The sequence below is a fragment of the Molossus molossus genome, unplaced genomic scaffold, assembly GCF_014108415.1.
Source record: "Molossus molossus isolate mMolMol1 unplaced genomic scaffold, mMolMol1.p scaffold_m16_p_6, whole genome shotgun sequence".
In the NCBI taxonomy this organism is placed as follows: domain Eukaryota; kingdom Metazoa; phylum Chordata; class Mammalia; order Chiroptera; family Molossidae; genus Molossus; species Molossus molossus.
In genome coordinates, this window is record NW_023425399.1 from 9,223,139 (window position 1) to 9,325,937 (window position 102,799).

The 102,799-nt window shown below is 49.1% G+C and overlaps 1 protein-coding gene and 1 pseudogene across 1 annotated transcript; both read left to right on the forward strand.

Moving 5' to 3' along the window:
• Window positions 1–2,401: 2,401 nt before the first annotated feature.
• LOC118618422 lies at window positions 2,402–3,163 on the forward strand (annotated as a pseudogene).
• Window positions 3,164–6,151: 2,988 nt separating this feature from the next.
• On the forward strand, window positions 6,152–97,326 carry KCNB1 (potassium voltage-gated channel subfamily B member 1). The gene is made up of 2 exons (XM_036244958.1): window positions 6,152–6,884; window positions 89,077–97,326. The coding sequence occupies exons 1-2, from the start codon at window positions 6,318–6,320 to the stop codon at window positions 91,084–91,086; spliced, it is 2,577 nt and encodes an 858-aa protein (XP_036100851.1). The 5' UTR covers window positions 6,152–6,317; the 3' UTR covers window positions 91,087–97,326.
• The last annotated feature ends 5,473 nt before the right edge of the window (window positions 97,327–102,799 follow it).

Genomic DNA, 102,799 nt, shown 5'->3' on the forward strand with positions numbered 1-102,799 from the left:
CAGGGCCCCTTCTCTGTAGAACTTTCTGAGTTTTATTACTCTCTTTGCTCTGTTTCCTGTAAATTCATCCGCCCCCCCCCACTATGTTTTATTAGTACATTTTAAGGAGTTGGTATGCTTCTGGTTAGTAGGGAGAAAATTGTATCAGTTGTGCTCTTTGGGACATAAATGACAAAACCACAGTCCAATATGGCTTAAATAAAAAGGGTTTTTCACTAGATCACATACCTGGAAAGTCCAGAGAGGACTGCTTTCAGGTATGGCTGGATCCAGGAGCTCTGGTGACATTGTCAGTACTCAGTATCTCAATTTTGGGGCTCTTCTTTCCCCTGTATTGGCTTTATTTCTAGGTAGTCTCTCCAATTATGATGGCAGAAAAGGCTAAAAAATGAATACCAGTTGCTTTCAAATAACTTAAAGTTTTTTCATTTAGAAAATAAAAACTCAAAATCAGACACTGTGCAGAGCCCAAGGAGCCAGAGAAAGGCAAGAGAACCTCTTCGGACTTCTTTGGTCTTTATATGCAAGGAGCACAGACTTAAATTTATTCCAAGACCAACAAATAACATAAATGAGAAAAGCGTCCTGAATGAGAAACATTAGGCAGAGGTAGAGACTGCAGCAAACCAGAGATCGCATCCTGCCTAAAGGGGGCAGCTGTGGCTCATAACGCAGTCACGACTCTGTACCAGCCATAATTTCCCCGTTACAAAGGAATACAAGCCCCCTGTTAATTAGTTCCTCTGATTTTTAAAGAGAAGCCAGAAATCCAGATTTTTATGTAAACTCCTCCGATACTTAAATCTTTACTCAAAATTAAAAAAAAAAATACCATGATGATCAAACAACAGAAGTCCACAAATCACCAAGTCATGACCTCTGCTATCTGGCATATGGGATTGCTCAGAGGACTGGAACATTGCTTACACACTAGCCATTTCTTTTCTTTTCTTTTTCAAAGATATACACAAATATCAGTTTAGCTGACTTGAGGCTGTGAATCATCTCAAAGAGTCTCCTCATTAAAGACTTGGAGTCAGAGACATAAGAGAGTTTTTTGTCAATTTTATTTCTATATACCTTGTCACCACCCCCATCAATAGGATCAGATATTCCTGAGGTCAGAAGTGTGTCATTCATAAGTTTCTTATATGCCCTCATGTACGAGGATGTATTTATTCATTCCAGACCGGGACATACCTTTGTCTTACATTAAATTAATCCAGGGTTTCTCAACCTTGGCACTAATGACATTCAGGACTACAGAATCCTTTATTGTGGGGGTCTGTGCTATGTATTGAAGGATATTTAGCCACATCCCTGGCCTCTGCCCACCAGATGATGTCATCTTGGACAAGGGTCATGGTAATGGAGGTGACGAGAAGTGAACAGACTAAAAATACATAATAATATTATGTTCAACTCTGTAGAAATAAATCCCTTTAAATTTAGAAATAAAGAAAAGGGCCAGAGAGGAAAAAGAACTTACCTTGGGGCCTGAAGGCTTAGTCACAGCTTTTCTCCTCCAGAGTAAGAAGGTCACTGTTCTATCCCAGGGTCTATTTACTTATCATGTAGTAAATATATATTTGAAAAAAAATAAATGAGTAAATGGTGGGGGAGGGGATAACCATGGCATCCATAGGGAAGCCTTGCTCACCTCTCCGGGTAAATCCTTTGGTTGTATATTCACTTTGGGGGATTATTTGATCGATTCTATCTCCCCCGGCTGAATGGGGAGATCCAGGGGAAGACATTTCTTTTACTGAGCCTGCCACAGGACCTGGTACACAGGAAACTCTCAATAACTAGCTATTCAACATAACATGAATGAATGTATGAATGAATAAATAAATGAGTGAATGAATCACCAGGCTATATAAACTAGCTTACCCCCTCTCTCCCTCACCTTGCTTTATTTTTCTTCTTAGCAGTTATCACCAATTGCCACATTGCATATTTGTTGATGCATTCATTATTCACATCCCCCCACTAGAATCTATTCTAGCATTAGATTTTAGAATATAGACTGGAAACTCACAAAAGCAAGGGCTATTTGAAATTGCAATCTATCTAGCCCTGGCCGGTTTGGCTCAGTTTTTAGAGCATCGGCCTGCGATCCAGAGAGACCCGGGTTTGGTTCCTGCTAAGGGCACATACCTTGGTTGTGGTTTGTCCCCAGTCCTGGTTGGGTCATGCGAGAGGCAGCCACTCAATGTGTCCTTTCACGTCGATGTTTCTCTCTCTCTCTTCCTCTCTCTCCTTCCTATTCTATCACTAAAATGGAAAAATGTCCTTGGATGAGGATAAAAAAATAAAATAAAATAAAATAAAATTACAATCTAGACTCCAGAATCTTGGTGAGTCCCAGTCTGCACCATACATGGAACTGCCACCGTGACCGCCTGTGCTGGTGCTAACCTGGCATGGCGAGAGCACGTGGAACCTGGAGAATTGCTTCAACGGCTGGTCCGATGCCGACCTGAGCCCAGCAGGGCACAAGGAGGTGAAGGGCAGTGGGTAGGCGCTGCAAGATGCTGGCTATGAGTTTGATATGTGCTTCACTTTAGTGCAGAAGAGAGCAATTTGGACCCTCTGGACAGTGCTGGATGCCATTGACCAAATGTGGCTGCCTGTAGTGAGGACTTGGCATCTCAGTGAACGGCACTGTGGGGGTCTGACTGGCCTTCATACAGCCAAAACTGCTGCTAAGCATGGTGAGGCCCAGGTAAAGATCTGGAGGCACTCCTATGATATACCACCACCACCACTGATGGAGCCCAACCATCCCTTCTGCAGTAACATCAGTAAGGATCACAGGTATGCAGACCTCACTGAAGATCAGCTACCCTTCTGTGAGAGTTTGAAGGACACTATTGCCATAGCTCTGCCCTTTTGGAATGAAGAAATAGTCCCCCAGATTAAGAAGGGGAAATGGGTATGGATCGAAGCCCATGGCGACAGCCTTGGGGGCATTGTCAAACATCCGGAGGGTCTTTCTGAAAAGGCTCTCATAGAGTTGAACCTGTCAACTGGTATTCCCATTGTCTATGAATTGGACAAGAATTTGAAGCCCATCAAGCCCATGCAGGTTCCGGGGGATGAAGAGACCTTTCATAAAGCCATGGAGGCTGTGGCTACCATGGGCAAGGCCAAGAAGTGAAGGTGAGCAGGCAGACTGCTTTCCCAAGGACACCCTCCCTGCCCTTCCCATTGCCCTGCATCTCCCCCCTGCATATGTCACACTGACCAAATCTGTAGGCATTGTAGGTTGTAGCTGCAGATGGGGACTGGTGGCTCCCAATTTTGTTTTAGCCATTTTGTCTCATGTACCCACTTCCTTCATGCAGTCTAGTCAGGACCCTGTGGCATGGGTCCTCAGTCCAAGGCTGAGGGAAGGCTCATCTAAGAGAGTCCAGAGGTAGTAACTCTGGCTTTTTTGTTGTTGTGGTTGTTGTTTGTTTTTTTATAGTGTTTTGTTTATTACTAAGAACCTGCTGGAGTAGGGGGATAGGGAGAAGCCATGCTAAGACATGACAAATGAGGAGAGGCAAGAGAGCTTTTTGGGTTCCCAGAAACAGTCCTGTGCTATTCTGTAGTCAGGTGACTGGGGGCTCTAGTCATTCCACTGAAGAGGAATGTGGTGATTCCTCCCTGAACCCAGAAAAGCTGGCTCCAAAAGATTGGGATCAGTCCTGAATGTTTATGTATTGCATTTACTTTTACCAAAAAAAAAAAAAAGTATATCTATATAAAATAATACAAAACAAAAAACCCTCTGGGGTTTCTAGTGGTGGGTGAACTATTCCCACATGTGGTCATCACAAAATAAGCCGTTCCTCACACCAGGTGGGACAAGCTCCTTTACTTGTAAGGTGTCGGCATTACCCGGCTGTGTGTTTCAGAATCCCTCCCCTGCCTTATCGTTTTATGGCAGTGAAATGTCTCTTGATCATGTCCAGATGTATCTTTCTCTGTGTCTGAGTTCTGAATCCTGTTCCAGTTGCTTGGCCCTGCCACTTGAGCCCAGTATGCATTTGAACATAACTACTCAATCTTTTTTCCAGATCAGTGTAATAAAGGAGTCATGTGCAACTAAATAAATAAATAATGAAATTGCAATCGGATCCCAGTCCCCGCCTCTATCTCTCTGCTTTGCTTTATTACCCCCGCCCCCCAAACGCTTATTGCCCTCTGAGATGTTCTTTGACTCTGTTTTGGGTCTGTCTCCAGCCCGCTCCACCAGAGCCTAGCGTTTGTGTTTGGTTCACGGCTGTATCTCAGAGGCTTATCCTAGTGTCTTGCACACAGTAGGCACTCAATGCATGTTGCTGACAGAACTAAGGAAGGCGAGGTTCTCAGGAAGGCAGCGGAGATAGCCCAGGTGGAAAGGTTAGGATGGTCAGGCTCCTACTTGCCCAAACCTCCAGGTCGCCCCCAACCCCACCAGCAGGATGGCCCGGGCAAGCAGGAGTTAAGCGGCGCTCACGCTTGCTACCCGCAGGTGGCGCAGTCCCGCCTCGGTGCCGGACTCTGAGCGCTCTGAAGTGCGGGACAGAATCGCAGCGAGCGCGGAGCCGAAGCTCAGCCCCGACTTGTTGATCTCTCCCAAGCAGCCGCCACTGCTGTCGCTGCCGCCGCCTCCGCTGGAACAGAAGGAGGAGGAGGTGGAGCAGGAGGCGCCGCCCGAACGCTGTCCTGCCACCCGTGCCTGCGGCGCCCGCCTGCGCCCCCAGCCTCGGAGAGCGCACCCAGATTCACAGCGCCTGCAACCTCGGCGCGTCGCCTGCCCGGCCGGCGTAGGCCGGGCCCAGCCCGGCCCCGGTCCGCCGCTGCCCGCGGGCCGGGGCGTCCGGGCGGCCGGGGCGATGTGTGGTCCCTGGCCCCGGGAGGCGGCCGCCCTGGGGGTGAGTGTTGGGGCGGGCGGCCCTCTGTGACAGTGCCGGGGGACACTAGTCGGGGACTCGGCTGCCTCGGCTCGGCCTGTTGGTCTACCTAGGCTCCGCGGCTCCAGGCTAGTGTTGCGAGGAGGGGTGGGGGTGGCGGACAAGGGCTGGGGCCTGGGGAGACACACGTTCTCATTCGGGGTGAGAGGAGAGGGCGTGAGCCTCACTGCCCGGGGCTCAGAGGAGACCCCGAAATCACCAGCGCACGGCAGGAGAAGGGACGTTTTAAAAAGGCCAGAAAATTCAGCTCTTTTCCCCGCCTCCCACCTTCCCCACCCTTTCCCTTCTAAGCCCCGGGAAAGGCGCAGAACCCAGAGTTATAAAAAGCCATCGCAGGAGAGGAGCGACGAGGAGGAGGTGGAGGAGGAGGAGGAGGAGGAGGAGGAGGTGGAGGAGGAGGAGGAGGAGTTGTTGTTGGAGAAGGGGGAGAAGGGGGCGGGGAAGCAGCGAGGGAAGACGGAGCAGGTGGATTCCCAGGACTCTGCACACCCCTCCTGCGGTGGGTTAGGGGGTACAGAGGGAAGGGTGGGAACCTGCGCAGAGCTTGGCTTTGCGTTTTCAGGGCTCATCTCGTCGCCAGAGCGACCTCGAGAAATGCTCCTGTGGTTTGGGAAGAGGGGCTGCTCCAGGACAGTGATGCTGTCGTGACCACCCTGTCTGTTATGACCGCACCTGAAACCTCCCAAAATTCCCCCAAATCTTTTAAGGTTTAGAAAAAGCAAACCTGCTGCCATCCCCCTAGCCCTCAAATCTTAATAATTTCGGAACTGGGGAAGGAAAAGATGAGAAGTATTTTTAAAACAAAGTTTTTAATGCAGCTCACCTCTCCCCACCTCGGGGCCGGATCGGGACTCGGTGGGGATACCCAGAGAAAAGCGAGTTTCAGCACTCGAAGGGGCGGACAGCGCCCCGGGCGGCTGGGTTGGGCCTGGGCTGCAGAGACACTGTTGGGGCCTCCAGGGTCCCTGGGGCACCTCTTGAGGGCCCTCTCCCAGCTCCAGCTCCGAAGGGCCGCCCCTCCCTTCGTGGGGTGGGGAGGACTTCAGCACCGGCGGGAGGGACAGCACCCAGCCTTTCTACCCTCCCTGAGCCGCTTAAGTGCTGGGAAGGTCAAAGCCGCCTGGGCTGGGGTCTGGCTGGACAGGTGGGGAGGGGCCACGCCCATCTCCCTGTTTGCTGACCTGCGTCTGCTTTCTGCCTCACAGCCGTCGGGATGGAGGTGAGAAGACGGCCGTGACGCGCGCCAGCGCGGTCCCCTGCACACCCAACAGCCCACAGCGCTCCCTGCCCCCCTCCTCCGCGGCGGCTGGCCCTGCCGTCCAGTGACAGCGGCCTGGGGGGGCAGGGGGGGCGGGGGCGGCCGGACCAGCGATGCCGGCGGGCATGACAAAGCATGGCTCCCGCTCCACCAGCTCGCTGCCGCCCGAGCCCATGGAGATCGTGCGCAGCAAGGCGTGCTCGCGGCGAGTCCGCCTTAATGTTGGGGGCCTGGCGCACGAGGTGCTGTGGCGCACGCTGGACCGCCTGCCCCGCACGCGGCTGGGCAAGCTCCGCGACTGCAATACGCATGACTCGCTGCTTGAGGTGTGCGACGACTACAGCCTCGAGGACAATGAGTACTTCTTCGACCGCCACCCGGGCGCCTTCACCTCCATCCTCAACTTCTACCGTACTGGGCGGCTGCACATGATGGAGGAGATGTGTGCACTCAGCTTCAGCCAAGAACTTGACTACTGGGGCATCGATGAAATCTACCTGGAGTCCTGCTGCCAGGCCCGCTACCACCAGAAGAAGGAGCAGATGAACGAGGAGCTCAAGCGTGAGGCCGAGACCCTACGCGAGCGGGAGGGCGAGGAGTTCGATAACACGTGCTGCGCGGAGAAGAGGAAAAAGCTCTGGGACCTACTGGAGAAGCCCAATTCCTCTGTGGCTGCCAAGGTGAGCATGGGATCTGGGGGCTGCTGGGCTGGGGGACGCTGCCTGTGTCTCCAGATTGATGACCACGGCTGGGGAACTCTGGCTGAGTTCCCAATATAAAGACCAGAAAGGGGGAGGGGCTATAGCTGAAACCTTGGAAGTGAGCGCCAGCCTCTTCAGACTGTTACTATGTGGTATTGATCACCCCATCCTTTCATTATTCACTATTTTATACCCCAGCTTTGTTGGAGAAAAGGATTTATAGAGACTCATAAAACCCCACAGCAAGAGGATGGACACTGCAAATGAGCAAGAGAGCAGAGAGAAGCAACTAAGCCTTGCTGGGATGGAGTGGATTTGAGTTTGGTCCATTCTCCATAATGCTCCCTTGTGAAGTCCCAGGCTCAGGCTGGAGGGGGTGTCGCCCTGCAATTTTAATATTTACCCCTATATTTACCACCCCACTTTGCCCCCAAGGAGGGAATGAAAGCAGCTTATAAACTTGCTTGGAGGACATTGAGATACTGTCAGGCAGTTTTAACACAAGTAAGAAAAATGAGGCAGAGACTCTGAGGGGTGGGGGTGTGCATGCATGACGCATGCAGCTGGCTGTGGATGCTTGTGGGCGAAGGGTCACCCCTGGTTTGTTCTTTATTTATGTGATTTGATGCAGCTTGTAAAGATGCTTTAGCTGTTGGAAGAGGATGTAAATTTCAAAATCGGAGAGAAAAATGAGGCAATGTGAAAAATAAAGCAGAAGGAGGCAGGGATGCGTTTGATTACAGCCAGTGGGCCAGGGAGTTCTGTGTGCTGCCAGGCAAAGGCAGAGGGTGCAAGGGACTGAGAGAGGCTTTGGGTGGGGGCCAGGCTAGGACAGAAGAAACTTCTCTGTGTCAGGCTGGGATTTAGGGCTGTCTTGGAGAGATAGTGGCCTGTCTTCATGTGGTCAATGTGCTGGGTGTCAGAATAAATGACAACTCAGTATGTTCAGTGCTATAAAGAAGTTCATTGGGGGCCCAGAGGGCGTTGATGTTGAAATCCAGGAAGACCAAGCTGGGAAAGACAAATGGAACCTAACTTACCCTCTGAGAGCAGGACCAAAAATCAGGTGGAGGAGATAGGTCAATGTATTCATAGAAAAATGCGGAAAAAAAGGAGGAAGTCTACATGCCAGCCATGATGTACTAGCTAGGGATGCCTTCATCTACCCTGACCTCTCATTGTGGGATCCCCCTGGCTCCGTTAGCTCCTCACTGAAGGCTCATCTGCAGGGTCAAGTCTAAAGGAGACCCTGTGGGGTCCTTTCCTCAGATCTAACTGCCCAAGGGGAGGCCTCTGAGAAGGGATGCAGGAGGGGTGGCTGGTAGGAGTGTGGAGGGAAGCCTGCAGGTTTTCCCTCTTCCCTGTCAACCCTAAAGAGGACAGAGAGATTCCTATGCTGGATTTCCTCTTCTGAGGCTGTGGGCTGCCTCTGGTTATAATCCTGCCCCAGGTTTCGTGTCCAAAAAGCCTCCCTCTTAAGACAGAGTCCACTCACCCTTAACCGGCTTAGGATCAACAGACTTATTTTGCTATTTCCAGGCCTGACACGGGTTTCTGCCCTCCACATCCTGTTTAGGTCCAAACAGGACTCTCCCTCCTCCCTGCCCTGTCCCTAAGACATAGGAATGAGGGGCAGGTCAGGGGAGGGTCACCCTCCCAGAGAAGAAGCAGGCAAAGGGCAGAGATGAGGCCGGCTTCTGGCAGCAAGGCAGGGAAGCTCAGGCTTGCAGAAGACACTGCTTGGGAATAAACAGCCTCGTCTCTCCGTCGGGTTAATCTGCTTGCAGGGACAGTTTTGTGACCTCTCAGTGATCCCAGGCTCGGCCCAGCATGCATTCCTGGCAGATGGGCGGCCAGAGCTGAAATGGGAAGCCAGGCAAGCTTATTGGCTCTCAGTACAGAAATCCCAACTGCCGTTGATCAAACACTTTATAAAAAAGTGCAACAACACAATTAGTCCTTATACCAATTCTCTGTCATTATCCCACCTTTCTCAAATAGGGAGGCTCAGAGAGGTTAAGTAAGTTGCCTAAGGTCACACAGCAGGCCACACAGGAGCAGCCAGAAATTCAAACTCAAGTGTGATTGTAATGACCCTGTTCTTTCCACGGTGAATAAGTGCCATAGTCTCCTCCCCAGTCTGCCTGCTTCCACGCTTGCCCCTTGCAATCCACTGCCCGCACAGCAGCCAGAGTGAGCTTTTCAAAATGTAAATTGGATCACATTATTCATCTGCTCAAAATCCTCCAGAGGTTTCCCATCACACTCAGAATAAAACCCAAACCTTCACTGTGGCATACCAGACCCTATGAATGCAGGCCCATGACCTCTCTGAGCTTATTTCTTCTACTGTCCTCTAGTTCACTCGCTCCAGCGCCCCTGGAATCCTTGCTGTTCCCCAAACAGGTCAGGCTTTATCGTACCTCAGGACCTTTGCTCTTGCTGTTCCTCCTGCCTAGAAGGCTTTCTCAGATTGTCTCATGGCCAGCCACTTCTCCTCATTTCTCATTTAAGCAGGCCCCTGCCCAAAAGTCCCCTCCTCAACGAGACTTTTCCTGAGCCCTGTCTAAAATAGCCTCCTTCCCCTCAGTCTCTGTCATGTCATGCAGTGTCTTTCCTGCACAGGCTGTAAGCACCATCTGAAATGATATCTGCTTCCTTTTGTTTCTCTGTTTCTCCCACACAAGAGTGTAAGCGCCGTGAGTTGTATTTACTGCTCTGTTCCCAGACCCATCATGGTGCTTGGCGCAGAGGAACTCAAATCACTAAATGTAGAATAAATGAATGAATCAATCATCAGTCACTGTGCCTCAGGGTTTGGGGACCTGTCATTCTTTCCTCACTGCCCACCTGCAACCCAGTTCCCTGTGCTCACCTGCCACCCCCCACACCCATCCCCCCAATATGGACGTCTTGCTTGTCAGACAGCGAGGCCTGTGGAAACTTCTCAGAGGCCACAGAAGGAGAGGGTGAAATGGAGGACCGTTCCTGCATTACTGTGAGGTCCCGAAATGGCCCCATCTCATACTTTAAGAGCAAGGTCAGACCCAGGGTCCAGGCCCATCTCCAGCACCCTCCCTAGTTTCTGGCCTTAGGCAAGTTCTTCAACCCTCCAAGCCCCAGTCTCCAGCCTGTAAAATGGAGATAAAAGGCCCGCCTCGCAGGGTCATCATAAAATCATGTTTGTCGAACTTTCTCTCAGTACCCAGCACGCAGGAGGCAGGGCCTTTCCCGATGGCTGGGTGGGCTGAACTGCGGCAAACCCTCCTAGCACAGCACTGGAAGGCTGAGCTGACGCCGTGAATAATTGATGGGATGTTCTGGCAAGGCAGCGACAAACCAAAGCACAGGCCCTAGCCTTCGCTGTCAGGGGAGTGAAAATCAAAATCCATTAGGCAAAAGGCAGTGTGATTGATTCTTGTTTGGAACTGGGGTCAGCCCCAACAGAGTGACAGGGTTTCGGTGTTGGGCCACCACTGGGTTTCCGCTTTCTCGGAAAACTCCACAGGCTTTTCTCAGTGGGAGAGAGTGGGGACTAATTCACCAGGCGAGGAGGGCCTGTTCCCTGGAACAGTCTCAGGGTTCAGGCCCTAAGATAATTCCTTAATTTCCAGAGTAGCTGCTGCGTTTTGTGCCAGGTGCTGATGAGTGGAACTTTACATCCACTGTCTCATTGGATCCCTTCAGCAATCCAGATCGTCTGCCCGTTTGGGCCGCAAGTAACAGAATAGAAAACTCCAAGTGGCTTCTATAAGGAGGGAGATGTGTCATCTCACGTAACGGGAAGTTCCAGGGTAGCTGGTGCCCTAAGGATTCTTTTCATCTTTTGGCTCCTCCATCTCCAGCAGGCGGCTTGGTCCTCAGTCTGGATGCCTCATATCACAAAATGGCTGCCCAGTTTCAGCCTTCACATGCTATCTAAACAGTGAAGTGGGGCATTTCATCCTATGTACCACATTTTTTCCTGAAAGAGAAACCCTTCCCAAGAGCCCCCTTAAATCTCATTGGCCAGGTCCAGCCGGTGTGGCTCAGCGGCTGAGCATCGACCCATGCACCAAGAGGTCACCAGTTCAATTTCCGGTCAGGGCACATGCCCAGGTTGTGGGCCTGATCCCCATTTGGGGACGTGCAGGAGGCAGCCAATCGATGTTCTCTCTCATTGATGTTTCTATCTCTATCTCCTTCTCACTTCCTCTGTCTCTAAAATCAATAAAGGGAAAAAAAATCCCATTGGCCAGGATCAGATCACATGCTCATGCTATAGCCACAAAGAAGCCTGGGAAAGCAAGTGTCTGGCATTTTCAGATGAAGGAGAGAATGGATTTGATGAGTGGTGTTAAGACTCTTACAAAGAGGAAATCCGAGGGGGCGCTGAGAGGTGAAGTCACTTGTCAGAGCTCACACAGCTAAATTCTCAGTAAATATTTGTTGAAGGAATGAAAGTGGCAGAGCCAGAGTTTGAACCCAGGGTGGTCAGGTTCCCAGGCCAGTGTTTCTTAATCCTAAACCATTCAAGCTTTCTTGAGCTTCAGTGAGCTCATCTGCTGAATGGTGGCCCACTTCTCCAGGCTATTTTGATGATTCATTGAGATTCCAGATGTAAATAGAATTTGCAAATGGGAAGTACTTTATTATTGTGAATTATTGTTATTATTATATTCCAAAGAGGGAGTATTCTTTTTTAGGGACAGTGGTCAGTATTTTGCCTGCCACAGACTTAATGATCAACTCTATAGTCCAAGAGATGTGGTTCATTTCTCAGCTCCATCCTACCAGGAATATGACCTTGGGCAAATTCCTTTCCTCCTCTGAGTCTCAGTTTCCTCATCTAGGAAATGGAGCTCACCATGTGGGACCATTAAGAGATAATCTGCATAAAGATCTTAGCCCAGTGCCCAGCCCTCTGGTTAGCAGTCAATAAATGACAACGGAGATCATTAGTGTCATCACTGAATTCCGCTATTCTGGCTACATCCCTGGTTGGCAACATCTCGCATTGGCATTGCAGCGTGGATTACGGGATGACTGCCTGCCCTATTAGGGACGACGATGCTTCTGCTTCCTTGACCTGAACCAGGGGATCCATGCATTCTCAAGAAAAATAAGGGGAACCAACTCAGAATCCACGGGGTTTCCCAGTGCCCTGAGTCATCTGACTGAGGCTCTTGCTGGGCCCAGGTCGGTCATCCCGGATGCTTGTATTTATTCCTGGGAGACGATATGCTACAGATTCAGAATCCTGGCTGTGGGGTCACACAGACCTGCCATTTCCTAGCTCTGGACTTTGGGCAAATCAATCCCCCTCATGGCTTCCATTTCCTAACCTGTAGGTGAAGATGAGAATAAAACCCACCTCTCAGGGTTGCCCGGAGGATGAAGTGTAATAGCGCACGTTAGGTGTTGAAGCCACGCTTCATAAATCCAGTATCCCGATTTGATCAAGGGAAGCACGGACGATGCTTCAAGGACTTGCCTGGCTCACACACCACATTGGTCGAGATTGGGAACCATTTCCAGACCTTTCTGACCCCACTGTTACCCTCATCGAGGCTCAGGGATCTCTCCATTTCTCCGGGATACTTGACTAGGATAAGAGACCTTAGCAGCTGGTCTTTCAGGGGTTTTGAAAGTCTCGGATAGGTTAGAGAAGGAGGACATGCTTAGGAGGAAAATGTGAGGCCCAAAGGAGCATCTTGGCCAAAGGTTAATTAAAGAAAGAGAACAGGCATGCATTAAGTACCAACCCCACACCCAGCACTTCGTGTACTTCTGTGCTGAGAGCATTATGGATAGGAGCCTTGATATCAGAGCTGGGTTGCCCGAGTTCGGAGTTTGGCCTTTGCTCACTAACCATGTGATTGGGGCAAAGCGCTGTGCCTCCCTGCGGCCTGGTGCAATGTGGGTGCAATAGCAGCACCTGCCTCATTGAATCGCTACCAGAGCTGATTGAGTTAATCCATCCCTCACCCCTGGATATGGAGTAACTCACAGGTGCATAGTCTAATTGGCCCCCAGAGTTCCTCGGAATTAAGTCCCAGGTGTCCACAGTGGTTCCCGGCTTGGCCTCTCTCTCTTCCATGTCTCACATCCTCTCTCCCCTCCCAGTGTTCGCTGGGATCACGTCCACAGAGATCACCTGGACTTGGATCCCTGTCTTGGGATCTGGTTCTGGGGGAACCAACCAAAGACCTGTGTGTTAGGGCCTTGGACCCTCACCACCTCAGGGCCCCCATCCCTCCCCGAGTCAGAGGGGACTGGCCTTCCCTTCATTCTCCCTCCTCGTGAGTCAGCCTCACCCAGGGCAGCAAATGGTGCTGGGAAAACTGGGTGTCCACATGCAAAAGAGTGCAGGTTGTCCCTTACCTCACATCACATACGAAAATGGACTCAAAATGGATTAAAGACCTAAACATAAGACTGACAAGCATAAAACTCTTATTTGGATGCATTCATTCATTCAATAAGATGTATGGATCACCGACTGTATGCCAAGGCCTGGGCTGGGTGCTGAGGACACAGCAGAGAACAAAGGTCGCAGCCCTGATGGCACTGATCTTTCAGTCGGGGAGAGAGTGAACCATTCACAACATAAACAAATACAGATACTGACTGGAGCGAGGCAACGTATGAAAAAGAAATCATGAGACAGTCGAGGGAAGATAGATGCTGGCTGGATATTTAAGGTGATTGAGGAATTAATGCTATTTTTTAGGTGTGATAATGCTCGTGTGATTATGTTTTAAAATATTTATCTTTTAGATATACACACTGAAGTTTTCATATTGTCATATCAAATGACAATATCACATAAAAATGTCGTATTTTGTTTGGCAATAGGCGCCGTGGAGAAAGGTCAGCTGGTGAAGGTTTAACCAGGGCGGTCAGGAAAGGCCTCGCCAAGAAGGCGACCACTAAGCAAAGACCAGCAGGAAGGGAGAGAGAGAGGCGTGTGGACTGTTGAGGGAAGAGTGTTCCTGGTAGAAGAAAACAGCATGTGCTAAGACCCTGGGACAGGGCCATGTGTGGGGTCGTCAGGGTACAGCCAGGTGGCCAGTGTGGCCAGAACAGAGTAAGCCAGTGGAGGAGTTGGAGGTAAGATGAGAGGATGACCTTGTCTGTTCCGTTGGACTCTGACCTTTCCTTTGAGCTGCTGAGCCTCCACACCACCTGCCTGCCTTCAACCCCCTCCCAACCATCCTCTGCAGGGAACCAGAGCCATCTTTCTCAAATGTAATCTGTTCTGTTAATCATCCCCTTTCAAAAATCCTTCCATGGTTCTCACTGCCCCCAGGGTAAAGTCCAGACTCCTCAGCCTGACCTTCAAGTCAACCTCTCCGCCTTCATCTCCTCCCATCCTCTCTCCATGGTATGGTCTGCTCCCACCACACCCACCTTTGTCATTTCTCGAATACTCCGTCCTTCCCCAGTCCCACTCCTTGCACCCTCTTCTTCCTCTTGTCTGCCTGCAGCCTCTCTCTTCTCACCCTTCAAGGCTCGGCTTCTCCCTCCCTCCGCCACCCACACCCACTTCCAGCAGCACTGACTGCGCCCTCCTCTGAGCCCTGGAAAGCTGATGTCCAGACCTTCCTTGCACAGAACACTGTGAAGATGCCAGGAGTGACCTACAGAGAGACAGGAATGCTTAGGAGAGCAGGATCTGAGCTGTGCGCCCTAAAGTGAATGACAACTTCTCTGGTCAATTTCCTGATTCGTAATCTGGGGACCCTCACAACAACCAGGTCTATATGAAGCACTCAGAGTAGTGCCTGGCACTCAGCAATTGTTCATTACAAGTTAACTAATGTTATTGTTATTGCAGTTAAGTGATAGTAAACATTTGTTGAGTGAATAAATGGGCAGATTTGCATGATCTGATGATGACTGATCAGAGGGGTCTCCCTTACAAGGCAAGAAGGGTCTCCCCAGTAAACCCCTCCATCCTCCCCTGGCTTCCTTGTCTCTACCAGCCCACTATGATCTCCACACTCCCTAGGCCAGGAAGGGGTGACCTCCTGCCTTCCATTCACAGCAAAGAGACAGGATTCAATCAGACCCTTGACGTGTTCCCTCCCACCTTGACTGCTCCATTTTACTCTGCAGCAAGGCTGATCTCCATCATAATTGCCCACCATGGCCTGGCAGGCGGACACTGTCTTTGAGAGAATAATGTTACATTGGCCAATTCCACACCATCACTCACATCCGCCAGGTAATGGACCTGGAATCAAACAGATTCTAAAAATAAACTACCACATTTCACTAATTGCTACCTAGGGCCCTTCCCGGAGTCTTTCCAAGGCCTCTGTGATCCCTGAGGCCCTTGACCTTGGCCAGCACTGCCTCTTAGAGTCCTTGCAGTTCCAATTGTACCAAAGATGCAGCTCATGATTGCCCTGTCACATGTGAGAAGCAGAAAGAAAGGCAGAGATAAGAGGATAATGTTGAACCAACCTTCCATTTGCTTATCACGTCTGGAGTTCCCACTGTCTCTTTGAATGGATCAATTTTCTTTCATCTCCTATGCCTTGGATAAGTTTACACATCCTTTATTGTTCCTTGAAATACTGACTGCAATTTGATTCAGTCGCTCCCTCCTATTCCTGGGACAATCCTTTTGGTTTCAAAGTGAGCTTCCTTTCTAGGCTTCTCTGATCCTTGTCACTTTATGCGGGTCCATGTACATGCCATCTGTTCTTTTTGTGATAAACATTTATTGCTATGTGCCAGGAACCATGCTGGGTGCTTGAGAAGCACTTGTGTATCTATTAGTTAGGATTCTTTTGGTTGCAATGACAAAAATGCAGCTCAAATGGACTTAAGCAAAAAATATATATAATTGAAAAGTCCTTGGTTAGGTAAGGCTTCAGGTAGGGCTGAATCCAGGGGCTTAAATAGGTCATCAAGACTTGATTTCAGTATCTCAAGTTTTCTTCTTCTCTGTGGTGGCTTCTCACCAGGCTGGGCCAACGTGGTAGGAAAGATAGTCTCCAGGCTTCCATCCTGGGGGGAAAAAACAAGTCTCTTTCTCAATAGTTTCAACAAAATCCCGGGGCCAATTTTTATTGGCCCATCACTGAGCCAATCACGTAGCCAGATATGGATCATATGTCAATAGTTAGAGCTGGGATGAAAGTGAGAATGGGGATGAGGTGCTTCCCCAAAGAAAAGTTGAGGTATTGTTTCCAAGAGAAGGGAGAATAAATGTAAGCTGGCGAAAAAAATAATCCACAGCCTATGGGAGGGAGTTAGACATTAAACAAGTAAAAAATTAAAATGAGCCCTGGCCCGTTTGGCTCAGCGGTTGGAGCATTGGCCTGTGGACCAGAGAGTCCCGGGTTCGGTTTCCGCTAGGGGCACGTACCAAAAAAATAAACAAATAAATAAAAATGAAATAACTGCACAGTGTACTATGTATGCTGTGAAGGAAATAAAGAAAGTGTTTTGATGGCGAAGAACAGGGCAGGGTCAAAGAGGGCCTCTCAGTGTAGGGGGCCCTTTCTGAGAACCTGAACTTGATTCTTCTCCTTCCCGAGCTGAGCTGCAGGGATGATCTTTCTTCTACAGAGTCTCAGTTTCTACCTCTCCTGCACCATTTAGCACGCTCCCTCTTGTACACGATTTTCTTCCCAACTGGTTTTATCTTCCCAACTAAAGCAGGATGTTCTCAAAGTCTAAGACTATATCTTATTTATTTCTGTGCTCTGAAGCAGGGTGGGTGGGCTGGTTGGTTTATAGATCAAGTTTTATTGGTACATCTGCCACAGTCATTGCCCTGTTGCTAAGGCTGCGTTGGGTAACAACAGGATTCACAGGAAACGTTTGCAGACCTGCATTCCGAAGTGGCCTTGGGCCTGACACGGAGGGGGGCTTTGTCAGAAGGGTTGGAGGGCCAGAGGGAGGGAGGGAAGGCTAGTTGTGTGACCTTGTGCAAATCACTTAACCTCTCTGGGCCTCTGGCTCCATATCTTGCCATCCAGCTGCCCCTTCTCACCCCTCAGATCTCAGCTCGTATGTCACCTCTTCAGATGGGCCCTCCCTGACACAGGGAACAGTTTGGACGGGTGGTGTTCACGCTCTTTCCGTGCTAAAATATCTCTGGTTTATGTTGAGATTGGGCCCACCTGGGGCAGGCGTCCTTCCTGTCCTCTTCACCAGGGTTTTCCCTCCCCTCATGCCGTCTTCCTGGTACAGGTGGAAAGAGCCCCGGTTTGGAACTCTGGAGCCGAGGGTTTATGATCCCAACACTGCCCCACAGGAGCTCTAGACAGACCCTCCACGTCTCTGGGCCTCAGTCTCCTCAGCTGGAAAATGGGTGCGGTAACTTTGCCAAGCAAGAAAGACAGAGTGCCAGAGTGGCCAGCACTGTGTGGCCAAGCACAGATGTTTACTAGTTTTCCTTCTCCTTCCTTTTCTCTGGAGGGAGCGAGGAGGGGGCGCTCTTGCCTCAATCTGGCCTCTGATGACACCTTGCTTGCTCAAACTCTTTAAAAAAAAATTTTTTTTCCCATTGATTTTTAGAGAGAGGGGAAGGGAGAGGGAGAGAGAGATTGAAATATCGGTGACAGAGAACATCGATTGGTTGCCTCCTGCATGCCCCCCACTGGGGATTTGGCCTACAACCTGGGCATGTGCCTCTAGGTGCGTGGGTTGACGCTCAACCACTGAGCCACACCAGCTGGGCACTTGCTCAAACTCTTTATGCAAGTCTGTGCCAAGGAGTGACTGGGGTGGGGGCTTCGATACTCCCCAACCCTCTGCCCAGTCTTCATCACACCCCCATAAAGCTCTGTGCAAATGCAACCGAAGGCAAGTCACCTAGTCCCCTCTCCCCCCTCCAGGTTACTGCCTCTAAGACCCCCCTATGAAATGTTTAGACCCTTATTGGCCTCACGACCTAGAGAATAGGCTGATCCAAAGAGGTGGTCTTCCACATGGATTGAGAAGTCTGTGGTGTGTGGTGTGTATGGTATGTGTGGTGTGTGTGGTGTGTATGCTCTGTGCCCCTGGTACTAAGCGACCCACTGGCAGGGCTGGCTACAGAAGCTGTGGGGGTGCCGTGCAAAATGGAAACACAGCCCCCTTGTTCAAAAGTGTGTGGAGACGTTAGTATTAAGCCAGATGGGGCCTGTCTGAGCACAGGGCCCTGCGTGACTATGCTGGCGGCACCCTACCTCTGGGAAGAAAGACTCGGCAGTCCTAGGTGAGGAGTAGAAGGCCCCTCAGTCCCGGAGAACCTGCCACGGAAAAAGTGCTTCCTCGAGCCCTGCTGAGGACACGGAGGCCAGAGCAGGGACCTCAGGCTCAGATGGCTACAGGGGCCAGGTCTGTGGGGTTAACAGGTGAAACAGTTGGCTGAAGAACCGTGGCAGGGCAAGTTCAGTGAGGAAGCCAGTTAACACTCAGCCTTAGTGTCAAGAAGGCAGCAGGGAGTGGTGGGGACTGTGGTAAACTGGGCCATACTCTCCCAGTTAAAGAGGCAGCTGCACCCGGCTCGTGTGGCTCGGTGGATTGAGCGTCATCGTCCCATGGACTGAGAGGTCCTGGTTCGATTCCTGGTCAGGGCACATGCCCAGATTACAGGTTGGATCCCCAGTAGGCGGTGTGGAGGAGGCAGCCAATCGATGATTCTATCTCTCTCCTTCCTCTCTCTCTAAAAAATCAATAAAAACATAATTTACCAAAATAAAAAATAAAGAGGCACTGCTATTCAGCTCCAGGCCGGGTTCTTTTCTGAGCCCATCCAGAAATTTTAATTTTCATGTGAGATATCCCAATGTCAGTGTTGGCAAATAACTTTTAAAAATTGAGGCATTTGAGCGAGCCGAACAAACTATGTCCGAAGGCCACATTCAGCCCTGGGGACTCCAGGTTTTGACCCCTGAAGCACAGAGCCCTTGGATGGCTGGCAATGGGAGCAGGGTCATTTCTCGCCTCTGAGGCCCTCCATCTAGAAGGGGTCGATGAAGGGAGCAGAGCTTGGGTGACAGGCGCAATGGGCCCCCTTTCCCTCTCCTTACTCCTGTCATCAAGCACAGCACAGGGTGACAAGTGTTTGTTGAGTGAATGACTGTCCCGCCCAGCTGGGACTCCGCTTTAAAACTCAAGGCAGCTCACACCTGCTGGGTGCCACCTCAAGTCAGGGAAAATCATGGTGAATCCAGCGCTTATTAGCTACGAGGTGCCAACGTTCCCCTGCTCAGCCTCAAGCAGAGCAGAAGGAAAGGCTGCTGCGGTGGTTAGAAAAAGCACTGATGTTGAGTCAGCAAACCGGACTGGCTCCGAGGCTCTGGTTCCTCATCCGCACGATGGGAATAATAAATTCCCTGGGCTGTCCAAGGGAACGGATAACATAAAAGCATGTAAAGTGCTCAGCAGAGTGCCTGACGTGCACCAAATGTAAGCTGGTATTTTTATTGTTATTTTGATCCTCTTCCTCCTCCTCCTCTGAGCATCTGGCTAATTTCTAGGGGCTGTGGGCCTGTGGCAGTTTATTGTGTAGAATTAAACTTTATGTCCCTGTGGAGTGATGTCATGCTGGAAAGTTTGGGCGTTCAGAAATGCCTGGTAGAGATGCGGGTGCCGGGAACCAGAATTCTGGTGTTCAGGTTTGGAGTTCTGCCACTCGAGATCACTGCCCTGAGATTCCTAGTTGGAGCACTGCCATTCAAGGTCACAACTCTGGGGTTCAAGGTCAGAGGACGCCGTCCATTGTTAGAATCCTCAGGTCCCTAACTGGACCCAAGGAGTGTGTGGCCAGAGCTTTGCTACTCATGATCGGAACTCTAGCGGGCAAGGTCGGAATGCTGGTGTTCCAGGCTGGAACTCCTGCTCAGGGTCGGAATGCTGAGGTTCAAGGTCAGGACGCTTCAGTGCTGCTCACGATTGGAATTCTGGGGGGCACGTTGGGAACACTGATGTTGGGAGTCAGAACTCCTGTTCCTAATTGGTTATTTTATGGGTCTCGTCTCTTATATGTCATTAACGCTTCGTCATCCACACCCCTTGCAGCAGTTTCTGAGGAAATGAAGCACAGAAGGTCCCCAGACCTCTGTCGAGCCAGCGGGATTCTTTTATGCCTCTTTTTCTTATTGTTTCTGACACCCGTTCGGTCGGGAGGTGCCATGAGCCTCGGGAAGGCGGCTGGAGAATGGTTTCCCTGCCCCACCCGTGCCAAAGACCCTTGAGCCTGTTGTCAATTTCGTTTAAATCCACTTTTTCTCGCCGGCTGACCTGGAACAGGCCCAGGGAAGCAGCCCTGCCAAGCCCCGGAGTGCACCTGGATCATCTCACCACCCTATCATGCAGAGAAAGGCAAACAGTGTTAGGTAAGGGTCAGCACAGAGTGCCAAGGGCTTGTGGCTCCCCAGCCCGGGAGATGTGTGGCTGGCAGCGACACATGGGGAAGTGGAACAGTTTGCTGGTCACTGCGGTCACAACAAATGCATTGTTGGTGCCAACCAGGGAGCTTCATTGATCAGAGGGTAAGGAGGTGCTAAAAATCATCTTTAAACTCTACTTACAATAGTGCAAATATTTCAGTGGAAAGGGGGTTGGCGGGACAATTTGCTGGGTCTCATCCCCGGTAAATGGTTACCGCACACCCTTCCCCCATCCTGCATGCTCCATTTTTTACCTTCCTTTATTTTCTTTCATAGACTTTTTCTTTTAAAAAAATTATTTATTGGTTGATTGTAGAAAGAGAGGAAGGGAGAGAGAGAAAAAAAAACACACACATCGATTTGCTATTCCGCTTATTTATGCATTCATTGGTTGATTTTTGTATGTGCCCTGACCGGGGATTGAACCCACAACCTTGGCATATTGGGACAATGCTCTAACCAACTGAGCTTCCAGGCCAGGGCTCATAGCCCTTTTTACCACCTTGTGTATTATGTTTATCTGGCTCTTATCTGTCTTATCCCACTACATTATAAATTCCATCAAAGAGGAACTTGGTCAGGTTTTACTTCTATCTTCCCAGTGCTAAAACTGTGCCTAGCATATAGTAGTTACCAAATAAAAATTTGTTGAATAAATGAATGAATGAATGTTGTCCTTCAGATATGGTGAAATTAATCCATGCAGAGCCCACCTCCAATCTCATCCACTCTATCTGTATAGAGTTTTTGGATGGGGCAGCGGCAGTGGGGAGGGGCATTATGCCCTCGTGGCTTCTAATTGCTGTCAGGGTAACTTCTAGAATCCTTATCTGGCTACCCACCTTCATATTATACATACACCCTATGGCTTCCTATTTCCATTCTCAGATCCTCAGGTCTGAGTCTTGCCTCAGGGCCTTTGCACATGCTATGTTGACTAGCACAATCTTGCAGCCTTTTCCTGGCCCCCTTGGCCTCCTTAATTCATCTTTTAGGACTCTACTTAAATACTCTTCCCTTGACTTCCCAAACTTGATGTCATTTCCCTCATGATGAACCCTTGGTCACTGCTTTTGCATCCTAAAGTTTGTTACTTTGGGGATAATCTTCCCTGAACTAGAGGTTCCTTATGAGGGAGGAGGTCAGAGCCCCCCTCCCTTTTCACTAGAAAAATGCAGAACCTGGCCCCCCTCCCAGATATGAGACATTCTCACTCAAGGGAGGAGGACTTTGGATTTCCCAGGGAGATTTCTTAGCCACCCTCCAAAGCCCATCCCATACTAGACCAATGCCATGGGTCCTCTGTCCCCTCGGTCAGTGCTCACCCTCAAACTGCCCTGGCTGAGCCCGGGGCCTCCCTGAGGACTCTGAGAGTTTAGAGGGCACAACCCAGCCTATTTCTCTGATGACACCCGCACAGCTAACACTCTTACATCACTCTACAGGTGTTTTTAACTCATTGAGCCCTCACAACACCCTATGAGGAAGGTACCCCATTTTACAGATGAGAAACCGAGCCCCGTAGAGGTTAAGACATACAAGGTTACAGCTAAGAGGCGGCAGGGTGGTCTTTGAAGCCAGACTGTTACCTCCCGAGCCCAGGCCGGGAACCAGCACACCTCTCTTCTCTGTGGCTTTCCCCTCACTTGCTTCTTCCTTTTATTCTGAGACTCTTGCCTTCCTCTTTGTGCTCTTCTCCCTTTTCTCCTTACGTAACTCCAATTCCTCAAGTTACTCAACAATCCCAATTGTTGTGTGAATGTATTGTTATATTGCTCAGATTTCCCAAGGTGAGTGGGTTGGAGAGAGAGGGCAAACCTCCCAGTGGCCTGCAAGACTCCATAAGGCCAAGCCCCCACCTCTCCGACTTCATCTTCCACCACGGTCTCCTGGCTTTCTTTTTTTTTATCCTCACCCGAGGACATTTTTCCATTTTTTTGTTCAGATAGAGTGGGAGGGAGAGAGAGAGAGAGAGAGAGAGAGAGAAACATCAACATGAAAGGGACACATCGAGTGGTTGCCAACTGCACAACCAAACCAGGGCCAGGGACAAACTGCAACCGAGGTACGTGCCCTTAGCAGGAACCGAACCCGGGTCTTGCTGGACCGCAGGCCGACGCTCTAACCGCTGAGCCAAACCGGCCAGGGCTCTCCTGGCTTTCTGAGTGCAGCCACACTCATCTCCTACCTACTAAATTCCTTCCTGCCTCAGGCCTTTGCACATGCTGTTCCCTCCGCCTGGAATGCTGTTCCTCTCTTCTTCACCAGGTGATTGCCTGCTCATCCTAAAGCGCCCACATCGAATGTCACCCCTTCTGGGAAGCTTTCTCTGATGTCTGAATAGGTCAAATCCCCTTTTATGGTTTTCAGAGTTCCACGTGCCTGTCTTGGATGGCCCTTGTTTCCATTGTAATTTCACATCCATTTACGTGATTATCTGAGTGCTGCCTGCCTTCCCACAGCCCAAGTGGACCGTGAGCTCCCAGAGGGCAGGACTCCTGTGCTGTGTTCTGTGCCTACCTCTGTGTGAGCACTCCACAAAATCGTGTTGAATGACGGGATGGATGAATGAATTCAGAGGCTAGTCACAGTTGGCAGAAAGCTAATGTCACACTTGTTTCAGTGGGGAGTGGATGAGATAGTCTGAAATGTCTAGCTGAAATTCAAACCAGGAGGTTCTTATCATCCTAGACTGTGAGGAACAAAGGCACCACGTTTTTTACAAACAGCCAAGTATCTTTCTTCTCTGGTGCTCACAGTGTGTTGAATGATGATTACAGTGTCTTCTATCCGATTTTTAAAGACACCTACCTGATTGTATTTATAGGATGCTATTGAATTTTTCTTAAGCAAACACCATATGAAGGCTCCAAACCCAGGAAACAGAAGTTCTGAGGGAGCTCTTAAAATCCCAGTGAATTCACCAGATATGTGGTTTACTTAGAAGTTGGACTACCTTTGGGGACAGGTGATCATGGTTCAGATCCCAGCTCCACTGCTAGGGCCTATGGCCTCGGACAGACCACTTCCAGTCTCTACGCTGACATTGTCTCCAGACTCCATCCCCTGAGCACCAAAGGCAGCAGAAAGAGAGGCCCTCATTTCTGGCTGTTCCAGCAAAATCCCAGGATTGGCTCTGACTGGACACACTTGGGTCACATGCTCATTTCTGCACCAATCTCTGTTGGCAGAAAAGGATGTAAGTGTGGGGACCAGCACGGGCCATAAACCACCACTGAGCTCAGGGGAAATACCCAAAATAGGGATTTGCTTAATATCCTTTTTTTTTATCCTTACCCGAGGACATTTTTCCATTTTTGTTCAGATAGAGTGGGAGGGAGGGAGAGAAAGAGAGAGAGAAACATCGACGTGAAAGGGACACATTGAATGGCTGCCTCCAGCACAACCCCAACCGGGGCCAGGGACAAACTGCAACCGAGGTACATGCCCTTAGCGGGAACTGAACCTGGGTCTCTCTGGACTGCGGGCTGACGCTCTAACCACTGAGCCAAACTGGTCAGGGCTAATATCCTTTAAATTAATTCATTTATTTTACTTAAATCAGTTGTTTTAAGAGGAAATTTGACATCACAAAGAATTGGTACCATTTGCCATGAACCATGCTATGAACTTCTAATCAGATGCTGTGAGGCTGATCAACCTGCTCTCCTTGGGTTAAAAGGGGAGGTGTATGTGTTTTGGAGAAGTGTTAAAATCCCGTTAGCTTCAAACTAGGACTTTCCCCTTTAGGGAGTCTGAAGGTTGGAAGGAGAATTGGAAAGGCTAGCACCTCCTCACTCCGGATCAATGTAATTTGATGTCTTGTCCCTGTACAGCTAAACCAATCTTGGCTGCACGTGAGAATCATCTAAGAATCTTTGAAAGTCCCAATGCCAGGCCACCCCCCAGACCAATCAAATCAGAATCTGTGGGGGTGGGACGCAGGGACTGGTATTTTTCAAAGCTCCCAAAGTGATGCCACTGTGCAGTGAGGGCGAGAAATTCAGATTTCAATGCATCTGGGACCAGCGCTGTGTCCCACATTAGCACACGCAGGGATTTATCAAGGCCACTGGGCTGTGGGAAGGGGATGGATCACTGGGAGGCTGGGGTGCCCTGGGCTGGTCAGAGTGTCTCAGTTTCTCAAAAAATGAACCAAGCAGGAGTCCTGGAAGGGTCACTGAACACTCTCCAATTGGAAGGAAACATGCATCCATCTCCCACCCAGGAGGATTAATTAGATTCCTGGGATGAAATTCAACTCTCATCCTGGTCCTACCCCTGCTCGCTGAGGTCCGACTGCTTGTCACTTGAACTGGCTGTTATCTCTTCATCCGTGGGTCAACTCTCCCAGACCCAGCTCTGCTGCTTGCCAGCTGTGTGGCCTCAGACAAGTCACTCAGCTTGTCACTCAACTTCTCTGGTCTTCAGGTTCCTTGTCTGCATAATGGGAGCACCGTGCTGGATTGTGGGATCTCTGAGAACTGTGAGTGTTAATCAGGGAGCAGCCCAGGCCCCTTAACCCTACACCCAAGCCCTAGGCCTAGGCCCGGGGCTCTGAAACCCCAGGAGGTCTGCCCCTAGACCACAGAATCAAAGTCTCTAGAGGCAGCCCAGGACCTGCATTCTAACAAGGATCTCAGTCGATCTGATGCAGCTGGTCCTCGAAGTACAATTCCGAAGAATATCACCCATGCCTTAGTGCCCATCACTGAAGCCTCTTATCCAGAGACCCAGCCCATAGGAACCACACCCTCCTCACATGAGCCCCCTCCTTGCAGGTGAGGAAACTGAGGCTCAGAAAGGCTGAGCCCTTTGCCCAGGGCTCTGCTGTGAGGACATGGCCGTGCTGGGGTTCGAATGCAGATCTCCAAAGCCGGTGTTCTTCTGCCTCGCACTGTCTATTTTTAAATGGCAACTTCCGCCCCCTGCTCTTTCTCCCTCCCCTGCTTTGTTTTCTTTCCACGGTAATTATGATCTTCCCGCCTCCCTTCGGGCACACTTGAATGCACGCTCCGTGTGAGCAGGGGTTTCGGTCTTGTTTAAAGGATCCCAGCCCCTGAATTAGGACTGGGCACACAGGAAGTACTTGATGAACATCTGTTAATGAAGGAAGTCCCAGCGCCTCTCTGGGCCTCAGTTTCCCCATGCGTGGAATTTAGTTTTTGACTCATGCACCTCAAAATGCTGAGGTGTTTCTGCTCACTAGCGTGCTGTGCCCAGGCGAGGGGGCCTTAGCTTGCCATGGGTGAAGGTGGTGTGGCTCGTCCGTGGCCCTGCTCAGGGCTGACTGTTGCGGTGCCTTTCGAAGCTGGGATGGGGGCTGCAGGCCAGGCCCTCCCCTTCCCAAGGACCGTCTGCCCCCATCTCCTGCTCAGCCACACCCCCTTCCCGGAGATCAGATCTCACCGTCCTCCCATGGCCTGTCCTGGGGCTTCCCCTGAGGACTGGCCGGGCCACTTCGTCTTTCTTCACCTTGTAACTCCATCTGCCTGGTCCTGGAGCAGGGCCCGCCCCGTCTCTCCTGGTGAGTCCTCCCCAGCGCAGAGCCGCACCGAGAGCCTGCGAGCTCCAGTTGGGACACGCTGCCCTCGCGGCACCGGCTCTGGGCCCTGCAGATGGAAGAGCTTGACCTTGCCCTGCGTTAGCCCGACCGGGGCAGCGCCTCTGTTGGTTTTTCCAACACCGGACTCCATGGCCTTCGATGGAGGGTGGTAGAAACTCAACCTCAGTTCAATTCAGTCTTGTCTTCATCTTTCTTCTAAGGGGTGGCCCTAAGTTGAGGAAGGTTTAATGATGAATTAATGCAATACGGGTGCGATCAGTGTGGTGGAGGTCGGAGGTGCCTCACCCACATCTTTCCAGGGGGTCTCGGCCATCTGCTAATAGCTCACAGCTGCCCCTCTCACAACTGCCCCTGGCCAATGGGAGTCACCTGCCGAGGGGTTTACAGCCTATAACAGCCCCCCCTCTCCCCCCCGCAGCCTGTAGCCAATGACTCACTGAGTCAGGGGTACAAACACTCAGCCTTCTTTTTTTTTTTTTTTATCCTCACCCGAGGACATTTTTCCATTTTTTTGTACAGATAGAGTGGGAGGGAGAGAGAGGAAGAGACAGAGAGAGAGAAACATCGATGTGAAAGGGACACATCGAGTGGCTGCCACCGCACGACCAACCAGGGCCGGGGACAAACTGCAACCGAAGTACGTGCCCTTAGCGGGAACCGAACCCGGGTCTCTCCGGACCGCAGGCCGATGCTCTAACCGCTGAGCCAAACCGGCCAGGGCTACACTCAGCCTTCTTGCTCTAAGATGAGACCAGCTCCTGTGCGGGGCACAGTCCATGCTCCTGGGCTCCCTGAAGGACCAGCCAGAGCTCACTTCCTGCTGAGACTGGCTTCCCCCCCCCCCCCCCGGGGCTGCCTCTAAGGGTACTTCCTCCATGAATCCTGTGCAGAGTCCTCATCCAAGGCTCTGCTTCTAGGGACACACCTCACGGGCCGGGGTGTGAGGAAGGCATCGTCGTGTTTAAAACTTCCGCACACTTCCAAGTGCGAGGGACCTACAACTAAGAGTGACCCCATCTGGGGCAGTCTGCCCCCCCTGCCCCCAGCAGCCCCACCTTCCTCTCTTTTCCCTCCATCTCCAGGACGGACTGTCACCAACCCTGCCCCGTGGTCCCGCTGCCTGAAGAGTTTTGCTTCCTCTGCTGACTTGGTGGAGACATGGCCAGAGTGGGCTGCAGTCCAAGAGGCAGTTTGCAAAGGGCTTTTAAAGGCTGGTCCGGCCCTCCCTCCCGGCCCTCTGTGCCAGGAAGGCGCCCCAGCCCCAGCGCGAGCGCTCTGGCAAGCTGGGCCTAGCTTGCTGTCCCTGGCGTTTTCTGAGGTTTCTCTTGGCATTCCTCCGCACCGACCTCGGAGACCTTGGACGGCGTAATGAAGTTGGGAGAGGCTCCACGCCAGCTCCCCATTAACGTGGCCTTTGAGAGTGCCTGGGGGCTCCAGAATCTTTTGGCTTGCTCAGGACAGGAAGTAGAGAGGGCGAGCCAGGCAGGGAGAAAATGATACAGTCAATGGTGCTGAGCGGTGTGACCTTGGACAGGGCACACCCCCTCGCTAGGTCTCAGGTCCCCCAACAAAGGAGGGCTTTGGGCTGGGTGATTCCTCCCAATTCCCTGATGCACCTGTTCACGGCAAAAACACTTCTTGAGTACTAAGTGTGTGTGCCAGGCATTATTCTAGGTGCTGGGCACATGGGTCCCTCTCTCGTGGGATAGAATATCCCTAGTGAGGAGAATAGAAAGAATGTGGATTTTGGGTTAGAGGACCTAGATTCTTTGTCACTGGCTGAGCCTTGGTCTCCTCATCTGTAAAAAGGGCTTGTTCTGAGGCATCCCCGAAACAGTGGTTGCAAATGTCCTTGGTAGTAGGCACACCTAACACTTATTAATGACCTTCTGTGGACAGAGACAGTAAGCCTCATAGCCTCTCCATGAGGAGGGATACTGTAACGGTGGCAAGTGAAGGACCTGGAACCGGACTGAGTTCAAATCCAACCCTGCTGCTTCCTCGGCTGTGTGACCTTAGACAAGCTGCTGAACCTCCCTGTGCCTCAGGCTCCTTACTCGTAAGAGAAGGGTCATAACTATATTTAGATTCTAAGGTTGCTGGAAGGGTGGCATGGGTTAGGATGGTGCCTGGCACATAGTACGTGGTCAGTCCAGGGGCGGAGCTGAAGGAGATGAAGGGGCCTCCCCCTGGTCTGGACCCAGTGCCAGGGAACTCACCCCCCTCAGCCACCTGGACTAGAGAGGCTAAGCTGAGCTGCAGACCGAGGCCTAGGGATTTACAGCTTGCAAATACCCCTTTCTGAGTGGTACATGGGTGAATCCGTGAGCTTCCAGGCACATCAATACAAGTGTGTGTGGCGGTGCGTGCTTGCTTGCACACATCTGAGCATGCATAGTGGTCGCTGAGAACATACTGTATGATTCCATTTGTATGAGCTTCAAAGAGTAGGCAAAACTAAACTGAGACGAGAGAAATCAGAACAGTGGCTGCCGCTGGAGATATTGACTGGAAAGGGGCCTGAGGGAACTTTCTGGGTGAGGGAAATGTTCTGTACCTTAATTCGGGTGGTGGTTACACAGGCATATCCTTTTATCAAAAGGCATTGCATTGGACACTTAAAACTTGTGCATTTTATTATGTGCAAATTATACCTCATAATTAAAAAAACATTGGGGGGGAATGGATCAATAGATCTCTTTGTTGTGGGCTAACTAACCACATGCCAGGCACTGTCCCAGGTATCTACAGGTACCTGTTATTTAATCCTCATAGCAACCCATGTCACATGCCTGTTTGTACATGTATGGACACAGTCCTGTGTGTACCTGTCTTGGGCTCTTTCTGTGCGGGCTATGAGCAGCTTACAGAGCGCACATGTATACTGACTCTCTTCCACACTGAGGGACCTAAGCATGCACGCATGAAAGTGCACATGTGGCGACAGGTGTGTCCATAAGAATAGATGCCTGCCGGTGCCCGTGTGCTAGGTGCCCAGGCATCAATGAATAGTACTCCACGCGCTGTGCCGTAGCTAAATGCCAGTTGCATGCTGGGGCCCTGGTCTGTGTAGACAAATCAAGCACTATTATCAGACAATAATGGCAGGGGATCGACAGCCAGCTGTCTGTGCCAGGGAGGACTCATTGGCACAGGGCAATTAGCATCCCTAAAGGGCGTCCATGCTGAGTGGCGGCTAATTTGCAGGCATGGCCCCATCAGCCAAGCGCAGCAGGGGGGTGACGGGCCTCCCTGAGGATTTGTGAGCTGCCGTAGGCCACAGACTTGGTCCTGAGAGGAGCTCACAATTTAAGGGTAGGAACAGAGCCTGCCTCCCCATGCCACCCCTGCGTCTGTCCTCTCCGCCGCCTTGTGAGCTGGGGAGGATGCAGAGGCTCAGAGAGGGTGAGCAGTTTATCCAGGGTCAGACAACCAGTGGGCCATTGACCCAGAGACTGAACTGGGGTTTCCGAACTTGCAGGCATCGGTTCTCCCAGCACCGGCTGGCACTCCCATGCCGCTTCCATGGTTTCTTGCCATTTCCTTTCACTAAAGGTGCCATTATTTTCTTAGTATTTTCCCTTCTACAGATCACTTTAAAATTTAAGTACATTTATTTATTTTTTTGTTAATCTTCACCCAAGGATATTTTTCCATTGATTTTTAGACAGAGTGGAAGGGAGGACGGAGGGGGGGGGGAGAAAGAGAGAGAGAGAGAAAGAGAAAGAAACATTAATGTGAGAGAGACACATCAATTGTTTGCCTCCCAAATGACCCTGACTGGGGCCAGGGGTGGAACCTGCAACCCAGACATGCACTCTTTTTTTTTTTTTTTTTTTTTGATATTTTGTTCAGATAGAGTAGGAGGGAGAGAGGGAGAGAGAAACATCTACGTGAAAGGGACACATCAAGTGGTCGCCACCCACACGACCCAACCAGAGCCGGGGACAAACTGCAACCGAGGTACATGCCCTTAGCGGGAACCGAACCCGGGTCTCTCTGGACCGCAGGCCGACGCTCTAACGCTGAGCCAAACTGGCCAGGGCCAGACATGCGCTCTTGACCAGGAATTGAACCTGCAACCCTTCGGTCCATTGGCTGACGCTCTAACCGCTGAACCACACTGGCCAGGGCTAAGTACATTTATTTTAAAAGAAACCTGCCATTGCCCTGGCCAGTTTGGCTCAGCGGTTAGAGCGTCGGCCTGCGGTCTGGAGAGACCTGGGTTCGGTTCCCGCTAGGGGCACGTACTTCGGTTGCAGTTTGTCCCCGGCCCTGGTTGGTCGTGCGGGTGGCAGCCACTCGATGTGTCCCTTTCACGTTGATGTTTCTCTCTCTTTCTCTCTCTTCCTCTCTCTCCCTCCCACTCTATCTGTACAAAAGATGGAAAAATGTCCTCAGGTGAGGATTAAAAAAAGAAACCTGCCATTAATAGACAAGCAGTATCTGATGCTCGTAAACGGAGGTAGGGTGACCAACTGCCCCTGTCCTCTTTTGCCCAGGACTGAGGCAGTTCCCTGGACATGGAACTTTGCAGTTTTAAAATTAGGATGTCCTCACAAACGAGTTTGAGTTGATCACCTTACATGGAAGACAAGCTTAAAAATTAATACCATGAAAATGAACTAGATAATTAAACTCTAGTTGGTCACGGTGACCTGCCACAGGCTCTGAGCCTGAAGCCTGTTCTCTGTGCTAAAAAGACAGCTTGGGCCCTGGCTGGCTTGGCTCAGTGGTTAGAGCATTGGCCCTCGGACCAATGAATCGCTGATTCGATTCCAGTCAAGTGCACGTACCTCATTTGCGGTTCGTCCCCAGCCCTGGTCGGGGTCATGCGAGAGGCAACCAGTTGATGTGTCCCTCTCATGTCGATGGTTCTCTCTCTCTCCCTCTCTCTCCCTTCCCCTTCCCCTCCCTCCCTCTCACTCTACCTGGAAATAAATAGAAAAATATCCTCAGGTGAGGATTTAAAAAAAAAGACAGCTTGGCCCAGCCAGTGTGGCTCAGTGGTTGTGTCGACCATGCACCAAGAGGTAGCCGGTTCGATTCCCGGTCAGGGTGCATGCCCAGGTTGTGGTCCAAATCCCCAGTGGGGGGCATGCAGGAGGCGGCCAATTGATGTTCTCTCTCATCGATGTTTCTATCTCTCTTTCCCTCTTTCTTCCTCACTGTCTAAAATCAATAAAGAAAAAAATAAGACATCTTGGTTAGGACTGGGGAGCACCCCTTTGCCTGTAGTCCCCGCCTAAGTCCCAGGACTCACTCTGATTGCTCAGTTTGGTCAGTGCCCACACTGAGCCAATTCCACTGTTGCCAGGGGAATTCACAGTTCTGATTGGCCAGGCCTGGAGCCAGCTTTACCAAGGCACCTGACTCCAGAGTGGATACGAGATGGTTCCCCAAAAGGGTGAGAGGATTCGTTAGCAAAAAGTAGCACCTAGACATGCCTGAAACAGCAGATGACCTCTCCGTCCTTCTAGGCCCTGGCTCTCGATTTGCCTCCTGCTCCCTGTGTCCCTTCCACACTCTGAGCCTCAGTCTCCCCACCTGTAAAATGGATGGTTGAGGCAGGTTAAGCTGAATGATTTATAAGTATCTTCCAGGCTATGACATTATGAAACTTGTCTTCTTTGGGATGATTGTTACTGGAGTGTGTGGGGGGGGTGGTTCCTGCTTTTCTTCCTCTCACTTGCTCTGAGATACGTAAAAGGGGTCACGTAGCAGAATGAAAGGAACATAAGACATTTCCAGGTATAAATCCCAGCACTGACACTTTCTGGCTCTGTGGTTTGGGGCAAGTCACTTTACTTCTCTGGGCCTCTGTTTCCTCATCTCTAAAATGGGAAGAACAATGCTATCTATTTACAAAGGTAACAATGAGGATCGAAACTGGCAAAAAGTCATTGAAGGAGATATGTCTGTAAGGAGCATTTGAGGGCAAGAAACAGAAAGTCAGATCAAACTGGCATAAATAATGAAGGGCATTTGTTGGGTGTAACTGAACAGTCCCGGTGACGTATGGTTCAGGAGTGGGGAAGGTATCACAAGGTCTTGGGGATGTCTGTGGTTCACTCTCCCTTCTCTATGAGTCAGTTTGGTTCCTGGGCTGGCTTCCCTCCGGCGAGCCCCACAGGTACCTCGAGGCTTCACACTTGCACACCGTGTCATCCAGAGAAGCAGAACTGCCACCATCCCAGCGAAAGTCTCAGAAGTCGACCTGACGGGCTAGTTCTATCACCTGCTCCACTCTGAGCGATCTCTGTGTCTAGAGGGCGCAGTGTGCTTATCCTGGGGGTGTGACGTGATGATTAGGGAAAAAAGAGTCAGCTTCCTCAAGACCACAGGGCTCCCCAGCAGCCCAGGGAGAGGGTGGGGAGGAAAAATGCATCCTGGGAAGGATGTAATCAGATGGTTAAGATCACCAGAGATGGTCTCTGGTGATGACGATGATAAAAGGGCTTTCCGGGACAGCTCCTCTTGTCTTTTTTTTTAAATCCTCACCCGAGGATATTTTTCCATTTATCTTCAGATAGGGTAGGAGGAGGGTGGGAGGGAGGGAGACAGTGAGAGAGAGAGAGAGAGAGATTAATGAGAGAGAGAGACACACATCATTCAGTTGCCTCCTGCATGCGCCCTGACCAAGGCCGCCCTTGACCAGAATCGAACCCACAGCTCTTTGGTCCATTGGCCAACGCTCTAACCGCTGAGCCAAACTGGCCAGGGCTCCTCTTGTCTTCACTACCATTTTATACACGAGGGAAACCGAGTCTCAGAAGGAAGAGGCTGGTTCCAGGTGGGTGTCACTGAGAGGTGGACTGAGATCTCCCTTGGCTGGGCTGCCAAAAGACCCCACTAAAATAATAACAATGCTTTGAGAGGGAAAAAAGGGGGAAGGACTAAAATGCATTGCCTATCTATGACGTGTGAGATTTCCTACACCATCATGTCATTTCATCCTTGTAGCCACCCTGGTAAGTTGGTTCTGTCATTGTTCCCATTTTACAGATGTGAAATGTGAGGCCGAGCGGGCCGGGGTGGCTTGCCCAGGGTCATACACTTGGAGAGGTGCGAAGCCAGCTGTTTGAATCCTGAGCAGAAGGACACCGTATGCACCAACTATGTGCTCAGTGTGTCCCAGACCACTCTCTCTTCCTGGAGTGGTCAGTGGGTCTGCCCATAGCAGGGGGGCACGTCCTCAGTAGCTATCAGAGATCCCTTCTTGGCTTCCAGAAATGGTCTATTTTTCAAGCTGTCTTTGCCGGCAGGGCCTTTGTGACGTCTTTCTTATTCTTACTTTCTGCATCTTGCTCCCCACCCCCCAACATTTTCTGGCCTGGCAGCTCCCCAATGGAAACTTCTCAGTCTGAGAGGTTCCTGGTACCCAGTCCTGGGGCTGGAAAGGAAGTTTTTCTGCAGACACTCAGGTCTTTGTCTGCCTGGGCCCCAGAGCTCAGCCCTGCCCCCAGCTACCCCCCAAGGCCCCTCCTCAGCACTGGTTTTGTGCCAGTGTTTGGGCTGCAGTGGTCCTGGCCAGGCTCGAAAAAGGAATTATTTCTGTCTCCTTGCATAGTTCTCAGCCCAATTCCCAAAATGGGAAGTGGCCTAGGAGGGCCTCCCAACCCCCAGCTCTAGGGGAGGAGGGAGGTACGGAGAACTTGGCAGAGCCTGGAGAAAGGAGGAGGCCCGACATAAGACTCCACACACCACACCCCAGACACACACACACACACACACACACAGCTCTTTCTCTAGCCCTGTGGCCTATAAAAACAGTAAGCCTTTGGGGTGTTCTCAGACTGTTCCACATGCTTCAGAGGGAGAAGGGGTGGCTCCTGGGATGAGGCAGGCACAGTGAGGATAAGGAGGTCGGGGGAACATATGTGGACCCCAACCTCATATCTAAAAGAGGACTGGAGTTAGGGAAAGGGGAGACACAAACAGGAAAACTGCCTTGAATCCTAGCCGGGGTATAGAGGGTAGCCCACGTGGAATGTTTGGTTCTTGCCTGTTGAGCCAAGCTTTACACTTAGGGGGCTGTGTCAGGGTCTTGAGAGACGTGTTCAGACCACCTGTCCCTTTTCCCAACATGCTTAGGGGCTGTGTCAGGGTCTTGAGAGACGTGTTCAGACCACCTGTCCCTTTTCCCAACATGCTTAGGGGCTGTGTCAGGGTCTTGAGAGACGTGTTCAGACCACCTGTCCCTTTTCCCAACATGCTTAGGGGCTGTGTCAGGGTCTTGAGAGACGTGTTCAGACCACCTGCCCCTTTTCCCAACATGCTTAGGGGCTGTGTCAGGGTCTTGAGAGACGTGTTCAGACTTAGGGGCTGTGTCAGGGTCTTGAGAGACGTGTTCAGACCACCTGCCCCTTTTCCCAACATGCTTAGGGGCTGTGTCAGGGTCTTGAGAGACATGTTCAGACCACCTGTCCCTTTTCCCAACATGTGTAGGGGCTGTGTCAGGGTCTTGAGAGACATGTTCAGACCACCTGTCCCTTTTCTCAGCATCCCTCACAGGATCCAGTTATAACTCTGCCCAGCCTGGATGTCATCGTAATGACTGGCTGGTTGGGTCTGACTGACAGTGTCTGTCTGACTTGTCCTCCATCCCACTGATGACAGGCAGGGTGTCTGAGTGCCTGCTGCCTGCCTTCTTGATGATCCGTCTAACAAACTGATTGCATGCCTGGGTCACTGTCTAACCACCTGGGTGGCTGACTGACTGGATGAATGACTGTCTGTGTCTTTCTGTCCACCTAGGTGTCAGGCTGACTTGTCTGACTGATGGGTGGTCAACTGTTTGTCAGTCTCTGTGCCTGACGGAACGCTGGGTGTCTGGCTAAATAGATGCGAAGCTGACCCGCTCCCTGGCTGACTGCATTGCCGGTGCTCTGACTAAATGGGTGACTGACTGACAGTCTTCCTGCCTGTCTGCCTGTCTGTCTGTCTGACTGGCTGTCATAACCAATTCCAGCAGGTCCTTGAATAACATCATTTGTTCAACATTGTTTCTTTATAACATCGATGAGAAAATAACAGATCAATTCCCGGCCGGGCCCCTGTCTGTGGAGTTTGCGCTGTCTCCCCGTGTCTGTGTGGGTTTCTCCGGGGACTCCAGTTTCCCCCCACACCCCACGGATGTGCACCTGAGGCGACCTGGCGTGTGTGCACGGTCCCAGGCTGAGTGAGTGTGTGCGTGGCCCGGGGACGGAGGGCGTCCTGTCCAGGGTGGGTCCCGCCTCGCACCCTGAGCAGCCAGGATTGGCTCCAGCACCCCGGCCCTGAACTGGGAGAAGTGGGCTGGGAGAGAATTCTCTCACTTGTTTTCATTCATCTTCCTTAAATGTATGGATAGCTCACATTTATTTCAGTATTTACTATTAGAAGTGTTTGTTTGGGGTCTTCATTTAGAAGTTTGGCGATGTTTTTGCGACCAGAAGTTCGCTGTAGAAACGTCCTCTTGTTCTGTCAGTTAGCCCGTGGTCTAATTGGCTTCATTTCTCTTGAAGTTTAAATTTCCAGGTACCCATGGACTATATGTAGCGAGGAATTACTGTAATCAGATGCATCACAGTTGCCCTCCTGTCCATTCCCTTGTTTAAAGGCCATTTGGAGTATCTGACTGACTGACCATTTGTCTGTCAGCCCAGGGGTCTGACCCAGTGCTCATGGGGGGTCTGCCTGTCTCCCTGTCTGTCCACCTGGCTGACAGACTGTCTGTTCCAGGGGGTTTGGCTGGCTGTGATTAGATGAATGACAGCCTATATCTCTCCATCTCCTGGTCTGACTGCCCGGCTAGTTGTCTCTGTGTCTGATTGACAAGATGGCTGACAGACAGACTGCTGTCTCTCCATCTGTCTTCTGGGTGCCTGTTGTATCTGACTAATAATAGATGACGATGAAAGGTCTGTCCGTCCGTCTCCTTGTCCGACAGACTGACTGACCATTCGTCTGTCTGCCTGGCTGTCCTAGGTAGTGGTAAGGCTCAAACGATGCGCATCTGGAACACCCCCACCAGCCTCAGCAGCACACTTCTCTCCTCCGCTTCACGCCCTCCCCCGGGCCTGGGGGAGCACAAGCCCTTTCCCTTCCAGAGGAGGGAGGGGAGCTGGGTGGAAACCTCAGCCGCAGCTCAGTGGCCTTGATTTCAAATGTCTGTGCTCTGTGGGGGTGAGGATGTGTGATGCATGTGTGTTCCTCACTCCACCCCCACCCCATTTGCTGGGAACCCCCAGGGGTCTTAAGGAGGAAACCTTGTTCCTCAAGGAGGCCACATGATATTCTCCAACAGGACAAGCCCTGCCCGAGCCCTGCCACCCTTGGGGGACACTTTTCAGATCTTTATACCCGTGTTGTTCAGACACTGGGGCTGATTCCCAGAACCGGGGGCAGCTCCCGGCCGTCTGGGGGGCACACAGCCACAGCTGGAGGACAGGCTCCCTTTGTCACCCCCCCCACCTGGCAGGAGCCCCACAACCAGCCAGGGCAGAGGGAGTAATTCTTTGCCAGGTGGGAGAGGACACAGTCCCTTCTTGCTGGTGACACTTCTTCCTGTTAATAGAATCCTGCCCAGCTTCTGGGTGGGCTGCTGCTGACCTCTCCTCCTTAAAGATAGAATTCTGCTGATGAATTTATTTCAGGATAAGCCTGTGCATGAACATGGGAGAAAGAGCTGGGCAAGAAATAGAAGGAATCTGAGAACCTTTGGAATATTTGGAAAGGGGCCTCCCAGAAATTTAGCTCTGTCTAAATCAGGCCTTCCTGGTCTTTCTTAGGGTTCCTCAGGTCCCCCAGATTGACTCTGGACAGTCTTTACCTCTACAGGTGAGGTGGAAAGAGGGCATTCTGAGTGTTCTTCAGGCCCCTGGAGAGTAGACAACAGCATTTGCAGATGGCTATGCATCTGAGGCCAATGTAAAGCTCAGTGTGTGACCAGGATCAGAGATCATGGGTCAAGGTCATGGTTGACTCTGTGGCCAAGATCAAGGTTCAACCAATAAGCAGGATCAGGATTTAGTATGTGACCAGGGTCAGGACTTGGTGTTTGGTGAGGGTGAGAGCTTATTCTTGACAAGGATCAGGACTCAGGTCACTGTGTGACCTGGTCATGGCTCAGCCTAGGACTAGGTCTGTGCCCAGGAACAGGGCTCAGACTGTGACTGAGGTCAGGGCTTAGACTAGGACCAGGGTCATGAAGGAATCTGTGGCCAGACTCAGGACTCGGCGTGATCAGGATTAGGGTTCAGTCTGTGACCCAGATCAGGGCTCATTCAGGGGCTGGAATTAGATTCAGTCTGGATCCTTGGGTCTCTAAGAGTCAACTCAGGTCCTCACCCCTACAGGACAGACCGGCAGAGGGACCAGCGTGCTGCTGGTGGTTCATGCTCATCCTTGTTCCTCTTCTACCTGGGCTCTGAGGGCAAAGCCAAGATGCCTTGTGAGCCCATGGGACAGGTGAGGGTGTGGAGGGCTGTTCTCCAGTCCTTGATGTTCTGCGGGAGGTGGGACCAGAAGGTCGTCCTCATGTCTGGTGGAGGGCGTGGAGGCAGAGGACTACCCCAGATGAGCATGCAGGAGGAGGAAAGTCGTAAGAGGAAGTAGTTACAAGTGTGGGGCTGGAGCAGACCACCTGGTTGTCAGTTCTGCCTCTGCCACTTACAAGCAGCGTGACGCTGGGCAAGTTACCCATTCTCTCTGTACCTTAGCTTTCTTTTCTGTAGAATGGGGATAAAAATAGTATTTACTTCATAGGGTTGTCGTAAGCATTAAAAAGGTTAAACATGCAAAGTGCTTACAAAGTGCCTGGTTGGTTAAATCAACTTTAACCAACTAAAGGTCAATCAACTTTAGCTGTTCTTTCTTATTAGCCCCAGAGCAAGGCAAGGGTCACACCCTATGAACAGCCCAGGGTGGAAGTCATGTCAAGGGGGAGAGAGCTTGAGCCCAGGCTCCTGACCTCGGGCCGATTTCCCCGAATGTGTAGGCCTCCCTTCTGTTAGGTTCTGGTGGCTCCCTAACCCCCTGGACATCACCACTGCAACACTAACGATACTGGTAGTTACTCCTCTAATCGCTCTGCCCAGCCCCCACCCAACTAGAGTGTCTGATCCTTGAGGGCAATTTTTTTATCTTTCTTGCTCACCACTCTGTCCCCAGCAACCAGTATAGTACCTGTACATAGAAGTGCTCAAGAAAAGCTACTGAACAGCCCTGGCCAGTTTGGCTCAGCGGTTAGAGCGTCGGCCTGCGGTCCGGAGAGACCCGGGTTCGGTTCCCGTTAAGGGCGCGTACCTCGGTTGCAGTTTGTCCCCGGCCCTGGTAGGTTGTGCGGGTGGCAGCCACACGGTGTGTTCCTTTCACATCCATGTTTCTCTCTCTCTCTCCCTCCCACTCTACCTGAACAAAAAATGGAAAAATGTCCTCGGGTGAGGATAAAAAAATAAATTAAAAAAAAAGCTACTGAACACATGCTCATAATAAAAGCAACCATTTACAGGAGGCCAGGCTCTGGTTTTGCCTTCCCTCTGATTTTTTGATTCAGTCTTTTAAAAACTGATGACGCACACAGTAAAGACTAATGCAAATAATACAGAAGGGTATACAATGGAAAGATCAAAATTCATCTCCACATCTCCAAGCTCAGAAGAGACCACTGTTTTGGACATCCTTATAAAATCTTCATGTATTTGTATATTCATAGTCATAGTCCGCCAGATCCACGGAGATGGGGATTCTTGTCTGTCTTCTTCCACTGCTGTGTTCCCAGCACTTAGAACCGCACCTGGCAGGTAGCAGGTTTTCAGTAAGGAAATGTGGAAAGTTCAAATCTTTTTCCTCGTACCAGTGGGATTATATCATACACACTGTTCTGTACCTTGCTTTTTAACTATTAATAAATAATAACTCTTGGAGATCTTTTCACATCAGCAAAAATACATTTACCTCGTTTGTTTTCATGGCTGCATACTGGGCCATGGCATGGACGTACCATAATTTAGCAAAGTAGGCCCTATACTGAGGCAGTTTCTGGTTTTCATTTTTTCTTACTTGTAATGATGATTGCTTGCTTAAGCTTCACTCCTCGACTCTGCAAGCAGTTACCTCCAGTTTTGCTGAGCAGTCTGCATCTCAGAGGGGTCAAGGCACTTGCCCAAGTTCTCACAGCTGAACTCCAAACCCACTCCACCTCCCCAGCGTTTTCTCTGCTGCCCACCAGTGCCCCTCCCTGTGTCTTCCCATTACCAGCCTCAGAGGACGCTGCCTCGAAACACTTCCATCAGCTGCCCAGGGTGTGGCCCTCTGGCCTCTGGCAGTGCCTCCCAGGAGCCTACGCTGGGCTCAAGAGGGTAGAGTTCCCAGATGGACCCAGGATCCATTCCTCCAGGGCTGTGGTTAGAGCAGTGGTTCTCAGCCAGAGGTGATTTTGACCCCCAGGGGACACTTGGGAATGTCTGGGACATTGTTGGTTGTCACACTCAGGGATGAGTGCTACTGGCATCTAGTAAGTAGAGGCTGGGGATGCTGCTCAACACTCCACAAGGCATAGGACAGTTCCCCATGACAAAGAATTATCCAGTCCAAAGAGTCAGCAGCCCTGTGGTGCAGAAACCTCACGTTATGAGCGCAGACTCTGGTACCAGACGTCCTGGGGCCATGCGTGGCCTGCGCTTACTGGCTGAGTGACCTTAGGCAAGTTGTGTAACCTCTCTGTGCCTCTGTTTCCTTATCTGTAACATGGGGCAAGAGTAGTCCCTCTCTTCCAGATCTTTATATATGATATTTGTAAAGCACCTTGGCAAGTGCGTGGCCCGTGTAAGCTCAGTGTGTGAAACCATGATTGGACTCACTGCCCTGAGAACTGGGTGTCGGCAGCAGCTGGAAGGAGCTTGCTCTGCAGAGAGCACAGGACAGTCAAGCTCTGCCCGCTCCCACAGCCCAGCTCCCCCAGGGAGTGTGGCCATAGTCTTCAGACAGAAATAGAACCTTCTGGGTGCTGCTGACCTCTGGTCAGGAATGGAGGGGAAATTGGGGGACTGAATAAGCAGCTTCCTGGAGATCCTCAGACTTGGGGATTTTCCAAAAGCTGAGTGTCAAAGGGTCTTTGAGGCCAACAGCTCCAAGCGGTTCATGTTACAGATGGGGAAACTGAGGCCCAGAGAGGGGGCAGGACTCGCTCACACAGTAAGGCAGTGGCAGATCTGAGCTGGAAGCCAGCCGAGGACATACATGGGTCTCTGCGCAGCTCCACCCAAAGGCTCAGGCACAGACCAGCACCGGGTGAGATTCGCTTTTCCTCCTGCTGAGGATCTCTGGACTCCAGCCTGCCTGGGAAGCAGCGCCATGTGTTTACAAGTGCAGCTTTGAAATCAGACAGCCCCCGGTTCGAGTCCCAGTCTTTGGGGCAGGGGGAGAGAATCAAATGCTATGCCGTGAGATAAGGGTCCGTATAGCAGTCTATGTGCCTGAGTCCCCTCAACGGCCCTCCAGGCCAAGGCAGGGCTGAAGTCTGGAGCTCAGGTGAACCCCAGGATGCGGTCTGAGACTGGGCAGCCTTCTGGGTCAGACAGCCGTTCCAGCTCTCTGTGCTGACTCAGGCAGCCAGTGGCCAGCTGGGTGCGAAAACCCCCCGTGGGGCCCACGTCCTGACGTGCTGGACTGAGTGGGGCTGCTTCCTGGCAGCAGTGGGCACCTTTTTGGGCTACTCTGGGAACCATGACATCACTGCAGTTCTCTCATCAGCATCACAGAACCCTGGCAGGTCTCCCTCCTTCTCTCCGCTCCTCAGCCTTTGCAGAGGCTGTTGTTACCTCCTTTCTACAGGTGAAGAAAGCGAGGCTCAGAGAGCTGATTTCCCAGCCTCGGGGCACTAGCTGAGCCCTGTGCTAGCTCTGCGGACCCAAAGTGACCGAGGCAAAGTCTCAGGTCAATGGAGAAAGAGGGCACATACGCGGACAAACATGGTAGATCATTTCAGGATGGGATAAGTGCAGTGAAGAAAAAGAGAGGACAGAGGGGCTGAGTGACAAGTAGAGGGGCTTTCGGGTAGATGATCAGAGTACTAGACACGTCTGTGTGTTTACCGAGTGCCAGGCGCTGTTTGGAGCACTTTGCGTGTATGACCAGGTGAGGTGGTCAGTGAAGGCGTCTGCCACAGGGAAGACAGACCATGTTCCCCTCACACACGTGCTTCTTGGTCCTTGAATTTAAACCAGAAAAATAAGGAGCCACGTGAATTGCTGCGTGAGGGCTCTCCCGATGAGAAAGCAGCACGTACAGGGTCCTGGGGTGAGAATGAGCTTGGTAGATGTAGGAACAGCAGGGAGGCCAGGGTGTTGGTATGGAGTGAGTGAACGGAGGGTGTAACTTTATCAGCAAAGTTGGGGGAGTCCAGATCGGGGGGGGGGTGCCCTTTCAGGTTGACATCATGGTAGAGCCCCGACTGTAACAGGTTTCAGGACTCCCAACCCAGGGCTGTCTCGGGGCCACGCTCTCCTCTTCTGTCGCCCATGCCCTCTACCCCACTCCCAGGAAAAGACACCTCCCAGGGGTCTGTGGGTATCCTGCCTGGAGGCTGGGAACAGGTGACAAGACTACCCCTTCTCCTTCCCCACTGTGGCCCAACATCAGCCTTTGCTGAAGTCCATCTCTGCCACTTCCTGATTGTGTGACCTTGGACAAGCAACTTTACCTGTCTGTGCCTCAGTTTCCTCATGTGCCAAATGGAGATCATCATGGGACCCACCTCAGAAGGTTGTGGTTAAAATAGGCTAAGGTATGTCAAGTACTTAGAATAGCACCTAGTAAGTACTTGATGAACTTGAGGTTTTATTTATTTATTTTTCTTTATTGATTTTTAGAGAGAGAGGAAGGGAGAAGGAGAGAGAGAGAGCTAGAAACATCGAAGACAGAGAACATCAATTGGCTACCTCCTGCTTACCATCCCCTCCCACTGGGGATTTGGCCCACAACCTGGGCATGTGCCCTGACAGGGAATCAAACCAGCAACCTCTTGGTGCATGGGTCGATGCTCAGCCACCAAGTCACGCTGGCTGGGCGAGGTTGTATTATTTTGACTATTATTGTTTTATTTGTACTCCCAGCCTGTGATGCTTGTGATTAGCAGGTGGTGCTTAGAGCCAGCATTCCTGGGAAGCAGGGATCATTCTGTCTGAGGAAAATTGGAGGAGTGGGGAGGGAGAGGGGATCAGCCCACCTAGCAGACAGCAAGTCTGGCCCAGATGTCCAGCCTCCCTCCTGGTAGGGACAAGTCTCATCGGACACGATGGGCCCAGCACTGAGAGGGGTAGGTGAACTTGTTGGGCACCTAGTATGTGCCAGGCATTGTGCTAGGCAACAGTGGAGTGGGAGGATGGGGACTGAGAGTCAGTATCATTGCCGGTACCTCCCCGCCCCCATGCCTCGCCCACCCACGGGCCTGGAGCTCTGTGCTGACAGTGGGCGTTGTCATGGGCACCCAACCTGGGAAGTAGCTCAGGCTCCAGGCTCACAAGCAGGGCCCGACTTGTTGTTTAACCCTCTGCTGCCACTGTCTTGAAATTCAGAATAATGTCTACACAAGGTGCCCCTTGGTTTCCTTCTGCACCAGGTTCTGCACATTACGAGCTGGGAGGCCCCCCTCTTTTGCCTGAGCCACCATAATGGATGCTTTCTTTCCCTGGAATTTAGAATCATTATTTGTTTTATCTAGTCTAATCAAGTGCCTTGTGGGTTTTCTCAGAGGGTCAAGAAAAGCATTTACCCTTTAGAGGAACGGAATGCCCAGGAAGTACGTACGAACAGAGAGGGCCTGACGGTGCATTTATCGTGGGGGAGGGTGGAGCATGCATTGCCAGAGACTGTCTCCTGGGATTTTCAGATAAATCACACCTCTGACTCCCAGGATACCAGACCCTCCTAGAAAGAAAGGGGGTTAATGCTGCTGAAAGCACTCTGTGCTTTTCACTTCATCGTAATTATTATTTTTTTTATTAGCCCATTTTGTACGAGATGAAACTGAGACCCCAGAAGGCAATGCTGATTACTTAGGATCCCGTGGTTGGTGGGAGGAGGGCGAGGACCCAGAAAAAGGGGAGAAGGAGGCCGAGAAGGAGAAGAAAACCGAGGCGTGGGAGAAGGGGGACAGCAGAGAGCGGGACCACGTTCTGAATTTCGTGGGCTCCAGGTTCTTCTGCTTTCCTCCCCAAAAAACACTAAACCCTATCATTTTGGCTGCGTGAATAAAGACAAATGTGTTCCTATTGCACATGAAAACATTTTCTGCAGTCTAAACGTTCATTTTTTATCCTTCTCATTATAAAAGAAATGGTAACACTGGGGAGGGGACCTTAGAAGTCGTCTGAGCCCCGGGCTCTGTCTCCGGTGCCTCCTGCAGAGGTCAGTCCAGGCAGGAGGAGAGGCAGAGAGGGGAGAGGAAGAGAGGAGGGGAAATGAGGTGGAGGAAGAAGAGAAGAGACGGCATCTCACAGCGAAGACATCAAGGCTGCAATGAAAAAGGGTGGACCCTTGCCCTGGCCAGCGTGGCTCAGTGCGTAGAGCGTCAGCCTGCCCACCAAAGGGTCTTGAGTGTGATTCCCAGCCAAGGGCACATACCTGGGTTGCAGGTTCGATCCCTGGCCCCAGTCGGAGTGCATGCAGGAAGCAACCAATCGAAGTGCCTCTCTCACATCAATGTTTCTCTCTCTCTCCCCCCCCCCTCCCTTCCTTCTACTCTCTCTAAAAGTCAATGGAAAAAATATCCTTGGGTGAGGATTAACAAAAAATAAATAAATTTAAAAAGAAATGAGTTGGGCCCTCTGCCCTTAGCCCCAGCGTTCGGACTCTCGGGACCCCTGTGCCTGTCAGAGATCTCCCCAGGGCCCAGGGGGACTGCCCAGGGGGACTGCCGACAATCAGAGGGTCAGCCATGCCCCTGCTCCCCCCACCTGCCCTAAATGCTGCTGCCCCACTTCACAGATTGGACCTGTCTCTTCTGATGTATGCCATCACCTGGCGGGCCACCCCTGGCAGGCAGCCAGAGACAGTTACCTTTTGCTGCCATTAACTCAGCTATTTACTCCCAGTAAAATGACCTTAATTTCCAAGGCATTATGACTAATACCAGATGATTATGGCCATTAATATTTATGGATGATACTCTCAGGAGGGGACCTGGGTGCTAATTGGCACTCACTCCTCGGTATGCCTCTTTTCTCAATGAGATTTTCTTATTTCTGCTGCTGCTCTGGGTTTCAGCTTCTTCATTTCAAAGGGAGATGGTGTGGGGGACACTTCCTTATTTCTGGCTGATTCTCTCATTTCATTCCCCTGTTTCCTTCTGATTCTGAAAGCAAGCCTCGAACCTGGCCGGATGCATTAGGGACTCCAGGGTACTGGCGAAGGGCTGGGGTCAGGGCTGAAGGGAAGACAGCTGCTTTGAGCTTCAAGGAGAGTCGGTGTTTTTGCCCAGAGGAAGTGAAGGGGAGGGAGGCATCGGGGAATGTGAGCGTTTGCCCAGAAACAGAGCCCCGGCTCAGACGCCCACGCCTTCCTCTATCTCTAATCAAACATTTTCTGGTCTTTTTATATAAGACGGAATCTAAATCAGCCCCTTCCAACGCCCCGTCTCTGGGTTGGAGAAGGCAGATCACAACCCTCCTCCTTCTGGCTCCTTAGGTTTGGGGGGAGCTGGGAGCTGAGGGCGCCTGAGCTGAGAAGAGAGATGTACTTGTCAACTCCCCGATTCAGGTGGGGATGTGTTACAAAGGGCCACCAAGAGAGGGGGAGACTGCCTGCCCTGGGGGTCCCTGCAGGGCCTCACCTACTCACAGGTGCCACAGCAGCCAGATGCTAGGCTTGACTCATTACCTGGGTTGGTTTAGCCAGTGTCCATCTTTCTAGACTCAGCCGAGCTACTCCAGCTTTCAGGAAACCTTGCCTAACCAATCCCCGTGCCCTTCTGCCTGTTGTACCACGAGGTAACTGAGAGTACCACACACTGGCCGTATGACATTGAGTAAGTTATTTCTCCTTTCTGAGCCTCTATTTCTTTACCTGGATAAGGGGGGGGGGTGATGTTCCCAAGCAGAGCACCTGGACCCCAAGTGATACCTATCATCACAATGGGTTCTTTTTCTCATCTCTGGTTGAGATATCTGGGAGGGCTGCCTGGAGGAGGTGTCTTACAGATCCTCAACTCTCTAGGAACAAGCTCACAGGTAGACCCTTGGAGCTCAAGGTGGAAATCCTATCTTGAAATCCCTCCTGAGACATCAGGAAGACAGCGTGGGGACGCCCATGCTGGTGACATTTTCTTATTTGTGTGTTCCCACTTCTAAAACTACATTGTCATGGAAATGCTTCTCTTGGTGTTTTATAAAAATGGTTTGGTTGGGATATAATTTACATGGCATAAAAATCACCCATTTAAAATGTATGATTCAATGGTTCTTAGTCTGTTCATATAGCTGTGTGGCCATCACCACAATCTAATTTTAGAACATTTTTATCACCCCCAAAAGAAACTCCGTACCTATTAGCAGTCACTCTCTGTTGCCACTTACTCTCAGCCCTTGGCAACCACTAATCTGCTCTCTGTTTTTATAGATTCGCCTTTTCTGGACATTCCATAGAAATAGAATCATACAGTATGTGGCGTTTTGTGTCTGGCTTCCTTCACTTAGCATAATGTTTTCAAGACTCATCCACGTTGTGGCATGTATCAATACTTCATTCCTTTATATGGGTGAATAATATTTCATTGTCTGGATAGACCACTTTGTTTATCCTACATTGGTTGAAAGACATTTGGGTTGTTTCTACTCTTTGGCTGTAATGAACGTTCACGTACACAGCAGAATGTAATTTGCGTGAATATGGTTTTCAGTTCTCTTTGGTATACACCTAGGAGTGGCGTAGGTGGGTCATATGGCAACTCAGTTTAGTATTTTGAGGAACCGCTCCCTTGGTCTCCCTCTTTCCCCCAGACCGTGTAGTATAATTCAGGTGGGAGCTGTCTTGGGATTAAGGTTTTTATCTCATACATACCCGGGCATTTCCAAGGTCTCTTGCTCTACCTAAAAATTGTAAGGGATGCACAGACCACAGTAAGATGTTGTGGATTCAAATCCTACCTCTGCCGCTTCCAGGCTGTGTGATCTCAGGTAGACCACTAAAACTCTCAAACTCCATTTCCTCACCTGGAGAATGAGGTCAAACACCATTCCTAACTTGCAAGATAATCATGACAGTCAAAATGAAGGAATGTGTGTGAGAATTCTTTGTAGAAGCTGAAAGCAGCTGTAGAGATGTTATTTATTCATCCAAAGTATATTTATCAAGGGCTTCTTATTTGCCGACTTATGTAATGGGGACAGAGTTTGACCAAGGCAGACAAAATACATACCCTCTGAGATCTTACATTCTGCTATTTCAGTTACAGATTGTGGCCTACTGCTCTGTAATCTAGAGCAAACTAGGCTTCCTTTTTCAGGCCTCAGTTTTACCATCTGTAAAATGGGTGGGCTGGATCCACCCAGGTGCAGAAGCGTCCCTATTTCTCCTCTCTGCCCATCAGTAAAATGGGCACAAATGTGCCATACATCAAAGACTTCCAAATTCCAGACAGCATCTTCGGGGAACAGTGAAGGTGAGCTCTTCCTAGCCACTCAGAATGGTCAAAGATGGTCCATCTAGGTCAAGCACGTGGATTGGGATGAGCTACCTTCCCCCTCACCTCCTTGTCTCTGGGACTTCATGACTTTAGCATCCCCATGCAGCTCCCGGCCTAGTTGGCATGATTCCATTACATCTGCCGGTTCTTTCCCATAATAGAACCCAGCCTGGTGGTCCAGACCTGGCTGCTGGGCCACAGCTGAGAAAGGGGCCTCCTGGGAGTGTGTGTTCCTCGAGAAGAACAAAGATGTAGGCAGCAGCCTAAAATAGACCTGGAAAAACACCACTTTCGGTTTTCTCTCTGGAAGGGGGGCTGAGTGGTCCATGGCAGGGGACCCAGAGTGTCTGTATTGAAAACACTGTTATTATAAGACAGCCAGAGGAGGGAGCTGGCAGCTGAGGGTGCTAGTGGAAGACACCACCCCTGTCACCCCGTATGCACTGCAGGCTGGAGTTTGGCCCCTGAGCCAGACTTGATATCAAGGATAAATCTCACGCCCCCTGCCCCACATCACTACTCACTCTGATTACGTCCCTTTCCTTGCTCCAAAATCACCTGTGGCTCCCCATTACTCTCAGGAGAAGTTGAGGTGACTGAGCAAGGCATTCAAGGCCCTCCAAGTTCTGGCCCCAGATGACTTTGCTGGCCTCTTCCCACTCCAGGCGACTAATCGGCAGTCCTAGAACTTGCCCTACGTCTTCATGCCTCCGGGCCTTTGCTTACCCAGTGCTGTCACCTATGTGCCTGGAGTGGTCCAGAAGCTCCGTGCTAAATGATGAAAGAAAAAAAAAATTTGCTATGCTCTACTCCCTTCATCCCAAACCAAAGACCCTTGGAGACCTCAGACTGGGGGCCCAGACTGCAATGACAAACACTCGCAGAGGCTGTTTGTGGGCACATCAATGAATGAAGAGGCCCCTGGCAGACCCGCATGCTCGTGGCCTGTCTGAACGGCCCCCTGCTCAGCCCTGTCAGCTGCTGTTCCATCTGCAGGAATGTGCAGCTTGATCTTCCGGAGTCTCAAGAGAGGTTGAAAGTTGGGATTTTAAAATGACATCTCCCCAAAATTTCTAAATGTTAGCAACTAATTTGATTTTTTTGCAACACTATTTAACCCAAACAAAACCTATCTGTGGGCCAGATTCCATTTCTAGGCCACAGATGTTCAATTTCCTTCTCCTTGTTCCACTTAGAACTAAGTCACAGTTTGACTTATGCCATATACACACACACATACATACATATATACATACATACATACATATGTATATTTGACGTTATCGCTGAGGCTAGATTGGGTGCCTTCTCCAAGGGTGGTCCTGGTAATATCTCTCTGAGGAGGTGAGACTTGTGCAGAGACCTAAAGGGAGTAGGGGAGCCAGGCTATGGCTGTCTGGGGGAAGAACTTTCCAAACAGGTACGAGGAACAAGTACAAGGGCCCTGGAGCGGGAAAGTGCCTGGTATGTTCGAGAAACAGCAACAAGGCTCGTGGGCTAGAGCTGAGTAAGAGGGAGCGACGAGAAGGAGATGGAGAGAGATAACCAAGTCCAGATCTCTGCAGGGCCCGTGGGAACCTGAATGTAATTCAGAATGAACAGCTGAGAGGACAAACTGATGAGTGAATGAACGAATGAATGGATTCCAAACTGCTTTCACTGCAATACTCATATGTCCTGTGGGCGGGTGGGTGTGACTGGTTGGTCCTGGGTTCTGAAGTCCTGAGACTTATCCTGAAAGATGTCTGTGGTTAACATCCCCACGTGGCCATCAGTCTTTAGCTGTTTTAATGGTATTTGGGTAGAAGCCTCAGCTGGAGAGGGTTCTTTGTGAGAGTGGGTACCTATGAGAGAGACCGGCAAACTGGGAGGAGCCAAGGCACAAGGAGGTGGTGCTCGCCAAAATGCCCGTCAACTCCAGTACCCTCATCCCAGCAAGCCAGGGACACCAGGCCTCCATGGGGGACTCTGAGCTCACTAATGCACCCACAAGGCTTCCTTATCACTGATTCCGCACGACTCCCGAAGCAACCTCTGGTGAACCCCTGGGATCGTTCGTGGCAGGCTTGCTCCTGTCCTCGGCTACACTTGGCCTATGAGAGTATTTTCTGCTTTAATTCAGGTGCTGGCATCCCAGCTGCTGGCAAACGAGTTGGGTGGGGTTGCCATGGTGACCCTCGGGTATGGATTCCCAGAGATCCTCCCTGCATCCTCCGGAGCCTGCCACCACTGATTGCTGGGGGAGAGCGTGACTCACCGTTAAATATATCTTGGCCGTCCAAAATTGGCTGCTCAGCCCCAGCAGCCGGATGTGGGGACAGGCAGCATCTGGGGGTGTGTGCAGTTGGGATGCTGAGAGGTACAACCTTCTGTGTATCTTTGGGGCTTCAGCTCCCATCGCTCCCAGCTGTTACCTTCTCCAATCCCCTGCTCTGTTCTCCTGCCTTTTCCAATCTGCCTGAGTTTTGATCCCAGCTCTGTCACTTGCTAGCCGTGTGACCTTGAACAAGAAGTTTCCATTCTCTGGGCCTCAGAGCTGTCATCTGCAAAATGGGGGTGATGTGAGTGCCAACTGTCAAAAACTGCGGAGGGTCTAAGGATTTACGTTGTTTGCAAGCCGACAACAGCATGCCGCTGTTCCGAGGATGCTGGCAGAAGACACGAGACTCGTGGGTCAGAGAAAAGGACCTCATTACTCGCAGCACAGCACAGAAGGCAGCACAGCATGAGCTCCACGTTCACATCAGTTCTCTTTGCCCCAAGTTTCATGGGAGCATCACAAAACAGCTCAGGTGGACACGGCACCGCCTGGATTTGTCACAACCGACGATCCCCAAGCTTAGGAAACTCCCCAATCTTATAAGAGGGCTGCTGGCGCACCTGCCCAGCCTTTGCCCCAGAGGGAGACCTTATCTTTATTATACTGGTTGGGGAAACAACTCTGCCCTCTGCCCCGGAGGGAGCACTGTCTCTGTCTCCCGAGGTTGTTTGCTATATAGACAGACTTGAGAAGACGGCTCTTCGTGTCTCTTGCTCAGAAGACATGCAGACATTGAGACCCGTGGAGAATTGTCTCCCCACACGTCTTCATGGGGCTACTGGGAGGAGTAAATGAGTCCATACACGTAAAATTTGTTGCACAGTTCCTGGCATAGCATAAACACTTAATAAGTGTAAGCAGTTTTCATTATTATTCTCAGTTTTTTGTTTGTTTGTTTTGGTTTTTGTTTTTTATCTTCACTCGAGGACATTTTTCCATTTTTTGTTCAGATAGAGTGGGAGGGAGAGAGAGAGAAAGAGAAATATTGACGTGAAAGGGACACATCAAGTGGCTGCCACCAGCATGACCCAACCAGGGCCGGGGACAAACTGTAACCGAGGTACGTGCCCTTAGCGGAAACCGAACCCTGGTCTCTCTGGACCGCAGGCCGACGCTCTAACTGCTGAGCCAAACCAGCCAGGGCTATTCTCAGTTTTTATCCCTCATGTAATATAATCACTTTCTTTCTAGTAGGAAGTCAGAGGCTTTCTATTCCATTATGTCCCCAGTTAGGTGTAAAATCATAGCTTCTATTCCTTCTGACCAGTAAATACTCATTTATCTCCTTGACAATCCCAACCCCCACCCCATCTCCTCCCTCTGTCTTTCCTGGGTTCTTTTTGTTTGTTTGTTTAATAGCTTTATTGGTGAATAATCTATATCCCCTAAAATTCATTCATTTACAGTGTACAATTTAATCATTTTTAGTAAATTTACAGAGTTGTGCAGCCATCACTATAACCCAGTTTCAGGATATTTCCAAGAGAAACCTCATGTCGACTTACAGTCACCTCCCATTCCCACCCCAGGCACAGGCCACCACCCATCTACTTTCTGACCATGAATTCACCTCTTCTGGACACTTCATGGAAATGGAATCATACAATAGGTGGCCTTTTGTGTTTGGCTTCTCTCACTTAGCATAATGTTTTGGAGGTTCATTCGATGTGCAGCATTTATCAGTAGTTCATTCCTTTTCATTGCTGAGTAGTATTCCACTGTTTGGATAGACCACAGCTTACATCCAGTCACCTTCACTGGGTTCCTGAGAGTTTTTTTTCCAAGATAATGCTGATGAAAGTTGTCCATTACAGTCTCATTGCTCAGATCCCTCTGTTGGCCCTCCTGAGCCTTGTCCTAGCATCATGGCCCTTTGGGGATTTCTAGTTAACTTAGAGGGACAGTTTGGCAGGCAGAGTTTGAGTGACTTTTAAAATCACATGACAAATCCACTTTTATGAAAATCTGACAAACCTATTTCCATGGAGCCAGTCCAAGACCTAGAAAAAGAGATGTTGGCCCTGACTGGTTTGGCTCGGCAGTTAGAGCGTCAGCCCGGGGACCAGAGAGCCCCGGGTTCGGTTCCTGCTAAGGGCACGTACCTCGGTTGCAGTTTGTCCCCGGCCCCAGTTGGGGCCACTCGATGTGTCTCTCTCACATGGCTGTTTCTCTCTCTCTCTCTCTTCCCGCCTCTCTCCCTCCTGCTCTATCTGAAGTTAGATGCAAAAGTGTCCTCGGGTGAGGATTAAAAAAAAAGAAAGAAAGAAAAAGAGATGTTGACGGAGGTTGCATAACTGAGCTTCCCCAGCCTCTTGCCAGTTTCATCCCCGAGGCAGCCCCGCACAGCAAGAGAGAAGAGCAGAAGGAGGGCTTTCTGCTACTCTCCTGCGTGCTGGCTTTATCTCCTTCACTATTCCAAGTAGGACTGTAGCTATCGGAAACTCCGTGTTCCATGAAAAATACCTTAAATCCTGAAGTAAGGAAAAAAACCTATTACCCACCTTTGATGCCTTCACCCCTGTCCACAAAGGACCTGGAGGTGTGTTTGGTTAACGGAGGACTGACTCTATGTCAAATAGTGAAGAGTCCAAAACTATCCTTAGCTCTTGTTATTGACGAAACTGGAGGGAGGTGGGGAGAAGTCAGCAGATGAAGTTTTCTGCACTGACTTATTGGCCCTCCTTCAAATAACCAGGCCTCTCTATTATGATTGAACTCCTACATCTGGCCTTGGTGTTCCTGCAAGACCCAGGAAAGTCCTTCCAATTTGGGAAGGCTACCTGTTGCTGCATAACAAGCCACCACTAAAACCTAGCGGCTTGAAACAAATCTTTATTTATTTGTTCATGAATCTGCAACACGTTCAGGGGTGGTGGGGCTGGTTCATGCTGCTCCGCGTACGGCGTCCACTGGGGCAGCTCAGCTGGGGCTCACTTGCCTGGCCAGAGAGTGGTTCCTAGTAGCTTGAGCTTCCTCACAGCATGGTGGCTGGGTTCCAAGTGTGATCATACCAAGAAACAGGAAGTGAAAGAAGCTGGTTTCTCAAGGTTTGGGACCTGAAACTGGCACCACATCACTTCAGCTGTGGTTCATTGAACAAACCAATTACAGAGCCCAAATTCAAGAGGAAGGGACACAGACCTTACCTCTTGATGGAGGAGTGGTGAAGAACGCGGGGGTGGCCCTGGCTGGTGTGACTTCATAGAGCGTCAGCCTGCGCACTGAAGGATCGTGGGTTCAATTCCCAGTCAAGGGCACCTACCTGGGTTGTGGGCTTGATCCCTGGCCCTGGTCAGGGCACATGTGGGAGGCAACCAATTGATGTGTCTCTTTCACATCAACGCCCCCCACCACCACCATCACCACCACTGACCTTCTACTTTTTCTAAAAAATCAACGGAAAAAATATCCTCAGATGAGTATTAACAAAAAGAGAGAAAAAGAATGTGGGATGATGTTTTAAAACTCACATAGCTGTCACGTTCATGGCAGACAGGAGGTTTTGGAGGAAAATGCTTCACAAGTCTATTAAAGGGCCCATCCCATAACACGATATTCCTACCACTTCATGTTGGCCAAAGTTGGTTTGGGCCAAATTCCATTTGCTTCATGGGCCAAGTGTGAAGCAGATCCCTACCATGTTTGTCTATGCCTCTGGTACCTTTGCCTCCCACCCCTGAGGGACCATGCACTTGGAAATCCAGGTCTTTTGCCCAGCCTTGGGTTACAATGTCACCTCAGCATCAGGAGACCCACGAGTGAGTCAGCAGGACAATGAGCACGTGGCTGCTCCCGGCCCCTAATGGAATCCAGGGAAGGCTTTCCAAACGCATCTTCCCTCACCTTTTACCGCAGCTCTTAAGAGAAAATGGCCGGAGCTCTCTGGGTGTCTTCCAGAAACACACCCACAGTGAGTAGTAACCCCAGACTGAGCTCGGGGTGCTACATGACTTACACCTTTGTTGTTTGGATAACCTAGAATCCTGATTTGTTTCGGGCCCTGGCCAGCAAGCCTGTGCTTATCTGCATGGCTCTCTTAGCAGCAAATTGCCAGTAGTACTGTTCTTGGAGGATCTTTTCTTGGATTCGGGGTGAGAAAACTAGGGTTTGAGCACTGAGTTCTCCTGTTAGAGGCTGAGGGACATCAAACAAGGCGTATTATTTCTCTGAACCCTACTACCTTTTTCTGGCAGGCAGAGATACTGTTCAAGGATATTGTGAGGATTAAGAAGACAATGTACTTAGTGTGCTCCACACAGTGTCTTGCCCATAATAGCTGCTCAGTTAATGGTGACCATCATTATGAATAATTATTTTCTGTATACTAATGGTTTGTTGTTGTTTTTTTAAATAAGAGCCAATCCAAGGAAAGCTGGCTTTGCATAAGATCTCATTTGCTATTGACAAAGAAATCATCCTGGTTCCTCTCTGCTTCCTTGTAAACTATGTATTTGGAGCAAGATTTCACTCTGTAAATTTTAAATTAAGCTCTAAAAAGTTCTTATTGTGTTTGTTTGACTGCCTTGGAGAAATAGAGTGTGCTTTGCCTCCAGTCACAAAACGCCCTGTCTGGGTACTGCAGTGACTTGGACATGTGGCCGGCAGATAAACTGCCCAACCCCAGTAGGAAGCCGGATTTGCATTTCTTGGAGAGAAAGATCCATGATGCCTTTCAGACCCTGCTGGCCCAGTCAGAGTCCTGAGGAGTCTGTCTAAAGACCTGGAATGTATGTGTTTGTTCCTCTAACAAGTCTTGATTTAGTTTCTGCTATACACCAGCCCCTTGCTAGGTGCTGAAGATACAGCAGTCTAGGACAAGGATTATGGCCGGGCCAGTATGGCTCAGTGGTTGAGTGTTGACCCATGCACCAAGAGGTTGCTGGTTTGATTCCCGGTCAGGGCGCATGCCCAGGTTGTGGGCCAAATCCCCAGTGCGGGCATGCAGGGGGCGGCTAATTGATGTTTTCTCTCATCGCTGTTTCTATCTCTCGCTCTCTAAAATCAATAAAGAAAAAAGTATCTTAAAAAAAAAGGATCACAAAGTTTGCATTCCAGAAGGGAGAAAAGAGCAATATACAAACAGTAAGACACAACTAAATATACACTAGCTATCCATAGATGTAATAGGTCAGGAGTAAGGGGGCAGGTATTAATGGGAGATGGGTACCATCTGAAATAAAGGGGTCAGGAAAAACCATCACAGGGATGTGACACTTGAGCAGAGACCTGAAAGATGTGGAAAATGGACAAAAGCCTATATGTGGGGGCAGAGGGAATAGCAAGTGCAAAGGCCCTGAGGCTGGGGAGTGCCTGGTGTGTACCAGGAGCAGGAAGGCCAGTGTGGCTGGAGAACAGTAAGGGAGGGGAGAAGTGGAGAGAGAGTCAGAGAGGTAAGGAGAGGCCAGGCCACATAGGACCTTGTGGGCCAATGTTAGGACCTTGACGTTTGTTCTGAGTGCATTGGGAGACATGGGGATTGGGGTGGGGGGTGGGGGGTGAGCAAAGAAGAATGAAATGATCTGGGCTCTAACAGGGCCCCTCTGGATGAATGTGGAAAATGGACTGTGATGTAGTGTAAGGGACCAGGACAGAAGCGGGAAGATCATGAGGGGGTGATTGCGTTGTCCAGAGAGGTTGGTGGCCTGGAGCAGGGGATCTCTTTGGGGCTGGTGAGAGGTGGGCATATTCCAGACACATCCTGAAGACAGATCCAGCAAGTCTTGCTGATCCATGAGATATTCTGAGATTCCCTGTTACTGGTGGTTCAACATGCCTCCCCCATCACCAGCCTCAGGGAGACAGTCTTAACTAATCGTTTGGCCTCTACTCTGCACTCTGCCAATTTGGTGAGAAGGGGCCTCTTTTATCCACACCTGGGGCCAAGGCACTGAGCTAGGCCCACCCTGTGGTCCCCCGGGTGGTGTCTCAGAGAGAGCTCTGAACTGGACACCCTTACCCTGTATAAAACTCAGCTCTGTGACCTTAGACAAGCCCCTCCCCCAGTCTGAATCTCAGCTTCCCTGTCTGTAAACTGGGAATTATGAAACCAACCCTGCTGCCTCCTAGGTGGTCGTGAGAATTGAGAAAGAAGCAGGCTGGGCACGAACTTTGAAGACAGTGAAGGCTGACACTCATGAATACACTATCCGTAGTGCCATTTGGGCATTTCCACCATCATGCCAGTTGTTGGGACACTTTGACCTTGGTTTAGGTCAGGCCACAGCTGTGGCCACATCAACATCTCTCACTTTGAGGCAGTGGCTAAAACGCCCGGGCTCTGGAGCTGGACAGAACTGGGTGGGGCTTCTGGCTCAGTGCTGGGAGGGGCTGTTTCCAAAAGAGGTAAAGAGGTAGCTAAAAAACGGGCAGTACCCCCAGTTTGTAGGCTGGGAATTCCTTCTTGCCCACATTCACCAGGAGCCACGTTCCCAGGGGCAGGCCTGACCTTGCCTCTGCACCCTGGTGAACTGGTCACGGTCCCCCAGGAGTGGCTAAATGTGGGACTGTGAGTTTACTGTTTCTCTATTCTGAGCCTCCCTGGTCTCTTCCCAAGGAGAGCTGAGACAGGGTCCCCTTGGGCCAAGAGAAGCCTGAAAGACTTCTATTTTTTGAGACTCCTGGAATATTAATTTGTCTTAAAAAGAAATGAGAAATTTCTAAAGTTATAGTACATTTAAAATATTAAATCCAACGAATTCATGCTTTAGACCCACTTGGGTAAAATTACAACGCAACAGGAGTGTGAGGCTCACAAGGTACCCACAGGATTGGTTTTGTTTACGTATGCATTTATATTTTAAACCCGTGGTGCTCTCTCGGGGTACGTCTGTGATGGGGTGCAAGGGTAGCGTGGTTTGGCAAACACAGTCTTTTCTCATGTGTCCGTTTGTGTGCATAACCCATTTAGAGATATGGCCAAAGTTCTAAAAACATTGGAATGTCGGTTTTTTGAGTAGGTAATATATTTCCTTAGTATGAAAGTCAAATGTTTAAAAAGGCACCCAGTGAAAAGCCTTTCTCCTCCCCAGAAGCAGCCATTGTTACCAATTTCCTCCAGAAATCATTTATCCATACATAAGTAAATCTAGATCCATATATGTGTATATTCTTTTTTGGTTGTTCCCTATTTGTTCCCTGTATTGAACTATTTCTCCCCGAGGATGGACACTGATGTTGTGGCCACAGTTTCTGATCTAGTAAACAATGATATAGTGAACAACCAACTTTACACTTATATCATGAAAACTCTACTTCAGACCCACCCCCAACCACTTCCTGGAAGCTGAGGCTCAGTTGATAATAGCCTCACAGAATGAGAGAACATTCCAAGCAGAGGGGACTGCAATGCAAAGGCCCTGAGGCAGAGCTTAGCTCAGTTTATTGGTAGAATGGCAGGAAGGTCATTGTGGAACATGTTGTGGGGAGACATCTGGGGGAGGATAGTAGGCGATGAGGCTAAAGAGGCCTTCAGAGGGGCAAGGGCCATGATGAGGCAGGAGGGAGCAAATGAATGAAGCCATATCCATGACAACTAAAAAGACATCATATTCCAAGAGACAGACATGGCCCTCTCCTGACCTCTGTTTGCTGAAAAGACTGATGGCCCCTCCCCTAGACCTTTCCCCCAGGTCACCCGCAGAGGGAAACGGCCCAGTATCCTGTCACAGGCCTTCAACAGACTTGGCTCGGGCCCTTTCCAGTACTCACACTGGCCTGGGCCAAGCACATTTCAGAAGGAGGGAAACTCGTGGGGGGCTGAAGAGAGGCTGGGCTCAGACTACCCCACTGCTCAGCTACCTCGTCTTTCCTCCGCCTTTGCGTGGCCAGGCCCTGTCCGTCTCAGCTCAAAGATTCCCTTCCCAGGCCACCAAATACCCAGTTGCCCCTCCCTCCTTGCCCCCACCCACCTACCCACGCACCCCTATTGTTTGGAGCCACCAGGAAGCTTGATGGTTTCAAAAGCCAGGTACCCAAGTAGAGCCCCTCTCTGCCCTGATAAGCCACAGGCAGCCTGCTTCACTGCTGGGGGGGGGGGGGGGGGGGTGATGGCTCCCCCTTCAGGGCTGGAGCAAGATGCAGCAGGTAACCGCACACGGAGCGTGCTGACTGGGCCTGGGGCTCCACCTACTCCCCATCCCTGCCCTAGGCCTCTACCCCTGTATTCATTTCCTTGTGGTTGTATCTCCCCCTGAACCATGCACTCAGGAAGCGGCTGTTGCCAGCCAGGTCCAGCCTGGTGCCTGCCCCCAAGGGACATTTAAAGAGACCTTGAAGGAGAAGCTAAGTTAGCAGGACCAGAGGATTGCCCAGAGAGCGTAGCCCTCCTGTACCCCTGAGAACAGCCTAGCATGGAGAGGGAGAGACAACTGGGGCTGGGGATGGGGTGGGGGGAGTGTGGGGGAGAGAGAGGAGACAGATCCTTGGGCCTTGAGTATGGAGAGTGGATTTATTCTGAAGGCACTAGGGAGCTACAAAAGGCTCTAGAAAGACACTTGGGATTCTCTGGTAGAGGAGGTTGGTGGAGATAATCATAGAACACAGCCTCATCAAAACATGATTGCTTTTCTCAAATCAGACGCGCTCTCTCTCAGTCTCTTCTCTCCCCTTCCCTTTCCCCCCTCCTCCTTCACTTCTTTCTCTCTCTCTGCCCCCTCCCCCCACCCTCCCTCCCTCTCTCCTCCTTCTCTTTTTACCTTCCTTTTTCTTCTCTCCCACACTCACTCAACTCTCCCCGCCTTCCCCTAAAATAACTGGAATCCATCTCCCCCCCCTGGCTGGCCCTGGCGCCCTTTCTCTGGCACAGATCATTATTTTAATTAAACTCTGGGATCTGTTTTACTAACCTGACATCTTGCTTAGGGAAACCAAAAGGAGTTGCCAGGGGATTGTGAAAAGGTTTCCATGGCCTCATCCGAGGAAGGGGCCCTGCCTACCCACTGAGCCCTTAAAGGGGCCCGGAGCACAGCAGTGAAGGGTTTGAGGTCTGGCTTGGCCTCGCCACTCCATGACTTACTTGATCTATAAAGTGGGAGTATTAATAGTTCCTTTCTTGTAGGGTTTTGTGAGGTTTAAATGAGTTAACGCAGTGCTTTTCAAACTGAGGGTCATAAAATCAATTTATTGAGTCACAACCACTATTGCGAAGATAAGAATGGAGATGCCTGAGTGGTGATCATGATAAGGCTGCGAGTCGTGGGTGTTTGTTTCAGGGGAGTGTGCTCTCTGGTTGTTGTGTAAATGTATCTCTGACTCTGGCTACCCTTCTTAAAAGCTTGAGAGCCACAATGAAAGCACTTGGAAGAGTTCATACAGTAGGTGCTCAAACTGTGGTTGCTGGTATTTTCTAATGGAAGCAAGAAAGATTCATTTCCCTGCACTATCAGTGGTTTCACCCCATTTTACACACAGGGAGACTGAGGTTCAGAAAAAGAAGAGGTTGTACCAGGGCCACTTGACCAAACTGAGCTGCAAACATTGGCTTGATCCGGCCCTCAGTACCACCCACCCTCCCATCTAGAATCTGCAGGAAGCAGAGGCTGGGCTGGGGCTCTGCGGCTGGGTCATCCTTGGCTGGGTCACCCTTGGCTGGGTCACCTCAGAGGCAACACAAACTCCCTACCCAGTGACCTTGCCTTGCTAGCCACTCACCAGCAGTTACAAGGGAAACCTCAGAGGGGAGAAGGCTGTGGTTTTTCTGCTTCCTAATGCATCTTCTAGAAACCAACAAGTCTAGAAAAGCTCCCCATAGGAGACGGAAAGATGAGGTGGCTGGCACAGGGCTGTGAAGAGGGGTCGCCAGGGTGTCAGGGTCTACAGACTGCGGGGGCTGTCAGGAGGATTCTGTGAGACCATGACCAAGACCAAGCCTAGACTGAGAGGCCTGGGTCCCAGCCTTGGTTCTGCAGCCACAGGCAGGGCTATGTGCCTGAGGGCTGGCTCCTGCCCCTCCCTGGGCCTCAGATTTCACATCTGTACAATGGGCCTGGTGGCAATGACCATCTTTAGGAGACTCCCCACTCACATGTCTCCAAAATACGCCCATGAGTCTGTGATTCTGATTCTGAGAAGCCTCCTCAACTTCTCCGCTGGGGAAGGCCTTGTGTATGCATTCATCCAATGCACATTTATTGAGCACCTACTGTGTACCAGGGAACTGGAGGTACATAAGGTATCAAGGCAGTCTGTCCCCTCGTGGAACCTCCACTGTAGTGTACGAGACAGTGAACACGTCAAGAAAGATGACGAGGTGCTGTGAGAGCCCCTTTACCAGGGCTGCAGGAGGCTTCTGCGGAGCTGACCCTGGGGGCGGGGAGGGAGCGCGGCCAGGAGACCGCCGCAGGGGTCCTACGGATTGGCAGTGGAGCTGGGAGAAGTGGTCAGACTTTGGGCCTGTTTTCAGGGGCAGACAGCAGCTGAGGAGGGCCCTCGGGTTTGTGGCCGAGGATCCAGGAGGGTGGAGGTGCCAGTTGCCCAAACAGGAAACCCTAGTTCGAGGCAGGTGGTGAGGGATCAAGAGCTCCACTTAACCCTGTTAAGTCTGAGAAGCCCGTGGAACAGCCAAGTGTCGAAACAAACCTCCTCCCACCCAGCCAGGCCCCACCAGCCCAGATGGTGGGTGGAGGGGAGCCCGCCGTGTGGCAGAGATTAATTCCCGTGACCCAGTTCCGCCTGCCTGTGGCCATCTGGGTCACCTGGGCCGCAGGTCCTCGCCTCCCCGAGCCGATCCTACCCCCTGTCCTATTCAGTTGCCCCCGCTGCCCGGGAACACAGGGAGGGAACTAGAGCGGTCCTCGCCCACTGGCCCCTCCTGAACCTGAGTTTCCCCCCTCGGAGCCTGTGTCTCCCGCGTCCTCTGCCTAGCACCCTTCCCTGGCCCTCCTTTTGTGTTAAACCTGGAAGCCTCCGAGAAACCTTCCCTCGTTTCCCCTAGAATAACAGGAACCCTATTTTGAATGCCTACTATGGGGCAAGCCCTGTGAAAGGTAATTTATCTGTCTTATCTCATCTAATCTTTGGAGGTAGATGTTATCACCTTTGTTTTGCTGGTCGAAAGTTAAGGTTGAGGGAGGTGAAGTGGCAGAGCGGGGGAGGGGGGGGTGTCAAACCCTGTACTCTGTCATGTTTTATAAGGCAACTTAGGTACATATCCTGCCTCAGGGACTTTGGGCTCTTCAAGGGCATACATTGGGTTTATTTCGTTTCTGGCACCGTTTCTCCATAAATTCTTGCTGGATGGATGGATGAGTGGGGGGTGGACAGGCAGGTGGGTGGGTAAGTGCACAGGTGGATGAGTGCGTTGATATATGGATGGGTAAGTGGACATGTGAGTGGGTGGATAGATGAATAATAGATGAACAACTGGATAGATAAATGGCTGACAAATGGATGGATGAATAGACAGGTGGATGAGTGGGTAGTTATATGGATGGGTAGATAGATGAATGATAGATGAACAAGTGGATGGATAAACGGATGATAGATGGATAGATAGATGGTGGATAAGTAGATGGATGATGGACGGGTGAATGAAAGGATGGATGGATGGATGGATGGATGGATGGATGGATGGATGGAAGGAATTGGAAAAGGAAAATAAGGGAGGCATGAGGAATAGAGAATTTCCATCTGAGAAAGCTATTCTTGCACATTAAGTCACCAATGAGACTCCTCTCTGACCTTGGGAAGCATGCGGTTAAGAAGCCAACTCTTTTCAGAGAAGATAGGGAACAAATCCACCATTTATTGAGCACCCATTATGTACTAGGCACCACCCTAAAAACCTTATACATATTTACTCAATCAAGCCTTATGAAAGCCCTAACAAGAAAGTGCAGTTCTTATCCCATTTCTCAGATGAGAACACTAAGGCTGTGAAAAATCAGGTCACTTGCCACAGGAGTGAGAACCCTGTAGATATCATAACACAGCATGTTGGTGGAATGTGCCCTGGAACCTATGATAGCCCTGAGGAGTCTCCCGCCCCAGGGCCTTTGCACTTTCTGGCCTGTCTAGGGCTCTCTGCCTTAGGCTCTTCTCATGGTCAGCTCCTTCTCACAGTTAAATATTAGCTCAAATATCTCCTCTCACAAAGGTCATTATTGACCACCCCACTTAGTATGCCCCCAAATCGTTCTCAGAGTCACTAAATATACAGATCTGGCTATTGTGGTAGAGAACCAAATAGCAATGGCTTAAATAATATCAAAGTGTTTCTTCTCTTTCTTAATAAGGATCACCCAGCTGGGTAAGTGACAGAGCTGAGATTTGAACCCAGGGTCTTCTGGTTCCACTGCCTGCCCCCCTCCCGCACTGCCTGAGGTGGCTCTGGGGAATGCCAAGGCCCAGATAAGAACCCGGAGAGGTAAAGGAATCTGTCCTAGATCTGGGCTGAAACCAAACACTAGAACCCAGGTCTGACTCCGGAGCCTGTTGGCTCAGCCCCGTGTTGTGCTTCCACCTGAGTCCCCGCCATCCCTGCCACCCAAACATGCCGCTGTCAGAAAGTCCTGAGATCTAACCCAAAGCCTCAGCACATCTCCAAAGGAGGGACTTCAAAGAAGCTTCTGTTTCTGTTTCCAGTGTAACTTCAGGGCTCGGTTCTAACCAGAAAGGCATAGAGAGTGGCGAGCAGAGAGGACATAGAGGAGGCCAGTTTTCAGAAACAAAGCTTTAAAGAACAAGCTGAGGGTCAGGGTGTCTGAGTTCAAATTCCAGCCCCAGCACTTCTTTTGCTGTGTGACTTCAGTCAAGCCAATGACACTCTCTGTGTTTCTGTTTGCCCATGTGGAAAAGAGGGGTCTTAACAGGCAGGAGCTATGCCCAGGGTGCTTCTTGGTTTGAACCAGAGACATCAAAGTGTGAGTGGGGCCCTGGCCAGTTTGGCTCAGCGGTTAGAGCTTCGGCCTACGGTCCAGAGAGACCCGGGTTCAGTTCCCGCTAAAGGCGTGTACCTCGGTTGCAATTTGACCCCGGCCCTGGTTGGGTCATGCGGGTGGCAGCCACTCGATGTGTCCCTTTCACGTCAATGTTTCTCTCTCTCTCTCTCTCTCTCTCTCTCTCTCTCTCTCTCTTTCTCTCTCCCTCCCTTCCTCCCTCCCACTCTATCTGAATAAAAAATGGAAAAATGTCCTCTGGTAAGGATAAAAAAAAAAAAAGAAGTGTGAGTGGGGAGGCAGGCCCTACACCGGGGAACTTGAGGCCAGCAGGGAGCCCTGGCCCCATAGGAAGGAAGCATGGGGACAAAACAATCAAAGAACAGCTCCAGACAACAGTAGAAATGCTGGTGATTTACCACCAAATATAAAGACAACAGGATCCCGTGGGACCTTCCCAGGAGCTGGTGTGGCCCAGAAAGGGGACTTCATTTTGGGGGGGCATCTCAGCCTTGGCTCTATTGAATTTCGGGTTGGAGAATTCCTTGTCATGGGGGTCCTTCTGCACACTGTGGGATGTTTAGCAGTAGTTCTGACCTCTGTCAACTAGATACCAATAGCAGGCCCCACCCCCACCCCAACTCCATGCCCCATATGACAATCTAAACTTTCTCCAGACTTTGCCCATGTCCCCTGGGGGTAGAATTGCCTCTGGTTGAGAACCAGTGCTTCTAGGTGTAATCTAAAATGCTGGCATCTAATTTATGAGGTCTTTAGCCCTCATGCAGGCCTCGGACATAGGTGATCAGCTCAAATACATCCTGGTATCAGGCAGGTAACAACCATCAACACATGGCATTCAGCCTGAGAGACGCCAGTTTGAGACTCTCTGTTCTAGAAGGTCAGGCTGACCTAGAGGTCACTCATTGTACAGATGGAGAGACTGCAGCCCTAAGATGGGGAAAGATTTGGCCAAGGTCACACTACAAGACATGGCACAGCCGAACCTAGAACCAGGCTCAGTTTTCCCATCTCTCTCTATATAAGAGGTTTGACTGGATGGTCGGTGGCTGCCTGGCAAACTGGTCTCCTCCATGCCTCAACTGGCCCCTCGTGCCCGAAGTTGTCCCTCACCCCTGACTGACTATAGACTTGGTTTCTCCAGGCAATGGGCTGGCCTCTCGCCCGTTGACCACTTCACTCTGCTTTGCAACAATTTCCTTGTCTGTGTCTCTGCTACTAGCTTTTGCAGACCCAGCCCAAGGCCCAGGGCTGATTTTTAGCCTTGACATACAGTGAACATGTTTTCATTTTTATTTTCATATATATGAAATATACAGCCCTTCATTCATTCAACCAGTGACCACAGTGCATCGGGCATTGTTCGAGGCTCTCTCGGTATGGCAGTGAACACGGCAGACTGGTCCCTGCCCTGGAGCCCCCAGCACAGGGGCAGAAACAGGCATCACAGCTAATTATACAAATACCTAAAATCATGCTGCAGAGCCCGGAAGAGGGTGCGGCGAGTGAGGTGCCCAGGGCACACAATTGAAGAAGGCATTCCCTCTCATGGCCATGCCAGTTCACCCTTGGCCGGGCCTGCCTTTCGGTTGTTATATGTTTTGCAAAGGAAAAGTGCAAACACTCTGCAAATGTAAGCAGAGAGGTATGGGCCAATCAGGGAGGGAGGGAGGACAGGTCAAGGAAGGCAGCCCTGAGTAGGCGAGAGATATAAACACACGCACCATTCAGGGTAGTCATTCTCTACCCCCAAACCCTAAGCCCCTTTTCTAGATCCCAAATACCTTGTTAACTGCTGTCACCACATACTTCTCTAAAATGAAATTCGTAGGCAATATGCCTTACCTATATGCAGAACGTCCCCCCAAATCAATAGGATGCCCTAACTTTAATAGAAAGGAGAATTACAAGGAAAGTCATTTATACTGAACCTGTAGGCATTTCGATATGCAAATGCCTAGTCATGACAATGACACCAGAAGGCACCATGAAGGTGTCAGGTGCTTACACTATACATAGAAGCATCGTGAGTGTGACGGTGACAAAATCAGAGAGCTCCAGGTGTGTTGGCAGCGCGGATACCACAGGCGGCACTGCCATCAGCTACATGATGTTTTTCCAACATGGTACATAAGTCTTGGTAAAGCTCTGAATAGAAGAAAGCATTCTTCCCCTGCTTTATCCCACGGTTAAATCTCCGGAAAGTTCGGGGTATGTTAAAACCTTGGCAGAAGCTATTCGGTGTGTTTATATGTAAAATGGAGTCAGAGTCTAGGTTCAGGAAATTATAAGCAGCACTCTCTTGTGCATTCCAGGTCGCCTGGCATGTCGCCTGGTATGCTAGCCTCTGCCCACTCTGTGCCTGAAGCATCCTCTCCCATCCTTGCAACATCCTCACAGATTTCCAGCACATGTCCTTGTGGGCAGTGCCACCCCGCTGAGAACCACTGCATCCAACCTCCAGCTCACCGCCAGCCTGAGTAAAGGACCACGTTTGATATCTGCTGATCTTTCCATTCTCGGTCTAATTCCTTGTTTGTTGACATGGCCGTTATCAGCATGCTGGCACACCCCAACGTGGCTTGTCTTTTTTTGCAATTGTGCACATCCTTGCAAATTACCCTTGGAAGTAAAAGAGGCGACACCAACACAAATTACCTCCTGACCAGTTTGGACCAGCCATACTAAAGACTCCCAAGGAAGACAGCAGCCCCTGGCTGAATCCACTCAGAATTCTCAGCCACTCCAGACTCATTCCGTGGACATTAACCAGCTCTCATGTGTGATTAGGGCCAGAAGCAGGCAGCTCGGGTGGTCTGGGACCCCTGGCAATTGTTTATTAGAACCAGAACCAATATGAGCTCCTTCGCATGCTATAGACTTTTAGCCAAAACAGGATTTCTTTATCCAAGTATCTAAATCATGAGAACTGAATTTTTCTCACTTGGAAAGGAGGAAAGACAGGAACATTCTTTATTGACTCCTTCACCCTTTCATCCTTTCCTACCACCCCCCAACATTAGACACGCACCTCCCGGCCTCAAAGAGGGAGATTGCAACTGAAATAAATCACATTCCTTCTTGCCTGTTGAACATTCAAGTGTCAGATCCTCACAATTTAAAGGTAGGGATTTTCAAGAGTAAATGATGAATGTTCATCTTACATGGTTATTGTTGGAACCAAACCCATAAGGGGTGTGAGCCTACTGTGTGTTATTTCTAATCTTCCTTGACACCTATAGGGTGGGTCTTCTCATCTCCAGGTTGCAGATGCGGAAACAAGCTCAGGGGTGGCTATGACTTGCCCAAGGCCACACAGCAGGTCAATGGCAAGGCTGGGGTTTGTGCCAGATCTGCAGCCCCCAGAGCCCACCCTTGGTGCAGTCACCCTGCTGTAGTCCTTTTCCTTCTCTCAGGGTAGAAATAGCTGTTTATCCAACTTTCTCAGAACAAGTTTCCAAAGGGCCTCCAGAAGGTGTGAGCAAGCCAGTGAATTCACAAACATAGCACCTATTAGGGAACTTGGTATTAGCCAGCCACCCACCCGCCTGGCCCTAATGAAAGGCCTGTCTGTCTTTTGCCTTACAAATCGTGGTTTTCCGGGGTCTATAATTTAACCAGTCTCAATCAAGGCCCAGCCCCCACTCCCCGTCTTACTGAGGCCAGTGATAGAGAGAAAGGAACCATGAGTATGGCCTTGGGTTCGAACCCTGACTCTGCCATTGAGGGCCAGGACTAGGCTGAGGCAAGGGAGGCGCTCAGCCAGGGCACAAATATCCAGGATCGGTATTAGTAATTTCTCCTTTTTCCTCGGACTCCAATATTACTTGACATGGCAGATCCTGTCTTTATAGAAGACTTAGATATTTTGTTCATCATGGATTGTCTTGCATGGTTTTCTGAAATATTGCATGAAACTATTATTTGATTACTGGGTTTTTTAGGATTCCCTTAAATTTTGCACCCTAAAGTTTTTTCACCCCAGTCTGGGCCCTGCTACCATGTCATGTATCTTTTGTGGAGTCATGCCCTTCTTCAAGCGACAGTTGTCCCATCTATAAAATGGGGGTACTAACAGTATCTACCTCATCGGGCTCCTGGATCTAATGTCCCTGGCATACAGCTGGCACTCAATAATAGCTTCCATTGTGGAGGAAGAGAGAAAACTGGGGGCGCTATTGGCATTGGGGGCTAGACAAGACTTCATGATGCAGGACTATTTGGGCACCATGAAACGTCTCTCCTATCCTGGGTTCCCACCCACTGAACAGCAGAAGCACCCCACCCCATCACTGTGACAATCAGAAACACCTGTCCACCCTCACATTTCCAAAATGCCTCCTGGGGACAGTGCCACCACCACTGGGCTAGATCGCAGTCTTGGAGTCACACAAACCTGGGCTCAAATCCCGACTTGGCTGTGTGACCTTGGGCATGTCCCTTAACCTCTCTGAGTCTCTTGTTTTCTTCATGTATAAAATGACAATAACAATATTTCATAGGGCTGGTTCGAGTGTTTGGATATCCGATTTCTGCTAGCTGCTACTGTTATTATGTCATTTGTATGCAAAGCAATACACTCTTCTTGGAACTGGCTCTCCTGTGGCAATTTGTGGGGGAGGAGGCAACCAGCGACCAGATGAGCTTGTGAGGAGGAAAGGAGCAGATCTAGCCTGTTACTGTGTATTGATCGAACTGCGCTGCATTCACATATTTTAATTAATTGCCAACATTAACAATTTAGGAGATTTTACACAAAATAGACGTTTTTGTTTGTGTTGAGAAACCGGAAAATTGGGCCACTCTGGGGCCACCCCTATTTCCTCCTGGAATGGGTGAGAGGTGGCTGAGCACCTGCTGGAATTTTACTGGCAGCCACTTAGGTCGTGTGCACTTCCTGCCTGATCCCTCCGGAGCGAGTTTCCAAGCCCTGGCTGGCCATAAGGGGGAGGAAAAGAAACTCAGGAAACAGGAAGGAAGTGTTTTAAAAGGAAGCCTGGGATTGGGGCTGGGCTGTCAGGGAAGATGTCTTGGGGCAACTCAGAGTGCCTCAAACAGTGGCTGAGACAATCCAGGTTTTTGTTGTTTGTTCCATCTTGCAAGCTCCTTTGCAAATTGCTAAGAGCCAGGAAAACGTTAACCTTCTAGGGAAGGGGGCTGGGAAGAAGCAAAGCAATCTCTCAGCTGGAGCAAAAACCTGGAGGCTGGAATCATCCTTCACTGCCCAAGGAGAACTGGCAGAGGTAGAGAGACAGTCGGGTAAGGGACAGAAAGCCAGGTCAGGAGACCCTAAATCCAGTCCTGGTTCTGCCATTGGACTGTCTTGGTGACTGGCTAGTCACTCCCCTTTCCCAGCTTCCTACCCTAGAATGGGAAGGGAAGGGCTGAACCAGGAAGGGGCCCTAGGACTCAGAAATTTTAGATCTTTTTTCAAATATGTTTTTATTGGCTTTTTAGAGAGAGGGAGGGAGAGAGAGAAACATCAGTATGAGAGAGAGACACCCATTGGCTGCCTCCTGCATGGCCCCTACTGGGGATCAAGCCTGCAACCCAGGCATGTACCCTGACTGGGAATCAAACTGGGACCTCTCAGTCCATGGGACGACACTCAAACCTCTGAGCCACACCAGCCAGGCAGATCATCCTTTTTGTCACATCCTCCACTATGCCAGTACACACAGTAGGCACTCAAGCAGTACTGTACTATTCTTTTTTTACAGAACTATGCAGCCGTTTGGCCCAGGGCTGAGTTCTCTGAAGACAGATTGAGAATAACTGTAGAAACAGCCAGAAAACGTGATTGTATATATAGTTTCTGCCTGGTCCATGGTCTAGAACTCAAGGGAAGATTCCAAACACAGGCAAGAAAAATAAATGCCTGAATAAAAACTAAGGGTGCCTTGGAGGGCTCAGGAGACAGTCTATAGGGACAGGGAAAAGGGGGGCCTGGTCCTGAGCAGCCCCTGGTCTGGTGCCAATGTGCTTTCTCTGAGAAAGGGATCAGGTGGTGATCACTTTGTCCATGGCAGCTGATATAGGGCCTGACATGCCCGCAGGATGAATAAATAATTGATTAAAAGAAAGATGGAAACAAAGACAAATACAGAAAATAAAGGGGGAGAGGAAAGGATGAATGGATGGATAGATGGGTGATAGGAGACTAAAGGATGTTTGATGCTGGATAAGTGGATGGAAGATGGATGACTTTAAAAAATGAAGAAAGAGTGGAAGGAGGAAAGAATGAAGGGAGAGAGGGAAGAGCAAGAAGGAGAGAAGGAAAGTGGGAGAATGGACGGATTGAAAGTTGAGTGGATGGATGGATGGGAGGAGGGAAGGGGAGAGAGGGAGGAAGATGGATGGTGCTTGGATTCTTGGGAATATAAGAATGGAAAACAGGTGAAAGAAAGAAACTGGATAAAGGGGTGGGTGGAAAGTTGGGTAGATGGATGCAAGGCAGGAAGTGTAGTTCTGCCTCTGAAAAATAATGCATTAATAATTAATGAGCTCCTACTGTCTTCCCAGCCCTATGCTAGGCACTGTGCAGAGACAGAGAAGTCAAGTCAGGATCCCCCACACACACACATACACACACAAGAAATTCACTGTCTGGTGGGAAGAAAGGTTCAGAAGCTGAGTCTGTTGCCCAAGGCAGCTCAGGTAAGAGGTAAAATCCACAACAGTCCTTCAGTTCTGCCTGCAAAGTGGGCTCCTCCGCCATAGTCCCAGAACACTGAGGAGGAGAGAGCATGGTCCTGGCCAGGCTTCCTGTGTGGCCTGTGAGGGTGGTTCCTTGGAATGTTCTGGAGCCCACTGGACAGGCAGCTCAGCAAGGGCAGGAACCAGGTCTGTGTTCACCCTTGCATCCCACCCTCTAGTGGAGCCTGTCTTCACACAGAGGAAGTCAATGACATTTCTTTATTAAATGGATGAGCAGGTGAGTGAATGAATGAATGAAAGTCTGAGTAGCATTGTCAATGGCTGTAGACAGATTCCATCACCTTTGTAGACCTCAACTTCCTTGCTCCTGCAGTGGAACTAACAATACCCAACGTGGATTGTGAAGTCTGTAAACTGAGGAGAGGTTTATAAATAGACAGAGTGGCGTTAATAGAGGTAATAGAACTAATACCAGCATCAATCATAGGAGCAGTAATGGCCCCAGAGGTCATTGTGCTCATAGTGATGATGATGGTGCTATTACTGGCAGTGGTAGTAGAAGTATTAAGGAAAGTAGTTATTGCCTTGGTGATGGCAGTGGTGGTTATATTCATGGTAGGAGTAAGAATAATACTGTTGGTAGCAGGGGAGAAGAGAAGGAAGGGCATTCCAGGAGGAAAAAAGCATTCTGCTTTAGTTGCTAGTGATGGAAATCCAATTCAAATTGGCTTAAGCTAGAAAAGAAAGGGAGGGATGATTTATTGGCTTATACAATTGGAAAGTCCAGAAGTAGCTCTGGCTTCTGGCCCAGATACACATGCCCTCGAACCATATCGTTGGGACTTGTCATTGCAACTCAGTCTCTCTCCATCTTTTGTCTCTGCCTTCCCCTGGGTGGGCTTCACTCTCAAGTAGACTCTCTGGTCTTCCAGGTGTCCAATCTCCCAGCTGGACAGTCCTGCTCAAAGGAGAGCTTCTCCTCCCAAGTAGTTACAGCCAGAGTCCCAGGATTTGCTCTCATTGGCCCAATTTGTGTCACAAGCTCATCCCTTAGACAATCATTTTTACTAGGAGGGTGGGAATGTGCTGATTGGAACAACCTGAGTCACATGGCCACTCCTGGAGCTGGAGGTGGACAGGGTGGTGTTATCAGAGGAGGAGGAAAGAGATGTGCACGCCAGGAGTCCAGTGGGTGGCCTTCAGATTCAGGACCAGGTAAAGATGACAAAGGTCGAAGGTAGGTACTCAACAATTAACTTTTTCCTCCCTGTGCGCTGAGGATAGGGAACAACCCATATAAATCGGAGGATAGAGTAGACCTAGATTTAAATCCCTGATCTGCTACGTGCTCGCTGTGTGGCCTTGGACTGAGTACTGAACTTCTCTGTGGCTCAGTGTCTTCATCTATAAAATGGAATGACAGAAACGATTGTTCTAAGTATTAAACAGCTTATTGCTTAGAAAAGGAGCTGGCACAAAATAAGTGCTCAATTAATGGAAGTAATAGTGCCAATTCATATGATTTGTGAAGATTGAAATCTTGTCCTTCTGCCTGGCTGCTCCTCTCCAGGATCGGCATGTAGCCGGGTCCTTCTTTGGTTCTCAGCTCAGATGCCACCGCCTTAGAGAAACCGTCCCCGACCACCACAGCCGGTGACGCCCCTCTGCGCCCAGTCACTGTCCATCCCCTGCGGCCACTTTCTTGCCTTTATAGTACCAGAAGTGACCTTCTTAATTCATCTCTCCTCATTTCATATCTGCTTCCCCCGCCCAAATGTCAGTTCCCTAAAGACAACGTCTGTCTAGGTCACTGCTGTAATTCATAAGTGTTTGCTAAATGAAAGGATAAATCCCTTTTCTTCCCTGATACAGTGTTTTTGTACAGCATGGCCACCATCAGGGAGGACTCGGGGGAGGGGTGCAGAGATGCTCTCACCAAACTGGCAGGGGGGCGGGTGGGGGAGGCCTGGGGAGCCTGCCACCCTCTGCCCTCAGAGGAGAGCTCCCTTTGGTCTCTGTTTCTGACTATGGGGAGGGTCTCAGCTCTGGGTGGCCTTGAGGGACTGGGGTGTCTGCCTTGACTTGGGTCACCCCAGCCAAGGTCAGGATAAAGCCAGAAGGACAGGACGCTCAGGCCTCGGATTACACATCCTTACACATCCGTCTTCGCTGCTTAGCCTGGATTAGTGTAGACACCACGCCCATCCTGTTCAGGCCCAAAACAGGCCCAGGCGGATGGGTCGCAGGGCGCCTCACCCTTCCACTCCTCAGGTGCATCCTGCCCGGGGAGCGTCAAGCCCACCAGAGACCGGGCAGGGCTGTGGACAGGGTGGCTATAGTTTCTGTGCATTTTTCTGACTATTGAAGGAATGCCTGCTGGGTACCAGGCCCTGAGCTCAGACTTGCTAGTATCTCATTTGGTTCTTCAAGATGAGGACTGGGGCTTTTTTTTCTGTTCCTCAATACTGAGTGAGCACCTACTACGTGTCAGGCACAGGTCTAGGCCCTGGGGAAGTGGCCAAGATGCTCTTACTTTCATGGAGCTTTTAGAGGGGAAGACAGGCACTCAGTGAATAAATAAATACTTTGAAATGCACTTCAACTCTTAAAGCAGGGGATGGAGCAGGGGAAGGGAACCTCTGGATCAGCAGGTGAGATCTCTTTAATCTACACCCTGGAACCAAGAAGGTGGGTTGGGCCCCATAGCCCATGGCTGGTTGCAGGGGGCTTTGCTGTCTGGCAGAGAAAGAATGTGAACTGTATCCCCATAAATGTTTGTTGAATGACAGAATGGGTATTCTGCTATTGCTCAAAAGCCTCCCATAGCTCCCCATTGCCTTCAGGGTCTAATCCAGCCCCTTAGCTAGCACTGATAGCCCGTCATGACCTGACCCCTCCCAGTCCTAGCTTTTCTGACCTCTCCAGCAGGCTCGTCACAGTCTTCCCAGCTCAGGAAATGCTACCACCACCCTCCCAGTTGCTTGGGGCAAAACCCGGGATCCCTCCTAGGCTCCTCTTTGCCTCACCTCACACATCTGACCATCAGCAATTTGGTTAGTTTCACCTCCGAAATATGCCTTGACTCTGCCTTTCTTCTTGACAGCCACCATCTCTCACGGGGACACCTTCAGGCCTTCTCGCTTAGATTCCTCTAGGGGCTTCTATTCCAATGCCCCTATCGGCAGTTACCAAACGCAGCTGGAGGACCTTAAAACCTACATTAGGCTGTGTCACTGGCCGGCTGAGCAGCCCTCTTTGACTAGTATGGTTCTCAGAATAAAAATATTTTATCAGGTCATAAAGCCTTCCTCACTTCTCTCTTTGACCTCATCTCTACCACCCCTTGCCCTCCTTTCAGCTTCTGCTACACTGTTTTCCTGTCTGTTTCTCTTGCATGATAATCTCTTCTCTGCCTCAGGGCCTTTGCACTTGCAGTTACCTCGTCCCGGAACACCCTGTCCCTAGATCTTCCTATGCTCGGCTCTTTCACATCCCTCAAATCTTCACTGAAATATCTCCTCAGAGAGGCCTCCCAGTTCATTCAAGCTACAGTAGTCTCCTCTCCCTGCCCTATTGTTTTTTATCCCATCGTTTTGTTTAATTGGCAGAGTGGATGGTAGAGAATGGAAGGGGGCTTCAGAGAGGTCTGAAAGTGGTGGACGGAGGGGCGGGAATACAGCCCGGGGCTCTAAGGAAGCAACAACGTGTCTTCCCTGCTGACCGGGAAGAGCAGGCCCCAATACGGGTGGGTAAGGGGCTAGAGCAGACAGGATTCCCTCCCACATCCCTGATTCAGAGCATCCCGTGGCCCAGCTGCAGGCCCAGCGTTCCCTAAGGAACCCACGACTGTTTCCCTGGCAGAGTGTAGTCTCTCCCCTCATCGCTGGCTGTGCTTCTAATGATTTATTCCTCGGCTTGCAAACCCAGATCCCTGCAGAAGCCAGGCAGGCCTCGTAAACAACACACGTGCACGACTTTAAAAGCACGGGCCTGGGCGAGCTGGTGCTCAGCCCCAGCCCAGGGGTTGTCACAGGGAACATGGGCCCACAGTAGCCAGAGCTTCATATTCTTTTTGAGAAGCTGGAAATCTGGATTCGTAGGGGAGATAATGTTGGCAACGAATGCACCATGTGGGCCAAAGCAAACCGTCCACAGGTCAGTGGAGCCCTCCAGCTGGCAGGGTGGCCTCTGTTCACACTTGTCACAGCCACTCACCCTTCACTGGCACCAAGTGGCAGTCCCTGGGATCCACCTGTTCCACCCATGATTTCATTGCTGCCTCACGGATACTAGTGTTTTAGCGACTGTTATGACCCCCATTTTATAGATGAGGAAACTGAGGCTCAGGTAGAACTCGCTTGCATGGCCCAAAAGCTACAGAGATTCCAAACTCTACGCTAAGGGCTTCTTCCTTTGTCTGTTTCTTCTTCCAATCCTGCCCATTTCTCACCAGGGGAAACTAAGGCTCAGAGAGGTTAAGGAAGGGACCAGGGGCATTCCTGGCAAGAGCCAAGATTGCAAGCCAGCTCTGTCCAACATCAGAGTTTTCAGGCTAAACCCTTCCTCTCTGTCCAGCTTCAAGGTGAAGGAGCTTTGAAAAGTCCAAATGACTCCAGGGTCCTTGGCATTACTGAAGCCATTATCTGTGCAAGCTCCTACTAAGCGTAAGTCTCTGAGAAGTGCTGGGACTTCGGCCCTTCCCTGGAAACCCTGATTTGCAACCAGGACCCTCAGATGTTATTTTTCAGAGGGAGTGGGATCCTCAAGAATTTTGCTCAGACGCCAACATCAACATACAGTTGATTCACTGTATTTGCCAGCTCCTAAGCATCGGTTCTCACTCCTGCCAGACCCCGGCACAATTTGGAGGATTCCAGGTAGAATCTGGAATCTGACCAACAGCTTGGATCTCTGGAGGTTCCACACTGGTGTACCTCTTCCAGTTCTCCGTTCTGCCTTCCCTTGGGCTGTGGAGAATGATGTATTGAGGACCTATCAGATGCCACGCAACTTCTGTGTTATAGCTCAGTGTGGTTCAGCTGCTTCCTGGCTGTGTGATCCCGGGCAAATCACTTCCTCTCTATGAGTTTTAGGTATCTTGCTTGTAAAATGAAGATGAGAATTTTGTTAGCCAGGTCACGTTTTATTGGCAAGGGTCAGAAACCCAGCCCCAATTGGCCTAATCAAAGAAGGGCATTGACTGGTTCATGTAGTTGGTTCATGTTGTTGGGGAAGAGGAAGAAAGAATGTGGAAAACTGCCCTGGCTGGTGTTGCTCAGTGGTTAGAGCATTGGCCCATGTATCGAAGGGTCACAGGTTCAATTCCAGGTCAAGGACACGTATCTGGGTTGCAGGTTTGATCCCCAGCCCCGGTCAGGGCATGTGTGGGAGGCAACCAATTGATGTGTCTCCCTCACATCAGTGTTTCTCCTTCTCTCTTTCTGTCTCTCTCTCTCTCCCTCCCTCCCTCCTTTCCTTCCCCTCTCTCCAAAACAATCAATGGGAAAATATGCTCCAGTGAGGATTAACAAAAAAAACAACAGCAAAGTGTGGAGAACTTACACCCACTTTTAAATGCCTCAGCCCCAAAGTGATATATACATCACCCCACGCACAGCCCATTGGCCACAGTGAGTCGCACCGTTCTGCACAGAAGAAACAGATTTCTCTGCCGTGCCCAGGAAGAAGACAAGAACCAGACAGGAGGGAGTGTTAGGAGGCTCTCCCCACCAGGCCACAGGCATTGCATTGCTGCAAGCAAAGATGTGGGGTTCCCTCGCCAGCTCCCCGAGTTGAGTCACCCCCACCTTCCTCAGGCCTCTCTGCTTCCCCTGGGAAGCTGGACATAGAGTATGAGCGGTGAATAATGTTGATTCATGGACTGAACACCACTCAAACTGGATTTCTTTTCTTTTTATGTTAAAAAGTAGAAATGCCAGTGGTTTCTTGCCTTTTTGTCTTCCTCAGATGCTTTTTATGTTATTTTTAAAAATCTATCCCAGTTTTAACTTATGTTTATTTTTTAGTTTATTGTGATAAGAACACTTACCAAGAGATCGACGCTTTAAACAAAACGTTTAGTGTACAGTGCAGTACTGTTGACTCTCGGTACAATATTGTCCAGCAGATCCCTAGAACTTACTTATCAAATGCCAGGAATTTCTCTCTGTACCCCAGCGCATCATATGTGCACACACCCACGTTGGAGACCATCTCCTTAGCCCATCATGAAGCATTTTAGAGGTTTCAAAGCTTCCCCATGAGGGTGACAGGGTACAGACCACAGACCTCATCGTCAGGGAAGGGAATGACAGGTATCACGCCTAGACGCATGCAGGTGTGAATTCTCCATGCTGTCCCTTCCCCTGCCTTGGCAAGGGTAGAGACCACATACTGAGATTATAGAGCCATTGGATCCCTGAGTCACCACTTGGAAGGGAACTGTGCTGGAGACCCAAGAGACGGTCAAGTGGATGTTGCACGAGAAAGACCAGAGATGTGAAGATACTTATTTAAGGATGCCCAGCCAGAATTAGGAAGTAGGTCTCTTGACCACCCGTATATTTCACCTCAATATAAATCTCTAGTGAGACAAAAATGCTGTGTGAGAAACATCATTGTTAAGCCACTCAAATGCCTTTTTCTAAATGTATAGTGGACATTAACAGCAAGTCTGGCTGTTGTCAGGAATAACTGTTCACAGAGCCATCATTCTGAGTTAGCCAGAGTGGTACCCAATCCCAGCATCCAGATGAACATATTTAGCTTCCTTTAGCAACCCAGCCACCTTGGCCAAGTTCACAGAGACTACACTCCCCACTCCCCATCCTGCCGGACTTAGGGGACAAGAGAACAGGTGTTGGCTTAGCAGAACCCATGGACACTGTCCTTGACTAGCATGTCCTATGCTCCTTGTTTTTATTCCATACACTGCTCTCTGCAGCAGGGATGGACCGATGCCATTCATCACTGTTAAGACTGACAGTCCCTTCCTCAGCTCCTCATGCCCTCAGCAAATATAGGAAACTGGTGATCACTCAGGCAGAAAAGACGTTGCTCCCCCCCACCCCCCCATTTCTCCATATCACCTCTTCCCTCTGCAGGGACCATAGTCAGGTCCCACACCCTCACCAGAAGCATTGTCCTCAGATGGGCAAGAGGTTGCAACATCACCAGCTCCCAGAATTCCTGCTGTGCCAAGGCTCATGGGAACTTAGTTGACCTGTTAGGAAGAGGTTGCCCCATCCAGAGGTTGTTAGGAAGAGTCACATCACCTCGGGGAGATGGAATGTGGAGAGTGGGAACCCTAGGTTCCTGGCTGATGCAGATAGACGCAGCCCTTGTCTGGAAAGTCCTTCATACCTGTAGTGGGTCAGTACGTGGCTGCTGTCTTCAGGATTGCACCAGTCCAGGATTGCTAACCCAACGCCTGCAGAGACCTGACAGGTCCTGCAGAGTGGAGGGCCCTGTGGCCAACTAGGGAGCCATGCCCAGGGCGGCTGGCTCTCCAGCGCCAACCAATGGTTGCCGCCGGGAGTGCAGACATGTCATCTGATTTTCCAAGGGAATCTGATTTTTTTTATGTGAAATCTCCCAGTTTTGAGACTTGGGCAAATAAGTAAAAATAATTTTATCAGCCCTAAGGCCTGTGGTTTGTGATGCCTGGGACACCCCCCAGCAATGCCACCAGACCTCTTTTTCATCTTTGTGACTCGGTTGCCCTCTCATGATGAAGGCCACTGTTGCCTGGCTCACCCCAAGGCCTCTCTCTTCCTGTTGTTCAGGCACACAGTCCCTGGTTTCCTGTCCCTTTCTGCCCAGGGGCACCCTCTTCAGGCTCCTGACTTCAATTTCTCATCAACCCCTCACCAGCGGCCCCCATCAACAGTGGAGGGGGGAAACCCATCAGCCTGTTCCCAATCCCCTTAATCGGATCTACACCAGTGACCCTTACAATTAAAACTTCCTGGCTGTAATCCTCCCTCTTAAAGCTGGGGAAGCGGAAGCACCATAAAAGGAGAGAAAGGTTTGATGGTCCAGAAGCCGCCTCCTCCTATGTCCTTGAAACCGTCTTGGGAGACCCATAGTCTTGAGATGGAGTCCTGGATCTACCACTTACAAGTTGTGTAACCCTGGAAAATCGCTCTCCCTTCCATTCACCTGCTTGTTCATTCATTTATCAACTATTTAGGGAGTACCTACTTTGTGCCAGGCACAGTTCCAGGAGCTGGGGATACAGCAGAGCAAGACTGGGCCCTCGTGGGGCTGACATTCCATTGTGGGACATAGAAGATTCTAGCTCAGCAAGATCAGTGCTGTGATGAGAGGCACCCAGAAGATGGATGCACCCCACCTAGATCTGGGGGTCAGAGACAGCTCACTGGAGCAAATGACCTCTGAGCCGAGACCTGAACCAGTGTACGAATCACCCAGGAGAAGTGGGGGAGGAAGGGCACCCTAGGCAGAGGGACAAGGATCTGGAGGTGTGAGCAAGCACGGTGGTGCGGCTTGGGAAATGCGTGTGGTTTTGCCAGGGTTCAGTATGAAACATGCTGTGGGAAATGTCGGAAATGGTCTGGAGAGAGAGAAGGAAGGTGGTCTTCATATAAAGTCCAAATCTCTTTATCACGCTCCTGCCTCTCCGACCTCATCTCCTCCCCCTGCCCCCTTTGCTCACTCAGCTGCCACCCACACCGAGCGCCTTTCTGCTGCTTGAGATGCCAGGCTTCTTCCCACATCGGACCTTTGCCTGGCATGCTCAAATCTTTGAACAACACACTCCTCATCCTCAAGTCTCAGCAACCAGGGCACCTCTTGAAAAAGGCCTGCCCTCATCACCCCACCTCGTGTGGATAGCCCCAATGCTTCTTTTCTGATCCCTCTGGTTTGCTTTTCTCTGTCACACGTAGCACGTAATAGTATCCGATACCATCTTGCTCCTTTATTGGTCGATGGGTCTACCTCTCCCTACCAGCTCCTTGAGTCCAGAGAAACTGTCTTTTTTATCCATGTTACATCCCCAGCAATGTGCCCAACACTTTGTAAGTGCTCAATAAACATATGCCAACTAAATACAAAGGGGTCAGGGCTCCCCCCCAAGTGCATGGGGAGCCACAGCAGGGTTTAGAGCGAGGCTGTGGCTTGCTCGGATTTCTGCTTCTCTCCTGTGACCTCTCAATGCGGTTATGAGGATTAAGAGAAACGGGATACTCTTTGTGGAAAGCAAGTTTTTATGTCGCTTTAGCGAGTGTTATTTTATATATCATACAATGCACCCATTTCCAGTGTGCAAGTTAATGATTTTTTTAGTAAGTGTGCAACTATCACCCTAAATCAGTTTTAGGACATTTTCATCACCCCCATGAGATCCCTCATGCCCATTACCTGTTAATTCCATTCCCACCCTGGGAACCATTTTCTATCTCTATAGATTTGCTTTATCTGCATGTTTTATAAAATGAAATCATACAGCGTGTGGTCTTTTGTGTCTGGCTTCTTTCATTTAGCATAATATTTTCAAGATTCATCCATGATTTCGAGTATCAGTATTTATTTCCTTTATATGGATGAATAATATTCCGTTGTATGGATATAGCACATGGTTTTCTAATCCTCGGTTGATAGACACCTGAGTTGATTCCACTCGGGGGCTATTGTGAATAACGTTGCCATGAGCATGCATGTGTACAGAAAGGGGTTTGCAACCCTTAAACACTAGATGCGGCTCCCAGCTTGCCAGAGCGTTTAGTGTCATTGTACATACTTGACCCCAGAAGGCTGTGTGACCATGAAGAGTCCCTTCCCTTCTTGCTTGAGTCCTCCCATCTTCCAGAGATGAGCCTGGGCCCTTTTCTGCACGGACATTCTGTGCCCATCCACATTCCTGGACGAGCAGGGGAGTATGCAGAGGAAATGGTAAACAGTCTGTGTTGACTGCTGGAGCCAAAGGTGGACATCCCTGTGATCAATCCCCAGAGCTGGCAGTTGGGACGAGGAGGGCCTGGCTTCTCTCAGCCTTCTGCTCCCAGGACATCAAAGCCCACTCACCCATTTGGTGCAAACAAGTGGGCTCCAGGATCCAGAGCCTCCTCGCAGGGAGGGAATTTAGGGATAGCCTCCAAGTCCCTGGTCCTGGCTCCTGCTTCTGCTCCCTGGGTTCCTGGAGTCCTGCCCAAACCTGATTGGGCTCAGATCCCAGCAAAGCAAGGCTGGAAATACAGAGGCCTGGTCGGGGGCCTGAGCTGGAGCCGAGAGGACTCAGGGTGCTGGCTGCTCCTCCACTGAGGAGACACATCTCAGAGACCAGATCGACACTGTTCATTTGCGTTTGAGGCCGTTTGTAGGATGTCTGCTGCCTAAGCCAGGCCCTGGGACTCACAGACCTAGTCCTGGACTTCCAAAAGCCACCTGCCTGGTGTTGGGTGTGGGGGTGACAATAAATTAGCTGAACAATAATGTAATAACATAATACGTATGAAGTGACTGTTATGTGATAAGTGCTCGATTACTTTCATCTCCGTTTTAGAGATAAGGAAATGGACACTCAGAGAGGGGAAGTGACTTTTCCAAGGCCACACAGCCAGGGAATAATAGTGTCAGGTCTCAAACTCAAATTCCAAAGCAGCTTATAAATAAGTGTAAGCCTGGAGAGTAATAAAAGCTGATCTAAGAGGCTTATGAACTCACTGAATTCTTATCGAAGTCCTGCAGTGACATCACCCCCACCTTACAGGTGGGGAAACTGAGGCACAGAGGGTTTAACTCACATTAGGAAGTTGCCCAGTCAGGAAGTGTGGCCCTGACTCTAGCGGGTCTGGAAGAGAGAACAGTCTTGAGGGCAGGGCCAGGAGGAGGGGTCAGAGAAGCCCATCAGACTGCACTGTTGCACATTCTATTTGATAGTTTCACACACACAAGGAAGGGGACCTAGTGCGCTCTGACCCTCCCACCCAACCCTGAGCAGCAGGTGCCCATCTCCAGGACCCCGCAGGGCCTCTGCCCCCCTTTTCTTCTTTCCTAGGCTGTGAAGAGGGAAGGGGGAGGGCACATTCTCAGGTACAAAGGGGGTGCCCGCCTTAGAATAATAGCCCTAAGGACTGTACAATAGCTGGGTGCATAATTCATAGGTCTGTCGGCAGACATCAATTATGTGGGCCTTCCCTGGAGTGGTCTGGGGTTAGAAACTGGGTTAGAATGAGACCTCTCAGCTCTTAAAGGAACAGACTTCCCAGGGATCTACTCCTCCTTCAGGCTCCCTCCTGGCTGGAGTCAGAGGCTGCGGCAGCAACCTTCTGGCTCAGCCCGAGGCCTGGCTGGCTGCCCCATAAGGTCAGGCCCACTCTGTGCCTAGCTAGCCCTGGGCGAGTAGCTGTATATGCACCATCTCCTTTTCCACAGTCTACAACGTATGAGGGGCTGACTATCAGTATAGACCAGGGTTTCTCAACCTAGTACTACTGACATGGGGCCAGATCATTCTTCATTGTGAGGCTGTCCTATGCATCATAGAACATTTAACAGCATCCCTGGCCTCCACCCGCTAGCTGTCCCTCCCCCGAGGTGTGACAACCAAAAATTTCTGCAGCATTTGCCAAATGTCCCCTGGGGATCAAGATCATCCCCAGTTAAGAACCACTGGTAGAACCCCCATTTTACAAATACGAAAACAGAGGTGAGAAAAGTTGCAATGCCCAAGGCCACCCAGCCAATAAATGGCAAAACTGGATTTTGGGTCCAGGGGCCACACTCCTAACCTCGATGCAGTAGTTTCCAAAGTGTGCTGCCAAAATGTTTTTTTTCCAATGATCACTTATTTATTTTAATGAATATTTAATACATATATTCCTAGCATGCAAAAGCAGAAGTTTATTTCTTAGGATGAGGCTAAAATAAAGCAAAGAGGATAAATGGGCTTTGTTTGTTTAATTTAATTTTTTACAACAGGTAGCAAAAGAACACGTACAATATGATGTCAAAACTACAAAAATAATAATTTGGGCACGTATACATTTGGATTAAGTACCATACAGAAAAGCAAAGGGGTGAGGAAAAACCTGATTATCTCTGGGGTCAGAAAGACACAGGAAGTGTTACTGTTACATGCCCTGTGTCTTAACTTGGGTGGTGGCTTCACAGGTGTTTGTGTGATTATGGTTCGTAAACATATATAAATTAGATCTCTTGTGCGTATCAGATATCTTATTTTATAAAGTGATTACAGAATTGTTCTTGTTCAACTAGTATAAATCAAGAAAGTAAAACTCAAGCTGTTTTTGAAGACACCACTATAGCAAAAAAAAAAAAATCAAGAAGTCGGTAGGGCAACTGAGGTTGGGGAAACACTGCTCACGTGACCCTCCCTTTCCTATTCTGAGCTGACCTAGAAAGACACCAGAGCTCTCCTGCTGCCTGAGGTATCCCCCTGCCTCACACACAGCACATGATCAATAGTTGCCACATTGAAACTGGAGTGCTGATCCTGGTCCTTCCACTTGTAGTTCTGTGAACTTGAGCAGCAGCCAGCAAACACCTGGGGGTGCCTACCGGTATCGTGCCCTGGGCTAGGTGCTGGGTGTGCAGAGATGAGCCTCGGAACCGATGCCCCCAAAGCTCACAGATCCTGGGCAGTGATGAACACACACATTCCCCTGTAATGGGAAGTGTGGGATATGTACCCCACGGTACGGCAAAATAATAGGGAAGCCCAGAGGATGGAGTGGCCTGGGGAATGTAGGATGACTTTGAAGAGGAGGGGAAAGGACACAGAGGCTAGGTTTTAAAATATGGATGACAGTTCGCTGGACGGAGAGGAAGGGGCACAGACGTGCAAAACTGACAACTGTCACATGTGGCTACAGAAGCGTGAAGTTTGGAAACCTGTGGGAAGAGAGGCCAAAGAGAAGGGTCGGATAGCCAAGTGTCCTGATTGAGGATTCACTGCAGGGGACAGAAACCTCTCACAGTCCCCCAAAAGCAACGTTGTTCGGGTACAAGTTACAGCAGGTGGTTTCCCATGAGCGGGAAGCAAAGACTAGCCGGGCCACCTGGAGGGCTGATGGGCGGTGTGGGCTGAGATGTTCCCCCAGGATGAGAGCTGGCATGTGCCAGATGCTCACTGTGTTCTGCTGGAAGCTGTCCTAAGTACTCTGGGTGTGTGGACACATTTAATATTTACAGCAGCTCTCTGAGGCAGATACTGTTATTATCATCATCCCATTTTGCAGATGAGGAAACTGAGGCTTTGAGAGGTTAAATAACTGATTCAAGATAAGGAAGTAGCAGAGCTGGGACTTGAACCCCAAATAGTCTGGCACCAGGGCCCAAGCTCTTAACTGCCCTCTACATCCTCTCTCTGCCCCTTCCCTTTATTCTCAGGCTTCCCTCAAAGGGTCAGCTTTCTCTGAATTTTTTATGGATTCTCTATACCCTGAAACTTATTTGGAGCTTGGGTTTGTCATGAAGCTGGTTGAAGCCTAGATGGTACTTGACAATTTAAGTTAGAGGCTCACCATCCCACAACCATTCATCCTCTGGATCCCTGATCTCAGATTTTCAATGGTGGGCTGACTGAGCCCAGCCTGGATTTCCTGTCCATCTCCAGGCCATTCAGCAGCATTCCATTGGTCTATTCGCCTGTTCTTGTGCCAGTACCAGGCTATTCTGATAACAATGGCTTTGTAATATAACCTGATATCTGGTGTTGTGATCCTTCCTACTTTGTTCTTCTTTTTCAAGATCACTGTGGCTATTACGGGGTCTTTTTTGGTTCCATATAAACTTTTGAAGTTTTTGTTCTAGTTCTGTGAAATATGCCGTTGATATTTTAAAGGGGATTGCATTGAATCTATAGATTGCTTTAGGTAGTATAGACATTTTAATGATGTTAATTCTTCCAATCCATGAACAAGGTATATGCTTTCACTTTTTTATATCTTCCTCTATTTTTTTTTTTTTTTTTTTGATGTCCTATAGAGTTTTCTGCAAATAGGTTCTTTACTTCTTTGGTTAAGTTTATTCCTAGGTATCTTAATTTTTTTGCCACAGTGGTAAATAGGGTTGTTTTTCTAGTTTCTCTTTCTGTGAGTTCATTACGGGTGTATAAGAATGCCATTAATTTCTTACTTTTATTTTTATTTTTTTTTATCCTCACCCGAGGATATTTTTCCATTTTTTGTACAGATAGAGGTGGGAGAGAGAGAGAGGAAGGAGAGAGAGAGAGAAACATCGACGTGAAGGGACACATCGAGTGGCTGCCACCCGCACGACCAACCAGAGCCGGGGACAAACTGCAACCGAAGTACGTGCCCTTAGCGGGAACCGAACCTGGATCTCTCCGGACCGCAGGCCGACGCGCTAACCGCTGAGCCAAACTGGCCAGGGCGACATTAATTTCTTGACATTAATTTTGTATCCCACTACCTTGCCAAATTCTTTTATTACATTTAGTAGATTTTTTTTTCTTTTTTTTTTTTCTTTTTTTTTTATCCTCACTGGAGGACACTTTTTTTTCCACTTTTTTGTTCAGGTAGAGTGGGAGGGAGAGAGAGGAACAGAGAGAGAGAGAAACATCAATGTGAAAGGAACACATCGAGTGGCTGCCACCCGCACGACCAACCAGGGCCGGGGACAAACTGCAACCGAGGTACGCGCCCCTAGCGGGAACCAAACCCGGGTGTCTCAGGACCGCAGGCCGACACTCTAACCGCTGAGCCAAACCGGCCAGGGCTAAATTTAGTAGATTTTTGATGGAGTCTTTAGGGTTTTCTTTGTGCAATATCATGTCACCTGCAAATAATGACAGTTTCACTTTCTCCTTTCCAATTTGGATCCCTTTTTTTTCTTCATCTCTAATTGCTGTGGCTAAGACTTCCAGTACTATGTTAAATAAGAATGGCGAAAGTGGGCATCCCTATCTTGTTCCTGTTCTTAAGGGAAATGCTTTTAGTTTTTGCCCATTGAGTATGATGTTGGCTGTAGGTTTTTCATATATGGCCTTTATTATGTTGAGATATGATCCCTCTATTTCCACATTGCTGAGCATTTTTATCAGAAATGGGTGCTGGATTTTGTCAAATGCTTTTTCAGCATCTGTTGATATGATCATATGGTTTTTATTTTTCATTTTGTTTATGTGGTGTATCACATTTATTGATTTGCAAATAGTGTACCAGGCTTGCATCCCTGGGTAGAATCCCACTTGGTCATGGTGAATAATTTTTTTTTTAATCCCTCACCTGAGGATATTTTTCTACTTATCAGACAGAGTGGGAGGGAAGGAGAGAGAGAGACAGAGAGAAACATTAATGTGATAGAGCCACGTTGACTGGTTGCCTCCTGCACGACCTGGCCAGGGCCAGGGACAAACCGCAACTGAGGTACGTGCCCTTGACCAGAATCGAACCCACAACTCATTGTTCTGTGGGCCAACACTCTAACTGCTAAGCCAAACCGGCCAGTGTGTGAATAATTTTTTTAATGTATTGGTGGATCCAATTTGCTAATATTTTGTTAAGGATTTTGGCATCTATGTTCATGAGGGATATTGGCCTGTAGTTTTCTTTCTTTGTAATGTCTTTATCTGTTTTTGGAATTAGATTTATGCTGGCCTCATAAAATGAGTTCGGAAGTCTTCCTTCTTGAATTTTTTTGAATGGTTTGAGGAGAATGGGTGTTAGTTCTTCTTTGAATGTTCGCTAAAACTCCCCTATGAAGCCCTCCAGGCGTGGGCTTTGTCTGCTGGGAGATTCTTGATTACATCTTCGATTTCCTTTGTTGCTATTGGTCTGTTCAAGTGTTCTATCTCTTCCCAGTTCAGTTTTGGGAGACTATGTGTTTCTAGAAAAGTGTCCATTTCAACTAGATTGTCCAATTTGTTGGCATATAATCATTCATAGTATTTGTAACGATCCTTTGTATTTCTGTGGTGCCAGTTGTTACTTCTCTTTCACTTCTGATTTTGTTTATTTGGGTCCTCTCTCTTTGTTTCGTGGTGAATCTAGCTAAGGGTCCGTCAATCTTGTTTATCTTTTCAAAGAACCAGCTCTTTGTTTCATTGATCTTTTGAATTGTTTTTGTAGTCTCTATGTTGTTTATTTCTGCTCTGATTTTTATAGTTTCTTTCCTTCTACTTGCTCTGGGTTTTTCTTTTTGTATGCTTTCTAGTTCTTTAAGTTGTAGGGTTAGATAGTCGATTTGAAATTTTTCCTGTTTCCTGAGGTAGGCCTGTAGTGCTATGAACTTCCCTCTCAGGACTACTTTTGCTGTGTCCCACAGATTTTGTGTTGTTGTATGTTCATTTTCATTGGTTTCCAGAAAGTTTTTAATTTCTTCCTTGATCTCCTTGGTAACCCATTCATTGTTTAATAGCATGCTATTTAGCCTCCATGTGTTTAAATGCTTTTGCGTGTTTTTGTTGTAATTGATTTCTAGTTTTATGCTATTGTGATCTGAGAAGATGCTTGATATTATTTCAGTCTTCTTGAACTTGTAGAGACTTAGTTTGTGTCCTAACATGTGGTCTAACTTTGAGAATGTCCCATGTGCACTTGAGAAGAATGTGAATTCTGTAGTTTTGGGGTGTGATTCTCTGTAGATATCTATTAAGTCCATTTGATCTAGTGCATCATTTAAAGTCTCTGTAGCCTTGTTAATTTTTTGTCTAGAAGATCTATCCAGTGATATCAGTGGGGTGTTGAAGTCCCCTGCTATGATTGTATTGCTATTGATTTCTCTTGAAGTCCTCCAGAAGTTTTGTAATATATTTTGGTGTTCCTATATTGGGTGCATATATGTTTACCAAGGTTATGTCTTCCTGTTGGATAGATCCTTTCAATATTATGTAATGGCCTTCTTTGTTTCTAGTTATGGCCTTCATTTATAAGTCTATTTTATCTGATATGAGTATTGCTACCCCAGCTCTTTTTTCCTTTCCGTTTGCTTGGAAGATTTTTTTTCCATCCCTTCACTTTCAACCTATGTGAGTCTTTTGTTGTGAGGTGGGTCTCTTGTAAACAACATATATATGAGTCATGCTTTCTTATCCAATCAGCTACTCTATCTTTTTATCTGAGCATTTAATCCATTTACATTTAAGGTTATTATTGATGCGTACTTATTTATTAACAATTTGTTTATTGTAATTATATTTTTCTTACTATTTCTTCTAATTACAGCAGTCCTTTTAGCATTTCTTGCAGTGCAGGTTTGTGGTAATATATTCCCTTAGCCTTTTTTTTTTTTTTTTTTTGGTCTGGGAAACTCTTTATTTCACCTTCTATTTTGAATGATAGCCTTGCTGGATAGAGTAGTTTTGGATTCAGATCCTTGTTTTTCATTACCTTGATTACTTCATGCCATTCCCTTCCGGCCTGTATGTTTCTGTTGAGAAGTCAGCTGATAGCCTTATGGGGGTTCCTTTGTAGGTAACCTGTTGCTTATCTCTTGCTGCCTTTAGGATTCTCTCTTTGTCCTTAATTTTTGGCATTTTAATTATTATGTGTCTTGGTGTGGGCCTGTTTGGGTTCTTCTTACTTGGGGCTCTGTGTGCTTCTTGTACTTGTATGCCTTTTTCCTTCACCAAGTTAGGGAAGTTTTCTGTCACTATTTCTTCAAATATATTCTCTAACCCTTGCTCATTTTCTTCTTCTTCTGGAACTCCTATGATGCAGCTGTTGTATATTTCATATATTGTCCCCCAGTTCTCTTAGGCTGTCTTCCTGTTTTTTAATTGTTTTTTCTTTTTGGTTGTCTGATTGGGCAATTTTTTTCTACCCTGTCTTCTAATTCGTTGATCTGATCCTCAGCCTCCTCTACTCTGCTGGTTATTCCTTCCAGTATGTTCTTTTTTAATCCTCACCTGAGGACATTTTTCCATTTTTGTTCAGATAGAACGAAGGATACATCAAGTGGCTGCCTCCCGCACAACCCCAACCAGGGCCAGGGATGAATTACAACTGAGGTATGTGCCCTTGGCCAGAATCAAACACTCAACTCATTGGTCCATGGGCCAATACTCTAACTGCTGAGCCAAATCGGCCAGGGCCCAATGTGTTCTTTATTTCTGCTATGTCATTCTTCAATTCCAATTGGTTGGTTTTCAATTCTTCTATATCTTTACTCATGATGTTGAGCTTCCTCATGATTATTACCCTGAACTCTCCCTCTGATATCTTGCTCAATTCCCTTTCAATTCTTTCATCTTTTGTCAAATTATTTTGTTCTTTCATTTGGGACTTGCTTCTTTGTTTCACCATTTCGGCTTTCTCAGTGGGTTTTGGAGTCTGCCAAATTTTTCCTTTGGGTGTTGGTGTTCCACGATTGTGGCTCCCACTGGGTTTGGATGAGTATGGGAGGACCCACATTAAACACAACCATCAAGTCTTACTTTTCTGGGTAGATTTGCAAGCTCAGGAAAGGTTCAGTTATCCTCTAGCTTTTTGCATGGAGGCTATTAGTCTTAGTTACTTGATGGGCCTTGGATTGTATCTCTGAACTGAATGAAAAAAATCCCTCAGGTGTTCACGGTAAGAGGATTTCCAGAGGGTGGGGCAAATGCTTGCTGGCTATTAATGAGCCTCAATTTGCATTTCTCTGGCCTGGCAGGGTGGTGTTAAATTCCTGAGGGAGGGGCTGTTGCTTCTCCCCAGGTTTCTGGGGCTCCTTGAGTAAGATGGCTACTGTCCTATGAGAGAGTGATTCATCACAAAACTCCCTGTGCCCTTCAAATCCTGAGTCTCCCCACACAGTTCCAGTCCAGTCTGCCCTCTCTCTGCCAGAGCCCAAGGTGAGTAGCTGTAGCTAATTTGGTGCTCTGTCCTGGCCTTTGGGCTGTGGAGCCAGCTTGGGATTTTAACCCCAAGGGAGCTGCTCACAGCTAAAACAGCTGCTGTCCGTGGGCTCCCAGCCCACCCTCTCATGCCTCCGCAGTTCCTACCAGGCTCAATTTTGTGTCCTCTTTCTGATGGTGATTATATGGGTTCTTTCCATCTGCTTTTCTATTGGTTTTTCCTGACGATTTGTCTTTATTTTAGTTGTAATTCCAGTTTGGTCCTGGGAGATGGTCTGTGTAGCTTCCATTTGCTTAGCCACCATTTTGGAATCCCAGGGGCTTGGATTTGGTTTTGAAAAGTCCTAGAAATGTATTAAGCAGGGGAATGATGGGATAATGTAATTGGATTTGTAGTTTTGAAAAAGATTCTCAGAGCAATTTATTACATCTGCTTGCATTTCTGCATAAGCTACAGAGTGGCCTAGGTTCCACTAATTTCAATAAATAAGCTCTTTGTCTGGATCAAACCCTCTTCCTGATCCAGGGGACTCAAAGGTAGTTAAGCCTCACCTAGCCAATGTGGCTCAGTGATTGAGCATTGACCCATGCACCAAGAGGTCACCAGTTCAATTCCTGGTCAGGGCACTTGCCTGGGTTGTGGGCCAAATCCCCAGTGAGTATGGCGTGGTAAGCAGGAGGCGGCCAATCGATGTTCTCTCTCATCGATGTTTCTGTCTCTCTCTCCCTCTCCCTTCCTCTCTCTCTAAAAATCAATAAAGAAAAAAATTTTTTTTTTTTTAAAAAAAAGGTAGTTAGCCATGACTCTTAGCCCCAAAAAGTCCATTGTCCCTGTGGGAAGTTAATAACATGGATCCAGGATGTCCATGTCTACCTATGAATCACCTGTAAAATTAGGTGATTGTGTGTAGCAAAAGGGCCAAAAGCTTGTATGGATTTCTAACAAAGCCTAAAGCGTTCATGCTCTGGGGTCACACTGACCCAGGTGAAAATCCTGGCACTGGAGATATAATACTTTTGGAGGATTTTATAAGAATGAAATAAGGTACCCAGGTGGTGTGGCTCAGTGGTGGAGTGTTGACCCATGCACCAAGAGGTCACCAGTTCAATTTCCAGTCAGGGCACATGCCCAGGTTGTAGGCCCAATCCCCAGTGGGGGGCATGTGAGAGGCAGCCAATCGATGTTCTCGCTCATCAATGTTTCTATTTCTCTCTCCCTTTTCCTTTTTCTCTCTCTAACATCAATAAAGAAAAAAAATTGTTTTAATTTTAAAAGAAAGAATAAAATAAGATATTGCATGGAAAGTGTTAAACACAGTGCCCAGTATACAATGAACACTCAGTAAGGGGTAACCATTGTTATTATCATTAATATCGTGTCTATTGTTACTATAATTAGTATCATGTCTTGAAAGCAGTCCCCACCCCATAGTAGTGATGAACCACTGGCCTAGCTCATGAGTCAGCAGACTATGATCTGCAAGTCAAATTCAGTTCACTGCCTCTTTTTGTCAGTAGTTTTATTGAAACACATCTACACACATTCATTTATTTAATTATCTAAGGCTTCTTCCATGCTACAACTGCAGTGTTGAGTAGTTGCAACAAATAATTCATGGATTTCAAAGCCTAAAATATTTATTATCTGGCCCTTCATTGAAAAAAATTACCAACCCCTGGGCTAGATGATTAGCTTTAAAACATTTCAATTCTTTGAACTGGTTTCCACATCTGTACAATAAATGGATTTGAATAAATCATCTTTTTAGCTTAACCAACCAGTCATTAAGTGACTAGTGAGATGTCAAATGCTCCTGAATGTTGAAGAGCACCCTATAGACTCAGAGTATTAGAGTGATCACCCTGCTGGTGGTTGATAACTAAATCCCACTCTCTTCTCCTCACAGATCCTTGCCATAATTTCCATAATGTTCATCGTCCTCTCTACCATCGCCCTGTCACTCAACACGCTGCCTGAACTACAGAGCCTTGATGAGTTTGGCCAGAGCACAGACAACCCCCAGCTGGCCCACGTGGAGGCTGTATGCATTGCATGGTTCACCATGGAATACCTGCTGCGGTTCCTCTCCTCACCCAAGAAGTGGAAGTTCTTCAAGGGCCCACTCAACGCCATTGACTTGTTGGCTATCCTGCCATACTATGTTACCATCTTCCTCACCGAATCCAACAAGAGTGTGCTGCAGTTCCAGAATGTTCGCCGTGTGGTCCAGATCTTCCGCATAATGCGTATTCTCCGCATCCTTAAGCTCGCACGCCACTCCACTGGCCTTCAGTCTTTGGGCTTCACCCTGCGGCGGAGCTACAATGAGCTGGGCTTGCTCATTCTCTTTCTTGCCATGGGCATCATGATCTTCTCTAGCCTTGTCTTCTTTGCAGAGAAGGATGAGGAGGACACCAAGTTCAAAAGCATCCCAGCCTCTTTCTGGTGGGCTACTATTACCATGACTACTGTTGGGTATGGAGACATCTACCCCAAAACTCTCCTGGGGAAAATTGTGGGGGGGCTCTGCTGCATCGCAGGGGTCCTGGTGATTGCTCTTCCCATCCCCATCATTGTCAACAACTTCTCTGAGTTCTATAAGGAGCAGAAGAGGCAGGAGAAAGCAATCAAGCGGAGAGAGGCTCTGGAGAGAGCCAAGAGGAATGGCAGCATTGTGTCCATGAACATGAAAGATGCTTTTGCCCGAAGCATTGAGATGATGGACATTGTGGTGGAGAAAAATGGAGAGAATATGGGTAAGAAAGACAAAATACAAGATAACCACTTGTCACCCAACAAATGGAAATGGACAAAGAGGACACTGTCCGAAACCAGCTCAAGCAAGTCCTTTGAAACCAAGGAGCAGGGATCCCCTGAAAAGGCCAGATCATCTTCTAGTCCTCAGCACCTGAATGTCCAGCAGTTGGAAGACATGTACAATAAGATGGCAAAGACCCAATCTCAGCCCATTCTCAATACCAAGGAATCGGCAACACAAAGCAAACCAAAGGAAGAACTTGAAATGGAGAGTATCCCCAGCCCCATAGCCCCTCTGCCCACTCACACAGAAGGGGTCATAGACATGAGAAGCATGTCGAGCATTGATAGCTTCATTAGCTGTGCCACAGACTTCCCTGAGACCACCAGATTCTCCCACAGCCCTTTGGCATCACTCCCTAGCAAGACTGGGGGCAGCATGGCCCCAGAGATGGGCTGGCGAGGAGCTCTGGGCACCAGTGGCTGTAGGTTTGTGGAAGCCAACCCTACCCCTGTTGCCAGTCATCACTCTACTTTCCTCATTGAGAGTCCCAAGAGTTCCATGAAGACCAACAACCCCTTGAAGCTCCGAGCACTTAAAGTCAACTTCATGGAGGGTGAACCCAGTCCATTAGTCCCCATTCTGGGGATGTACCATGACCCTCTCAGGAACCGGGGGGCTGCTGCAGCTGCTGTCGCTGGACTGGAGTGTGCCACACTCTTGGACAGGTCTGTGCTGAGTCCAGAGTCCTCCATCTACACCACAGCAAGTGCTAGGACACCCCCCCGGTCACCTGAGAAACACACAGCAATAGCATTCAACTTCGAAGCAGGTATCCACCAGTACATTGATGCAGACACAGATGATGAGGGGCAGGTGCTGTACAGTGTGGACTCCAGCCCTCCCAAGAGCCTCCCTGGGAGCACCAGTCCCAAGTTCAGTGTCGGAACAAGAGCAGAGAAGAACCACTTTGAAAGTTCCCCCTTACCCACCTCTCCCAAGTTCTTAAGGCATAACTGTATTTACTCTACAGAAGCATTGACTGGAAAAGCCCCCAGTGGTCAGGAAAAGTGCAAACTCGAGAACCATATCTCCCCCGATGTCCGGGTGTTGCCAGGGGGAGGAGCCCATGGAAGCACACGGGATCAGAGCATCTGAACTACCCCATGTGGAGGAGAGACTCTGGTGAGGTCCAAAGAGGAGTGCTGCTCAGCTCACCTGCCACAGAGCTTTTCTGCATGAACTCTAAAGCAGAAAGGCTCTGCAAAGCCCCTAGAAAGAAGAGAGACTCCAGAGAAAGCTCCCTATGACCTTGAGAGCCATGGCAGGGCCATTGGAATGAAATTGGCGAAGCCATAGGACATGGCGCCTCCTTGTAACAACTCCACTGCCCTCTTTGGGAGATGACATGAGCAGAACTCACAGCCACCACTACCACATTCTAAACATAGCCAAGGCCACCTGTTCCCCATTCTTCTCTCATGACTCTCCATCACACACCTCTGATCCCTCCTGGCTTCGGCCGGAGAAGGATGCTGGAACACGTGGCTGGTATTGAAAAAGTGAGTTGACCAATTTGGTTTGGGTGTTGCCTGGCCACCTCTAGAAACTCCTGTCTATCACCTTCTGGATGGATCCCACTGTTAGAAGGCGTCCAGGGAATGCTTGTGTCTTGGAGAAATCTCTGCGCTATAAGCCACAAACCCGGCGCAAAATCCTACTCAAAAGTCTCCATTAACTTCAGTATTTCGTAGTACCTGAGATGTTATTTTGAGATACTATCAGGGTGAGTTGTACCACTTGTACTCAATTCTAATTGCCCCCTGGCGATCTGGGAAGGGTTCTGAAGGCGGGCACTCAGCCAACAGTGTGAACTCTGAACGTTGCTTTAGGGTTGTAGAGGGAAAACGTTTTCTGTGCATCACTAGTGTAGGCTCAAAAGATATGCAAGTGTCAAACATGCAAAAGAAATAGCGTATTCAAAGAGACTATGCTACTGAAGAACAGAATAAAATCAGATTTTTTTTTACCTGCAAAAACGAAAGGAGAAAAAATCCCCAATTGAAACGCCCTGTTCAGACTTTTGAATACTTCCTGCTGTGGCAGGGAAAGCATCTACTATAATAGAAATTCTTTTTTTGTTTCCTGTGGTATTCAAGTTTTTTAAAAAGTTAAAATAAAAAGCACTTTATGTTTTTCAAAAATAGGTTCTACCAGGGACAGTGTCACCATCTTGCACTTTAAAAGAAGCACTATTTCCCATGGGCCACTTTTTGGGACTGTAGTCAGGTTGTTGCTACGTGCCTGTGTCTGGCCACAGTGGGTGATATTGTGCTGGTATTGCTGTCTGCCATGTCAAAGTCTGTGGGCGCCTTCCCTGTCCCTCTGAAGCTTCCCTTAAGCCCCCTGGCAAGGAAGGGTGCCTGGCCCTTGAGTGTGGCCTCTCATAAAGTCAAGTGTACAGGAAACAGGCGCATCTCAGAAGAAGACAGTAGATGGTTGGGCATTGGGTGTTTTACTCTGTTCTCTTGTCAACCAACTGTTGGTGTGTTCTCAGTGTCACAGTCTGTGTTAAAAGCTCAGCTCTCCTTTCTGTAGCCATCAATGCAGCCCATGCAGACAAAAAGCAATAAGTATTTGTGTGCATCGTGAGCGGTTCTAGTACACTACTTGGTGTTGGTGTTCCTGTCCCAATTTGGTGCACCGGCATTGGTCTGCTTGATTTCAGCCTGACAGCATGGTGTTGCTGGCTGTCCCTCGGTTCGGTAACATTGGGTTGAGCCGCTGGTTAGCATGATGCCATGCTGTTGGCCCATCTGTCAGTAAAGATGACATGTTATTGATCTGCCTGTTTTTAGTGCAATGGACTAATACAATTTTGATGGATGATGTCCCAAATACAATAGTGTATATCTGTCAGTCATCAATTGTGACAGGCACACGTCTTCCTGGTGGAACAAAACATGGTGTTGTTCAGCTGTCCTTCGTACAATGTGATTGATCTGCCTGTTACTACAATGGCATGATCCACCTGTCAGTACACAGATATCACAGAGTCGTTCTGCCTGCCCTCCACACAATGGCATGAGGTCGGGCCACCTGTCCCAGGTATGATGACATGGGGTCATTCCACCCCCCTCAGAAATGTGTGTTCTTTGCTGAATATGCACCTGATTCACATTGCTTCTCGGCCTCTCCAAGGACTGTGGATCCCTCCAAGTGGGGACGGTCCTGTCCTTTGCTGCATTAACAAAGAAAATGTGTGCCGGAGTATCTTGACTCCGCCCAAGTATCTTCAGAGTACTCTGGAAGCAAATGCAAAGGGACTTAAGAATGAGGTCATCCTGTGCTAGTGACACACCAGAGAGAGGAAGCAGCAGTGCTCCCCGGGGGCTCTGCAGCGTGGGCCGGGGCCCACGAGGAATGGCCGCGGAAAGTCCTCCCTGGACCATCTCATGTGTCTCTTTGTTTTCATCACCATTTACGTCCGCCATCAGCACAAATGTGAAAATTCAGGGAAAACAAACAAATGCTTTTTGATAAAAGTAAATAGTTGTGATTTCTGATTCAGATATTTTTAGAGCTGATGCTATCTGTAAAAATTAATAATAATGATATAGTCTATTTTACATATCAGGAAAGCGAACATGTTTAAATATAGCCATATATAGTGAGAAGGAACTTACCACCCCTTCTTCAAATCAAAGCATTTCATCTGTTGGTTGAAGCAGACAAGAAGTGTACAGATTGGAAATTCTTTCTTTTCTTTTCTTTTCTTTTTTAAACTAATAACCAATTGGTGCAACTCTCCTTGTAACCAAAGGCCCTTTCTGCCTTGTGTGGTCACGCAGGACCTGGCCCTTCCTTCCTCGTGTGTTTTGTCTGACCTAAAAGTAGCATTTTATCGAGTCACTTTTGAAGGACGAATTCAGAAGTATCATGAAGAACCTACCTTTTCAGGCTGAATAGCCGGATCCTATAGAGTTCTTATAGAAACAGAATAATTGAAACTCAGCATATACTATGCTTAGAAAGTATTGTGTTCTATTTTGGTTTTTTCTTTTTCCTGTATATGTATCATGGGAATATAGCTTTTACCCTGTGCCCGATGCAAAATAGAGTGCTGTGAGTTTACCCAGGCCCCCACCTGCCAAAAAGGAACATACTGAGATTTTTCATACGTGTACATTCTACCTGTACCTGTGTACATGCACTAGGAAATCTACCCACGAGTCTCCACTGAGAAGCTAACCTTGACCAATGGGTGTTGATGGAGGAGAGGAAAGCGATGGTTTCGAAGCAGATACCACTTTACCTTGGTGGTCCATGTCCCACCCATTCCTGAACCAATGAAAGCGTGGGAAAAAACAAGTCAACCCAAAGAAACGAAACTAGGGGCTGGAGGAGGACGGATGCCTGGTCCCTTTGGCAAACTCAGTGAGACTCATCCAGAACCCAGCTGAACTTGACTTCCAACTTCCACCATTATCAGAAAGGGCTAGGGACCAGGTCGCTTTGCATCCCAGTCACACAGGGGGAGAGTCTGTGACCAGCGGAGAGAGGTGGGCACGCTCTGGAGGAGTCCGTTTCTTCACCTTTTTCTCTTTGGTAAAGAAGAACAACAGGGCTTCGGTGCAGTAGATTTCTCGGTGCCTTCTTTAGGAATTTTATCTTAAGCACACTTAGTGGGGGGAGGGGGGGGAGAACATTTGTTCCTGCGAAGCCCCTTCTCTAAAAACACTGGGGGTCAAGAACGAGGAGTGAGATGGGGAACAGCAAATCCTGAGTCCATTTCCTTTCCACCCGCCTGGCTTGTCCCTGAGAATCGCTGGCAATACAAACCTCTGCAAACTGATTCCAGACCTCTCGTCCACCGTGTCTTAGCAACCGTAGCCTCGCCTCTGCCCTTCCTCCTAATAAGATCCACCTTTCTAAGGAGAAAAAAAACACACACAGCAGTATTCTCTTCTGTAGAGCTGTAATGTATTGTTGATGTTTGTAACTATTGTATATCTCTGTCTTGCTCCAAGTCACGGCTGGAGTGTCTAATCCACGGGCAAGGGGGAATTTAAAATTCACCAGAGAAGGGTCACTAAAGCCAGGTGTCTAGCCCTCTCCTTTCCTTATTTCTCTGCCAGCTGGTCCCAGGCTTCAGTCTCCAAAGGAACTTTGAATCAAACGGGAGTGCGTTGAAACACCTCTAAGATTCTTTTGGAAAAGGACTTTTTCTGTGGCTAGGAAGCTGGCAGGAGAAAGAAGGGGGCTCACCTGTGTCCCCCAGCAGGACAGTGGAGAGCCTCCGGCCCTGAGCTGAACTTTTCTTGCCTCTCACTGCTTATGTGACAGCATCCAAATGCTTTCAATCAGCCAGAGTCACCCGAAGCAGCCCTGACTACACCCAGAAGTAAGAGTTACCTGTGCATTTTCTGATGCCATTTTTCTGGCTCTAGAAGACTCTGATGTGTGACTACATCATAGGTTGTTCATGCATCTCAGAGTAGTCTATTTTTCTGTCCAGATACATATATGTATTTTCAGCAAATTTACAATAGGGCCGTTGAGTCTCATTTCTTTTGTGATACAGAATAACATTTCAGGAGGTTTGTTGCTGGTCAGTATCATAGCTGATATTTTCCGGTGGTTCTCATTTACTCCCACTGTCCCTTGGGCTGCTTTTTTTTTTTTTTCTTCCTTTTGATTCTGAATTTCTGGGGAGTGGGAAAAGACTTTAGGGTCTGCCTTCCTCATGCAGGCATTTCCTGACACTAGACCTGGAGTCTGTTGACACTGTTACTTTCTTCACTCTGTCTGTGTTTCTCTTAGTCGCTGTTCTTAAGAATCCAGGGCACAGGTGCAGGCTTGAGAGCAGAGGATGGAATGTGGGCTGGTTTCACTTATTCCCACACACCTGTGGAGAGCTGAGGGGGCTGACTTTTCTCATCCCCAAAGATTCTGGAACCAAAAATCTCGTGCAGTCAAACATCCCACTGGCAACTCTGAGATCCAGGACATACCCAAGCTCCTCCTGGCTGGCCTGTGGCCACGTCCAGTGCTCTGCTCCCTATAACACCAATTGGATCTGAAAGACGGAGCGTTTTCTGGTTCCTGAGAACCTTGGAGAACATGCTGGGCTTCAGATCTCATCAACGTTTTATCAGTTCTTCTTGTCACTCCCTTGCCAGCAACCTCACCAAGAAACAGTGGCCGGCCAGGCCTGCAGCCAAGCCCTAAGGAGACATGTACCCAGAATCTGCCATCTCATCTCCCCTTCCCTTGGCAGCTGCTGGCTTCACAGAGCCAGGGATTCGTGGCAAAGGCAGCTTCCACTACTCTGGGCCTCAGGGAGTTTCTGTCCTGTCCTGATCATCAATTCCACCAGGTGGTTTCCAGCTCACAAAGCAGGATCTTCAGCAGAAAGTGGTTTTTCCATCCATCAGCTCATGCAGGAAGATGAAGAAAGCTCAGATCATCTCCAACTTGCATTCATTTAGGTTTTCATATCCCACCTCCCTCACTGCCAGCTTTAGGGCTCCCACCTCTGCCCAAATCAGAGATCTGAGCCACGTCAGGACCCCCCGACAGCAGTGAACCACCTCCCTTGGAACAACCCCAAGAGGAAACCAATCCGAGTATGAATCTATTATTCGGGACTAAGACCCTAATCAAAGTTTTCCCACCCCACAAATTCCTGGTAATCTGGTTTGTACCAGAGCCAAACAGAACAGGCAAGATTTGTTAAAACTTCTGCACAAGAACAAAAATAAAAGGTGTTTTTTTTCCCCCCAGTAATTTGCTAGGTTTGATGCCCAGAGAAGCAAACAACCTCGCCTGTGGCTGTTTTGAACTAGAAAGAGGTTGTATAGTTTGGTTATCCTTGCACTGTCCCTGATATCGTCTTAGCCTGGAATTTCTTGGGAACTCCCCACAATTCCAACTTGAAGAAATGGATTTGGGAGGGGCTCTGTTGATGGAGCAGCCCCTCACCTTCACCTCTAACTCTAACTCTTCGGTCCTCCCCACAAAGATTCTGAAAAGACCTAAAGGCTGGCCAGGATGGGGTGGAGTGGGGCAGTCCACCCTGAGAAGAAATCACCTACCTGCAGGATGGCTGCAGGTGGGTCTCTGAACACTCCTCTGGCATGAGAGGGACAGGGAGATCAATTTCAGCTCAAATTAAGAAAAGCACTTCTAGTAGGTGGGGCTGCCTAACCATGGCTCTCGATGCCATGCTGGGTAATGATCTCCGTGAGGCCACACGTGTTTAAAGAGAGGCTGGATAATGCACAAAACGAATATTGCAGAGGGACCCTACCATTGCATAGCAACTGAACTGAACAACCAGGGAAATTCTCTTTCCCCCTCTTTCTGTTTCCTGGTGTGTGTGTGTGTGTGTGTGTGTGTGTGTGTGTGTGTGTGTGTGAAGGTGGTTTGAACCTCAGGGTACAGACTCAAGTCACCAAGGCAAAGGCAAGGAGTGATGTTACCAGGAACTCAAATGTTAGAATTTGGAGCTTTCCAAGGGAGTTCTAGGTTGGGAAGGCGGCACAGGATACCCTGTTCCCTGCACTTCATATCTTGGACAATTTCAACGACCCTGTTGATCACCGATCCAACCACCTCTAGTGGTGCCCTAACAGGAACCGCAGGGGATGGGATGATGCTCATGCCACCCTCCCCAGGCCAACAAAAAAAGCAATCCCCTCTCTCACTGGCTGTCTCGCGGTGCTGAAGCCCTCTGCCCAGACCCAGTGCCCTCATAGGCCTGAGGGCTTCTGTACAAAAGACACAATTATCTTTTCCCACTAGGCAGCTGCCTAAGGATCCCCTGTGAGGCTCTGTGCTGAAGGAATAGTTCCAAAAGGGCTCTTTTTTTCTGGCAAATAAAACAGGAAATCCCATTCAAATCCTTTGGGGTGTTTTGTTTGTTGTTTGTTTGTTTTTTATTGAATTCACTGGGGTGACATTGGTTAATAGAATTACATAGGTTTTAGGTGTACAATTCCATAATACATCATCTGTATATTGTGTTGTGTGTTCACCACCCCAAGTCAAGTTCATTCAAATCCTTGAAAGTCCCTACCCAATGAAGTTAAATCCAGAAGGGCCAAAAGAGAGAGGCAGCTGTAATCCAGTTTTATAGCAAGACAAGTCTTCGACTGCCTCCAGGCAGAATGCCATCTCCCACATCTGTAGCCCCTTCCCAACATCTGGATCCTGAATTCCTCAAGCAGAGCATTTGACAAAAGGGTTTTAAAGTCCCCCTTAATCTGTGTGTGGTGGGTTTGGAGGAGGTGGAGCTTCATGCTCAGGGTGACTTCAAATCCAGGCAGTCTTGGGTTGTTTTATCACAAGGTAGAACAGGATATGTTTGCATGGGTAGACCGAGCAGCTGCCAACTTCCAAGATCCCCGTGTGAGGCTCTGTCCTGAAGGAAAAGCTCAGGTTAGTGTCTGCAATGACATGACAATCCTGAAAAATGAAGGAAACTCCCAATTCTGTCCCATTAGGATGCTCTCAAAGGTCATGTATTGATCACCCCACCCTGCTGGCCTCCCTGAGCTAATCCAGGTTTGGAAAAGGAAGGAAGCACAGAAGATGCCCCAGAGGTTTGGACTTCTCTGTGGCTTGGCTCATGGCCCCTGGTCTTCCCTGGGGCTTTGGGCTCTCTCTCTTACATGACCTTGACCTCTGAGCTCCATGTGCCTGGTGGGTGGGGAAGAGGAAAATCAGCAGCTGCTGGGCTGGCAGCTGGCCCTTTGCTCTCCAGACCATCCCTGGCTTTAACCCAAGGTCAAAGACTGGGAACACCACTTTCTGTACCAGGAACTCAGGGTTACCCCCCAATGTATGCCCTTGGCACATAGTGGTCACCCAACCTGTGTTTTCGAGTGAGTGAATGTGTAAATGATTGACTTCTGAGTGAATGAATGACAAGTGAATGTGTGAGTAAATAGAGGAATTTATTTGTTCTTACCTGGCTTGAGATATTGCTAACTGGGAAGGAAGGAGAAATGGGGGGCCCCTCCCTTTAAAGCCCATAACCGTCCCACCAACACCATCTGCTCTTTGACTCAATTGGGGACCAAGATGATGTCCAAATGTGACACTTGTCTGCCCTAAGGACCATGGCCTTCTCAGAACTACACTTCCAGGGGCCTCATGGGGCAGCCGCAGCTCCCTTCCTATTCTGCTCTGCATTTTCAGCCTCGAGTTCTAGCTCAGCTCACACATAGCCCATGGAGAGATCACAGAGTGGTTTGCCAATGGGCAAAACCAAGAATCCGAAGTAGGGGTTTCCCCTGGTCCGGAACTTGCTGGGGGCAGGAGTGTGGGAGCTGATATCTGGAAACTGGATCGCATTCCCTGAGCCATGAGAGTCCAGCTGGAAAGAGGGCCAGCCTGTCGTCCAGCTTTTACAGCCAAAGGTCTTCCTTCGTTCTGAGCCCCAACACCCCCATGGTAGCATGTGCCCCATCCCATTAGCTAAGGCCCTCTGTCTCTCCCAGGAACTGAGGTGTGAAGTTGAGGCTTTTATGCCGGCAAAGCCATTCTGATCGCCCCACCCATGATGTGGGCCAACCCAATCACATTAGCCATAAATGACCAATATCCTTAGCTGCTCTTTTCTCGGGGTCGTGTTCTTGGATCCTGTTCATCTCTGGTCAGTTGACATCTCTAGTCCTTCCTGTGAAGGTGAAAGTGAGCATTACACAGACACAGACCCACACACTGACAAGGAAACCAATCAACAAAAAAAATGCAGTGTCTTTTTATGCATGTGATGAGATGAAATTGTGACCTCCAGCTGCTGTCCTGTCTTGTAAAATACGTCCAAATGTTTAAGAATTTCTAAGCAAACGGTCCCTTAATGAAGTCTGCGGAGTTCAATAAAAAGGTATGGAGTAAACACGCTTGGTGGAGTTTGTTTTGTTTCCTAGAGGGCATGGAAGCCAGAGGCGTGAAGATCTGCAAGGGAGGCTGAACTGGGGGACTTGGAGAGGCAGCTCTGGCTGTTTCTCGTTACCTGAAAGAGAGAGTATGAAAATGTCAGCCCTGGCCGGTTTGGCTCAGCGGTTAGAGCGTCGGCCTGCGGTCCCGAGAGACCCGGGTTCGGTTCCCGCTAAGGGCACGTACCTCGGTTGCAGTTTGTCCCCGGCCCTGGTTGGTCGTGCGGGTGGCAGCCACTCGATGTGTCCCTTTCACGTCGATGTTTCTCTCTCTCTCTCCCTTTCTCTCTCTCCCTCCCACTCTATCTGTACAAAAAATGGAAAAATATTCTCGGGTGAGGATAAAAAAAAAAATAATAATAATAAAAAAAAAAAAAGAAAGAAAATGTCAATGGTTTGCCATCCCAATGTGCAAGGAGTAGTGACCCACCCCATGCTGTGCTCATGGACCAAAGCCCTAATTCCAGGCATTTGGCTCTCCTGTCAGTGACACCTGGGTATTCTTGACCTTACTGTCTCTCTTTCATAAAGATGTCTCACAGTGCCTGTAGAGACCACACACTCAGCTCTCACAATCCATCCCTCTCTCTGCTTCATTGTTCTCCATGACACTTACCACCTCTGAAACAATATATTGTATCTATTTATTTTATTTATTGTTTGCCTCCCTCCAATAGAACATAAATTTGGAAACTAAAAAGCAAAGAGAACAAAGACTGGAAAAAAGAAAAAGAAACCAGAACAGAATATCTAAGTACTGTGAACGTGCGGGTGTGTTTGTTTTGCTTTGTTTTATTTTGCCCTAAATAATAATATACCACATACACTGATCTGCACTTCACTTTCCTCATTTCATACTGCGTATCTTGAAAACCATTCTGTATTAATGCACAAGGAGCTTCCTCGTTCTTTTGTAAGCCTACGTCATGTCCTGTTGTACATAGTAATCGCTGGTCTCCCACAGCTGAACGTTCAGGTTGCTTCCAAACTTTGGCTATGACAGAGCTGAAATGAATGGGCTGTCAGCGGTTCCTAGGGGCTCTGCCTTCGAAATAGATCTGGAATCTGTACTTCTTGCCCCTGCCCCCGCCCCCTGCTCCCTGCCATAGCTCTGGGCCATGCCATCACTCTCTAGTGCCAAACCATTGCAGCAGCCTCCAGACCGGGCTCCCTGTTTCCACCCTGGATCCCTTTCAGGCTCTTCTCAATACAGTGGCCAGAGAGATTCTGTCAAACAGTCACTCTGATTACATCACTTCGCCATCAAAGCCTTCCAAAGGCTTCCCATCACATTTTGAATAAAATCCAAAGTCCTTGGCATGGTCTGCAAGGCGGTACATCCCTGAGCTCCTGCCTGCCTCTTTGCTTTCACCGCCCCTTCTTCCCCCTGAGGGTGCTCTGCCTCATTGTCACTGCCCCGCTCACTGTTCCTCAAACATGCCCACGTGGGCTCATCTAATGCTACCCCTTTCCAGCCCCCCTCCCAGACTCCTCTACCCTCTCTGACCACCTGCCCTTTTACTCTTTACCTCCCACACTTCCCTTCAGAGACATTGGCCACCGGTCAATTAATGCACCAAGCCACCACAGGGCCTTTGCTCTGGCTCTTTCCTCTACCTAGAACATGGCTCACTCCATCACCTCCTTCAGGTGTCACCTTCTCAGCAATCCCTTCATCTGGCGACCCTGTTTATAACAACCTACACACACACACACACACACACACACACACCCCTCAAATCTCATAATTCTTTCCCTTCCTTGCTTTATTGTTCTCCATAATGCCACCTTCTGAAACACTCTGTTGTATTTTTTTATTTTGTTTGTTTATCTCCCTCCAAAAGAATGTAAATTTCTCCTTCCAGTAGAACATGAATTCAAAAACTGAAAAGCAAAGAGAACAGAGACTGCAAAAAAAAAATTCAAGGACTGTGGGACAACTACAAAGGGTGTAACAAAACCATAATGGGAATAGAGAAAGTAACAACAGAAGTATTTGATAAAATACTGAGAAATTCAGCAAATTAATGTCAGACACCAAACCACAGATCCAGGAAGCTCGGAGAACAGTAAGTAGGATAAATGCCAAAAAAAAAACACAACTATACCTAGACATATTATAAATCAAATTACAGAAAAATCAAAGATAAGAAAAAATTCTTAAAGAAACCAGGGGAAAAAACAGGTCACCTACAGAGGAACAAAGGTAAGAAAGAATTACATCTGCTTTCTCTTCAAAACCCACGCAAGCAAGAAGACAATGGAGTGAAATACTTAAAGTGTTGAGATAAATTTAAAAAAAACACCCACCAACCTCGAATTCTATACCCTCAAAAATTATTCTTCAAAAGTAAAAGAGAAATATCAACTTTCTCAGACAAATAAAAATTGAAGGAATTTGTTGCCAGTACACCTACCTTGCAAGAAATGTTAAAAGAAGTTCTTTAAAGAAAAGGACAATGATATAGATCAGAAATCTGGATCTACATTAAAAAAGGAAGACCATCAAAGAAGGAATAAATAAAGGTAAAATAGAAACCTTTTTTCCTTATTCTTTTTTTTTATCCTCACCCGAGGACATTTTTCCATTTTTTGTGCAGATAGAGTGGGAGGGAGAGAGAGGAAGAGAGAGAGAGAGAAACATCAATGTGAAGGGACACATCGAGTGGCTGCCACCCGCACGACCAACCAGGGCCGGGGACAAACTGCAACCGAGGTACGTGCCCTTAGCGGGAACCAAACCCGGGTCTTTCTGTACCGCAGGCCGACGCTCCAACCGCTGAGCCAAACCAGCCAGGGCCCTTATTCTTAATTGATCTAACAAATAACAGTTTGTCCATAATAATACCAACAATGTGTTCAATTATGTATGCTTATGTCTATATCTTATGTATATATGTTTATGTATGTGTGTATAGATATAT

Coding starts and splice junctions, on each gene's coding strand:
- KCNB1 (XM_036244958.1), top strand. CDS start 6,318: ATGCCGGCGGGCATGACAAAGCATGGCTCCCGCTCCACCAGCTCGCTG. Junction 6,885..89,076: donor ATTCCTCTGTGGCTGCCAAG/GTGAGCATGGGA, acceptor TTCTCCTCACAG/ATCCTTGCCATAATTTCCAT.